Source organism: Homo sapiens, chromosome 20 (genome assembly GCF_000001405.40).
Source record: "Homo sapiens chromosome 20, GRCh38.p14 Primary Assembly".
Taxonomy (NCBI): Eukaryota; Metazoa; Chordata; class Mammalia; order Primates; family Hominidae; genus Homo; species Homo sapiens.
The window spans coordinates 11,803,355-11,947,533 of NC_000020.11; the positions used below are offsets into that span (position 1 = coordinate 11,803,355).

Sequence of the window (144,179 nt, forward strand, 5' to 3'; positions counted from 1 at the left end):
TGCCAGTTTAGTGACTTCAGGAAAACAAATATAGTACCTGAAGGCTCTGTAAGTCAGAGTCTGGTAGGATTCTCACTGGGCTAATATCAAGTTGAGGTCAGAGCTGTCTTCCTTTATGGAAGCTCAGGAGATAATTGTTTCCTTGACTTTTTCCATCTCCTAGAGGCTGACCACATTCCTTGGCTTGTGGTTGCCTTGCAAAGGCAAGCTAAGTCCTTTTCAAATTTCCTCTTTTTCCATCTCCCTTTTTCACCTTTAAAGATACTTGTGATGATACAGGGCCTACCTGGATAATCCAGGATAATCTCTCTATTTGAAGGTACACTGATTAGAAACCTTAATCCATAACCTTAATTTCCCTTTGTCATGTGACCTAACATATTTACTGGTTCTGGGGATTCAAATATGAACATCATTGTCAAGGGCCATTATTCTGTGTATCACAAGGGCATGAAGTCATGTAAACTCCATCATGGTCAAGACAATAAACAGTTTCATCTTCCTCAAAAATTCTCTCTTCCTCCTACTTTGTGCTCAAATGCTCCCCCACCCTAACCTCTGCAAACACTGATGCATTATCGATTCCTTTTGTATGTCCCTTCGAGATGTCATATACATGGAATCATACAGTAGTGGTCTTTTGAGTCTGGCTTCCTTAAATTAGCATAATAAAATAATTATCCATCTCACTGAAAGTTTTCAATTGTTCCTTTTTATTTCTCAGTAGTCTTTCTTTAATCCCTTCACCAGTTAAAGGACATTAGGTTGTTTTGGAAATTATGAATGAAGCTGCTTATAACTATTAGTGTACAGGTTTATGCACCAACATATTTTCATTTCTCTTGAGAAAATACCTAGGAGTGGAATAGATGGGTCATATAGTAAGCATATAGTTAACTTTGTAAGAAACTGCCAAGCTGCTTTCCAAAGTGGCTGTACCATCTTACATTCTCGCAGGTGATCTATCTATGCCAGTTGCTCAAAATCCTCATCAGCATTTAGTATTGCTGTTTTTATTTATTATAGCCATTCTAATAGGTATGGAGTGGTATCCAACTGTGGTTTTAATTGGTATATCTTCAATGGCTAATGATGTTGCACTTCTTTTTACGGGCTTATTTACCATCAATATATCTTCTTTAGTGAATTGTTTAAATATTTTGCACATTTTACTTTTGGCTTGTTTTCTTATTAATGAATTTTTGAGTGTTTTTCATATGTTATGAATAAATCTTTTTTTCCACTCCTTTTCCTGAGCTGTAATAAATGTTCTTTATGAGATATTCTATTTGCTATTATTTTCTTCTAGTCTGTGGCTTTTCTTTTCATTCTCTAATAGGTTCTTTCAGGGAGCTAATGTTTTAATTTTGATGAGGTTGTATTTATCTTTTTTAAAACAGATTGTGCTTCTGATGGTGTATTGGAGAACTCTTTACTTAGTCAAAGATCACAAAGATTTTGTTTGCTTGCTTTTTTTATAGTGAATTAAATTGACTTACTTTTGAGTGTTGTATTCCTGGAATGTGCTCTACATAGTTATGAAGTATTATCTTTATCAAAATTGTTGAATTTTATTTAGAATTTTTACATGTATATTCTTGAGGAATATATGTCTATAGTTTTATTTTCTTGTGATGGCTTTGATTTTGATATCAAGGTTGTAGTGGTCTCAGAGAATGGATTGGGATGTATTGCCTCTTCTTCAATTTTTAGAAGAGTTTACCTGAATTGTTTTGATTTCTTACTTAAATGCTTGACTGGATTTACCAGTAAGGACATCTGGCCCTGGATTTATCATTGTAGGGAGGCTTTTAACTACAAATTTAATTTCTTAAGTAGATAAAAGGCTGTTTGCGCTATCTTTTTTTTTTTTTTTTTGAGTTAGCTTTTGTAGTTTAGGTCTTTCAAGAAATTTGTCCATTTCATATATATTTGTCCATTTCATATACGTTGGCTATCATTTTTTTGAGTTAACTTTTGTGGTTTAGGTCTTTCAAGAAATCTGTCCATTTCATATATTTGTCCATTTCACATACATTGTCAAATTTACTGGCATAAAGTCACTCATCGTATTCCCTTATTATCTTTTAAATATATACAGAACGTGTAATGGTCTCATTTCTATCATTCCTGACATTGATAGATTGTGCCTTCTCTTTTTTTTCACAATCATGCTTGCTAGAGTTTTATTATTTTTATTGATCATCACAGAAGTCCAGCTTTTTGCTTCAATATTTGTCTCTACTGTGTTCCTGTTTTTTACTTCTTAGATTTCAGCATTGACTTTATTATTTCCTGTCTTCTGCTTACTTTGTTTTTAATTTGCCTTTTTTCTAGTTCCTTGAGATGCAAACTGAAGACACTGATTTGAAACCTTTCTTCTCCTCTGTTATGGGTGGTTAGTGCTATAAATTTCTTCCTAAGTACTACATTAGCAAAGTCCTGCAAATTTTGATATGTTGTGTCATTCAGTCCAAAGTACTTTCTAATTTCTTTTTTGATTTCTGCTTTAGCTTCTGGGTTATTTTGATGTGTGGTATTTAATTTTTAGATACGTAGCAATTCTCTAGAGATATTTCTGTTATTGATTTCCAATCTATTCCATTGTGATGAATGAACATACTGAGTGTATTAGTCTGTTTTCATGCTGCTGATAAAGACATACCTGAGATGGGATAATTTACGAAGAAAAAGAGGTTTAATGGACCCACAGTGCCACGTGGCTGGGGAGGCCTCACAATCATGCCAGAAGGCGAAAGACACATCTTACGTGGCAGCAGGCAAAAGAGAACTTCTGCAGGGAAACACCCCCTTACAAAAGCGTTGGATCTTGTGGGATTTATTACTATCACAACAGCACAGGAAAGACCCATCCCCATGATGCAATTATCTCCCACAGGGTCCCTCCCACAACACCTGGGAATCGTGGGAGCTACAATTCAAGATGAGATTTCAGTGGGGACACGGCCAAACCATATCACTGAGTAGGACTTTAATTCTTTTAAATTTATAAGGATTTGTAATATAATGCAGAATATCTCCTATCTTGGTAAATATTCCATTCTTTGCACCTGCAAAGAGTGTTTTGTTGAAGTCTTCAACATACTTATTGATTTTCTGACTACCTACTTGATGTGGTTTGAATCTGTGTTCCCATCAAATCTTACGTGGAATTGTAATCCCCAGTGTTAGAGATGGGACCTGGTGGAAGGTGATTGGCTCATATGGGTGGAATTCTCATGAATAGTTTAGCACCATGCTCTTGGTGCTGTTCTCATGAGAGCGAGTGAGTGAGTTACTGTGAGATCCGGTTGTTTAAAAGTCTGTGTGTACTTGTACCCTACAACTTCAAGTATAATAATAACAGAAAAAAAAAAGTCTGTAGCACCTCCCTTCTCACTCTTTTCCTCCTGCTCCAGCCATATGAAGATACCTGCTTTCGCTTTGCCTTCCACCTGAGCAAAAGGTCCCCGAGGCCTCCCCAGAAGCAGAAGTCGCATGCTGCCTGTATAGCCTGCATAACAATGAGCCAATTAAACCTATTTTCTTTATAAATTACCCAATCTCAGGTATTTCTTTATAGCAATGTGAAAATAGGCGAATACACTAGTCTATCAGTTATTAAAGTGGAAATACTAAAATATAGGCTATAGTTGTGGATTTGCCAATTTTTTTCTTGCAGTTCTATCAGGTTTTTTTTAAATGCATGTTGAAGCTCTATCATTTTTTTTTTTTAGTTCTCGAATTTCCATTTGGTAGTTTTTTACTTATGTCTTTGCTGAGAGCTTCTATCTTTCAAGAGCATTAACTTTATCTCACAGAAGATGGTTATAATAGTTGCATTAAAGTCTTTGACAGACTATTCCAAGGCTTAGGTCATCTTATGTTTGGCATCTATTTACTGTCTTTTGCCTTGAAGACAGTAAATTTTTCAGATTTTTCTCATTCTTATTATGTCACATAATTTTGGATTGTATCCAGAACATTTTAGTTTCATCTTGCAAGTTTGTAGGTCCTGTTATAATCTAAAAAATGTTAATTTTTTTTAGTAACTGATAATTAACATGATTAGCTTCAGACTGTCAAGAAGTTTCACCTTCAATGATGGTGGTCCCAATGTCAATTCTGTTTTCAAAGTCTTTACTGTGCTCTTTGGGCCAGGCTGATGCACGCTGCACTTGGAGAAGAGCCTGAAATTTGAGTCATAGTTTATATTGTAGTTCAGCCCTCACAATCTTTGCTATGCCTTGGTGTTGTTCCACACATACTTAGCTCAGGGTGAGTCCAAGAGTTATGTCATTACATACCCGAAATTTGGAATTCTATTTCTTCAGCTCTTTCATCTCTGAATTTTCTCCCACATGTTCCCATAATCAATGACCTTTTTCCCCTGGTATCTCTAGCCAGAAAGATTGAATCTTCTTAGATGTTTAGCCTCTCACAACGTCATGTACTTTTGAGTAAATAGGGTTACTTTAAGGTTAAGTGGAAAAAGAAAAGAGAATGAGAAAAATGGCATGGATTGTACACACTCTGGACAATAGGAGCTTCTTTTTAGCTCCTCTGGCTAGAAAGACAAGCCTTCTGCCATGGTTTTAGGTTTTTCTTCACTGCCAGACATCTATGCAGCTCAGTTACTGAGCTGCTCTGGGCAGGGTCTGGAGGTAAATGATTTAAAAAAGGAGATGGGGGATTCTCCCCACATTCTCCAGCATACAGAGGTCCTTTTTACTTGTCTTTAGTCAAAAAGAAGGGATTCTTCCCTAAAGCATTTGCTTTCAGCACCTGCTGTGCAGTTCTAGGACTTAAACCCCCTCTTGAGACAATGCTGACAGACAAAGAAAACAACAACACGAAACTCACCTGCCATATCCCACCCCTCTGCTCTACCCCTTTTGGGTCATTACTCATGTTTTGACATCAATCTTCAACCCACTTGCTGTGGTTACTTTGCAGAGATCTTGGGCAGTTCTATTCACATTCTGCCCAGATTTTTTAGTTGTAATCAGTAGGAGAGACAGACTACACTAGACTTGTTCCTTAGCCAGCCAACATATATAATTTCAACGAGTTGGCTTCTCTCTTACTGGCTATCTCACCATGTGACAGGTCTGCTCCCCATCACCTTTTGCCATGATTGGAAGTTTCCTGAGGCCCCACAAGAAGCAGATGCCAGCACTATGCTTCATGTACAGTCTACAGAACTGTGAGCCAAAATAAATCTTTTTTCTTTATAAATTACCTAACCTTAGGTATTCCTTTATAGCAATGCAAAATGAACTAACACAAGTACACAGTATATATCCTATATGAAAGTTTTGTTTCTACATTTCTGTCCCTGTAACATCATACTTATACTTATTTCAAGGTCTTCCTCATCAAAGGGGATATGCTATTATGGTACTAGCCACAAATATTTATTTATTTTTGCAGTGCCTTATACCATGTAAGCCACTTCTGAAGGGATAAACTAGAGAAATGACTTCTGTGGTGCCAGTCTCGACCTCCTGACCTCATGATCCTCCCACCTCAGCCTCCCAAAGTGTTGGGATTACAGGCATGAACCACCGCGCCCGGCCAAGTATCTTATTTCTTTTTCTATTTGATAGCTAATCGTCAAGAATCATTTTGGAATGCTTCTTGGCAAATCTGTATGGGATGATGGCCATAAAATGAGATCTAAAACTGAGCTGCATTTGAATAAGAACTTAGCCTCTGTATTAATCCTCTCCTCACCCCCTAAGCATCTCTTACTTGGGTATGACAATCACTTTAAATTCCACAAAGCAAGGAAACTTAGAAGCAAACAGGCCCTTCTCCAGGATTTGGTAAGTATCTAGTCCTGAGCTTAAGTGGGGCCCCACCATGAATAGGGGACCAGTTTACAAAACATATACATAATAGGATCTCAATAATTATTTCTTTGAATAAGAAAAATATGCTATGTTTGCTATCACTATTCACAGACCAATTCTTTTTTTTTTTTTTTTTTTTTTTGAGACAGGGTCTCACTCTGTCAGCCAGGCTGGAGTACAGTGGTGCAATCTTGGCTCACTGCAACCTCCGCATACCAGGTTTGAGCAATTCTTGTGCCTCAGCCTCCCAAGTAGCTGGGATTACAGGGACACACCCTCACACCCAGCTAATTTGTGTATTTTTAGTAGAGACGGCATTTCACCATGTTTCCCAGGCTGGTCTCGAACTCCTGGCCTCAAGTGATCCACCCGCCTTGGCCTCCCAAAGTGCTGGGATTACAGATGTGAGCCACCATGGGCAGCCCATAGACCAATTATTTAAAAATCATGTAGGCATTCTCTTAACCAGAGAATGTAGGTTTCAATATCCTGCTATTCTATAACACAGAAAGTTTCCTGAATTTCTGGAATATGTAATACCTTCACCTCCGAGGTTTAAGAAACTACATGAAGATTCCATCCTTAAATTATAAATGTACAGTTTTCATGGTAATCTTCCTGGTATTTTTAAGCAATAATAAAATACTTCCAGAAAAAAATAATACGGTCCAGGTATGAATACTGCTCTGAAGAAAGAAGAAATTGGCAATCTTAAAAGCGGAAGAGCTCCTATATATCTAAAACACTAAAATCTTCCAACTGACAATAACACTAATATGTGAGTTCAAGTGGTTTATTTGGAGGCAATCCCAGGAAACATTAGTAGGAGAGCAGCAGGAAGACAGAGCAAGGAGGAAAGGCAATCTTTTGTGTATTAATAGGCAGCTTATCACATGAGCAGCTAGAGCTCCATCCAACTGGGGACCTTTGGAAGAGAGTGTAGAACACATCTTATTCAGAGTTGTCTCACTTGCGGGGTGAAGGTTGAAGACTGCTCCTTGGACAATGCCTTCTCCATTTCCTCATACTTCACCTGCCTGTGATTGGGCCAAGCCTGGTTCCCATTGCCCAAGAAAGCTCTCAGGAAGATGCTCAAGTGCTTGCAGTAAGAAGCAATCAGCTTGCAGGGGATGGTGAGGGCCACTAGCTTCGCCTCTGTCCTCTTTGTTTTTCAGTGTAGATGATAATTGCAGGAGACTGATGTAGTCCTCAGCACAGGCCACGAAGAGACTGTTAGAAGGAAAGTGGAGGAAGATTGATTATTCTGATGACTCTTCACCATGTAATCTTGTATTCTGATGACTCTTCACCATGTAATCTTGTTGAGTATAAAGTCAACCCTGAAGAATGAAATCACATCTTTCCTGTTTTGATATATGCATTGCCAATAACTAACACAGCTAACTAAAAGTTATTTTCTCTCCTTTTTTCCTTTGTCACTGGATATTTTTACTGTGTTTTGGTCGCTTAAGAGTATCATTTACAACATGTCTATTCTAAGTCAAGCAAGAAAAAGAGCAGTTTGTTCAATCTTTTATCTCCACTATATTGGTTTAAAGGATCATCTCTCTCTACACCCTACAGTTGCCTTTAGTTCTACATTTATTGGAAGCAACCAACCCCAGTGGTGGCCTATTTAACACCAGCACAAAACCTAGAAGGTTTAATTGAAAGCACTGGCATTCAAGCTGTGCTTAGTAGCTTTCAGAAAAAAACTATGTATTTAAGACCGGTATTGAGTGGAACCCCATGGGTCTCAGGGCACAGAGCCCAGGGAGCAAGATCTGAAAGAGCTGAGAGAATGTCCAGTCATAAGTGATCACAATTGTGACTTAATCTAATAATACAGAATGAATAAATTGTTAATAGTTTAGATAAGGGACTGTCAAAATAAGATTAAAATAGTCTTTCTCCCAATAAAAACAAAAAGATTATAGCACCAACCTATTCCTTTTTTATAGCTGATAATTATTCAAAGATACAGAGGAGATCAGCAAGGTTATTTTTTGTCACTGCACTGCTTGACAACACGTCTCAATTATTACCCATTGTTCAGGATTAATGTCATTTTTCTCCCTATAATACATACAGTTAGAGGATTTTTATGGCTATAATTTCCACCACCATGAAACTAAAACAGAGCCAGAAATTTTTTTTTTTTTTTTTTTTTGAGACGGAGTCTTGCTCTGTCACCCAGGCTGGAGTGCAGTGGTGCGATCTCAGCTCACTGCAAGCTCCGCCTCCTGGGGTCACACCTTTCTCCTGCCTCAGTCTCCCGAGTAACTGGGACTACAGGCGCCCGCCATCATGCCTGGCTGATTTTTTGTATTTTTAGTAGAGATGGGGTTTCACCATGTTAGCCAGGATGGTCTCGATCTCCTGACCTCGTGATCCGCCTGCCTTGGCCTCCCAAAGTGCTGGGATTACAGGCGTGAGCCACCATGCCCGGCCCAGAAATGTTTATATAATTATAACTTCAGTGTTTAGAAAGCCCATGTCAGAATTGTTAACGAGATATTATGCATTAAAAAATTAAAGTAAATGTACCAAATAAAAGCTTCATGAAATAGGTAGAGAGGTATCACCATGTCCTCATTAAGTAAACTAGAAATTGTTCTGTATTGGTATTTTATTTTCAGGCTAATGTTTTACCAAATTGCTTTTTTTTTTTGAGGCACTTTATATTTAAATGTGTTTTTATATATGTGTTTATATAGGTTTTATATGTGTGTGTATGTGTATTAACCATTCTTCCTCAAAATAATTCTCCAGAGAGATTACAAATACAACTAATTGGTCACTACTTTTCTGAACTCCACAGTCCACATATAAATCTGCCAAAACTTCTTAGTGAGTAAATAAACCATTCAAATAAAAAAAGACTCAGATTCTCCACAGAGACCTAGTACACTACTAGGCAGACCACTGATAGATATTAAATATCAAATGAAAGATCATATGAATAGCACACTCTGTATATTCAGACACTTAGTCGTGACATTCATAAATATTTATTGAACCCCCAACTGTGTGTGCATAACTATTCGAACCCTTTTGGAGAATACCAAGAAGCATCCTACCTCCCGTCTTCATTTTTCTCCATAGCATTTATCATTTTCATGTATACTATACATTGTATTTATTTGTTTTCTTTATTGTTCTCCCCTACTAGAGCAGAGGTTCCCAAACTTTTTGGCACCAGGGACTGATTTCATGGTGTTACCAGTAGAGGGTCTTGACTGCAAGTTGTCCAGGTTCTTGGCGTTTTGAACAAAGAATTGGAAAAATGCGCAACAAAGCACAGAAAGAATGAAGCAACGAAAGAACGAAAGCAAGGATTTATTGAAAATGAAAGTACACTCCACAGTGTGGGAACGAGCCTGAGCAGCGGCTCAAAGGCCCGGATACAGAATCTTCTCGGGTCCAAATACCCACTGGCCACTTCATGCTCACCTCATGTAAATGAAGTGGTGGCCTGCAATCAGAGGAGTTGCGAAGAGTAGTTACAAAGTGGACTGAAGTGGAGTTAATGAAGTTCACACTCCTGTGCAAATATCTGATTGGTTGCTTTTTGTAATCAATCACAGGCTAAGGTGGAGTTACAAAGTTGCACTTCTAGGCAAAGGAAGACTGGACCGGCCATCAGTCTGATTGGTTGCGGACAGCCAATTTCCCATCTGCTTGGCAGAAAAGGTCGGGGGTTTGCAAAGGGAGTAGCCTCTGGTCCTTTTTTCCCTTAGGCGTGGAAAGTTAGGGTTTTCCTTTCAATTTAGTTCTAGGAAGTCAGCATGAAACGACCTTAGGTTCCCTCACTCCAGAACCTATACTCCTGCCTCAATGGAAGACACAAGTTTCCATGGATGGAGGGGGGATGGTTTCTGGATGAAACTGTTCCACCTCAGATCATCAGGCATTAGTTAGATTCTCATAAGGAGTGTGCATCCTAGATCACTCATACGCGCAGTTCACAACAGGGTTCGAGTTCCTAGAGAATCTAATGCCACCACTGATCTGACAGGAGGCGGAGCACAGGAGGTAATGCTGCTCACCTGCCACTCAGCTTCTGCTTTGCAGCCCTGTTCCTAACAGGCCTCAGACCGGTATCGTGGGGAGACCCCTGCTGGTATCAATTGGGGACCCCTGTACTAGAGTATAGATCCTTTGAAGTAGAGACTACATCAGATGCTGTCAGCATACTGACTTTTATCCCCTGATATGGGTTGAATTGTGTCTCATAAAAAATATATGTATTTGAAGTCCTAACCCCCAGAACTTCAGAATGTAACTTTATTGGAAAAAGTCTTTACAGAAGTCATCAATTCAAATGAGTTCATTGGGGTGGGGCTCTAATCCAATATGACTGGCGTCCTTATATAAAGGGGAATTTAGACACAGACAGAAGACAAAGTGAAGACAGAGGAAGAACACCATATGTAGAGGATTAGAACGATGCCTCTACAAGATAAGGGATGCCAAAGATTGCCGGCAAACCATCAGAAGCTAGGAAAGGACAAGGGAAGATTCCTCTGCAGTTCCAGAGCAAGCCTGGCCCTGCCGACACCTTGATTTCAGACTTCGCGCCTGCAGAGATGTGGGACCATCAGTCGCTGTTGTTCTAAGCCATCCAGTTTGTGGCGCTTTGTTACAGCAGCCCTAGGAAACTGACACACAGTCTCAGCAAGTTTTACTTCAATCCACACTGGCCCATCTTTTATTATGTACAATTATTCGCCTGCAAGCTTTTTCTAGTTGCTGGAGTTCAGATTTGCAGGAGGGTTCAGGAATTCATGCGGCCCCTCCCTGCAAGCAGCCCTGATGGGAGTTGGTGGGAATATAAACCTCCCAGCTCCCTCACTCATCAAGTGTGTAATACTAAGATAGGTGTTTCCTCGGGTTCCCTAATAGGTTGAAGCTCTGGTTGGCCCCAGTGTTTAACCTTCTGGAAAACATACCTCTTCCTTGCTTCCTCTTCTTGCCATCCCACTTCCCCCACACCTCTACTGGTGTTTTCTGACATCACTTCTCCAATAAACTGCCTGAAGATGAACCCATATCTCCAGGTCAGCTTCTAGAGGAGCGCAGTCTGAGACAGGGAGTTTCTGTAGCTCACTGTGAATTCTCTGGACTAAGAACAGTGTCTGGCAAGTAGTGGGTGTTGAATATATATATGCGGATGAAAGAATCCATGAAGCAGAATACTTATCACTTGCCCTCAAAGATTCTACAAGTTAGTCATCAAATGCAGAGTTAGTGAGTAAGAGCAGGTGACCTGTTGCAAAAGCAATGCAAGAGAGGCCACAGGAGAATTTGAGGTTACAAGCTACATGAAGAGTACAGACAACAAGCACCCTCAAGATATTAAGTGGAAGAAGAGAGCACAGAGGGCATTGGTAGGCTCACAAGGCTTCTTTGAAGGGCGACAGTCTTCTGCTGAAGGGCATATGCCACATACTTACTATTAATGAAAGAGACTTTTGCCGACCTTCCTAACCAACAGGTATTCTATAGTAGAACAGACCAACCCTAAGCAATGTTGTAGTTGTGCAAATGCACAAAGCTTGCCAGTCCCAAGTTCCACAGCAATTCACTGTGAATAGCTGAACCAAAACGAGAGCTGAGGTATTATTTTGAGAGAGAATTTGATTTGACTCTGGTTAATTCAGATCAAAGTGCATTAATCAGATTTACATAAATTTCTAAACACTAATGCATGTGAGGCTGGGGAGCCTACTTATTGTGAAATTTAGATGAGCAGCAGAAGAAAATCTATTGACATGACTTAAAATAGACACCTTTAAGTACATCACTGTAATTACTACTATTAATTTCTATCTCCATCACTACCACTCCCTACTAAAACCAGTAGCTATATGGTAGGTACTCTGCTCAGAGTTTATGTGAATTTTCTCATTTAATCACCATAACCACCCTGAGATAGGAATTCTTATTTGCAGATGAAGATACCTGCATAGAAAATAACAGAGCTGAGATTCCAATGCAGTTCTGTCTGATTCTAATGCAATTCCCATGTGCAAAAATGTTGAGTGTGATATGTAATATGAGTGTTTTCTTAATCTTTTTATCATTTCCAGTTGTTCTGTTCAAGGAATCGAGGTCAGGCCTTAAAAGCTGTGAGTTATTTTGTCTAGTAAATAATGAGAGAGAATTCATAGTTCTGCAGTTCAGCATATGTTATAAGAAGCAAAATATGGCAGACAGTATTTTCTAAAGATGACCACACCATTGTATATCATATCCCATGTGCTTATCCTACAAGATGATATCGACACTCTTCCATTGAGAGTTAGAGTCTATGTCTCATCCTCAGGCATTAGAAGGCAATATGGCTTTTCCTGACACTATCCTTTGGGGCATACACTTTGAGAACCCTGAGCCAACAGGTAAGAAGTTCATCTACTGAATGAAGCTGCAATGTGGGGCAACCACATGGAGATCTCCTATAGAAACAGAGAGCCATGCCTTAGGAGCCCCAGCCTCACCAGCACTATTGGAGTCTTTCCACCATCAACAGGCAGACATGCCAAGGAGTAGGGTTTTAGGTTTTTCATCTTGCAGCCTTCTTTCCAGTGGAAGACACGTAAGGAGAGAGGAGCTATTCCCCATCAAGCTCTGCTGCTAATTTGTAAGCAAAGTAATTCTATTGTTTTAAGCCACTACATTTTAGGGCAATTTATTATGAAGATGGAATAACAGGAACATAAAACAAAGGTATTTAACTAAGAGAAAGCCAGCCTAATGCAAATGAATCATCCCTCCTTAAATTTTTTCCTGAAAATGCATATGAGGAAAATGCCAAAATGGGCTTACTACATTTATCTTTTTCCCCTCTGTTCATGACATAACTTAAATCGTGGAAGTCTACCTTCAGTCGGAAGTGAAGTGGATTTGAAGACCTTTCAACTTGGCCTCCAGGGAATGTTCTCCTCCTCAAAGTTATTGAGTCTTAAGACTTTGATCAATTCTGAGATAGACAGCAATGTCTCAGGTCAAGAATGAAATCTATTTTTCAGCTCTGCCAAAAAGGTTCACGGCCTCTAGTCACAGATATAGCTGGTTGGGGTTAATGCTCTTATCCTTTGGTTTGGGGAGGATTTATGTCAAGATTTAGGCTGATTCATCTTTGAGATTAATAACATGAGGATGTACCCCAAAGAAGATCTAACCAAAATGCAATAATGGGAACATCCCAGTCTGAAACCTGGAAATACCTCTGCCCAATTCACAGACTGTCATTTCAACCCTTTCATACTATCTAATCCAACAATATGTGCTGTCTTTGCTCATATATCTAATTTTCTATTTAATAGGAAGATCCTAAGGTTTCTAATTAGTTTGACTATGTATATTAATAACATTTAAATACCAGGAAAAATGGCCTGTGTGCATTGATAGACTATTTAAGATCCATTTAGACACTGGTGACATTCATAAGAAATATTACATTTCCACAGCCCTTAGGCCAGAAAAATTTTTCCCAGCCCATTTGTTTTCATCTCTACCCTCACTCCCTATTTGAAGAAGGGGAAAGATGGAACTTTCCTATATGAGCTCATTTCCAGCTCTAGTCCTTCTGTTACTCACTTTTCTCTGGCCCTGTTAGTCTCTTGCGGTTCCTTAAATAGACCAAGAATATGTTGGTTTCATGACCTTTGCACTTGCTCTTCTTTCAGCTAGGATACTCTGTTGGTTTGCTTTCTCTCTCTCTCTCTCTCTCTCTCTCTCTCTCTCTCTCTCTCTCTGCAAAGAGCTTTCTGTTGTGTAGGAACGACCAGGGGTTTGTGGGTTACTATTCATCTTGGTAGAAGGGAATACTTGCTACCTAATTTTGGGTTCTCAAAAACCGAAACTTGAAACAATTATTTAAATTTATTCAGGAGGGGACCTCAGAAAATTTCAGTAGGACAATAGAAAAATGAAAAAGGGAAAGGAAATCAGCCAATGAAATGTGTGTTATCAAGCCAGTTCCCACCATGGGCAACCAGGACTTACTCCCACTTGGAAACTCTGAGCACAGTTATCCTACACAAGGAGTAAAGAAGCTGAAGTGTTTATTTACCATAGGTTGAGGGCTCCTCCCAGCATTTCTGCCCAGGCAGAGCAACCTCTGGAAGGCAGAGAAAGAAGGCAGAGAAAGAGACCAAGGGTCAGGGAGGAGTAGCTGCTAGCACAGAAATCAGGCCAGTGTGCAAAGAAATGCTGAGTGTCATATGGAGAGGACACAAACAGCATCTACCAGGGCACCGCTGGGAACTATTTGTAAAAGTACTATGCCAGTTTAAAAGACTAGTGATTATGTATATTTGGTGTAAAAAAGTCCAGGCTTCCTGGAAGAGCTGTCATTTGATGTGAATCTTAATAGATGCTTTCGCTTCCCATCAGAAACCATGAGGTTTCTCCCATAAGGGAGGCCAAGAGTCTAGAAAAGGTCTTTCCAGTCAGAACAAAGAGAAGGAAGAAAGCGGGGGCTCTCTGGGAAGCAGGGACTCTCTGGTTCTCCAGACACAAGTGGAAAGCGCTGCTCATCACTAGCAGAAACAGCAACCTGTAGATAGGTTAACAGGGAGAAATATTTTTATTTAAAAAGATGCTAAAAAATCTTAAAGGAATTAATTAGGCAATATAACAAAAATAAAAGAAACAAAATGAGGGCAAAGTATGAAGAGATATTTCACTGAAGAAAATATACGAATGGCAAATACGCATATAAAATGTTCAACATCATTAACCATTAGGAAAACTCAAATGAAGACCATAATGAGGTATCACTACACACCTATTGGAACAACTGAAACTTTAAGGTAATGATAGTACAAAATGCTGGTGAGGATGTAGAAAAACTGGGCCTCTCATACATCGCTGGTGGGAATGTAAGATGGTACAGCAACTCAGAAAAATTGCTTGGCAATTTCTTTACCAAAAAAAGGCAACTAAGTATATACTCACTATACAACCCAGCAATTGCATTCCTGGGCATTTATCACATAAAAATGAAAACTTATGTCTGTACAAAAACCTAGATGTGATTGTTCATATCAGTTTTATTTGTAATATCCAAAAATCAGAAGCAATCAAAATGTCCCTCGAGAAGTAAATGGTTAAACAAGCTGTGGAATATCATACTGTGAAATATTCCTTAGTAACAAAAAAAAGTCAACTATTGATCCAAGCAACAACCTGGCTGGTTCTCAAGGGCATTATGCTAAGTTTTTAAAAAGCCAATCTGAAAAGGCTACATATTATATTATTCCATTCGTATAATATTATCAGAAAGGCAAGACTGTAGAGATAGAAAACAGATTAGTGGTTACCAGGCATTAGAAATGGTGTAGAGGAGGGAGTTGAGTATGACTACAAACACACAGCATAAGAGAGTTCTTTTTGGTAGTGGAATAGTTCTGTATCTACATCATGTGGTTGTTATGAAAATCTACCCATGTGATTAAAATGATATAGAACTATACGTGCACATTGTAGCAGTGTCCATATCTTGGTTTTGCTATTCATACATATTTTTGATATCTATATATTTTTTGAGATAGATAGATGGATACGTAGATAGACAGATAGATAGATAGATGATAGATAGATAGATAGATAGATAGATAGATAGATAGATAGATGATAGATAGCTTGTTTGGAGGTTCTAGCATGGGAGCGGAGGTACTCGTATGCCCTTGACTGAAGACTGGTCCTCCTCTGTCGGGGATGGTCATCCTCTTTGACAGAGCATGCAGCTTTGGGAGGGATGCATATGGAGCAGTGAGGGAGGAAGGGGACACCCGTCTAACCAGTCAGATCAGCCGAATCAACCCTGGTGATCAATGGGGTGACAGATGCCGCAGCCAGATTGCCCTCACATCAGATAGATGATAGATAGATAGATGGATAGATAGATAGATAGATGATAGATAGATAGATAGATAGATAGATAGATGTAATGATGTAAAATGTAACCACTCAGAAAAACTGAGTGAAGCCTACATGCATGCAACCTCTCTGTGCCATCTTTGTAACCTCTTGTGAGGCTATAATTATTTCAAAATAAAAGGGTTGAAAAAATACTAAGGATCTTCAGCCAGTTCACACAGTCAAATCTGAAAGTGAACAGCATTGCTTGGACATGATTGTAAATTTTCTACTCTTGTTATTGAATAGAAAGGAAGTTTCCCAGAGGGCACATTAGGAAGGTAGAGCCTGCTGGATCTTCAGAAATTGTCCCCTCGTAAGCAGCACCTGGATCAGGAAACAGACACTTATCCTTTTCTGCCATTGTCCCCCATCCCTATAAGGGTCACCACTGTCCTTACTTCAAACCACATAGGTACATTTTGAGTATTAGTGTGTTTTATATAGATGAACCAATATAGTTTTTAATGAGAATTCTAGTTCTTTTCAATGTAACTATTACATTTTTGCATAAAACAGTGAATCTTCCTCCTCAGCTTAAACCCATAACTTAAAAAAAGGAACCAAGTCACCTACTCCAGGATTAGGTATTGATTCATTTACACTCAATGATGTAAAAGTAATTTGCATCGTCAACTTCTACCTAAGTATACCTCCCTAGGGCTGAGAAAAGGAGGAAGAGGATCAGGCCAATGTGGGATGGAGGAGGGGGATATTCTGTAAAGCTAAATTCCAGAAATAACTCTCAAATCAGTGAAACTCTACTTTTTGACATAATTATGTGTGAAGTATGGTTACTTGTACCTTCACTTTTTCAGTTCAGCGATGGGAAGTGAATCGCTGAAGATGTTTTGATTGTCTAAACAAGATCCAATTTCAAGCTAATCTGGGTAATGTGTGTATTCTACATGCAGACATAATTTCTTTTTGAGAAATGACTACTAAAGGAAGTTCCTTAAATTGACAGGAAAAAAAATGTTCAGTGTATCTCTCAAAGGGAAATGGGGGCTAATGGTGGGGTCCCTTGTCTGACTCAGTGACCTGGGGTTGTAAATGCCCTTCATTAGGCCTCCTTAGCTTTCACTGGGTCTAAACATAATTCATTGAGATGAAAGATCTCAAAAGATCTTTATTTTTCTGAAGGTTGTTGCCTTCTGGCAGAAAAGATTCCTTCCTTTGGAGCAAGTTTGTTTTACAGGAATAAAGAATAACAGGAAGTTGTACTCAAGGTATACACCTATATGCGATAGCCTGTACATCAGGCAGATAAGCTTCTAGTTGAATGTTAACCATGAAATCAAAACATCTTTGGTAAGTCACTTCCTCTCCCTATCCCCACAGCACTCATGTTATAAATAAACACATTTGTATATAACTGTTGAAAAAAAGTACCCCAATGCCAACTCTACATTTTGATTTTAATTTTTAGATTATCCATTTGGTGTGATATATAAAATAATTAGTACTTTCCTTTTGTTACTTTCAGCTTCTTTAAAAACCTGTAGTGCCTTAATATATTGCATCTATTGCCCAGAATATAATTTTGAATACTCCCTTCCCCACCATGTTGGAAAATCAATGTTTTAAATCTACCTTTGAGTGACATATTCTATGCAGTTGACAAATCTAGCTTCCTGTCTTTGCATTTTCCTTTTCTTTTTCCCTTTGGTATTTTAGGGTAAGTTGAATGCCAGCAAGCAAAATAAAATACCATAGTAATGGATTAATTAATACTAAACTTGCTTCATTATCAAGTAGATGGCCAGGAGTACATCTTGTGCAACACAAAGAATAATCTTGTATAACACAAAGAAAAACAGTCATGTAGAATACATTTTTTTTCTCATTGCTTATCAAGGGAAAGAATCTACTTCCAAAAAAGAAAAGGAAAATCAATGTCAGTTCTGCTTTTTACTGCTGTATTTTAATTGCACCAGTGGTAAAAATGAGTTGGCCTTTTAGGACCATTGATTTCATTTGGATGCATTTATTGTACATAATATTAGCTGCCTCCTAAATTTCAATAAAAGCGATAGTCAATGAGATGGATCTGTGTGATTCAAAATGTTTTCCAATTAAGAAAACATGGCAGTAGTTGTTACTATTGTTACTATTATGACTATTATATATTTATTACTTTGTGAGAAAAAAATAAATAAATCCAACGCCTTCTCCAAGTTCAACACCTGCTTCTCTCTAATGGAGCTCTAAGAAAAATTGAGACTCCCTATAAGAATGAAGGAACCTGGGAAAATAGTCACATAAAACCCAAGATGCTTTCAGGACACATGTTTGATTAAATGCAGAAATAAACATTCCGAGTGAATTATTGGTTTGGATTGAAAAAGATGTCAATGATTCAATTTTGTTTCTGTCCAGTAGATTTGGAGAATATATACTTTGTTCCTCTGTTTTCAGTCGAGTTAAAAATATTTGAGACCAGGCATTGTGTCTCAGGCCTGTAATCCCAGCACTTTGGGAGGCCAAGGTGGGAGAATCACTTGAGCCCAGGAGTTTGAAGGCTGCCTGGGCAACTTAGCAAGACCCTGACTCTACAAAAAAAAAAATGTGAAAAATTTAGCTGGGTGTTGGTGCTGCCTGCCAGTAGTCTCAGCTATTTGGGAGGCTGAGCTGGGAGGATAGCCTGAGCTTAGAATTTTGAGGCTGCATTGAGCAATGATTGTGTCACTGCACTCCAGCCTGGGCAACAAGAGAAACCTTGTCTCTTAAAAAAAAACAACTGTATGTATCTACACACACACACACACACACACACACACACACACACACACATATATAAGTTTCATCATGCACTTTGTGATTCGTTTGACTGATATTCTGGTTTTTATTAAGTTCAAACAACATTTCCAAAGGGGTTTGCATTTTTATAAGCAACTAAAGACTGAAGAAAAGTTTTATGTTAATGTGGCTACCACTGAAAAGTGTGTGTGTGTGTGTGTGTGTGTGTGTGTGTGTGTGTGTAAAATAGGGTGATTTATGTGTAGGAAATTTTTAATAAGGGAAAACTAGTGTATTTTTAGAGAACTTCAGAGTTAGGCCTCAGGGCTCTGTCTCAAAGTACAGTTTCAAAAACTTTATCTTAATCCTTTAGATCTTATAGCTTATTTACACTACTTAAGAACATTTTTCTTTCCTTATGCAGAGCTGTGGGAACAAAAGAACCACCACCACAATAAAAATAGTTGAATTCAGAGATGCCTTTTCTGGTGTTCAAAGAAGAAAACTGTAACCTGTCCACATGGCCTGAAAGCCTATGAGCTTTACACAAAACTGCTGCATTTTGAGGTTTCTTGAAAGAGTTATTAATGTTTTGATAACTTTTTAACTTCCCCGTTTTCCTGCACTACACCCTTTATTATTGGACTATGCTATTTAGTGACATGAAAGGAAATCGAAGTCTTGAGCTTCGTGACACAGAGCTTGGTTTAAAATAGCTCTTCTACTTTTAAACTGTATGTACAGGTTTATCTTATTTTTGACAAGGTTTTGCAAACATTCTTGATACTATTTGACTTTGTGACATTGGATTTGAAGTCTTTCTTCTGGAGGTTATGTTAGGACAGTACACAATATGTGAAACTGAGCTTAAGATTTTATTCCCCAGCCTTTTATTATACTGTAAGTGTTCTTAACATTTAAACACATTTCATAATCTAAATCTAAGCTTTTTTTGAGTTAGCATGATATTTCTTTACTAAGTTTATCACCAAACCATATGTCAAAAAAATTCTTTTAATTTTTTCCTCTAGAATTACAATGTTCCAACTCAAGGAGAATGCTGCTTTTTGATGAAGGAATTTGGAAATAGAATATTGACCATTACTCATTTTATGGGGATAGTTCATTAACTGCTTAATAGTGCCAATAATTCTTTGTGCATAAGGACCTCTTTTTAAAGAGAAATCAATTGAGTGTCTTGTACATGATAATGTTATACCTTAATATTCATTGATTAATAAACTGAAAGATGACAAAAAGATATTATTCAATGTATTCAACAAAACAATTTGTGTCTTATTGATCACAAAAGTATATTTTGGAAACCTAACATACAAGCATTATTATTTATTCATTTCACAAATAATGTGGTATTCAAGTACTTGCAATTCTTAGTAATGATTTTTTAGTCCCCTGGAGACCCACGGCTTCATCTCCACAATTTTACAAAGTCTGATTTATTTAACTAATATATGTATATATGCTCATACATATTTAAAGGATATACTCACAAATGTAGAGAGATAGATGAAGGCAGACTTAATGTTCCCCTCAGCTTGACTAAACTTTAGACATGTTTCTTTCTGACCATAGATCCCTGACTTCCCTTTTCTTAGAGCACTCACTTTAGAAAACTTGTAATTGCAAATTGTTTCTTTACCCCTTTGAAATGTATATAAATCTTTTTTAAAGCCTCTTTGCAGTATAAAGACCCAGGGAATGTCTTCCTCAAGGACCTGGGAGCTATTCTTCAGAAATAGAAGCATCAAGGAAGATCATGCCCTTATCTCCCAGTCTCTGTGGGAGGATAGGAGCCTAAATTCAGCCTTGTTCCAACCCTGTAAAATTATCTCCTGTCATGAAGATACAAGAAAATTTACTTTTCATTTGGAAAACACTTAGCAAACACAGGTGGCCTACAATCCCTTATCCCAACTCTTAAAAACTCTCAACCCTTTTCTCAGCTGAGTTGGGTGCTGGCCTCTCTCCCCTATTGCAATAGGCTTAAATAAAATCTTTCGTTCTTGTTTAACTTATTCTGGTGTAAATTTTTTGACAAAATATACCACAAGAGAAACAGCCGAATCAGTGACAGTTTCTTCTTGTCAGTAAGTAAGAAAGCTGTAACTCTCTCACACAGACCTCAAAGACTACTGGGCTTTATTTGCGGTTTCTTGAAAGAGTTATTAATGTTTCAGTTACTTCAACTTTTCTTTTCCCTTTCCCTCTTTATTATATAAACATATACAGTGTGTTATATATAATCATTATATAATATATAATAATGTTTATATAATAATATACATTATTAAATTATATAACATAATGTTATGCTATAATATAATATGTAATATATTATTATAATATATTATAAATAACATAATTTATAATTTGTTATTTAGCCTATTATATAATATAATGTATATGCTATATTATAAAGGGTGAAAGGGGAAAGAAAAGTTGAAATTTCACCCTTTATTATATAACATATGCATACAACTGATTCTCATTATTCACAGTAGTTTTGTTCTATAAAGTCACTGCAAAGACCGAATCAACAAATAGTGAACCATTGCTCCTAGGGAAAATACACGATTAGGTTTCTGAGAGTCTCTGGTCACAACATTTTCACCAACCTACCAATACATAACTTTGCTTTGTGTGTTTTTCTGTTGAAAGACACCTTATTTAACATACATTGTTGCTTCATTAACATTGAACTCACAGTCTACAGCGCTATAACTCAGGCCTAAGCGAAGCTTATCTAACACACATATGTTCTCCATAAGGCACGTCACAGTTTTCTTGCACTTAGAAACACTTCAGCAGTATGCCTGGGATCCATTTTAAACAGCAAAAGTACCAACAAAAAAGCACAAAAATGTGAAAAAGATAGTAATAAATACACCACAAAAAAGGTCCTTGTTTACAGTATGAAAGCTGAAAGAAGAAGGCAGAGCAGCGCTTTGTTCATCCTCCACTGGAAATGTGTGCATTGAGCTATGCTAATTTTTTTTAGATGGAGTCTGGCTCTGTCGCCCAGGCTGGAGTGAAGTGGCGCGATCTCGGCTCACTGCAAGCTCCACCTGCCGGGTTCACGCCATTCTCTCGACTCAGCCTCCAGAGTAGCTGGGACTACAGGCGCCCGCCACCACACCCGGCTATTTTTTTTGTATTTTTAGTAGAGACGAGGTTTCACCGTGTTAGCCAGGATGGTCTCGATCTCCTGACCTCGTGATCCGCCCCCTCGGCCTCCCAAAGTGCTGGGATTACAGGCATGAACCACCGCGCCCGGCCGAGCTACGCTAATTTTTTGCCTTTCTGTGCATGTTCACAAAAGACTAAAAAAATTCTATAAGTACTGATTTGGGATTACAAATAAATATTACCAGTCAAATTAAAAAATGTGGGCTCTGTAAGTAATGATGATCAACTGTGTATATGCACATGAAGCATATATATGTGTACGTATATACATTTGTTATATATTATTTTATGTTAAAAGATGTGTATCCACACATATATTTGTTATAAATTTATATATGTTATATATCGTTAGTTTTTCGTGTGTGTGTATATATATACGGAGAGAGAGAGAGAGAAAGGAGAGAGAGAGAGAGCCAGATTGCCTCATGATTCTGCTCTTCTGACTAATCTAAACCCTAACTGAACCAGGGTGCAGGTGTGTATTTAAAAACATCATTTTGAGAAGGGCTTCTAGGCTTCACCAGTCCACCAGTGGGGACCATGTCTCCAACAATCCCCTGCTCTAGGGCATATGGTCAACTTCTCCAAATATGCCCAAACTTTTCTTATCTTATTTGTCTAGAATCCATCCCAGTATACAACATGTTATGTCTGCTATGTTATTATAGACATAGACATATCCAAAATGGGGTGAGCCACTTAGTTAAGAAGAAATAAATGGCTTACTACCACTCTCAGTCAGAAGGAAAACAGCTAGGGGCCTTGAAGAGTCAGCTGGTTGGTGAAAGAATGAGGATCTACTACGTATTCCCTTCAAACCAGTCAGAACCCCAAGCCAATTACACTACCCTCTTCAAAGCCCTATAACACAAATGTTTTCGATTTCCAGGCGCAGTAATAATAATTAATTACTTATTCATAAGAAATGCAAATCTTCTGATTCCTTCTTTAAATATCTTAAATGTCAAGTAGCAGGTGGTTTTCAATTCAGTAAACAAACTGCATTTGCTTGGATAGATGCGAACAGTGCCACAGCTACATTTACATCTCTCCTGGCTGAGTGAATGCTTCTATATCTTCTAACTTTGTTAAGCCAGATATAGACAATATTGAAAAGCAGGTTCCAAAGTTATCTTGCAAAGGCACCAGAAGGCCATATCAGCTTCTATATATCTTTGATAGTAATGACAAACACAGTGATGGACTTTTCTAGAAAGCTAAACAAAAGAGTAACTTTTTTAGAGAAATGGGACATGAAAACAAGGCAATGTGTGATCCAGAATTGGATCCTGGACAGGAAAAAAAAAGTTAGTGTAAAGGGCATTTTTATAAAAATGAACAAAATCACGTCCTTTGCAGCAACTTGGATGCAGCTGGAGGCCATTATCCTAAGCGAATTAACACAGAAACGGAAAAACCCAACACCACATGTTCTCACTTACAATGGGAGCTAAACATTGGGTACACAGGGACACAAGATGGGAACAATAAACACTGGGGATTCCAAAAGCGGGGAGGGAGGGAGAGAGGGAGGAAAGGGCTGAAAAACTATGCAAACAGTATTATGCTCACTCCTTGGGTGATGGGATCAATTCTACCCCAAACCTCAGTGTCACACAATATACCTATGTAACAAACTTGCACTCCTGAATCTAAACTAAAAGTTGAAATGTTTAAAAAGAGTGTGATTGATTGGAGTAATTTAAATAATATCTGTTGATAGAATATTAGTATTATATCAATATTAAACCCCTTGAATTTGATAATGTACTGTGGTTATGGAAATGAATAGCCTTGATCCTGGGAAACACACACTGAAGAATTACAGGTAAATGGGCATAATTTCTGCAACGTGTTCGCAGTGGTTCGGAAAAAACGTGTGTGTGTGTGTGTGTGTGTGTGTGTGTGTGTGTAAAGGGAGAGACAGTAATACAACAAATGTGGCAAAGTTTTAACAATTGGTGAATCTGGATGAATGGTATGTGAAATGCCTTTGTATTAGTCTTGCAAGTTTCCTGTAAGTTTGTAATTACATAAAAATTGCAAAGTAAAAAACCAGTACCTCTACTTTATAAAAATACAGGCATAACTGAAAATGCCTTCAGTATTACATGCTAATTTACTACTTAGTAGTTCCAATCATCAAGAGCAGCCATTATTATCTCCAAGCTCTAAAAAAAAAAATAAAAAGATACAGTAATTACCTGCCTCCCAGCTGAACTTCAAGCCTGCCCTTTATTCTCACAATAACAGATAAGTCTTATCTCGCTTTCTCTGTCTCTGTCTCTGTCTCTCTCTCTCTCTCCCCCTCTCTAAGTAGTGTCAGGACCTTTCCATGTTCTCTTTCCACATGGACTAAACTGGGCTTCCTCACAACATGGTGGCCTCAAGGCAGCTGAATTGTTCAAATGGTGGCTTAGGAATCTCAGAAGCTGTCCTGAGAATCACGTCTACATGGCCTTTTATAAAACAGCTTCAGAAATCCACAGAGTTTCTTCTAACACAGTCAGAAGCCTGCCCAGTTTAAGGGGACAAAATATAGACACCACTTGCCATGGGCGATGGTCAGAATGTTTGTGTCCCCTCCAAATTCATAGGTTGAAACCTAACTACCAATGTGATGGTGTTAGGAACTGGGGCTTTGTGGGGGTGATTAGATCATAAGGGCTTGGGAACAATGCCCTTAAAAAAGAGGCCCCAGAGAGCTGCCTTGCCCCTTCTACCATGTGAAAAGACAGAGAGAAGCCACTGTCTAGGTATCAGGAAATAGACTCTCCCCAGACATTGAATTTGTTGATGCCTTGATCTTGGACTTCTCAGACTTCAGAACTGTGAAAAGTAAATTTCTGTTGTTTATAAGCTACCCAGTTTATGACATTTTGTTGTAGAAGTCCAAACGAGCTAGGACCACCACATTTTGATGGCAGGATAGTCAAACTTACATTTTAAGAAGAACATGTGAGATGAGAGATCTTGTTATAGTCAATTTGAAACTACAATCTGTCACATCTTTCTAATATACATTTGTAAAATCAGATCATCATGAATGACCTCATATGAACATCTATTCCTAGATTATTTGTAGTCTCAAGGCCTGTGGAGAGACAGACTTATCCAATAACAGAGAGCGCCCAAATCAATGCTTTTGGTCTGTTTCGTGTCTACAGTTTCTAAATGTCTTGTCTATATATCATACTCTTTCTGAGTAAAAAATTACACATGCATGCTCCAAATCACTGCAGGTATCCTTGGATAACACAAGCCTTCTAGGATAGTGGTGCGAGACCAGATGGAGTCAGTGTCTTAATTGGGAGTGCTCTTGAAAGCAGAGCCTGAGACAGGGCTTCGGTACAAGTAGTTTATCGGGAAGTTCTCTCAAAGATCAGGAGTGAGGGCAACACAGAATGTAACAGAGATGGGAGGAAATTCAATCCAACAATCCATTATGGAGTTGTAAATGAGCTTGTTGTAAATGAAGATCAGTGGAGAGAAATAATGATCCATCACCTTCTTTCCCAATTAGGTAAGGGTTGCCCCAGTGGGTGCAGACAGCCCCCATGCTTCCATGTTAGGCCCAAACAGTCCTGGGCATACATCAAAAGATGAAAACAAGTGGCATGAGGTTGATAAAAACAGCTGTATCATAGGTGAGTCTGAAAGAGTGGGAAGTAGGGCTCAGAGACATCCAGAGCACTCATAATTGCTAAATAATCCATTTCACATCCTCAGCAAGAAAAGCCTATTTTCCTTTGTGTCAAAAAATCGTCACAAAATATTAACAATTGTATTTAATACATTAACAATTTTGAGGTGCTGAGAGCCTGTTATGAAATTTTCAGATGTTTTGTGAGCCAGTTAAACAAAACCATTATTAAAATTAAATTACCTAAACTTGCCATTAAATAGATTATATTAAAACAAAGTTAAACATAATTTATCCTTTGTAATTATTTCACTACATTAATTATTCTGTATGGTCTTGGTATTAGTTATGTCTTTTGCATCTGTATGGTGAAAATACTACATAACGTGCCCTCCCACCTATCTTTTCTCAACTCTGTGTTGCACATCGGTGATGTCGCATAGGTAATGTGAAACCAGCCATGGTGGGAGTGTTTACATGACAGAAATCAGTAAACACTACAAATCAAGGCTTTTATCTTTTTTGTTTGTTTGTTTGTTTGAGAGCAGGTCTTTAAACATTTCCCAATACAGCAACAATCATTTTCACTTTTGTCCTTTTCATTCCTTCTACTTCCTGTTGAATCCTGTCTTCTCCTCTCACCCCCATTCTGGTAATGTCATGTTTATGTTCATTGCCTCAAAAAAATGGAAGATACACTAAAAGGAGAGGAATAACAACTGTTTTCCAGGCTTTTGAGTTGTGAAAGGTTAGGCCCTCTGGGAAGAAAGCAAGCTCATATACACAGATAATAAAATAGATTTTTGAGAAGGTAAGATTTAGATAAGTAAAGTTTGCTGGCTTACCCTCCCCTCAAACAAAATAAAGGACTTGGGGAGAAGAACGGGCATGGGGGTGGCTCCCTAAGAAAGGAAAACAATAAGACCTTAGGCACACCTCCTTGGGACAAGACTGATTGAAAACCAGGATAGGTTTGGAAGAATGAAGTAAGGGTTAAGCCTCCTTTGGTGAAATTCCAAGCAGTCAGGAAGACTGTGGGTTAGAAATAGAAGCAGATTATGTCTAGCCAGTTGGCCTTCATCAACTTGACCAAGTCCCTGCCTTCAACCCCATGTGGCATAGGGATGTTGAATATCTCCTGCAGACCAGGATGACATGACAATGCGAGAAAGACCCTCATCTGGGATCTTGCAACAGAACTTTAGGATTATGCACCAGTAATCTGTAGGACCAAGGACAGAGAGCCATGTGAAGGATGGCTCACAAAGATCAATGTGACAGAGGAATGCATACCCCGGATCCAATGCCATGCAAACCATGACACAGTGAATACCTCAGAGCTAAACATCCAGCCCTGGGCAAACATGTGGAGACCCTGAATTAACTGAAATTAAATTATACTTTATTGTGGCATAGGGTCTTATAATAGAAATTAACTAGAGTTGCAGAAAATAAAGACAGCTGAATTCTTATGCACTCGAGTTTGTGAGCTTGGATTGGTACCGGCTGACCTTGACTGGATGGGAAACCGAGTTTGGAAAAAGTACCTATTTTAAGTGTTCTTTTTGAGTTCATTTTACCATTTGCCATATGAGGAACAGGTATATGCCTGTTGCTTCCAAGGGCCAGGTTGATAATAGGTTGTATTAATTGACCTAGAGGTTATGCCAGTGAGGGGTGCCTATATGCTAAAGGGACTTTCAAGGGACAGAATTTTGGAAAAATGAAAGTGCATTACAACTTTCTCATGTCTTGTCTAACATCCAGGAATCATTCTCATGCCAGGATAATGTCTATCCCAGACACCAACATACTGAAAGAAACCTACATTTTTTCCCTCTCTCTAACTTCTGTGAAATATTGTATTATTTTACAGATATTCATTGCCAATCTGTGAGAGAGGATTCTGTTTGCCTACTGGGTTGACACCTGACTTGGCCACATGACTTGCTCTACCAAAGAAATGTGAGAGAAGTGATGTGCTTATGTTTCCTTTGCCATCATGACCAGCAATGCTCCAGGTTTTAGAACACTGATGCAAAAATGACTGTCACTTCTCACTTCTCCCTTTGTAATATGATTCTATAGCAACTTCCACCAAATTTGGAGATATGGAGATCGCTGTCCCTAGAAGCTGGGCTAGCCTGAGACATGATTTGGTCAATAGAATGTGGTAGAAGCAGTAATGTGCCTTTTTGTTAACTAATTTGCAGGAGGGTTTACACTCTTCCATTCACTGTTTTGGAATTCTGATACCATCGTGTAATTCAGCACGGGTTAGCTGAAAGAGGAGAGACCAGTGGACCAGGGATGCATTGTCTTAGCTGAGGTCATCCTAGACCAGCCTATGCCAGTCCATCCCCAAATAGGTGAGTGAGCCAAGCTGAGCTCAGCCAAGCCAGGCCCAGATCAGCAGAACTTTCCAGCTGCCATGTAGACTCACGAGAAAAAAATAAATGTTTATTCCTGAGTGCTGCTGAAGTTTCATGGTGGTTTGGAATTACAGGATTAATGTGGCAAGAAATAACTAATACACAGATTGAAGCTGCTCTGTTGGCCTGCACCTGGAGTACAGAAGATGTAGGACAGAGCTACAGCAAGCAGGCACAAGGCACAAAGCATTAACAAGAAAGAAACATTCATGTAAGCCACTGAGATATGGAGTCTATTTGTTACCCAGAGTAACCTAGCCCATAGTGACTGATATACCAACTGACATGCCTAACTGTGCTTGATTCCTCAATTTCTCATTTCTTTTTTTCTCGCTGGTTGATTTCTTTTCTATGCTTTCTATTTCATAGAAACTGCGGTTGCACAGATCTCCTGTGACATGGACATGCAACCTCTTCTTTCTTGGTTATTCATCCTGAATTTTCCCTGACTTTGGTCCTATTTCTTTAATTTTTTTAAATTTTAATTTTTTTAAGCGATGAGGTCTCACTATGTTGCCCAGACTGGAGTGCAGTGGTGCAATGGTGAAATCACAGCTCACTGCAGACTCGAACTCCTGGGTTCAAGTGATCCTCCCACCTCAGCCTCCCAAAGTGCTGGGATTACAGGAATGAGCCACCACATCTGGCCCCTGACCTTAGTGTTAAGATTCATTTCTTTCCCTTATATTCGAGGATCCTGGGACCAAAAGACTGGGTTTTGTTGAATTAGAAATTTTTTCGCTTTGCTTGATGACGAGAGTCTGCAAGACAAAGGCTAAGGTTATATTTTTGCGGGTCATTTGCAGATTACTTTTAGAATTTACTTACTTTTATGTTTATTCACAAGATCATTTAAGGTATAGTGTGCCAAGCAGCCAACAAAGCATGACTTTTATTTTTCAGGTTGCTGGAAAATTGCTGAACTCTCCTGCAGTATTTTAAATAACAACTGAACAACATTCAAAACAGCCCATCCATCTTCTCTATAGAAATACAGGTGCTACCAGAGAGCACTGTAGAAGAAGCTTTATTTCTGTCATTCAAGACATGGTTAGACATTCCAACAGAAATTTTTAAAAGAGATTGTCACCCCACTATATTTGTTAATGTGAAATGTTATTATTGCTTTGGAAAGTCTGCTTTGACCATAACACTTTTCTCACTCTGCCTTTAAATTCCAAGTAATTCTAGTTGGAGAAAGACTGTCGTCTTCTGAGTTCTCCTACCAAAACTCTTCATGCCCAGGAAGATCAGATGCAAGGTTATCCGAGCTAACACTAGGAGGTTAGCTCCTAGTGCTGAGAAGGCCATGGATGAACACAGAAATGCCTCTGCTTAGGAACCATTGCTGAAGGAAACTTCCACACACTAATGGTGGGTGTGGACATGGGTACAACCACTTTGGAAAGCTAGCACTAACCATGACAGTTCAACATTTGTAACCCACCATGACTCAGCACTCTTATTCCTAGGTATATATTTAATAGAAATGTATATATTTCTTTACCAAAAGGTGTATAATATAATTTTTTTTAGAGTCTTACTGTGCCACACAGGCTGGAATGCAGTGGCACAATCATGGCTCACTGCAGCCTAGAATTCCTGGGCTCAAGAGATCTTCTCTCCTCTGCTTTTCAAGTAGCTAGAACTACAGGCATCCTCCATCATGCCTGGCTAATTTTTAATTTTTCTTTTGTAAAGATGAGGTCTCACTTTATTGGACAGGCTTCTTTTGAACTCCTGGCCTCGAGCAGTCCTTTCATCTCAGCCTCCAAAAGCACTGGGATTATAGGCATGAGCCACCACATCCCATCCTATAATAGAGTATTTATAGCAGCATTATTCATAATAGCCCCAAATTGGAAACTACTCAAATTCCCAACAGAAGTAGAATGGAAAAAATAAATTGTGGTATATTCATACAACAGAATGCTACCCAGCAATGAGTATGAATAACCTACAGCTATAGCAAACCATCATGAATCAATCTCACAAATATAACATTGAGGTGGAAAAACAGATGCAAGAGTTTAGACTGCATGAGTTCATTTTTATGAGGTTTGAAAATAAGCAAAACTAGTCTATGGTATTAGAAATCAGGGTGTTTGCTACTTTTAGAGGGTGGTGACTTGGAGGGGGCTATGAGGAGGGCCTCTGTGAGGATGGTAATGTTCTGTTGGCTGATCTGAGTGTTGGTAACATGGGTATGTTTCCTTGTGAAAATTCTTTGAATTCCAGTTTTTTTTTTTTATATATTCCTCTGTATGTGTGTTATCCTTTACTAGAGAGTTAAGGGGAAAACAAGACAAGAAAGAAAACAAACAATTATTCCAAAGTGTTCTTTTGATTATAACCCTATTATGAAGTCTCCTAATATCACTGATCTCTTTGATCTCTTTTTATTGTACATGTTCCATCCAAAATTTTATACTCATTTGTGTGTCAGCCTTATATATTCCAAAAACAGTACCTAGAATATATAGACATTCAATAAATACTTTTCAAGGAAATGAAAGGATGGATGGATGGATGGATGGATGGATGGATGGATGGATGGATGGATAAACGAATGTCTATGTTCCCAAATATTCAGTGAGCAACATAAGGTGAGAAACTCTTTCTGGTCTTGCTCGCCAATGACCCACATGTTTGGCACAATGCCTGATACGTCGTGGGCCCTTAATATATATTCTTATTTTAAAAGACAAGAAGAAAAGAAAGGAGGAAGGGAGGGAGGGGAGGGAGGAAAGTAGGGAAGAAGGAAGGGTAGGGAAGGGAAGGGAAGGGAAGGGAAGGGAAGGGAAGGGAAGGGAAGGAAGGGAAGGGAAGGGAAGGCAAGGCAAGACAAGGCTAGGCAAGGCAAGGCAAGGCAAGGGAAGGAAGGCAAGGGAAGGGAAGGGAAGGAAGGCAAGGGAAGGGAAGCGAAAAGGGAGGAAGGAGACAGAAAGGAGGTGGTGAGAGGGGGTGTTGCAGGGCCATGGTATGTCATTTCTACCATCCTGCCTGTAGATATTTAATGGAGAATTGTGCTTTTCTCAAAGTAACTTTTTTGCTGTTGTAGTCATTGAGCAAAAGCTCAAGTGGGGAACCACAGACAGACCAGGTGATTCTCAGGTTTCTGAGTGAGGGGGCTCAAACCAAATGACTTGGATACTCCCCTAGTGCCCTGTTGCCTCTCCCCCTAAGAGATACACCAGGCCTTTGGGCCTGCCTAAAGCACCATTACACAGGCTGTATTTAGCAATCATAACTTTATATCATTACTGTGTAGCCCAGAATATGCCACTTTGGCATGAGGATTATTTTGAGCCAAAGGCAATTAAGAAAAAGAAGATACAAGGAAAGCTCTCTTGACTCCCCTTATTTGCTTAAAAGCAGGGCATAAATTTACAAAAGTGTCCTTCCTCCCCTTTCTACCAGGAAAGACAAAGCATCTGTAGATGCTTATCAACCTAGAGGTGGCACCAGAGGAGTCTACAGAACAAACTTTACTAGTTGGTCTTTACCTACCAGTCATTTCCCATATACTTGCCTTCTCACAATCTGCCACTGTTAGAGACTCAAGGTCCCTTTCTTTTGTCTTGTCACTTCTTTAAAAATGTATTATTCTTCTTCGAAGATGTCATATAGGTTGGAGTTCTAAGCCATCTCATGAGAGTTACTCAATCCCTGGGTATGTTCCATGTATATATGAAATGAACATTCAAAAACTGTTTTGTTGTTCTTGTTGTTGTTAATGTGTCTTTTGTTTTAGGGGTCCACAGCTAAGAACTCATAAGGGTAGAGGGAAAATTATTTTTCCTCCACTATAAATGTAATGGCTAATAGTACCGGTGATTACATTTTTTCTTGTGTCCCAGGCACCTTGACATTCTTACAAGAGTTCCAGAAGATAGTTGCTAGTATCAGTCCATTTTAGAGATGCAGAGGCTGAGCACTTAGGTATTTTGCCTCAGGCCTTACAGCCAACATTGACTAGAGTCTGCGTTTGAACCTAAGCTCTTAACATCCTGTATTAATCAACCCCATCCACCAGAAAATTGCCAATTTTTACCAAGGTAAGCACTTTAACCATGATGACAGGTAAAGTTTCTTGAGCATGGCACCAAAGGTACAAGGCACCAAACCCTGTTCTTAATGCTCACATACCTCCTGTATTACTACTATCTGCCATACTACAGATAAGGAAACAGAGACTTTGAGGTTCAGGGAAGGTCCCAAGGTTATAGAACTTGCCCATGAGGGACGTAGCCTGGCTCCAGTGCCTATGTTCCCCATCATTACACTATGCTTCATCTTAAATGCTATTTCATTTAATTTGCTGCTTCTCAGAACTGAACCAGCATCAGAATCACCAGGAAGGCTTATTAAACATATTCCAAGACTCCATCCTTATGGGTGTTAATTCAGCAGGTCTGGGATGATGCTAGGGATCTGCATTTCTAGCAAGTGCCTAGATTTTGTGGAAGCTGCTGGTCCAAGGACCACACTTGGAGGAGCAGTCATTTCATCTTCACAGCACCCCTGCACGGAAGATGCTATTACTTCCTCATTTTAAAGAGGGGCTTAAACATCACATTATCTGCACAGTGCTTTGCACATGGTAGGTGGAAATCAGTGCATTTTGAATAAAGCAATGACATGATTTGCCCAAGATCTCATAGCTTAATGACACTGTGAATATTTAAATGTCTACTTTTATTTCAGGAAAAAAAAACTTTTAAGAACAGTCCATGGAGTCAAGGCTTTCAAATTCTCCATCTCCCACAAGATCTCGAATAGCTTCCTGACTATAATGAGCAAACAGGAATTGTGCTAAGTTAAACTGAAATTAGAACATCGCCCAAGAGTTAAGATTCAAGTAGTTAGATTAGATTAGAAAATATTTGTTGTTTTCCTCAAGTGCCTGTTTTTCCCTCATCTATCACAATTTAGTTTGTCACTACAGGTTGCTCTTGCATATATTTTAACAGACAGAAGTAATATTTTTCATTTAATCTAACCCTGGAGGCCAGATAAAATGCATAACAGTTTCTAGTTCATTCTTGTTTAACTTGAACAATATACTAATGTGATCAATATCTAGTTCCACTTTCCTCATTAGTAACAATAAAACATTGCCATCCAATTATGGTTCCTCAGAGTAACTGAAAGCATTTAAAAATGTTTCACTGTGATCACCCTCATGTGTAAAAATTAGGTAGACATTTCTGGAAAATGAAAAGAAATTAATGCACTGAGGTGGGAAGTGGAGACCCACCATTACAGGGGCTCTGAGTTCATACAACTTACAAAGTTTTAGGGCCTTCGCATCACTTGAAAGTTGAGCTGAGCTCTGATGTTCTCAATAATGGATTCATGGAAAATACAGTTTTGTGCATTGTCTATCCAAAACTGACCCCAACACCTTCCTTATCTTTCTTTGCTTGACCATTCTCCCAAGACCAAGGGCACGGAGATTGGTGCTGCCCTCACTTCCTTTCCATCACCCTCATCTTCATACCCCACCAGCTGCCATGCACTCAAGCTGCACCACCTCTGAAGCGGATGCTGTTGGTGAGCTCCCAGGTCCTAAGGACCTTTACTGGTTCTCTGTGCCTATCTCTTTGATTCTGCCTGCTGTGCTTCCATAGTTTCAACCTGAGAGCTGCCTCTGAGACTCAGCATTCTTTCCTCCCAATGCTTGAAAATACGTATCACCCTGGGTGGTCTATAGTCAATGACTGACTGGTACCGAAGGATAAAACCCCAGTTGTCTCGACTTCAAACAAAACCAAAGAAAGCTTATGTTCAGCCTCTGTCATCATCACATTCATTCCACCCACTGCCCCCTCACTCTTAGTAGAAACAAAGTCTTTGGGCCGGGCACGGTGGCTCATGCCTGTAATCCCAACACTATGGGAGAGATCCCCACCCGAGGTGGATGGATCATTTGAGGTCAGGAGTTGGAGACCAGCCTAGCCAACGTGGTGGAAACCCCATCTCTACTAAAAAATCCAATAATTAGCCGGGTATGGTGGTGCGTGCCTTTAGTCCCAACTACTTGGGAGGCTGAGGCAGGAGAATCACTTGCACCCGGAAGGCAGAGGTTGCAGTGAGCCGAGGTCGTGCCACTGCACTCCAGTTTATCTCCTCCCAAGTACTTACATGTGTCCTGTGACACAAATGATTGAAGATATGAGATGGAAAGGCCAAAAAAAAAAAAAAAAGAGGAAGCCAGGGCTGGGCATGGTGGCTTATACCTCCCAAGTAGCTGGGACTATAGGCGCCCGCCACCATGCCTGGATAATTCTTTGCATTTTTAGTAGAGATGGGGTTTCACCGTGTTAGCCAGGATGGTCTCGATCTCCTGACCTCATGATCCGCCCGCCTTGGCCTCCCAAAGTGCTGGGATTACAGTCGTGAGCCACCACACCCAGCCGGCACAGTGCTTTTAAGCATATGGTTGATCCATATGGTGGCAGTGTCATTACTTAATTTTTTTAACAGTTGAATAATATTCCATTGTGTGGATATATAACATTTAAAAAATCAGTTTATAAATTGATGGACATTTGGGTTGTTTCCACTTTTTGGCTATTGTAAATAATGGTGCAATAAACATTTATGTACAAATTTTCCTGTAGATGTATGTTTTCAATTCACTTGGGTTTATACCTAGGAGTGAAATTGTTATGTCGTATAATAACTCTATGTTTGAGTTTTGAGGAGCTGCCAAACTGTTTTTCTCAACCTGGATAATCTCGACTGGCCAATTTTCATGTTCACTGATTCTTCTGCCAGGTCAAATTTGCTGTTGAGCCTCTCCAGTCAATATTTCATTTCAATTATTGAACTTCCTCACTCATGAATTTTTTGAATTATTTCTATAATCCTGTCTCTATTTAATGAAACATGGCGTGAACCCGGAAGGTGGAGGTTGCAGTGAGCTGAGATCGTACCACTGCACACCAGCCTGGGTGACAGAGCAAGACTCTGTCTCAAAATAAATAAATAAATAAATAAAAGAAAAAAGAAAAGAAGAAAAGAAACGAGGTATTCTCCAGACTTTCCCTCCATGTGAGCAAGTGAGTTCATCTACATGCAGGGATCTGGGAGAAGAGTGTGTGAGTCACGTGATGCTGAGGGTATGGTCCAGAGGAAGCTGGTGCAGTGGTGCAGCAGGTGCAGATCTGACAAGGTTAAAGCTCCAGGAAAATGAACAGTGAGGTACAAAGAGATGGAAGAATCTTGGATTTGATTGACAATGCTTGGTGAGAAGACAGGCTACCATAGGAGGACGCTGCAGTTCCACTGAATGAGCTTCCTAAACCAGAACAAGACAATGTTGGCTCCCAGAATCTGCCAAAGAACAAGAAATGAAGTGTACAGACTTAACCTTACAGCACCTCCATGAGAACATTCCCCTCACTGGAAACTGACACTTGGCTCCTTTCTCATGCATGGATTTTTTAAAAAATATATAGATACAAAATGTTCTATTTCCATCTGCTAATTCAAATCTTTGAGTAATAAATCAACACTAAAAAATGTACACTTATTTAATTTGTGGCCGCTACAGGCAACATGAAAATATTTACAGAATGAAAAGCTGAGATTTCTCAGGAGTGCAGAATATTTGGCTCTATAAATCTAAAACTCTTCATTGAGTAGCTTGTAATTGGATATGATTGGTTAAACATTTGCCTTTAACTCTGATTTTGCTTTACTGTCAAAATTTATCTCCTCCCAAGTACTTATATGTGTCCTGTGACACAAATGATTGAAGGTATGAGATGGAAAGGCAAAAAAAAGAGGAAGCCAGAGCTGGTCATGGTGGCTTACACCTGTAATCCCAGCACTTTGGGAGGCCAAGGAGGGTGGATCACCTGAGGTCAGGAGTTCGAGACCAGCCTGGCCAATATGACAAAACCCTGTCTCTAATAAAAATATAAAAAATTAGCCAGGCATGATCGGGTGGGGGAGGTGCCTGTAATCCCAGCTACTTGGGAGGCTAAGGCATGAGAATTGCTTGAACCTGGGAGGCGGAAATTGCAGTGAACAGAGATCATGCCACTGCACTCCAGGCTGGGTGACAGAGCAAGACTCTGTCAAAAAAAAAAAAAAAAAAAAAAAAAAAAAGGAAGCCAGAAGCCAGACATAGGAGTGTTAGAGTGTTATTAACATTCCGTAGTATAGAACTTGCCCATGCGCCAAGTAGTCCGGCTCCAAAGCCTGTGTCCCTAATCATTACACTATGCAGCATCTTAAATGCCATCTCATTTAATGTGGTGCTTCTCAGACTTGAACCTGCAGCAGAACCACCAGGAGGGCTTATTAAAAAACATAAGCCCTCAGCAAAAAGCATTCTGAGTGGGTTTAGCCTATAGATGTTATGGATATGTAGATATCCCATTCACTGATTACTGGCATTCCTAGGATTCTTCATGGTATTTTCAAACTTGGGATAAATCTGTGAATTAAAAAATTATCTGACAGTTACCCCTGTTCTCCCTACAATGTCCATTGGTGCTGCTGGAAAGCACGTCTGGCTAGATAGACTGCTAGTTTTATCCATTAATGGCATTTCTTATTTTCTCAAAGCCCTTTCAGATAAAAACAAACCACCATGCAATCAGTATTTACTTATATATTTGTATAAGAACCTGTATTTTGCAAAACACATCTGTGTATATTTATTTCCTGAAATTACTTGCCTCTGTTAATCAGTGTCTTTCATGTTCTCTATCCAAATTGTAAACTCTGGGAAGAAGCCATGGCTTATATTTCTGTATCCTTTATTTAAAAACTAAAAACACTGAATAATTGAAATCTCTTCTCAAAACAAACAAACTCTGAACTGTAATTTGTGCTCCAGAGCTCCTTGTGTGACCAAGCTAAGGCTGGCACTTGCCCTGAAAGCACAGTCTTGCTTGGCCTCTCCTCCTTCCATGTCCTGCTTGCTCCACAACCTTACTGACTTCTGGGAGCAATGCTCTGATAATTAGTTGCCCGTGTAGCCTCACCTTAGGGCCCGCTTCTAGAGAACTAAACCTCAGACAGTCTCTCTTGAGTGACAGTCTCTCTTAAGTGCCCACCTTTCCATTCCCAAAGCTACTATCTTGGTTCACTCCTTATGGTATAAGCAATTCTCCTAGTCATTGTGCCCCTTCCATCTAGTGCACTGTCAGACAACCTCCTAATGCATGTCTCTGATCACACCACATCTCCAATCAAAATCCAGCAATGGTTCCTCATTTGCTGTGGAATTTAGGAAAGACTCCTTGGCCTGGAATTTAAAGCCTTCCGTACCATAACTCCAAGCTACCAATTTGTTGGTTTTTTTTTTTTTGAGACAGTCTTGCTCTGTCACCAGGCTGGAGTGCAGTGGATCTCGGCTCACTGCAACCTCCGCCTCCTGTGTTCAAGCAATTCTCCTGACTCAGCTTCCTGAGTAGCTGGGACTACAGGTGTACGCCACCACGCCCAGCTAGCTTTTGTATTTTTGGTAGAGACAGGGTTTCACCATGTTGGCCAGGATGGTCTTGATCTCTTGACTTCATCATCCACAAGCCTCAGCCTCCCAAAGTGCTGGAATTACAGACGTGAGCCACCGCTCCTGGCCCAAGCTACCAATTTTTAATCATTGCTCATAAGTTCCTAATATCACATGGAACTCAACTCTAACAAACTCCCACCCTACCTTCCCTGTTCCTCTGCTCAACACTGTTTCTTTTATCTGGAATGTCCTCCCACTTTATTTAAGCAGGAAAACCCTGCCTGTCAATCAAGTCTCTGTTCAAGTGTCTTTTCTATCATGACTACTTTATTGATTCTCCCTTTTATTAGTGTCTTATTGCTGCCATAACAAATTACTAGAAACGTAGTGACTTAAAACAACACACAATTATCTCACAATTTTGTAGTTAGAAATTCAGGCAGGCTTGGCTTGATACTCTGCTTGGGATCTCACAGAAGACAAATGGAAAAGTTGTTGCCCAGACTAGCTCTTGTCTCTTGGGGATAAATCGACTTTAAAGCCCTTTTGATTAGTTGGTAGAATTTATTTCCTTCCAGTTGTAGTACTGAGGTCCCTGAACCCTCTATCATCAAATCCAGTTGTTCTGAAGCCTCAATTCTCTTTGACTTCCTCTCTGTTTCATCTTATCTGCCTCCAGCTGAGAATGTTCTCTGTTAGATTAAGCCCACCCAGATAATTCAGCATAAGCTCCCCATCTCAAGGCCTATAGCCTTAATCACGTCTGCAAAATCTCTTTTGCCATGTCACATAACATATTCATGGGCTACATGATTTAGGATGTGGACATCTTTGAGGGGCCATTATGCCTACCATGTATCCCCCGCCATAAAGATGATCTTATTCTACTCTGAAATCCTATGGACCATCATATCTCCTTTCTAGTAATTTTATTTACATATAAAGTAGGAATAGCTCACTTGAATAGTGCTATGTGCCAGGCACTCTTTTTATATATATATATATATATATACTTTAAGTTCTAGGGTACATGTGCTCAACTTGCAAGTTTGTTACATATGTATACATGTGCCATGTTGGTTTGCTGCACCCATTAATTAGTCATTTACATTAGGTATTTCTCCTAATGCTATCCCTCCCCCAGCCCCCCACGCCTGACATGCCCTGGTGTGTGATGTTCCCTGCCCTGTGTCCAAGTGTTCTCATTGTTCAATTCCCACCTATGAGTGAGAACATGCAGTGTCTGGTTTTTTGTCCTTGCGATAGTTTGCTCAGAATGATGGTTTCCAGCTTCATCCATGTCCCTTCAAAGGACATGAATGCATCTTTTTTATGGCTGCATAGTATTCCATGGTATATATGGTGCCAGGCACTCTTTTAAGCATTTTACATATACTGCCTCACTTAATCTTCATAACAATCCTATGTGGTCAGAGTTAGTACTGTTACTATCTCCATTTTATGGATGAGAAAACTGCAACAGAAAGTTTTGTGTCTTATATGTTAATAAATGGTAGAGCCAGGTATGGTAAAGATGATGTCATGTTTAACTAAATTGTTTAATTTTCCTTCCAGTTGCCACAGGAAGATTTTATTTCCAGCTGCCCTTCATCAGTCACGTGACTGATTCTGGCCAATGGAATGTGGCCAGAAGTGATGAAGGTCACTTATCTGGCCTAATCACTGCTTTCTGAAGCATGGTTTTTTATTCACTCTCTCTCTTTCTCCCTCTTTCTCTCTCTCTCTCTAGAAGCAAATGGCCCCGAGATGGCAAAGCCATACCATGAAAAGCGACTGGACCTCTGAGTCACCTCTTTGAGCAGAGAGAGCCAGAAGATCCTCTTCACTCACACTGAACAGTGGCACGTGGGTGAAATCACACTGTGCTGAGTTTCTGGAACCTCAGGAATCTTTGGTACAGCAAAGATGATACTTTGATTAATACGCCAAACTCCAAGCTTAGAAAATCTGGATGTACAGCCTGTGTTCTTAATTGCAATGTTATTTTTTCTCTTCCTTCTTCCTTTTCTGAATAATAATACTTCTAAGATTGCTGAATAAATCCGATATTGATTGAGATAATATAAGTGTGGTAACTATAATGCGTTTGTAGCATACCTGGTATTGTGGTGACTCAGACACTTGCATTCTTAGTCTAGGAGGCTGGGGTCTAGGTGTCATTTTCGTTTCCACCTTCTGCTATACTCAGTGCATTGTTTAACATACAGGAAGTAAACACTTGCTGAATTCAACGTAGAAAATTGGAATTTTCAAATAAATTAGTTATAAAAATCTATTTCAAGAAAAGTATTCAGTGTACTAAAAGAAAAAAGGTAACCTCTTTCAAACATTAAGAACGCAACCTATTGACACTGAACGTACACACGCTGAAGGGTTCTTACCTGACTGTTGACACATGTCAGGTGGTAACTCCTTGTAACAAGTTTATTAGGAAAAAACTATGTTACATTAGAAATATCAAAATGCATTAAAGACCTGTGATAAAGTGGCTCACTTAAGGGTAGCTGTGGTTATTTTACCCCAATGTCCTCTCCAAACAGTGAAATAATGTCTCTTTCTCTAACACTCAAGGTCAAAACAGAGGGAAGCCTCTTTTTCTCTACCACGAGAACATTCAAATATAACATGTATCACTTTGGATTTTAAATCAATTTGCATATGATCTGGTAAGATTTATTTGGCAGGAAAATCAGAGGAGACAAGTAGGATTGCTGAACTAATTCCACTCAAACGTCCCTGACTTAAAACTGCAGATTCTCAGAAGGACCAAGAAATGGACATAAAACCAAAGTAACAAAAATGCAAACTGTTTATTATAATACCAAATGTCAGAATGCTGACACAGGTATATCCTGGAACTAGCCTCAAAGTAATATGATTCTAAAAGGATTCTAAAATCTCTAAAATAAAAAGAAAAACCTTTTTTTTTTTTTTTTTTCTATTTGGCCTATGCTCTCTTTCTGTTGTCCTGGAATGTAAAACTCTTTTACAATTATATTTATAAAATATGTTCTCATACAAATATTTCTATATATCTATGAATATATTTATAATTGAATGTTTATATTTATAAATGTACATGCTATAACAGATTGCCAAGTTATAAAGATTTGCATAGATGTTTGTCTATCATGATGATGATGAATGCTTTTGTCTCCAGCCTTCCGCGCTTCCCTGAGGTCTAGACCCAAATTTTCACTCTGCAGCGGACCTCTCCCAGGTATCCTGGAAAGTATATTAGATTCTAATAGTCCTAAATCAATTTCATCTTTTTCTCCCCAAAATGTACTCTCCGAAGATAGTCCTGATCTGGTTGATAGCATTGTCATCTATCAACCACCATAAGCAGCCTGATCTTAACAAGATATCTAGAAGTTGTCCTCTGTTTCTCCTTTATCCTACACTCAAATAGTTGCCAGAGCCTGTGGAATCCACCTCAAAAATATCTCTTCAAACTGTTCACTCATCCCTTCAGAAACTGCTTGTTGAGTTTTACTAGGTTGCTGTCTTGGGGTGTTTATGTGCAGATTACATGATAGTGAGAAAAGCCAGGAAAAAAAAAAACAACAACAAAAAACAAGAACAGGGAAGAAACAAAGGAAAAAAGAAAGAAGGAAGGAAAGAGGAAGAAAGGAAGAAGGAAAGAAAAGGGAGGAGAGAGGGAGGAAGAAAGGAAATTGGGAAAGGAGATGGGATTATTCAGACATATGCTATGAAGGAAATTAAACAGTGATATAATGGAATCTGAAAAGGTAAGTGGAATCTACATCAGAAAGGAAAGAGAAGACAGGCCACTCTGAACAAATGATGTCTGAACTGAGACCAGAATGATGAAAACAAACAGAAGTTAACTTCTTTAAAACATTAAGAAAGCATCCTATTGACACCAAATATACACATGCTGAAGGGATGTGTCAATAAAATAGCCATAGGATACAGAGCAGAAGAGAGTTCTAGGCAGGGGGAGAAAAGCTCAGAGGAGGACGTGGCTCAGTGAGTTCAGGGAACAGGAAAATCAGTGGGGATGGAGGACAATGGCAAAGAAAGAGAGAGGTATAGGATAACTCCAAAGAGGCAGGCAAAGCCAGTGCATGGGCAGCCTTCCATTTTATCTCTATTACCAGGGGAATCACTCAGAGAGTTTTAAGCAGGAAGCAATATGGTCTGAATTATCTTTTTTTCCAAGAATGACTCTGGCTGCTATCTGGATAATGGATGTATATGGGAAACAAGAGTGATTACAGGAGAAAGTGGGAAGCTTTTGTGGCCAACAAGCCTAGGAATGGTATTGGCTTAGACTAGAATTGCTGCAGCAGATGTCATGAACCATTGTCAGATTTGGCACATTCTTGTACAGAAAGCTGACAGTACCTGCTAATGCAATCATGTGTGGGGAGGAGGGAGAGCACATGGAGGGTGTTGAAAGAGAAAAAGAAGGATCAAAGATGGCTTCTTCGTTTGGGGCTGGAGTGAATGTTCTCTCCCATCACCTGCTTTGGTTAAGGTTCTTTATGACTCTATCCTGGACAAAATCCCATTAGTGTCCTGGTTTCCACTTCTTTCAGTCTCCTATTCTCCCTACCTACTCCTTGTTCAAAACTGTCCTCCTGATTTTCCTGTAAGTCTCAGAATCATCTCCCTGGAAAACTAGATCTGTCAAGCTCTAGTTAGGAAAAAAGAATCTACACTAAGTATTGTCAGAGAGGATTTAATAAAGGAAACTTTTGTAACCAGATTAGAAAGCAGAAAGAGCACAACGGGGGCACTGAGCTAAAACCAGATATTAGCAGTTTCAAGGTTATTGCCAATTCTAAGGTTGAGGTAATTCAGAGAATATCTGAAGAATGCAGTTACTACTCTGAAGGCTGAGATAAACACAGGGAAAAGTGAGGAGCTCATTACCCTGGAACTTGAAGAGGCTCCTAAATTTCATTGATTCCGGCCTTGTTGTTTCTTAACCCATCAGTTTTTTTAGAACCGAGTCACCTTTGCACATGTCATTTACTCTATTTGCAATTTCACTTCCCTTGCCCAGGAAACAGCTCTGAAAAGCCACCCTCAATTTCTCAAAGCAAAGTAAATCACACCCTCTTCTCTGACAGCTTTGTACTTCCATAGCTGTATGTCAACATGCATCATATTGGATTGTCATGTATCTATTTATGGAGCTTTCTTACCCAGAGGTCCATGATTTCTTGCAGATAAGAATTATGTCTTGACAACTTCTCAGTGCTCTTCTGGAGATGTTTGTTGAATCAATAAACATCAATCATCTCTGCTGCATATGGCACCTCACCTTCAACAGGCTACCCTGGGCATAGTGACTGAGCAGGTCCCAAGACCACCTGAAGGCTATGCTTAGACTCATTCACCATCATTTCTGTTGCAATCAGTTGGCCAACACAAATCACAAGGCCAGACAAAACTCAGTAATATCCACCAGCAAACTACAGGATTTGTGTTGATATTTATACAACTTTTTGAGGTTCAAATTGAAGTACAAGATTAAATACTACTCACCTCAAAATTTATACAAAACAGATGCACAGTAAATGGTGGCCATTTTACATGTAAGACACTTTTATTAGTCAGTTTTTGTGCCATTAAAGAAAAACACTCCTAAACTTAGTGATTAGCCCAGCATTCTATGGATTGACAATTTTGGCTGGGCTCAGCAGGGTGGTGTTTCTTCTGGTCTCACCCTCCTCACTCATGCATCTCTAATCAGCTGTGGGTGGGTCGGGGCTGGCTAGTCTGGGGTAGCCCATCTCTGCTCCATGTGGCACCTCACCTTCAACAGGCTAGCCTGGGCATAGTGACTGGACAGGTGTCAAGACCACTTGAAGGTTATGCTTAGACTATTTCACCATCATTTCTGTTGCAATCTTTTGGAGAACACAAATCACAAGGCCAGACAAAACTCAAAAGGTGGGGAAATAGATTATATCTTTTGATTGGAGGAGATTCAGTCCTGATGATGGTGTGCCAGTTTCAAGCCTTAGCTTCAAGAAGATGTACACATATCTGCTTTCTCACCCTTGAAACTTTGCTGCCACCATAACTGAAAGTCTGCGCTAACCTGTGAGGAGATGAGTGACCACATGGAAGAGAGTCCAGTTATCACAGCTGAGATCATCCCAGACTAGTCTACAGCCTGCCAACCCTTAAACATGAAGGAGAATTCAGCAAAGACCAGCAGAGCTGCTGCGTCACCCATGGCTAACCCCAGACACGTCAGTGAGCTGAGCCAAGAACAGAAGAGTAATAATAAATTCACTGAGTCTGGGGGTGGTTTGTTATGTGTCAATAACTAACTGATAGAATGAGTTTATTATCATCCTGCTGTAATACTAATCTCTATCTTGACCCAAAGCAATTTTTGAGGGTTTTTTTTTTCATTTATTGTTGAAGATGTTTCCTTGAGTGACTTCTCATTTGTACATGTTTTCTTTCTTCTTCTTCTTCTTTTTTTTCTTTTTTTTTGAGACAGGGTCTCACTCTGTTGCCCAGGCTGGAGTGCAGTGGTGTAATCTTGGCTCACTGCAACTTCCATCTCCCAGGTTCAAGAGATTCTCCTGCCTCAGCCTCCCAAGTAGCTGGGATTATAGGCACCCACCACCATGCCTGGCCAGTTTTTGTGTTTTAGTAGAGGTGGGGTTTTGCCATGCTGGCCAGGCTGGTCTTGAACTCCTGACTTCAAGTGATCTGCCTTCCTCGGCCTCTCAAAGTGCTGGGATTACAGGCGTGAGCCATGGTGTCCAGCCAGTTTCTTTCTTTCTTTCTCAGTCTTCCAATATCCAGTGGTAAATTTTTGCATTCATGACCGGGACCATAAATACATACGGCCAATGGCCAGGGTCAGTTATGTTACCTGTCTTCAACAGAGTGAGTGGATAGAGCACAGCCTCCACAATCAGACAAATCCAGGTTTAATCCTGGTTCTGACACTGACAGCCAATGTATCTTTGGGCAAATTTTTAAATCCTTCTGATTTTTGGTTTCCTTATCTGTAAGATGAAGATAATGATGCAAACCTATGAACCCCACATAATGCTGTCCTGGTTGTGTACTGTATAATTCCAAATTCCACCAACGGTTGTTCTTCAGTATATAACCTGCATGGCTGGTCATGGTAGTTTGGGGTTGTGGTAATGGTAGTTAGGTTGTTTGGGTAAATATGAGATGGCGTGTACACAATAGGTACTTAATAATAGTAGTTCTTCTTACCTCCATCTACAAACTTCCAAACAGAATGTTAAAACCTGCAACAACTGACACTCCAGGCTCTAACCCAGGGGTTGGCAAATTATGGCTTATGCATCAAATCTGGCCCAGAGTCTGTTCTTGTAAATATAGTTTTGTTGGAACACAGCCATACCCATTGTCGCTGGCTGCCACTCCTCCAGTGGCAGGGCTGAGTCATATAGAGCCCATTTAGGTCCACAAAGTCCAAAATATTTATGAATATTTACAGAAAATGTTTGCAGACTCAGTTCTAATGTCCTGTGCCTTAAACTTTTACTGTATGTAAGAATCACCTGGAGAGCTTGTTTAAAATGCAGATTCTAGGGCCTTGCCTAGCAGAGATTCTGAATCAGTACATCTGGGTGAGGCCTGAGATTCTGATTTACAACAAGCACCCAAGTAAAGCTGACATTGTGGGTTTAGGGACCACACTTTAACTAGCACTGTTTTTAACCATCTGAAGTAACTTAATTACATTAAATCCTTATTTTTTAAATGGTAAGGTATTAATCAATTAAAAACCCATACAAACACACTGCACTCACTTTGTGAAAAAGCTTAAAGTTGTGCTACAGGAATTGACTAAATAATGACTGCAGGTCATTTTAAGTACTATGTGCCTCATAGATAATTCATGTTTATTCATAGGAGGAAAAAGTTAATCTAGGCCAAGTACAGTAACCACCAGCCAACATGAGAAATCAAAACACAAAAACAAAATAAAGACTGTATATTAGACTTTAATTATTAGCCTGTGTACGAAATGAAAAATCCATCTCAAGGTTTTCTTAAATTACAAGGTTTTGCTTCTCCTAATTGTGCCATTTGTCTTATTCCCTCTAAAATATCTAATAGTGGTATACTCAGTGGCAACCACATACTCCACGGCTCAGAATAATTTATATTTTCCCCACTAATAACAGATTGCAGATGCTCTCTTGACAGTCTTTAAGATTTCAGACCGATTGCTAACCAGCTGCTTATGTAAGACATACTAGGTCAGATTGGTTGCGATCCAATTAATATTTTAAAATCATCCTACAATGAGCTTCTAGAAATTATTATAATTAAGCTGGTTGTTATGCGCTTGCCCTTCCTTGGTCCCTAATTTAATTTCCTTCGGTGATTTCTTTCTTCTACCTATCTTTCTACTTCCATGCTTAAAATAAAAAGAGCAAATCACTTCCTTCTAAAATCGTATTCATATACCCTCATTTTATCTTGATTATTTAGATCATCTTCCTTTTATTAGTAGAAAAATTACATGAATACTATTTTAGGTCTATTTTAAATATGGAATAAGCCTCCGAGAGCAAGAAACTCTTAAAAGACTATGGGAGAGTTAACAGTTACATCTATGTCTGGTCCAAAGATATAAAGTTAAAAGAAAATGCTAGCTTCTGTAATATGGGACCTGAGAGGGGAGGTGTGGAACAAAAACCTCACACACTCCATGTGTAGATTCAAAGATTTATGAGCTGTTACAAGTAAACACACACCCATACACTCTAATGGAATTGTCTTTAGATCTCATAATGTGCTCCCGAAATAAATCCCTTATGTCAACTGGGGTGTTAGAATGAAGAAAAGAGAAATCTGGCTTACATCCAGGTTCTACCTTTCTCTCTCTCTTTTTTTTTTCTTATTTTCTCCCTCCTTTCTCTAGGCTCCCTGTTTTCCTTTCTTCCTCCCTTTCTTCTTTCCTTCCTTCTATGAAAGTTGATCAGATGAAATCGGGTCATTCTTGTCACGGTCATCTAAAGCAGAGTCAAGAGGCCAGTGAGGAAAAGCACTCCGGGAACATAACATTGCTCTAAGACTGTAATTCTGTGCAATCTTGGCTGCTAAAACTGCCTACTGTAACCTGAAACCAGTTTTATCTAATGGCTTCTGAAACAAGGGGGTGCAACACAAAGTCTAGTTTTACCCACCAGAGTCACTCACCAGTCAGAGCTTCCCAGCTCCCCACAAATTTTACCAGTGCTAATGAACTTTCTGAAAGAGGCGTATGTAGTGATTCTCCTTTTTATAATATAACATTTCCAACCTCCTCTTTGTTCTGCAGACACACCAAAGACCACCAACCAGGTCTGTGTATATGACCTGAATTTCAATTCTTTCTTTCCAAATAAAACATTAAATCTAGAAATTCACTTGTATTAAATACATATTTTATTTTGCCTTTGATCCTCTCTTCCTTCCTTCCTTTCTCCCTCTTTTTTCCTTCCTTCCTCCCTCCTTCCCTCTCTCCCTCCCTCCCTTTCTCCTTCCTTCTTTCCTTCCTTCCTTCCTTCTTTCCTTCCTTACTTTCTTTCTTTTGCTACAGCTAACTCGTTGGATTTTTGAGGATTAAATCAATTAAATTTAATAAAATGTCACGGTAAATGCTTGATAAGTATTATTATTATTATTACCTTGGTGACTATAAAACAGAATGCTGTTCATTAATCCTTTTGTCCTTGGCATCTGCTATGGTCTGAATGTTTCTGCCCCCGCCAAATTCATATGTTGAAATCCTAATCCCCAAGGTGACTAAATGAGGGGGTGGGGCCTTTGGGGAAGTGATTAGACCACAGGGAAGAGTCCTCATGATATGATTCATGCCCTTATAAAAGAGGCCCAAGAGAGCTCGTTCGCCCCTCCTGCCAAGTGAGGACACAACAAGAAGTTGGAACCTGACCATGCTGACACCTTGATCTTGGACTTCCCAGCTTCCAGGACTGTGAGAAATACATTTCCACTATTTATAAGCCACTCCTCCATTTATGGTATTTTGCTACAGCAGCCTAAGGGACTAAGCATTTATCTGACCATTATGTAGAACCCAATTCTTATTGACTATAATCTCTCTGTCCTGGACATCTACATTTATATTCTTTTCATAATGCAAATAGAGTTTGGTTTGATGTATGATCCAGCTTTTTGGAATCATCTCCCAAATAAATATTTGCCTTTGAATCCTTGTCTCAAGGTCTACTTTTGGGAGCTCTCAGACTAAGATATATATTTAATGTTGAGAATGTTAAATTGAAGGAAACATGGATAAACCTAAAATTCATAGCAGACCAGACTGCCTAGGAAATAGAAGAGAATCTAGTGGAATGAAACAAACGTTAATTAACTCTGAGAAGCAGGGCTTGAAGGCAAGAATGGGCTTGTTCAATAGGTCTCCTTGGGCAGGGAAAAGTGGGGGTGGTGTCCATCTTGATCTTACTCATGGTTCTGAAATGTAAATTAGCCACCAGAGGTCACAGTGAGTGAAAATGTCATCAGGACGTTTCTTAGAGTACTCGTGGTACTATTTTCCAGTTTAAAAGAACAAAATAACAACAGCAAAAAAAGCAGAGGATGTGAATAGGAAACTCACAAAAGCAAAATGAGACGAATTAATTTATAGAAGTTACGAAAAATACATAAACTTATTATAAATTTAAATGCCTTTAAAAACAAATGCCCAGTTCTCTTACTGGGACTATTGAAAATTACAAAATCAGACTGACCCTCATACTGAAAACAATGTAAAATGCTAGCTAAAATATGAATAACATATTTTTAGATGCATGCTGACTTAATAAGTAAGTGCGGACTTTTCAGGGGCCAAACACCAATTGAAAATAGTACATCGGACAGGCCAGCAGACAGTCAAGGCCAACTTCAGGCTAAGGACATTTGACAAGTCCAAGGAAATTTGAGATTTGGTGGTTCTCAAAATCTAGTTGGGGGATGGAGCTGACTGGGATCAGGAGACAAAGCCAGAGCTTACACACATACAATGCGATCCACACAGGGCTATGCCCAGAGCAAAGATAAATGGTGGGGAGGTGGGAAGCTGCCTTTACTGCCTATCCTCCACAAATTCCCCAATGCTTCACACCACATGGATCAGTAAGAAAAGTGGATAATCTGAGACCTTAGCATTGGGTGAGTCACAGCTTGTTCCTTTCATAAGTCTGCAACCTAATTACTATTACCTGTATGGTCTGAAAAGCCTCAAGCTAAGAACTTGGCTTAAGGCTGCATTTTTGGGGTTAGATTAGCTTTACTAAATAAACCCTGGAGGCCAGGAGTTTGAGACCAGACTGAGCAACATAGTGAGAACCTATCTCTAAAAACAAACAAACAAACAGCCAGATGCAGTGGTATACTCCTGTAGTCCCAGCTACTTGGGATGCTGAAGCAGGAATATTGCTTGAGCCCCAAAATTTGAGGTTGCAGCAATCTATGATTGGGCCACTGCACTCCAGCCTGGGTCACAGAGTGAGACCTTGTCTCTACAAAAAATATTAATTAAAAAAAGCCCTGAAATATCAGTGGCTTAACACAATGCACATTTATTTATCGCTTTCACCACATTCAACGCCACAGGTTGGAAACTGGAGGTGGGGAGTCCCCCCTATCTTCATTATATGGCTCATAAGGCTTCCCTGAGCATCTACATCTACCTGTCAGTCAGGGGAAAAAGGAGTGTGTGGAGATGTCAGAGGTAATGTGGTAGAGTGTTAAAAATGGCCCCTGGTGAATCATGTCTCCCTGTCCCCATGACTCCTTGCAATATGACTTTGAAGAGGTGGAGTCTACTTTCCTATGCCTTGAATCTGGATTGAACTTATGACTATCATGGGCCAATAGAATGTGGTGGAAGCAACATTACAGAACTTCTCTCTCAAGCCTTAAGTGGACTGGCAGCATCTACATTTTCCCTGTTGGGCTCAACCACCATGTTGTAAGGATGTCCAGGCAAACCTGCTGGAGAAAGAGGCCAGGTAGAGGCCAGAGGTATGGGTCATCACATAGAGAGACAGGTCACAAAGAGGGGAATAATAGCATCCCAGCTCACAGTGAGCACCAAAGATCCCATATATGGTAGAGATTATCTTGGGCTTTCCAGCCCCTGCCAGCTTATACCATAATGCAGTCATGTGAGGAGCCCAGACAGGACCAGCAAAGTCTGGCTCAGTCAACTGACTGTTGAAATAAATAAACCTATTGTTATTTTAGGGCACCAGGTCTTGGGGATTGTTTGTGACACAGCAAAAGGGAACTGAAATGGGTGGTGTTCATTTGGTAGTATGGATTTTATATTCCATGTTTGGAAGTGGGTCATCACTCCATTCCACTCATATTTCATTGATGAGAACTCAGGCACAAGGCCACACCCAACCCCAAGAGAGGCTGGGAAATGTAGTCTAGCTATGCATCCAGGATGAAGAAGGAAATGTTTTGGTGGACACCTATTTCTACTAAAGAAGTGTTCCTCGTTTGTTAGTTCCTACACTCTAAGAATAGGCAGAAACAGATAGTGTCTGAGGGAATTTACCATACTCCAGACTTCAAAGAATTATCATAAAGCTCAAAATAAAGAAGAAGAGGGAGACATAACTCTAACTATTATAGCTATTTCAAAAGAACATAGGAGGATGTTATCCCCCTAAAATTCAAAATAAGCCTATTCCCATGAAGATGATGTATCAACACTGACTCAACAGTAATAGGAAATCTGAGTGGCCTTATAGCCATCAAAGATAAGGAATCAGCACTTTAAAGCTTCTCTGCAACAAGAATATCAGATCCTAACAGATTTGTGGACAAGTTCTAACAAACATTAGGATAATTCAATATTATTCATACTGTTCTAGAGAATAGCAAAAGAAAGAATATTTCCCAACAGTTTATGAGGTTAGCATAGTCATGACACAAGAACCAAACAAGATTTAGGGAATGGAAATTTACAGAAAATTCTTACCCATGAACATAAGTATACAATCCTGAAAGAAAAATTCCAAAAATTGAATTGAGCAATATACAAAAAGGGTGTATCACAACCAATTTATATTTGTCCCAAGAATGTGATGCTGGTTTAAAAAGTTATATATATACACATAATATATATGTAACTTTTAATATATTAAATATATAAATTTATTACATATAAATAATAAAATTTACTGTATTCTGTATTAACAAGTTAAGAGTCTGGTTTCCAGTCTAACATGTAAGGAACTTGGAAGTCATCACTCTGTCCTAACAATACATAACAAGTTAAACTAAAATCAATTAGTTCTATCAGAGAATTTAGGTCACAGGGTAAACTGCTGCCCTAAAAATTGGACAGACAGACAGTTGGATACAGAGAATCAAAATTTAATAAAGCAGAGATTCACAGGTTAAAAACTCTCTGTGAGGACCAGTATTGGAGCAAGAAAATCTGAACTGTAAGTGATGAATTTTTGGAGGCTCATTGTGGACAAGCTGAGAGTTTAAAACTCTGAGGGGGCCTAATTTTGGGGGACATCCATACTTTTGTGAGTTTTACCTCAAGTAACTCTACTAGGTTCTCATAGTAATGCTTAAAGTTCCCTCTGCTTGGGCCAGGCGTGGTGGCTCACGCCTGTAATCCTAGCACTTTGGGAGGCTGAGGCGGGCGGATCAGGAGGTCAGGAGATCAAGACTATCCTGGCCAACAGGGTGAAACCCCGTCTCTACTAAAAATACAAAAATTAGCTGGGTGTGGGCCGGGCGCGGTGGCGCGGTGGCTCATGCCTGTAATCCCAGCACTTTGGAAGGCGGAGGCGGGTGGATCACGAGGTCAGGAGATCGAGACCATCCTGGCTAACATGGTGAAACCCCGTCTCTACTAAAAATACAAAAAATTAGCCAGGCGTGGTGGCGGGCGCCTGCAGCCCCAGCTACTCGGGAGGCTGAGGCAGGAGAATGGCGTGAATCCGGGAGGTGGAGCTTGCAGTGAGCCGAGATCGCGCCACTGCGCTCCAGCCTGGGCGACAGAGTGAGACTCTGTCTCAAAAGTAAATAAATAAATAAATAAATACATTTTAGTTGGGTGTGGTGGCACGTGCCTGTAATCACAGTTACTAGGGAGGCTGAGGCAGAAGAATTGCTTGAACCTGGGAGGCGGAGGTTGCGGTGAGCCTAGATCATGCCACCACACTCCAGCCTGGCAACAGAGTGAGACTCCGTATCAAAAAAAAAAAAAAGGTTTCCTCTGCTTTTAACATGGGGATGGGAAAAATAGCCATTTTGAAATAGATCGCTCTATTCTTAACAAGGTCTGCCCTCAAGATAAACTATTTTACCAAAGCCAAACCTATGGTGGTTTTACCAAAACCAAACTTATCTGAGAGAAGGAAAAAATCTAACTCCAGTCCCCTCTAGCCATCCTGTCCCAGCTAACTAGGGGAAAAAGTGAGAAGCACTTTTGGGTTCACACTCCAGGGCACAGGCTTAAAGCAGGCTGAGACCTAATCATGGGACTATAGAACCTTCTACCCTTCTCCTCTCCCCAAACTTTACCACACATCACCAAACACCTATTTACGGTGGTTCCTTTTACCAAAAACATCATGTCTGGCTATCAAGAAAAAATTACAAGGCACACTAAAAGGTAAAAACCATAGTTTGAAGAGCCAGAACAAGCACTGAAACGAGAGTCAGCTATGGCAGGGATGTTGGAATTATTAGATCAGCAATTTTAAACAACTGTGATGAGTATGCTGAGAGCTCTAATGGAAGTAGACAGCATGCAAAAACAGAGGAGTAATGTAAGCAGAGAGTTGGAAATTCTAAGAAAGAGTAAAATGGGAATGGGGAAGATCAAAAATACTATAACAGGAATGAAGAATGACTTAATAGGCTCATTGGTAGACTGGATATGACTGAGGAAAGAATTTCCAAGCTTGATGATATGTCAATATAAACATCCAAAACTGAAAAGCAAAGAAAAAAATACCAAAAAAAGAGGACTAGAATATCCAAGAACCCTGAAGCAACTACAAAAATTATAACAAATGTGTAATGGGAATAGCAGAAGGAGAATAAAGAGAGAAAGAAATAAAAGAAATATTTAAAGCAATAATGCCTAAGAATTTTCTTCAAATTAAAGTCAGACATGAAACCACAGATTCAGGATGCTCAGAGAACACCAAGAAGGAAAAATGCCCAAAACCACAGTTAGGCATATCATATTTAACCTGCAGAAAATCAAAGATAAAGAAGAAAACCTTTAAAGAAGCCAGAGGGGAAAAAAACTTATCTATAGAGGAGCAAAGAGAAAAATAACATCTGATTTATCAGAAACCATGCAAATAAGGAGAAATAAATGGACAAAACATTTAAGTACTGAGATAAAAAAAAAAAGCCCACCAACCTAGAATTCTGTATCCTGCGAAATTGATCATCAAAATTTAAGGAGAAACAGAGACACTCTCAAACAAGTAAAATGAGAGAATCTGTGGCCAGTAGGCCTCCCTTGCAAGAAATGTTAAAAAAAAAAAAAAAAAAAAAAGGTGGCCAGGTGTGGTGGCTCATGTCTGTAATCCCAGCACTTTGAGAGGCTGAGGCGGATGGATCACCCGAGGTCAGGAGTTCAAGACCGTCCTGGCCAACATGGTGAAACCCCGTCTCAACTAAAAATACAAAAATCAGCTGGGCATGGTAGCGTGTGCCTGTAATCCCAGCTACTCGGGAGGCTAGGGCAGGAGAATCGCTTGAACCCTGGAGGCAGAGGTTGCAGTGAGCCAGGATTGCACCACTGCACTCCAGCCTGGGCGACAGAGCGAGACTCCGTCTCAAAACAAAACAAAACAAAACAAAACAAACAAACAAAGTTTCCTCAGAGACCGGGAAAATGATATGGGTCAGAAAGAAAGAGCATTAGAGAAGGTATAAGTAAGGGTAGAAAGAAAGATTATAACAAAAAAAAATTAAATCACCTCAATACATATACGTATAGAAAGGATGATACATGAAATTAAGCTTACATTCACTACCTTTATTTGAAAAAACTCTTGAGCAAATTAGGAATAGAAAGAAATTATGCTAATTTGATAACAAAAAGAAAGAAAGAAAGAAAAAGAAAGAAAGAACTACAACAGCATCTAATTTTATGTGCAGATTTTAAAGAGTTTCAGAACAGGAAAAAAAAAATAAGCCTGCTATTCCACCTCTATTCAATATTACCTAGTGAAGTAAAGTAAGAAAGAGCGCTATAAAGCATAAAAATTGGAAGGAAAGAAATAGAGCTGTCATAATTCAGAGCTAATATGATTGCCTGCAGAAATTTCCCCAAAATCTATAGGCATATTATTAGAATGAATAACAGAGTTTAGCCAATTTGCTGGAACAAAATCAATATGGAAAATTTAATTGTATTTCTATAATCCCTAAATATTGTAGTATATAGAAAACATTATGTCAAAAATATTTAAAGTAAAAGGCAGTACTAGCTTGTGACTTTCTGTGAAAACAGCTAGATAGATTATGGAGTCAATTTGAATCTATAGATCTATTTAGGCAGAATTGACATCTTAACAGTATTGAGTCCTCTGATCCTTAAAAATGGTATATCTATTTTCTTATTTAAGTCTCCTATAATTTTCCTCAGCAGTGTTTTGGAGGTTTCATTATACAAGTTTTAAGTATTTCATATTGTTATATATTATACATGGTAGATTTTTCCATTATATTTTCCAGTTATTTCTAGTAGTTTTAATCCTACTATGTTATTGCAGAAGTGATATTATACATCAGTAGAGATAGATCAGCACTTAACAGTTATCCTTATTAAAAAAAAAAGAAATTGAATCCTTTACTACACACACACACACACACATACACACAACACACAAAAACACACACAAAATCCTCAATGGACTAAAAATTTGAGTGAAAGGCAAAACAGTTCTCAGAGACAGCCCAGAAACCTTTACTTACTACATTGGGATAAGGGAGGGTTTCTTAATTAAGACATGGAAAGTGCAATCATTGAAGAAAATGATTTTTTTGTTTTGTTTTGAAACGGAGTCTCACTCTGTTGCCCAGGCTGGAGTGCAGTAGAACGATCTCGGCTCACTGCAAGCTCCGCCTCCCAGGTTCACGCCATTCTCCTGCCTCAGCCTCCCGAAGAAAGTGATTTTTATGTCCATCATAGAGAAGTGTACAGAATAGGGGTTAGTATATCATACTCTAGAGAGTAATGGCTCATCTTTGAATCCTGGTTCTGTCACTTACCACCAAAAACTTGGGCTATTTTTATGCTCTCTGCCTCTGTTCCCTCAAAAGTAAAGTGGGGTTGATAATAGTATCCATAACATCAAGTTGAGATGAGAATTAATGAGTTACTATAGGATAGTAAGTGTTATATATAATAATGTAAATGTGTATACAATAAACATTTTTTAAGACAGAAACGAGAGTGAAAAGTCAAGCTAAAAACTGTAAGGTATTTGCAACACATAAAACTGACCCAAAATATTAGAATATCTGTCTATCTATATTCATTCATCTATCCATTCATTTATTCATCCACTCATCCAACTATTCATCCATCTATTCTCTTCCTGCAACTCAAAATGAAAAGGCAGTGAGCAAGAGACATAACAGGCATTTCCCACAGAAGGAAACAAGACTTTTCGAGAAAAATTTGTCATTGTTTAAGGAAGTTAAAGGTGACCCAACAATGTCACTCTTAGGAATATACCCTGGGAGAAACCATTACAGCTTTGCCTCAAGAGATTTATGCAAGAATGTTTATAACATTGCAAACACACACACACACACACACACACACACACACACACAGACACACACACACACAAAACAGACAAAAATTTCTGGTAAAAGTAGATTGGATAAATAAGTTGCATAATTCGGCTTTTAGTAAAAATGAGCAATTGAATATATCAACCTGGATGACCCTCAAAAACATGATATTAAGCCAAAAAAAGTAAGTCACAGAAAAATACAGGTAGTTTTATTCCGTTGATATAAAGTTTAAAACATTCAATATGAAGCAACAGGCTGTTTAGGCATAAAAATATATGTGATAAATGAAAAACAAAGGAGAATGATAAAACAGGGCATTTAAGCTGATTACCTCTGAGGGGACTGGTAGGGATGGGATTAGAACAAGACATGAGGCATGGGGCACTACATTTCCAATAGAAATGTTCTGCCTATCAAATCTGGCAGTCCAAAAGTCAGACTATAAAGTGCCACAGAAGTATCAGCCATAACAATTATAAAAATTTTAGTTATAGCTATTTGTTATAAGACAGTGATTTTCAGATTGTTCAAGAATAAAATTTAGGAGAGAACTTTATGACAACAAATAAAAAAAGAAGTTATAGAGTTAAATTTAAAATTTTAATTAAAAAATAAGAAAACAACAAAACAAAATTCAGCTATATGGAGAAGTGTATTTCATGAAAATACAAACAACACATAAACAACAAGCAAATAAAGAATAGCAGTATAAGCACTAGCCAAAATAAAATTTGAGACAGAAAGGTTTAATTTGAGCCAAAGGGTTCATTTTATTTTCCAAATTATTTTTAAAAACACATTGAAAATAGTATAGTCCTGACTCTAACAATTAACAATCTAAAAATGCATAGTTGTTTTTTATTATTCACGAAGTCAATAATTGTGTTTGTCTACTTGCTAAAATGTATTTGCAACCCCTAAAATCAATACTTGTACATTTTCAGTCATTCACTGACAAGTACAGAGCAGCAAAAAATGTGCAAGTTTTTGCTGTGGTCAAACTAAGCAATGCTCTACCTTCTTATTTCAGTTCTCATACTCTAAACAAGTGTCTTTTTTGTGGTCTATTTAGCACCTTTTTTTACATTTCTGTGCTTTTTTCTTATTGATTAACTGTTTAAAGTGGCCCCCAAGATTAGTGTCTCATGCTTCTAAGCTCAAGAAAGCTTGAATGTGCCCTACGGAGAAACTATGTGTGTAAGATAAGCTTTGTTAAGGCATGAGTTATAGTGCCATTGGCCATTCAATATTAATGAATCAAAATACATATATATATATATATAAGATAAGATGTCTTTAAGCAGAAGCATATGTAAAACACAATTGCATATTGGTTAGTTGATGAAAATATGACCAGTAGCTTGCAGGAACTTAATACAACATTTCCCCTAGGAGCAATGTTTCAGTGTTTGCTAATTGTGTTTGCACCATATTAATGGTGCATAACTACCTTAAATAGGGAGAATCAACTGTGTAAAGCACAAATCACAATCATAGTAGGAAAATTTAACATGTCTCTGAGAATCAAAAAATCAGTTAAATAAAATTTAATTGAAATACAGAGGGTCTGAATAATATAGACAATAAACTTGTTTTGGCTTTTGGTGTTCCTCTCCGCCCGAAGGAAGTTCTGCAGTTATCTCACATAGGTGAACTCTCCAACACCGCAGACAGCTGGATCCTTACCTCTTTACCATCAATGTCTTTTCTCTAGTCCAACTTAGTCACCCACTCCACTGGTCACATCTTAAATATTGTCATCATCAGAAACTGCACTATTTCTGAAATCGTAATTTTAAACATCTTAATCTCTGTGTACCATCTTTGCTCTACCTCACTCACAAACTCATAAACCCCCACTGCTACAATTCCTTAACTCTTCAGAGACTGCCAAAATATGGACCCCATAACTTTTTTATTCTCTCCTGTCCAACTCTATGTCCACGACTTCTCAATGTAATCACTCCCTTGCCAGTATCCCCAGATCTCTTTTCCTCTCCTGGTTTCCCTCTAACAAATGATCTCTCTTCAAAGCTCTAATTGGCCAGCAGCCTGTAGTTTTTTAGGACTCCACCAGAGTGTCAGTTCTTCTAGACAGCCTTTCCAGATAACCCTATACAAATTGAGTGCAGCTTGGTCTCTGCGTTTATTCCTTTCTTCTTTCAAAACACTTATAGAGGCTTGTAAATATTTTAGTAGACATTTGCTTTTTCCTCCTGTCTTTTAGACTACAACATAAGTTCCATGAGTACAGAAATCCTGTCTTGTTCTCCCTTCATTCCCAGTACCTAATATAAAACCTTGCATATATTAGAAGCTCAAAGGAATGGTTATCTAAATTTTTACCCTATAAAGAAAATACATTATTTTTAAATGTCTATCAGTGTAATGGCTACAAAGTTTAATTGCATATATAGATATCAATATAACCTTAATTAATTCTATCATGTGGGAATTGTGCGACCTACATGCTTTCACCATACCATAATAAAACTAAAAATACAATAAGGATAAAATAACCATAGCTAAATCTAACTAACTGGAAATCCAAAAACCTTGTTTTTAATAATTCTTGGAGAGGAGACAAAAGAAAAGATTAAAGAGTACAATTAAAAACATTTTATAAATTAAAGAACATTATGTATCAAAATCAACTGCATAAGTCTAAAATTGTCCTCAGAAAAAAGTATAGTCTAAAATGCTTTCTATTATTAAGCAAGAAAAATTAAAATAAATTAATTAGGTATTCAAGAAAAGAAGCTGAGGGTAAAAAGCACTAAAATGAACACAAAGTTAATTAGAGTTGAACTAATCAAGATAAAAACAATATTGGAGATAAAAAGGAAAAAGAGAAAATTATTCAAACACACTAATTCAGCCGATAATCTGTTGTCAACTGCACAAAAGGAAATAAAACATAAACAGGTATTAGAAATAAAATCTGGCATCTAAACAAAGGGAGGAAAATAAATTTAATTGCAGGAGAGTCTTTTTTAGCTAACATTTCCTCTTTGCTTTTTCTAGACATGTCTAAGAGCCAAGCTAAGCAGGAAAGTTTCATGACAGTTCACACAATGGTTTTCCTATATAGGCAAAGATGTCAACTTTAAAACGGCCTCAACAATGCCTGAAAAATCCTGCCAAGTTTCTCTGTCTGGTCCTCAATGACAAGGCTTCTACATTTTCCCACTGGGCCTTCCCAACTCCCTGCCAACTTCCTCCTATCAATAGCCTGACCTTCAACTTCTCAGAGAAAAGTGCAGCGACATTACCTTTTAATGTGTAAGCCCTTTAAGATCTTATACTCTGTTATTCACAGAGGCATCTCAAGTACCTCAGACAGTGCCTGGCTCAAAGTTACTACTGAAAATACATTCGAGGAGTGAAGGGATATCAGATCTGCACCCATCTGCATTCATTCCCTCTCCACCCTCTTCCATTTCAAGGGGAGCAGTGCCTCTCTTCCCAACCATGGCCAAGACTTCAACCCCTGCCTGAACTCCTATCCTTTCCCAGCTTCTCAGGAGTATTATATTGACAGTTAAACTTTTTTGCTTTATTATTTACACTCTAAATCTAATTCTTCCCAATAGTTTCTCATTTAAAACATAACTTAAGTCTTCTCATTTAAAACATAACTCCCCTCAGACCAACATCTTCTCTCCACCTTTTATCGCTCTCCTTCTTGTCAACTTCACGGATTTCCTGAAGAATTGTTTACATTGGCCTCCATATACCTTGGATCTCTGTGTATCCAAGTGGTAGCGGCATTTCATTTTGAAGAATAAAAGCAAAATGTGTTTCAATTTTTCTTTCTTCCCTGTGACTTCATTGAAATTGTTCTTGTCATGAATGGTCTATCTGAGCACATATCCAAAGATTATTTTTTCACAAGTCATCAAATATAAGCCTTAGTCCCCATTTGGAGTTGTTAACAGTCCCCTCCTTCTTAAAGTACTATCTTCCCCTTGCTTTAGGAAACCATACTTTTCTGGTTTTCCACCTACCTCTTCAGAATCTTTTTCTGAGTTCATTGCAGATTCATTCTCTTTTCCCCAGCCAGTAAATATAAATGGTCAGCAAGGCATTTACTCTCCCAGTTTAGTCTTGCTCAAGTATTACAACTCAGAGTTTTAAGGACTACCTACAAGCAAATGACTTAGAGTTTTAGCAACAGTTCACGTCATCTCTCTGACCTCCACACCTGGATATACAAGTGCCTTCCTCCATCCTTGCATATTCACTACAAATCCCCTCAAATTCAAAATCTTTGAGAATGTTGTCCTAGCCAGGTGAATAACAAAAACAAACAGCAACAGCAAAAACAGTTTATCTACTATTTACAACATATCTGACACCAAATTTGTAAGGTTTCTTTTTCATACCAACCACTTGTTTGAATGATGGTATTCCCTCTCAAATTTATTTTGAAACATAATTGTCAATGCAACACTATTGAGAGGTGGTGTGGCCTTTAGGAGGTGATTAAGTCATGAGGGGTCTGCCCTGATGAATGGAATGAGCATCCTTATAAAAGGATGCTGGGTTGAAGGGAGGGCTCTCTTACTCTTCTGCTTTTCACCACATGTGGGCACAGCAGATACAGCAACAAGGCACCATCTTGGAAGAAGAGATTGGGCCCTTAGACACCAAAACAGCTGACACCTTGATCTTTAACTTCCCAGCCTCTAGAATTGTGAGCAATACATTTCTATTGTTTATAAATTACCCAGTTTGAGGTATTTTGCTATGGCAGCCAAAACAGACTAAGACATCAACCAATTCTCCAACTCTGGGGACACCAACTGAGTTTGAATTTTGACATTAACTACCCATATTTACTGTAGACCCCCCAGGTTAAGGACTCAGTCCCTCAGGTCTTCTGTCAATTTTATACACCAACTGCAAGTCCCAGGTTGTTGTCCTGTACTTCTAATCAACTGGCTATAAATTAAGGGTTCCCAGACTTCCCACATCAGGTTAGATAACTTGTTGAATGTCTCACAAAACTCAGGGAAATATTTACTTATGTTTGCCAGTTTGTTATGAAAGATATTCTCAAGGATCCAGAAAAACAGCCAGAAGAAGTCCATAGAGCAAGATCTGAAAAGGTCTTGAAAGCAGGAGCTTCTGTCCCTATGGAATTGGAGTATGCCACCCTCCTGGCATATGGTCTCTTGTACCAACTTGATAGCTCTCCAAAATCCATCCTTCAGGGTTACAGAGGCTTAATTAGGTATGATGGATTAAGCCGTTGGCTATTGGTGATTAAGACAGTCTCCAACCCTTGTCCCCTCCCCAGAGGTCAGAAAGTAAGGTTAAAAGTTCTAACTCTCTAATCATGTCTTGGTCTTTCTGGTGACCAGCCCCGTTCCTAAAGCTATCTAGGAACCTCTGCCATCAGTCATCTCATTAGCATAAAAAAAGACACTTTTATTTCTCTCTGGAGATTCCAAGAGTCTTAGAAACTATTCTATAAGAAGCCAGGGACTAAGATAGAATATTATAACAACAGATGTTCCTCACTCCCTACCATCTTCTAAAGGATTTTAGAAGCTCTGTGCCAGGAACCTGGAAGAGATTAAATATATATTTCTTCTTGCATCATACCAAGTCAGTTCTAAATCAAATGATATAGAATGAAAGTAGAAGAGCTTAATCCTTCTGACTGCATTTAAATTGGCCTACAAAATATTGCATATGCCTTCAGGTAAGTTGCACACTAGCAGTATTAAGAACAAATAAACTGATATTAGTGATATTGATAAATTAATATTAACAAATTTTTTAGTCACAAAGCAGATCTCACTGACATCAATTTTGGGAAAGATTTCCATCAGGAGCACGAGAGAAGGTTAGTGGAAATCTATACAACCCTCACTCCCCATGTTTTATCCTTCACTAAGTTCTGTAGCTTGTTTTACTTCCATAGGCTTCTTGCTCCTTAAAGTTCCAGCGTGCCTTTTATTCCACTCTCAGCTCATAACTCATTTATTTTAATGCCAAAATTGAAGCACCCTAAAACACTCTTTAAGTTCCCACCACTTTAACAAATTTAGAAGCAAAAGGGCCCATGCATCCTGGTTTCTTTTCTGCTAATTAAAGATAAAGTTTCTCCTCCTCTCATCTAAGATAAACCCTCTGCTTGTGCCTTGGATATTCGCAATTTCTCTCTCTCCTGCATCCTGTCTTTACCCTCCTCACAATTGAATCATTCCCTTCAACATTCAAACATATCGTAATTTCTCACAACTTAAAAATGTTTTCTGGGTTCCAATTTCCATTTCTGGTAGTATGTCAGTTTTGTTCCCCTTTGTACTAAAGCTTTGCGAAAAAAAAAGTCTCCTCTTTCTCTATACTGCCTTTAATTTCTCTTCTTCTTCTCTTGAGCCATCAGAATTAGACTTTCAGGCCAAGTGTGATGGCTCATACCTATAATCTAAGCACTTTGGGAGGCCAAGGTGGGCAGATTACTTGAGGTTAGGAGTTTGAGGCCAGCCTGGCTAACACAGTGAAAGCCCATCTCTACAAAAAAACACAAAAATTAGCTAGGCATGGTGGCGTATGCCTATTCCTAGCTACTTGGGAGGCTGAGGCAGGAGAATCTCTTGAACCCAGGAGGCGAAGGTTGCAGTGAGCCAAGATCGCACCATTGCACTTCAGCCTGGGTGACAGAGCAAGACTCTGTCTCAAAAAAAAAAAAAAAAAAATTAGTCATTCAGCCCCATCATGCCAACCAAACTGCCATCTCTAATGTAGAGTTCAGGAAGCAGAGCAACATCCAGAAAAAGAAGCTGAAAAGGGCATGCCAATGTGATAGGAGGAAAACCAGAATAATGTGCTGCCCTAGAAATCAATGAACAAAAGTAATTCAAAAGGAAGAAAATGATGGCCTGATTCAAATGCTGCTGAAGATAGAATAAGATGAGGACTGGAAAATGGCCATTGGACTGGACAATCTGGAGGTCACTACGACCTTGATAAAAGTGAATTCCACAGAGACACTGAAATGAAAAGCTTAATAAATGGGCTCAAAAGAGAATGGGAAGTGAGGACTGTAAGAGTCCCCAAGATCACAATACTCAGGGAGAACGCACAATGCTCAGCATATAGTTGTATTTACAGTTATGATTTATTGCAGGAAAAGGACACAAAACAAACACAATTGGCAAAAGGAAGACGTGTAAGGAGTGAAGTCTAGGGGGAAATCAGGCATGGGCTTCCAAGTGTTCTCTCTCAGTAGAATCACATATTTAATTCCCCCAGCAATGAGTTGTGAGAAGTTTTACCAACTAGAGAATCTCATTAGAGTCTCACAACCCAAAGGTTTTATCGGACACTGGTTATGTGGACAGTCTTTGACTGATGCATACCAAAATTCCAAACTCCCAGAGTGACAGTAGGTGTCTGACATGAACCATATTGTTTATGTAAGCAGTTTGTATACAATGAACCACTCTTATGGTTAATGGTGGTGGAGACTCTCCTGAAATCCAAATTCCATTATAAGCAGGCCATTTAAAGTCAGGCTTCTCATATAAACTCTTTTCTGCACAAGGAGAGAGAGTAAGCAGGCAGAAACTACTCTTCTGATGAATTTTGATACAAAAGAGATAAATCAGACGGAAGTTGGAAAGAATATAGAATGTTAAAAGGATTTTATTTTTTATTTCATCTTATTTTTAATATGAGTGAGTTTACCGGATGTTTGCATGATGACAGGAATGATACAGTAGAAGAGGAAATTTGGTGAGGCAGGACAGAGTGGGATATTTGAGTGGAAAAGGAGAATGGGATTCAGCTCAGAATTAAAACATAAGCCTGGCTGGGTGGGGTGGTTCACGTCTGTAATCCCAGCACTTTGGGAGGCCGAGGGAGGCGGATCACGAGGTCAGGAGATCGAGACCATCCTGGCTAACACGGTGAATCCCCGTCTCTACTAAAAATACAAAAAATTAGCCAGGCGTGGTGGTGGGAGCCTGTAGTCCCAGCTACTCTGGAGGCTGAGGCAGGAGAATGCCATGAACCCGGGAGGGGGCGCTTGCAGTGAGCCGAGATCAAGCCATTGCACTCCAGCCTGGGCGTCAGAGTGAGACTCCATCTCAAAAAAAAAAAAAAAGAAAAAGAAAAAAAGAAACATAAGCCTTACGAGGGAACAGGGTAAGTTCACCCATCATGTAAGTAATTATGATTGTCAATAGACATAATAAATATGTGTCTACTTTAGTTATAAATTGTATTAACAAGAGAGTTTTGTATGGTCACAACTAATATGATTAAGTAGACAAAATCAATAGCTATCCTATTTCAAAAATCTAATGGGAAAGAAAAGATCATCATTCACGGTATCAGTAGGAAAAATACACTTATTTGGTATATGGAGAACTTATATGAAAAATGCTGTAAAATATCACTAATGGCATAAAATAGAGAAGAATAAGTGGAGAAACATATCAATCAATGTTCTTGAAAAGAAAGACTAAATATTGTAATAGAGTATTTTCTCCTCAAATTAATTTAATCAAATGTACTCATTCAAATCAAAACTAATTTCACAGTGAGGAAGGTTAAAATAATGATTTAAAACTTTTTATTAACTAAATTATCCTCAAGTTATCTGAATCAAATTAAGTTTACTGATTCACATCAAAATTAACTGGATTTTATAGAAGTAAAGTAAGTACTAAAATTTTTCCTCAATGTTATTTATTTTGTATTATACAAATAATATATATTAATTGTAGGAAATTTTAAAATACAAATAAGAATGTTTTAAAAAACGCAAAATACAACTATCTGGAAATGTAAGACCCAGGAACAGCCACTTCCTCTTTATATTTTATTGCATGTTTTTCCAGGCTTTTCTTAGGCTTGCAGTCCTTGACATGCCTGGTTCCAATATGCAAAACTTTCTGTTGCCATAGTTCAGTTATAAGTCAGTCCCCCATTAAGAAGTTTGAAATTTCAGTTACTGCATTATGTTAACTGTGAGTAATTGCATAAACTACAAACTTTACTTCTTGCTCTTCTGTCCACCAATCCCTTTGCACATAACATATGCACCTCAAAAATCAGTGACCAAAGACAACACCTCTTTCAAAGTCTGTCGGTAATTAGTCACTGCACATTTGTTATTCAGCTCAGACACAGACAGCAAAGCTTATAGCTGTGTTGCCTCTGTGTCTCCCAGTGATAAACCCATGTAACATTTTATAAAAATGAATAATTGAAAGAGAGAATTGACCAATAAAGTGAAAGATCAGCAAAAAAACAAAAAGTCGTCATGTCGGAAGTGCAATTCAAATAGAATGTAAATGGAATTATAGAAGAAATAGCTAACTCTGGGAACACTGGTACTGTTGCCACTGGATAGGAGCTTAGTGGAGGCAAGCGTATAGACATGAATGAGGAGTGTAGTTGTGACAGGAAGGACGAAGATGTCCCAGAGACGGTGATGCCAGTAAAAATACTTGAATTAAAGAAACTCACAGAGATATTTCATGACATTGAAAGGGCAAAGGATTTCATGTTGGAAGCCCATCCAAACTTAAAGGGAATATGACCATTGGCCAAGGCATAGAAAAGATGCTTGCTCCATATCATAAGTTATATGACCTGAAGGCAGGCACTATTTAAACTACCCTTCATAATTTTTTTTTTTTTTTTTTTTGAGACTGTGTCTTGCTCTGTCACCCAGGCTGGAGTGCAATGGTGCAATCTCGGCTCACTGCAACCTTCACCTCCTGGGTTCAAGAGATTCTTGTGCCTCAGCCTCCGAGTAGCTGGGATTACAGGCATGCACCAACATGCCTGGCTAATTTTTGTATTTTTAGTAGAGACAGGGTTTTGCCATGTTAACCAGGCTGGTCTCGAACTCCTGCCCTCAAGTGACCTTCCCTTCTCTGCCTCCCAAAGTGCTGGGATTATGGGCATGAGCCACCACACCTGGTCTATGATTTTTATTAATAAATAAAACACTTTAATTCCTAATGCTTCTAATGTGTTATATTAGAGGATATTAAACAGACACGGTCATGCCCTGTGTAATGACATTTTGGTCAACAATGTACCGCAATGATGGTGGTGCCACAAGATTATAGTGGAACTGAAAAATTCTTGTCACCCAGTGACATCATAGCCATTGTACCATTACCATGTACTGCAGCACACTACATTTTCTATGTTTAGATACACAGATATGTGCCATTGGGTTACAACTGCTTACAGTACTCAGTACAGTAGCATGCTGTACAGGCTTGTAGCACAGGAGCAATAGTCTATATCATACAGCTTAGGTGTATAGCAGGCTATACCATCTAGGTTTGTGTAAGTACACACCATTATTTTCAAACAATGATGAAATTGCCTAAGGAGGCATTTCTCAGAATGTATTCTCATTGTTAAGCCGCACATGACTGTATTAGGTTTACTAGTATTTCATTTCTGTTTATAACTTAGATAGTAAGAAACAATTTGTGTAGTCATTTTTACAGTGTTACACTACCATACCAAACAAGGGCTGCCAGTATATAGGATATTCTTTCCTTCTTTCTCTTTCCCGCTCTCTTTCTCTCTTTCTTTCTTTCTCTCTTTCTCCTTCTCTCTGCTTCATCTCTTGACCATTTCATAATAGTATAAGTACTTTAACAAAAATGGGGCCATAAGAAAACCATTGTTTTAAATTCTACTTTATTTGTTTCACATATAATACATTACTTTCACATTAACAAATATAAATAAACATCATTTTACATTCAGTAAATGCAGACTATTCCACTGATTGGACTGTGCCAAAACCCATTCAACTATTCTCCCATTAATAAACATTTAAATTATTCCTTTTGTTTACTAGCATGGGCAGAACAGCAAAGAGCTTTCTAGAAGCTTAATTGCTGAATCAAACAGTATATGTATGTATTTTTAAATTTGATACATACTGTTGAACATATTACTAAACTGAATTTCCAAAAGTTACCCCAATTTACACTTCCAGGAGTGAAGAAGAACCCAACACTCAGAATCCATATCAACAGTAGTTATTTTTAGTCTTTTTAATCATTGATAATCTGATAAGTAATTTTTTGCATTTTTTAATTGAATTGTTTAACTGAATTAAATTTGTGTGGTGTCATGATATATATGTTGGTTTTTATCCACAGTTCCTGGCTCCTAACTTCTACAGTACTTTCTATACTCTTGAGGCACTTTAGGCCTCAGGAAACAGAATCTCTCATTCTGGCCTTCTCCTGACTTTCTTTCACCTGCCCAAGGCAGGACTCTAATCTGATTGTGAGTCAAAAGACCCTCATTTCAGAGAGTCCTGCCCATAGTCTAGAGAAGGGAATGCTGCATGGAGAGACCTAGAGGAATCTGAACAGACAGGTCTTTCTGGGTTTAGATCATACTGTTTTTGTCCAATCACATTTTGACACAGTTGCTCATGCTTCCATCATGGACAACTGATGAAGCCTCCATAAAAGGCCCAAAGGACAGGATTTGAGGAGCTTCTGGATAGCTGAAGATGTGGAGCTTCCTGGAGGGTGTGTACCAATGCATCTCTTTATCTGTATCCTTTGCAGTATCCTTAATAATAAACTGGTAAATGTAAGTTCTGTGGGCCATTCCAGCAAATTAATTGAATCCAAAGAAGGGATAGTGGGAAATCCAACTTGAAGCTGGTCGGTCAGAAGTTTTGGAGGCCCAGACTTGAGACTGGGGGGAAAGAGGGGATGGTCTTGTGGGACTGAACCCTTAACCTGTAGGATCTGATGCTATCTCTGGGTAGATAGTGTCAGAACTGAATTGAAGGACATTCATGTGGTATCCACTGCTTGGTGTGTGGGAAAAAAAAAAACCCCATACCTTTGGTCACAGAGGTCTTCTGTGTTGATGATTATTGTGATGTGAAAGCAGAGGACAAATTTAGTTTAGGAGAGTTTTTCCACAACACAATGTGTATTGGAGCAAAATTAAGAGACCGTAGCAAATTTCTGTTTTCCATTGAGAAGCATAAAATTTTAGGTCATATGGTTTAAAGTTATTCATATTCAAATAGACTGTTCTGCAGTTCTTCAAAGACAGCTTTTATAGAATCTGATGTTATCTCAGCCTTTACAGACTAGAAAATAGGGGCTACCAGAAACAGAATACAAGTTTTAGATTCCATGAATTGTTCTTTTTACTGACCTGTTTGCCATAGAGGTCTAGGCATTCATAGTAATCCACTTGGATGTTGTTGTACGCTAAAAATGCTTCCAACATTGGAATCCCTAGAAAACAAAGCAGGGATTGACACATACTGATTTTGACATTGACTTTCTATCAAGAGTAAAAACGTAACACTAAAAGTGGGCAGAGGTAAGGAAAAAACCCAAGCTAAACTAAAAGTGAGCAATAAATCAAATTTACTTAAATATCAGAGTTAATTATCAACTTTATTACAACAAAAACTTCAAAGTTTAGCAATAATTTTATATTTATTCTGTGATAAAATGATGCCCTTGCTATTTATGAGGCTTGGGTAGCATAGCAGATTTTTAGTAGTTGAGAAAATTTTAACACTGGGAGTGTTCAAATTTCCAAGTTTTCTTGAATCATCAAAAGTTCTGATAAGATGAGACCTCTCATTCCTACATGACAAATATAGGCAGGAGCTGAAAAGTAACTGCTTCCTTTACTAAAGGGCAAATTTAATAATGTCTAACTTACCTTCTTTATTCAATTATATTGCCTGCCTACCCTTTGCTTAAGAAAATAAATCAATCTCGAGCTTCCTTACAAATTTATATTACTAGGAGAAGGAAAAGAAAACTCATTATGGAGCCTGATTAGCATATCAATTATACTTCAAAGGGACAGCAAATAAGCTTTATCATTCTCTGTAGACATTTTATTTCAGGAAATTATTTTTTTTCTTCAACATTGTTCTGCTAAGTTCTTTCCAACTACCTGACCAAAGAGATGACCTAATGCTGACATACCCTGAGTTAATGTGCTGTTTAGGGGTTACACAGGTTTCCACAGACGTTTCCATAGTCCTAATGAAAGCATTTATCCAACTTGATGTCACTGGACTCTGCTTTGCAGCTGAGAAACTTAGTCCTTTTATGTATCAGCCCCACAAATACCAGCTCCCTTTTCCCTAAGAAGAGGGTATATGTAATCTGCCTAAAGGCGCTCTCAATATTTTGTAGGTAAATGTCAATGTCCTCTGAGAAGGTTATGCTCTTCTACTCCAGTTGTAAATTATTTGCTTCAGAATTGACTTGGCTCTGAGAAAATTCTTAAAATGTATGTTTTAGATAAGTAAGTAAACTTATAGCCCTTATTCCTTTCTACCCCCAAGTAACCTTCAAATTCTCAAAAGAAGGAAATAAAGAAAGACAGGGTACAAAAACATTTAACCAGCCAGCAGGAGGATGGTCCTCCTCTAACCTTTACCCTTGATCTTGCTGAGGTAGGACCCTTCGTGCCCAGGCATAACACACACTGTTGGAACTGTGCTGAATTTCTCAAGATTGCATTTACCCCCCAGCTTCTGCACACTCCCTCCTCCTCCTCCTCCTCTTTCTCCTCCTCCTGCAACTGCTGCTGTTCCTTCTCTTCTTCTCCTTCTCATTTTCCTCCTCCTTCTCCTTCCTCTTCTTGTTTTTCTTCTCATCCTTCTCCTTCTCCTCCTTCTTCAACTTCTCCTTCTTCTCCTTGAAATGAGGATCACGTAAGTTTATTCCTGTACCTACTCACAAAAAAATCACCATGAATTCCAAAAAAATACAAAATTGGTGTGTTGTTTTGGTCACTTAGTTATCACAAGTTACAGTTACTATCAGTGTTGTGATTTGCCAAAAGGATGAACATTTCTTGTTAAAGCTCTGCAAATAACAAAGTACAATCTTCTTACACTACCATTCCATTTCTAGAAAAATCAGTCTATGCTAAAACCATGCAAAATGTGTAATTTGTGTGGATATGTAAAATGGGGTTAGGTTCTAGGTTAACGTAAGTGGTTTTTTTGCCTCAATGAATGTCTGGTGGAATATTTGATTGCCATGCTACTGGGGACTTTTTCACTGTGTGAGGATGAAAACATCTACATATTTGTCTCTAGCCTATTAAATGACACTGTTACCTCCCATTCTTTTGACAACCACTAAAGCCTCTGAAATTTTTTGAGACATGCCCTAGGACTGAGCAGTATTTCTCTGTTGAGAATGATTGCCCCAGACTTTCTCATTAACAATAGCTGGAAAACCCCCTTCATCCCAATTTCAAGGGTTCTACTCTCTCAGTGGATATTACCTCTCTCTAGGCCATTTCCTACTACCTTGGTACTGGCAATTCTTTAATTCCAATAGGACCTACAATTCAGTAAACACACTGCCTCTTCACTGTCCCTCAAACTCCTCATGTCCCTCCTCACCCAATTTAAAATCCATTTGTTTCTTACACTTTGCACCTGGGAACTCCTTCCAAAGGCTGCCCCTGAGCTCTGCAACCACTTTCCCCATTGATAGCAAGCTAGAAGTGCCTGGGAGTATGGCGTGTTCGCCATAGGCAGCCCATAGCCAAAGACTGATTGGTCCCAGAGTGTAAAAGCCTCGTTCCTTTGCTCCAAGGCTTGACAAGGCCTAAGGTGTAATTTATTCTCCAGAACTCCCCCACTGAATCAAGGCAAAGCAGGGAGTTCACCTGTAATCACAGCATTGTGTAGCTTATTCTCCTTCCTTGCTCTGCTTCCTTCACTCCTTTGCTGGTCTCTCCTGGGGAACATCTCTTTGTTAATAATTTGAACATGACTATTCATCCCAAAGCCTGCTTCTGGAGAATCCAACCAAAGATACTGAACAGAATAACACAAAAGCTCACTTCTGAAGGTAGTTGGCAGGACTTCAAGGAATGGTCTTGCACTGCTTTGCAAAGCTGAGACAATGAGCACCTGGAATCTTAACTCATCTCTCCCTGAGTCTATCTGCCCGGAGTTAGTTATGTTACCCTAATCTTTCTTAGGTAAGGAACCCTTGGAAGATAAGCACATCCCTCAAAGCAACCATCACTGAGCAAAGACACTGTGCTGGCCCAGCCGTTTCTGTAAGAAGATTCTAGAACTCTAATTTTGAGTCTTATTTATTTTACAAATATTAGAGAGAATAAAAGATAGTTAGCTGGTTTCTCATTAAGGAAATAGAATTCATTATGGCAATGAACAGAGGCAAGAACAATCTAGGGTTAGAATGTTGTTTCTCAGCTCCCCAAAATGAATGCTTGTTAATTAAGTCCAATCACTCTTTTCTCAATGATATCGTAGCACATTGTGTGTTCCTTAATAAAGTCTCTTGTTTTGATTCTGTGACATACAGCTAATTTTTACTAATTGTCAGAGGTCTTTATCTTCATCATCTTTATAGATGCTCCACAACGACTAACTTCTTGGTTTGCCCAAAGTAAGCTCTCAGTAAATGTCAGTCTGTTGACTGACTCACATAGTGATTGGCTGAATATCCTTTTCATGCTCCTGTTGTGGGAGGGTATAACTCTCTTATTCATCAAGTCAATCACATTCTCCCATTAGCACTAGTAAGTGTATGTCATATCCACCCTTATCTCTCACTTCATCCCTCCTGTCATAGCCCAGGATCAGGGATAGGGTATATCTCACCCAAACTCTTGAAATTCCAGCCCTGTTGTCCTCCCTGTCACTGATCATTTTCAGCTCCAGTCCAACTTCCTTATTGTGGTCTGATTCTAAAATCAGAGCATGCCATTCATGTAAACCCTTTAGTGCTCCCTACGCACCTCTCTAACTTCATTTCCCATCACACCTATGATCCTCATAAATTCCACCTTTACTGAACAACGTCCAAACATGCCACCTCTCCCAGAGGCATTTCCACAGGCCATTGCCTCGAATTGGAATGTGCACCCCCTTCCTGTGAGCCTGGGAACACCCCCTCCCCCCAGTTCCTTTCAGCTCCAAAGTGCCTTCTTTGAAATCTTCTTACTTCTCTAGGAAGGCCCATAAAAACTCACTTTCATTGGCACATATCTCCAATGTAGTTCTCCAGATATTGTAAGGAAATTTCTGTTTGGAAGTGTTTTTCACCCATAGACTGTGAATTCCTCCATGGAGGAGGTTGTCCCCATTCTAATTTGCATTCCTGGAACTTAGTAATGACAGGTTAAGGGAGTTTTGTACAGAGAAGGTACTCAATTCATTCTGGTGGAAGGCAGGGAAGAATAAGGGTTGACTAGCCATTTCTTGAGAACTTCATTTATTCATTCATTCATTCAATCTTCATTCATTCATTTGTTCATTTTGATTATTCTTTTATTGGGTGATTCCTAAAAATGGGTAGAGTATTATAATGGAAGCTCCTGAGAGGCCTAATATCATAAAGCATGAGGCCACTTGTCAGAGCCAGAAACGCTGAAAGCCAAGATCACTCATCTCAGGATTTTGCTTAGAGCCAACCATGTGAATATAATAAAAAGAATAATATAAATAATAATAATAATAATAGCAAGATCTCACATGTATATATCACTTAACAGTTTTGAAGCACTTAAGTGTTTTCAATCTATTTATTACATTTTAAACCATTAGGAAAATTTGGGAGAGGCTTCTGGGTTATAATCACCCCCGTTGTATTGACAGCAGAACTGATTACATGACTTGTCTCAGTTTACTTGTGTGATGGAGTGTGAAAATAGTCCAGTTTTTCACCCATTTTTTGTGCCTATGGTTCTGGCTAGATAACTTTGCAATACTCCTACTCGGACTCTGGCTCCAGCCACATGACTTTCTTCGGTCCATGGAATGTCAGTGAGTCTTGAAGAGACCCTGTACAACTAGGCTTGCTCACTTTTGCCCTCACCGTAACCATGGAAAGGACCTGACCAGGCTATCCTGCTGTTAACAGGGAAGAAAGAAAACTACCTACAGCAGAGACCAGCCACATCAGTCATCCCAATCAAGGCTAAGAGTCCAGATATATGAGTGAACCAGCCAAGACTAGAAGAGCTGCCCAGATGACGCTGGACTAAATCACCAGCCCTCAGAGTCATTAGTTAACTGTATCTTATTGTTTTAAGTCACTTAATTTTGAGGTGGTTCTTTATAAAATATTATTGTGACAATCCATCCATTTAATAAAAGCAAAGGTAGGACTAGAGAAGATAATGACTAAAATCTTATTTTTATAGTAGTATCTCTTTATAGATACTGGCTGCCCTGTTGACCATTAGTGGCCTAGGCATTGAAGATGCAACATATCCAATTTAAAGAGTTTCTATTTCCCTCCATTCCCTGGAGCATTATCCATCTTGAGTAGCTCTGTGACTTATCAGTGGGAAAGTACAGAGATACTTATTTACATCATGGACTCCTCATGATTTTCTAACTTCCAAATTATCTTTCTTATTGGAAATATAATTTTTTAATGGCAATTATCCCTAGCTATCCTACATTGAGAAATATGTACCTAGTCCAGTTGTGAATGGTGAACTATGGAGACGATGGCATTCACTCCTGAGAGGTAAGACTTAAGTTTTATATGTAAGTCTCAGGGGCAGAAATGTGAGATATGAAGAGATGGATAAAGAGTCTGTAGAGGAGGTTTATTCCAAGTTCCCCCTTACAATCAGATATGAAGAGCCCAGAGAGAGAGAAGAAGATCGCAAGGCATGAGCTGAAATGAGGGATTTGGATGGGGTTTGGCCAGCTGGATCATGGCAGAGTTTGGGAAGGAGGCAGAGGTAATGCTTTGGAGCCCAAGTAACAACGTTTTTCATGGAACATAGAATGTGGCTTTCATGAAATAAGAACAGAATGGAACACGGCATATGCCCGTCAGTAGCCTTGGACTTCAACAGCAGTTGAATGACTAGGCAAAATGCCTCTTGGGGGCACAATACTCACTTATAGGGCTAGGCATCCATGATTCTGATGCAAGCACTTGTCACATGCCTTATGGGTACCAAACACTGATGAAATGACCGGAAGAAGATTTCTACAGATTCAATGGATAACCCAGAATAATTGCATGACCTTTAGCGCCCTGCATTTATGTAGGTGGGGGCAAGGGGCAGCAAGTTTTGGTGTTAAAATAAAGGTTTAACCTACAGGCTGGTGATGTCAAAATATTTGGGTTTCAATTATTAAAATTAAATTGAAACAAAATATCACCATGATGTGCTACTGTATCTAAGAGAATGGCTGTGATGAAAAAGGACAGATAATACCAAGTGTTGACAAGGATAAAATGCAACAGAAACTCTCACAGAATGTTGATAGGAATGTAAATTTGTACAACCACTGTTGGCCAGTGCCCACTAATGCAGAATCTATGCATATTCTTTGACCCAGCACTTCTGCTCCTAGATATAAACTCAATAGAAATATGTACCTATGTTCACCAAAAGATGTAGAGAAAAAAAGTTCATGGCACTGCTACTTGCAATAGGCAAAAACTGAAGACAACACAAATGGCCATCAAATGATCAAATGGATAAATAAATTCTGAAATGGTCACACATGAAATAGTATAGAACAATGAGAATCAACAACTTGCAGCCACATTCAATAATCTGAATGAAGCCCACAAACTTCATATTGACCAAGAAGAGAACATAAGAGGACACGTGATATAATTCCATTTACATAAAATTCAAAAACAGGCAAAAGGAAACAGTGCTGTCAGAAGTGAAGATAATTGGTTATCTTGAGAGAAATAGGCAATGGTATCTAAAAGCGGAATGAGGGGTTTTGGAGAGGATGGCTATGCTCTGGTTCTTGATCTGGATGCTGGTTACGTGGCTGTTTTTAGGTTATGAAAATTCATAGAGTTGCACACTTTTGTACACTATCTGCAGGTACATTATATTGGAATTAAACATTAAGTGAAAGTAATATGATGTGATAAAAATGTGGTTGTTTTATGAAGAGTTGACACTCTGTGTCTTCATTGCTGAACTAGTAAATTATGATCTCTGAGTTTTAGCTTTCTCGTTTTAAAAATGGGGATAATGCTATCTGTTCTGTCTATTTATATGGTTAATTTAAAAATCAAGTGAGTTAATGGGCATTATAAAAAAAGAAGCTCTGTAAACGGTGTAAATGTATACACATGGAAGTTATCCTTATTGGAACAAAAGCAAAAGAGGATTTTCATTTTAATTTTTAAGTGATTTTGCACTGTTAAGGAATACCTCCCTTTGGCAAATGATAGTAATTGTAAGTGTTTTGGATCAAGTTTTAAGAAGCAGGTTTGTCAATTATATAATAGTCTTTAATGTACCCAAATTGTTGCTTTTGTTTCAGAAAACAGAAAATTACATGATAGCTTGTAAACGGCACATTCAATTTCACACGCTGAGAATGCTTGAAAAGTGAAAGGTCCACATATAATGCAGGAACTCAAATTTAATGGCATCAAATGATACATAATTTGATTCGTTCGACCACATTTCCAGAAATTAATCACTGAGTGTCAGCGTCTTTATGTCCTTCATGACTCGGTACATCAAAAGAAATCTGCCCTTTTCTGCCATTGCACTACTAATCAGTAATAGTTAGTTCTTTCCATTTAGCATTTCAATCCTATGTTCAGCATCTGGAAACATTTTTAAAGGTTAGACTGCTACTCCCCTATTCAATTTAGTAAAGTTTCAAAAACCATAATGAGCTTTCTTTTTGTACCTCCCAACATGCTTAGAATCACCTTTAGAAATCAATGGAAACTTTGCATGTTAGAGTAAAAATTGAAAGTAAAGATTAGGAGAGAAAACTGGAATGCATGACCTGCAGTTTCTTCCTCTTCCACTGATGTTTCTTTTTTTTTTTTTTTTTAAGATGGAGTCTCGCTCTGTTGCCCAAGCTGGAGTGCCGTGGAGCGATCTCGGCTCACTGCAAGCTCTGCCTCCCGGGTTCACGCCATTCTCCTGGCTCAGCCTCCCGAGTAGCTGGGGCTACAGGCGCCCGCCACCGCGCCCGGCTAATTTTTTTTGTATTTTTAGTAGAGACGGGGTTTCACCGTGGTCTCGATCTCCTGACCTCGTGATCCACCCGCCTCGGCCTCCCATACAGGCGTGAGCCACCGCGCCCGGCCTGATGTTTCTTTAGATCAGGGTTTCCCAACAGCATCACAATGGAACTTTGAGGATGACTATGATTATGTGCATTGTCTTGTGCCTTGTAGAATGTTTAGCAGCATTCCTGGCCTCCAAGTACCTGATGCCAGTAGCACTTCTCCCACAGCTGTGACAAGCAAAACCAAATATTTCCAGCTATTGCCAAATATCCTCGGTGGCGGAGGGTGGGGCAAGTGTTGGATAGTCTGTAAAATCTCCTCCAATTGAGAATCACTGTTGTCGATGAGTATCTGCTAGCACCTTTGTCTTCAGATCTGCTTCCGCACATCTACACCTTCATGCAATTTCTTCCAGACTTTCTGGAAATCATCTGCATCTAAGGTGCCTTGATCAGAGAGCACACACGTAGCCTGATGGTTTGGCAAACCCGTATTTTTGCCTTGTTCACTGGGTGCAGTGGGTCACTGTCTACTATGTCCACCTTCAGAGCATACCTCTGTTGAAGGTATTAAAATGTGAGAGGGTCAGAGAGGGCAGTAAAGACAATATAGGAAAGAAGGCAATCCTTGAGGAGAATAAGGTAATATTCAGGTGTGCCTGAGAAAGACCTTCATGATGCTATGCTGTGTGTCTCTGCGTATCTGGTGCATACTGGTGTAAGAGTCCCTTACACATTCAGGTGCAAGAGGGATGACTTCCAATTACCAGCAAATAAGATTCTTTGCCTTTTCTTTTTCTTTTCTTTTTTTCCGGCCACAGAACCATGTGCAGCTCATGAGCAGGGACTGAATGTAGGTGCTAGGAAACTAGTTTTCTGAGAACAACCCACAGTCTTTGATGGATGGAAACTGGCAGATAATGCTTTCAGCTCTCTTGTCCCTTGATGAATGGGAGTTAGTAAATAATGATTCCAGCTCCCTCCACCTTTCATCAGGATCATCAGGATATCCCTGCCAGTTCCCCCAAGCAGGATTGAGCTCCAGCTGGCCACAGTGGTAACATGGTGGCCTCCTCTTGTTTGTTTCACTTCCCTACTTCGCTACAGAGTTTCCTCTGATCATTGCAGAATAAATTGCTTTCCCTTGAATCCTGTTTAGGCGGTTGGTTCTGAGGAAAACTAATGCAAGAGGATGTGGTGGGATATGGATTTGTGCTGTTACATTGGGCTCCTGTATGCCCCAAGACCGTGAAGATCATCTTGAGAGAATCCAAATCCATTGGGCTTCTCCTGGTCCAAGTATTATGTGCTCAGAAAGAATACTTTCTCCAGTTACACACAAGAGAATTTAGTCTTTTCTTCCTTGCTAGGATTTGCAAAACAATACATATTTTCAAAGAGTAAACAACATAACATAACTAGATGATGTTTTCTTAGTCTATTTTGTCATTTACTCAGATAGGCACAAAATGTTGCATGGTAATTCAAAGCTCTTTTAATCTTATAAGGTTATATTCTAGGAACAAATAATTTACAATGGCTGTATAATGGGGAAAAGATAATTCTATAGGATTCTGAAACACCAAAGACACAAAATAAGTCATCCTAGAGGAGGAAATGCACTTGTTTTACTTTTTAAACATAGTTTACTCATATTTCCAGTTGATAAAATATAATGCCTTTTACTCTAATGTCCAAGTTTGAGAATCTCTCCACATACAACTCTTTAGGATGTTCACATCAAAATTCAACCAGAAATGATTTTACAGGATGAATTGAGCTGATTGTGAAAAAGTGCAGTGAAAAATGTATATGCGAACTACAAATATTGAATGGACAATGAGTGGTAGGAAGGGAACATGTATCAATATTGTATGCCTATGAGGACTTACTTATTTAATCTTTTTGAAATTAGGTTGTCTTAAAACATTTTTGGAACTCAAGACAAAGCATAAAGCCTTTTAAACATATTGCATCTGTTTACTGACTGCTTACTTGAGCAAAGATTACATTCATTTTTATTATTTATTCATATAACCAAGTTTAAACAGGGGTTTTAAAAGTATAAAAAAGACTGAACCATAAAATATAGTTCCAAACAATAGGATACTAATAAAACTTAAAGGCAAGACATTTAGTTTGGGAAAAAAAAAGATATTCAACACTGCAATAACTAAGAATGTTTTGGAATGAGAGCAACTGTAATGGACAGAATAAAACATGGTGGGGCTAATTGCATAAAGCACTATGCGTAGTAGATTGAATATGCTAATACCGGTATCCATTCCCTTCAGTAGTGTCCTCCCACCTTGACTCTGGGCTTGTCCTTGGGAATTGCTTTGGCCAATGAGACAGTGGAAACTTGATGCAATCAGACTTGAACGTGTACTTCCTGCTCCACATGGTCTCTCATGCTCCAGCAGGCTAGCCTGGCTTTGTTCTCAGAGCAGTGGCAGCCTTCCAAGAGAGACCACATGGAGCAGAATGAGTTGTTTCACCTGAGGCTGTCCTAGACCAACTAGCCTCCAGGTACCCACCCACTAAATGTCAAAGTTTGAGAGAACCTAGGAGAGATTAATGGAGACTGGCCGAGAAACAAAACTTTCCAGCAGATCCACAGGCATAATGGAAGTAATAAAGATGATTTCAAAGCCACTAAGTCTTGAAGTACTCAGCAATATTAAGTATACCTACTAGGTACAGATAATGAATAATCCCTGGAGTAGAAAATAAGATGGGAAATATTTGTTAAGCATGTGGGTTAGCCTTCATACTTGTCATTCAGGGTACTGGACACGAGAGTTAACACATCAAATAAATATAAGCATGATGAAAAGGTTTCCTGACCCACTGTCAGAGGCACTTTCTCTGTTAGGAGATTTGCTAAACAATTATAAAGTTAAAAAATCTTTGGGACCAACTTGGGCCTTCAGAATTGATACAAAAATTATTTTAAAATAAAGATATTTGAGATTCAACAGATACAGAAAGGCAGCTTCCCAGGGCTTCCCTTATCTCAGTAAAAACAAAAATTCTGGGAATGAGGCTGCTATAAATCCCCTCTCTGAGGGAGTTTTATGGCTATGAAGAAAAAAATGGAGAAGGCCATTTGGACTTGCATAAACAAACAGTATCACGAACTTTTATCTCCCATTGGTTTTCCTAGAAACCCATTGGTTTTTCCCACAGAAGCCTTTTCTCCACACACCATAAAATTATGTATATAAACCCTCATCTTTAACTATTTATAGAGCCACAACTTTCGTGCATTCCCACATGCATATGGATAAACTTTGTTTATTTTCCTGCGAATATGTCAGTTTCAGTTTAGTTCACATGTCCGCAAACACTGAACTTAAGAGGGTAGAGACAAAGTTTTTCTTCCTCAGTAGAACACATACAGAAGTGCCAGTACTTAACAGTTCAAGTGCTGAGACTAAATTCTCACCTGGAGGCTGGGCATGATGTGGCTCAGACCTCTAATCCTAGCACTTTGGGAGGCTAGTGCTGATCCCTTGAGCTCAGGAGTTTGAGATAAGCTTGGGCAACCCCGGCGAGAGCCATGATGAAACCCTGTCTCTACAAAAAAATTAAAAAATTAGCTGGGAGTGGTGGTCTGCACCTGTGGTCCCAGTTACCTGGGAGGCTGCGGGCCAGGTGGAGGTCTCAGTAAGCTGAGATCGCGCCACTGCACTCCAGCCTGGGTGACAGTGAGACCCTGTCTCAAAAAATAAAAAAAAAAAAAAAAAGAGGAAAAAATCCTTACTTGGAATCATTCATGTTACATTTGAACCCATGGCCATATTAATCAAAGCACTGACATTTTATCAGCGATTATTACTTTTATTAAAATATACCAGTGATGTACATATACCATGTATGCTTTTTATGCTACAGCACCAGTATGCCTCAGCATGATTTTTAGATGATGTTGGTTTTAAATAAGGAAAATGTAGAATAATTGCCACAGATTTCATACTTGCCACAGATTTCATAATATCAAAGTTCTGATCATGCTTTTCTAAATATGTAAATAAGTGAGACTAGCAATTCTTAAACTTTGCTACATATTAGAATCACCTAAAGACCTTTAAAAAGACTCTCAATGCCCTGGCAGCACCCCAGAACAAATATGCTGGAATTATGGGACTGTGATACAGATATCAAAAATGTTTTGTTTGAACCTGGGAGGCGGAGGTTGCAGTAAGCCAAGGTCGCGCCATTGCACCCCAGCCTGGGGCATAAGAGCGAAACTCCGTCTCAAAAAAAATATTCAAGTTTCTCAGGTAATTCCAATGTGCAGCCAAGTTTGAGAATCAACAACTTAGTCCTAGATCTGTGCTTTCCAATACAATAGCCATGAGTCACACGTGGCTAGTAAGTATTTGATATATGGCTGGTCTGAATCAAGATGAGCTGTAAGTAGAAAATACACACCAGATTTTGAAGACGTAGTGTAAAAAAATGTAAAATATCTTGTTAATAATTTTTTACACTTGCTACATGTTGAAATAATAATATGTTGATATTTGGGTTAAATACATTATTAATTTCTTCTGTTTTGTTTTACTTTTTTGTTTCATTTTTGTTTTCTTTTATTGTATGCAAATATTGTGTATAGTTCTATGATCATATATAGATAATTTTGTATCTTATTATTATTTTTTATTATTTTGCTCTAAGTTCTGGGATATATGTGCAGAACGTGCAGGTTTGTAACATAGGTATACATGTGCCATGGTGGTTTGATGCACCCATCAACCCGTTATCTATCTACATTAGGTATTTCTCCTAATGCTATCCCTCCCCTAGCCCCCCGCCCCGACAGGCTCCAGTGTGTGGTGTTCCCCTCCCTGTGTCCACGTGTTCTTATTGTTCAACTCCCACTTATGAGTGAGAACATGCAGTGTTTGGTTTTCTGTTCCTGTGTTAGTTTGCTGAGAATGATGGTTTCCAGCTTCATCTATGTCCCTCAAAGGACATGAACCCATCTTTTTTTATGGCAGCATAGTATTCCACATGGTGTATATGTGCCACATTTTCTTTATCCAGTCTATCATTGATGGGCATTTGGGTTGATTTCAAGTCTTTGCCATTGTGAATAGTGCTGCAATAAACATACGTGTGCATGTGTCTTTATAGTAGAATGATTTATAATCCTTTGGGTATATACCCAGTAATGGGATTGTGGGGGCAAATGGTATTTCTGGTTCTAGATCCTTGAGGAATTTCCACACTGTCTTCCATAATGGTTGAGCTAATTTATACTTCCACCAACAGTGTAAAAGCATTTCTATTTCTTCACATCCTCTCCAGCATCTGTTGTTTCCTGACTCTTTAATGATCGCCATTCTAACTGGTGTGAGATGGTATCTCAGTGTGGTTTTGATTTCCATTTCTTTAATGACCAGTGATGATGAGCTTTTTTTCATATGTTTGTTGGCTGCATAAATGTCTCCTTTGGAGAAGTGTCTGTTCATATCCTTTGCCCACTTTTTGATGGGGTTATTTGTTTTTTTCTTGTAAATTTGTTTATGTTCTTTGTAGATTCTGGATATTAGCCCTTTGTCAGATGGATAGATTGCAAAAATTTTCTCCCATTCTGTAGGTTGCCTATTCACTCTGATGATAGTTTCTTTTGCTGTGCAGAAGTTCTTTAGTTTAATTAGATCCCATTTGTCAATTTTGGCTTTCGTTGTCATCGCTTTTGGTGTTTTTAGTCATGAAGTCCTTGCCCATGCCTATGTCCTGAATGGTATTGCCTTGGTTTTTTTCTAGGGTTTTTATGAGTTTAGGTCTTATGTTTAGGTCTTTAATCCATCTTGAAATAATTTTTGTAAAAGGTGTAAGGAAGGGGTCCAGTTTCAGTTTTCTGCATATGGTTAGCCAATTTTCCCAACAACATTTATTAAATAGGGAATCCTTTCCCCATTGCTTGTTTTTGTCAGGTTTGTCAAAGATCAGGTAGTTGTAGATGTGTGGCATTATTTCTGAGGCCTCTGTTCTGTTCCAGTGGCCTATATATCTGTTTGGGTACCAGTACCAGGCTGTTTTGGTTGCTGTAGCCTTGTAGTATAGTTTGAAGTCAGGTAGCGTGATGCCTCCAGCTTTGTTCTTTTTGCTTAAGATTGTCTTGGCTATGCGGGCTCTTTTTTGGTTCCATATAAAATTTAAAGTAGTTTTTTTCTAATTCTGTGAAGAAGATTAGTGGTAACTTGATGGGGATAGTATTGAATCTATAAATTACTTTGGGCAGTATGGCCATTTTCACGATCTTGATTCTTCATCCATGAGCATGGAATGTTTTTCCATTTGTTTGTGTCCTCTCTTACTCCCTTGAGCAATGGCCTGTAGTTCTCCTTGAAGAGTTCCTTCACATCCCTTGTGAGTTGTGTTCCTAGGTATTTTATTCCTTTGTAGCAATTGTAAATGGGAGTGCACTCATGATTTGGCTCTCTATTATTGGTGTATAGGAATGCTTATGATTTTTGCACATTGATTTTGTATCCTGAGACTTTGCTTTTTAAAATGCTACTAGTGGAAAATGTAAAATTACTTATGTAACTCACATTTGCGGCTCACATTTTTTTTTCCCATTAAACAGCAGTAATCCAGACTGCCCCACTAAACTAGAATATGATGTATGGAAATACTTATTCTAATATTCATGTGATTTTACAAAAACTGATTTAATGAAGTATGTGTTTACATTCTAGAAAACTGGATTTAATGTTTTATAGGAGGTTCATTTTCAAAGAAAAACTGTACAGCCAGGCTGGGTGGCTTATGCCTATAATCCCAGCGCTTTGGGAGGGCAAGGCAGGTGGATCACGAGGTCAGGGGTTTGAGACCAGCCTGCCCAACATGGTGAAACCCTGTCTCTACTAAAAATACAAAAATTTCGCTGGGTGTGGTGGCAGGCCCCTGTAATCCCAGCTACTTGGGAGGCAGAGGCAGGAGAATTGCTTGAGCCCAGGAGGTGGGAGACAGAGGTTGCAGTGAGCGGAGACCACACCACTGCACTCCAGCATGGGCAACAGAGTGAGACTGTCTCAAAAAAAAAAAAAAAAAAAAGGAAAAGAAAAGAAAAGAAAAACTGTAAGCCAATAGTGGGTTTCTTGTCCTGCTTTTGTTGTTGCTTATGCAAAATAATTTATATGCATTTAATTGTTATGATTACACTCAATTTAGTATTTTAAATGTTGCACTTACGTAAAGTTAACATACAATTCAAGTTACAGATGTCATTAAAATTTGCAAAAGTCATCTTATTGAAAAGTTGTGTGCCAACCAATCATATTTTGTTGAATAAAATCTTAAAGGAGAAAGGGAGATAGAACCTGTAAAAAAATAATCAATATTGTTCCTGCTAGCCATTTTATTAAATTTGGATTTTTTCATGATCAAATATTCTTCCACAGATGCTCCTCAACTTACAATGGAGTAACAGCCCAATAAACCCATCGTAAGTTGAAAACATAATAAGTGGAAAATGCATTTAATATACCTAATCTATCAAACATAGTAGCTTAGCTTAGCCTATCTTAAACGTGTTCGTAACACTTCCATTAGCTTCGGGTTGGGCAAAGTCATCTAACACAAATACTATTTTATAATAAAGTGTTTAATATATCACATAATTTGTCAAATGTAGCACACTGTAGAGTATCAGTTGTTACCCTTGTGATCAAGTAGCTCACTGGGAGCTGTGGCTGACTTCTCAGCATAGTGAGAGAATATCGAACCAAATATTGCTAGCCTGGGAACAGATCAAAATAAAAAATTCAAATTACAGTTTCTACTGAACTCACACCATCATAAAGTCAAAAAATTGTAAATCTAATCATTAAAAGTTGGGGACCATTTGCAGTAAGAAACCCCTACATTACCTGTGATACTGATGTTGTTGAATTTTTTTGAATAGCATAAGTAAAAAGAAAGACCATGAAAGGGAGAATGCTGCATATGAATAATGTATAGCTAATTCTGTTTTTAGTCTAATTTTAAACCATTTAGAGCTAGCACATTGATTATATTTGCAAGGCACCATGCCAGGTTTATATATATATTTTTAAAACTCTGGCCCAGGATACATTTTAACTTATTTCCCATCTCCTAGTATCATCCTATTATTCATCAGATATGGAGACAAAAGTGGCTCCATCTTGGATGCTAATCTGCAGTGTTAATTTCTGATCAGCCCTAGTCCCATGAATACCACCTGATTGCTACTTTATTTACTGTCCCTAGTGTAAGAAACTGTGCTCCTGCTTTTAGAGCAAAGCAACCTTGATGTTATCATAAAAATTATAGGTTGTGACACACATAGCATTCTTTCTTGTTTTGGAGAGTTGCCTTTCATTGTCTTGCTGGAATACGTATACATTTTCCCTATAGTAGATAAGCCTTGGGTATGGGGAGTAACAGGTGCAGAGATCTACTTGTCTTGTGGCTATCCAAGGACATTCTTCTGTCTCTAAGTCCCAGAATAAATCCACCAACACCGACAAACTAAATTTGTCTGCCTCCTCTTTGGCTTCTTGGCTCCTTTAGAATTTGGGGGTCACTTTGCTTATATGACTCTTTCATGGAACATCAGATGATAATTATCATCCACGGCTTGAGGCCATTTCTTTCAATTTCTAAAACATTGTATTTGTAGTACATACAAATACTTTAATTCCAGTTCCTTTAATTCCTAGCTTCCTTTAATTCCAGATACATTTATTTCCCAGTCATTGTGGCAAAACTTTAATATATTCACAAATCTCATAATAAAATACCATCCTCATTATTTAAAATATACTAAAATGTGTATTTTCCCCAAATCATTTGTTTTTGCCACTCCTGGAGTTTGTTTGTACTTATGCATGGTGGAATATTTCGTTCTTAGCCAAAAGGAAAAAGGAGTCACCTTGTGACAACGCTGGTCATGGGACAAACATGATCGTCATCTTTGTCCACCTAGTTAATGGTTTCCAACTCAATCATTCATCACCCTTTCATAAATCTAAACCCCACCTTTTGTTATTTTCATGTTAGTTTTTATGTATTTGGTCATAAATCTTAAGTCAGAAAAATTACCTGTTATTTTTTGTTTTTCACTCTAAAGTCAAATCTGCCTTAAATGAAACAGCCGAGACAAATAATGAGGAAGAAAAGGAGAAACTGTTACATTTGAATGGATTGTGCTTCTCCTGCTTCACCCTCTCTTACTGTATTCCATGAAAGTGAACTCAGAAGCAAAAGAGGGGAATGAGAATGTTGACTTGATATTTACCAACTTTGCTCAAAACATATTTATAAGATGCTCATGTATTTCATTGGCTTTCACCGTAAGAAAATATGAAAAGCTGGGAACCACTATGGAGACATGATTAGGAAAGTGAGCCCTCAGCATTAACTACCTGAGCAAGGTACAATTGGCCCAACCATTTATGTTCCCCTTAAGGCACTTGTCACAGTCTGCCTTAAATTACAGTTATAGTTATGCATTTTTCTGTTCTATTTGATAAATTCTCTGAGGGCAGGATGCTGCCTAGTACATAACAAATAGTAATATTTGTAGAATAAATGGAATATTTTAACCACTTTTGCATACTCCCCAAAACAATAAGCTCACCCAGAAGCCTATTCAACAAACACATTGATTGAGTGCTCTAGCATGCACCTACTCTGTGCTATTGGGAATTATTTCAAAAATAAGCTCTTTCCAGGTTTCTCCTTCCTAGTAGCAAGCAGAGTGAATTCGACTGGAACTTAAATTGGAGTAAACTGTTCAGATATGAATTCATATCTCTGCTTTGCATGTTTAGTGTTTGAGAGTACAGCTAGAGTCTATCTTTAGTTAATGGCTCTTAAGGAATTTATTTGCAAGTAATTGCAATATTTATCACATTTTTAGTGTGTCAGAGCTAGGGACACCAAAATTTTCTTTTACCTCTTAAATCTGTTTTTTACATATTTATTACCCAGTGAACTGAGAAAAGGCTTTCAAAGTGCTAATATCTATCCTATCTCTTTGTCTGGTTTTTCCCTTCTGTGTTCATTCACAAGTAATAGTAGTTATCATTTACTCAGACTCTGCTATAAACTGGGTGCTTTATGCACTTGTGTTTAATTTTTTACAGCCTCACAAATTAAAGATTATAATGCTTGTTTTTCAGATGAGAATTAATTTACATAATCTTCATAACCTTTCAAGGTGTATTAGTCAGAGTTCTCCAGAGAAACAGAGCCAACAGGATGGATATATATCTATATATCTATTTTAAATATATGTCAATTAAAAAAATTTCACCAAATTGAGTTTCAAATATCTGATTGGCTTTTATTAGCGATTCATGAACTGGGCAGCATCCAGTCTACAAAGTAGAAAGAAACTCTGATGAGCTAAACAGAGTGGGTGAGTTTTATGGGCAGAAAAAAGAAGAGAAAAGCAGAAATAAAGAACAAATAGAGGGTTGGTCATTTCAAGGTTACTTTTCTTCTACAGATGTAAGCAAAATCTTGTTGGCCTAGTTGGATTCCACTGTTATCTCTCTTCTGATTTCTCACAAGGTCAAATCTTGCAAGTAAATAACGCAAGTTTTGGTTTGGTTATGTGACACTAGTATGAGTGACTCCATTTTGAACCTGCTGTCTGTTTGTTTGTTTGTTTGTTTGCTTTTTGCAGTTTAAGAGAGAGAAAAGAGAGAAAGAGAGAGAAAGGTATTGGCTTATATGGTTGTGGAGGCTTGGCAACTCCAAAATCTTCAGAGTAGGTAGGCGGGCTGCAGGTCTAGGGAAAAGGCTGCAAGTCAATGGCTGTTTGCTGCCAGAATTCCTTCTTGCTTAGGGGAAGTCAGCATTTTTCTACTAAGGTCTTCAGCTGATTGGATGAAAATCATACACATTATTAAGAGTAATCAGCTTTCCTCAAAGTCTACTGATTTCATTGTTAATCTCATCTAAAAAATACCTTCACTGAAACATCTAATGTTTGTCCAAATATCTGGATACCATGACCTAGCCAAGTTGACACATAAAACTTACCATTATACAAGGTAAATATTATGATCCCATGTTACAGATGAACACAGTAAGGCTCACAGATAGTAAGTAATTTAGACAATATAGTGTATTATGAGGTATTTGGACTTTATCAAAGGGACTTTTGTTGTCCAAAGCCCAGGTGTCTTTCACTATGTATGCTGTCTCTCAAATTAATGGTTTTTCATCTGAGCAGAAATACGTTCTCCCAGGGCCAAACTCTTGCTAAAAGAAGCATCCACTTGTCCTAACAGTATTGTATAGGTCTAATTTATCCACCGATATACATTTTGCCAAGGATGATGATCTGATCTAATGAAGTAGGCGCCTGTCATGATAAACATCTCTCTACCCAAGAGGCAGTGACATAAGTAAGGGAGTCATTCTGTCCTTCACAGTCTCTGGAAACTTTTTGATCCTTTCCATTCCTGATACCAACCCTTGAACTTAGGACCCTACTACTTCTTACCTAGAACATATATTACAGCATTTCATGTCTCTAGTTTTCACTTTATATTCCTAAATTCTGCATTTTATCAAGCCACCACCGGGCTCCCCTTCTCCCCTTCTTCCGTGCCTCTCAATTATCCACGGAATAAAGCTGAAGTCGTGCTAAGCATTAAAGATTATTTCCAGATGAGCTTCAACTACCTTTCCGGCCGCCGTTTTCATCTTTCACTAAGAACAATACACTCAGATTAAACTTGTCCCCGACAGGATGCATGGATTCATATGCTGTTTGATTTTTTTTTTTTTTTTTGCCACTTATGCCTTCGTGTTCACCTTTCCTCTTTTTCGCTTCTCAACGAAGTTTCCATGATCAACCCAACCAGCAGCTACTCTCCTTCCCCAGATCACTGAAGAGTGTAGTCGTTAGGTATTACGAGACCTCTATTTATGCACCCTCCTTATCTGTTAGAGAGAGGGCTGGCATCAGTGCCTAAAAAGGAGCCCCAAAGCCAAATGCAATCGGCCCTCTATTACCGGAGGATGCCCTGTATCCCGCACATCCACTCTGCCAGTGCAAGTGTTCAATAAATGCTTAATACATTCATTGATGAATGACCCAGAGAGAAAAACTGCAGTTCGTGGGACAAGGACGAAGTGGCCTCTCAGAGATGCGGGAGTGCTGGCTCTCCTCCACCCTCCCCGCCTTCTCCAAGCCCGGGTTCCCGCCCACCCCTCACTCCTGCTTGAGGACAGGGCAGACATTGCGCATGCCCCGTATCCAAGGCCGCCTCCGGGAGCACCTCCCATGCCGCTCCGCTCCCTCCCGGTGACCGGGCACGCGCGCTCGCTCCCGCAGAGCGTGCCCTGCGTGCGGGTGCCCGCCGAGCCCGCCGGGCGCTGGATCTCCGAGTGCCCCGGCCGGGGCCTGAGGAGCGGGCACAGGGCAAGGCGGCGGACGGCTGCGTCGCCCGAGGCGAGGAGGAGCGCTGGCGGTGAGTGAGGGCGCCGCGGGCGAGCGGGTCGGCGCCTCCGCGCGTGCGCAGCGCGGGACCGCCCGGGCAGGGGCGCGCGCCCTGCGGCCGGCCGGAGGGGCCGAGCGAAGCGAGGAGAGGCCGGGCTGGTGGCCGCAGGTCGGCCTCGGACCCACGGGACCAGAGGATCCCATATCCGTCCCCCGGGCTCGAGAGGCGCTGGCCGCGCGGGCTGGCTTTCCGAGGGGGGGGGGGTCCCAGTGGGGCGCGTCGGGCCCGCGCGGAGGTCCTGGTGCCGGGGGCGGAGGGGCAGGGCCGCCTCAGCCGAAAGACCGCGGGGAGGGGCGCACGAGCCCGCCTGGCCGTGCGGACGCCCGCGGGGTGCGCGACCCCGGAGGTGGCGGAGGTCCAGGCAGGGGGCGCGGTCGGGAAGCCTCGGCGCCTAGCAGGTGGCGGGGGCCGCGCCCCTCTCCCGGGGAGGCGCGCGGTGGGAAGCGGAGCAAACTTCCCCTAAGTAACTTTCCTGAGGCGCTGCCGGCGGGGACTCCGGGGACCGACGCTCCGGGTTTGCGCGGCCTCAGGCGCCGCGGGAACCCAGCGAGTGGCGGCGGGCGATGGCGGGGGCGGCTTCCTCCTGAGGCTGGACTAGTCCTCCGAGTTCTGAGTGGCATTTGTGGCCCGTTTGCTCTAAAAATAGACGTACAAGTTTGGTGTTCGGGAAGAAGGATGTTTGCTCTCTTGGGAAGAAAAGGCTTTTACCTCCTGGCCTTTTCAAAGAAAGTATTGTTCGGGCCTGCTGGGGATCCCTATTTATCAAGCAACCCATTGTCCTGTGTGTGCCTGGTGAAAGCGAGCTAATTCTATTATTAGTCCTCAAAAGACCAAGGGAGATCACGGTGCTTTTTCTTTTTTAAATATTCCCCGCCACCTCGCCAAATCCTGTAATACAGTTTCCCCAAACTTGGCTGCACAGAGGAGTCGCTGGGGAGTTTTAAAACTCTTAAAGCCCAATCGCACACCAGACCAATTAACACAGTGTATTTTTTAAAGATCCCCAGGTGATCGCGCAGCCGAGTTTGGAAACACTGGTTTAATATAAGAAAGTCAAGGCTTTAGTTTCACATAGTAGTAGCATTCAGTTTGTAATTGGTGAGATGAAACTCAAATTCATTTTCCTAGACAGGAACTCACAAAGAGCGGTTTGTTTCCCACCAGGGAGGGAGGGAAGCGTCTCTAACGGTTCAAACTTTGTGAACTATAATGTGACTCTAGCACTCAAAACAATTGTTCTAAGTGTTGTTTTGAATTTCTGTTGAGGTTACTAAGCCCGCTTTCACTGACTCCCTGCCCAGCCAAGGGCTTTCCCCTTCTTTTAACCCTACCTCAGTCCCCTACTCAACCCTCTGCCAGATCCCCTGTTTTAACTTTAACCTGAGGGAGGATCTTCCTCCCCCACAGGTTACTGGCTTTAAAGGGTTACTGCGGGTTCCCATAGCAACGAGTCCTCCAGGGGAAGTGGGCGGGTCCTCTTACCCTTGGGTTTCTGAACAGGACTCTTCCTTTTCGGAAGAATTTTTGAATCACCCTTTTTCATTTCTTGGCCTCAGCAGGTAAGGGTGAGCTTATGCAGTTCCAAGATGTTCTTTCTGAGATACTTACAGATTATTAACGCCGTTGTATGGGATGATAATTACTAGCAGCCATGTTCTTTCTTGATTTCTCATTCTTTCCCAATCCTTGCACTGATAACTTGTTTAACAAACTTCCAAAATGAAGTGGAAACAATGTTTTCTTTTCCTTTTTTAGCATGTTTTCTTGGAGGTGCACATGCCTAAGAATTGTATGCACTATTTCTCTAAAGCCCTAAGTTATATCTTATATTTAAAAATTTAAAAAAAATATAACTCCACATCTGTGCGGAAAAACTTTTGATAATTTGTGGCAAAAATGCCATGCTTAGCTTTTAAGTTGTTTTGTTCCTAGAAAGTACTCTGCCAACATTCTTTACAAAATGTTAAACTGCTTGTAATGTTATACTTTAACAAAGGAAAGGCACAATTAGTCTACACATTCTCCTACTTCCCTGCCCAAACACATGCATCCAAAGATCAATTTGAAAAAATGTTCATTTTTTTTTTTAATGCTCAAAACAGGTATGCTATAGACATCTAATTCCATTTTGCCTTGCAAGGAACTGTTAAAACTCTTCTGAACAAAATAGTACAGAAATAGGTCATTTAACATACTTGTTTTTAATTGTGTTTTTTAAAAAATATTTTAAACTTTGTAAGTTATCAGACTTTAGTCAATTCCAAAATACCTTTAGGATTCCAGTGATTTTTGAGTTTGTGTTGGGAGTTGAAATGGTTTTCTCTTACTAAAATCTATTTTATGTGCTGTTTAAATTTCTGTTAACTGAGCTATCAAGCAAATCCTGTAAGGTGAATTTTTCCCATTTACTGTGAGAAAGGAATACTGGTGGAAACCCCTATCATGTGATGGACCTTGTAGTTCCAGCAGTGATGCTGGGCTGCTAAAATAATAATCTTTCACTTAATCTTCCCTTCTTTCATCACACATTTAAAAATTACCTTTAAGCCTTTTCAATTTAGTATCTCTTTCAGCATAGTTGTCCAGTCTCAAATTCCTTGAAGGTGTGCATTAATGTACATTTATCGACATGTCCTTTGTTTATTCAAATTAAGCAAATACAGTTGAGAATTTGTTGTTGCTTTGTTTCTTTTAAAAAATTAAATAAAAAAATATTTCCTGTTGGGAGACATTTTGGGAATCACTGAAAAAAATTAAGAAAGTAAAAATCACCGTCATATCATCTAAAAAGAAACAACTGGTAATTAGATGATGTGCTTCCATTTTACTCTGTTTGTCTGCATAGACATACTTTTGAACAAAATTGGCCTTTAATTTTATCTGTAGTTTTAAATATTGCACTTTTATTTAATATGAAGTAAATATTAGAGACGTTTCCTTTTTCTGTAAACCCTTTGAAAATAAGATTTTTAATGATGAATACACCCAAGTTTATTGAACTAGTTTTCTGTTGTTTTACGTATTATTTTTAGTTTTAGTGGCTTGAGAATACAGTATTAAACCCTTTGGTTGCCAATCCTAGCACGGCCACTTCCTAAGTGACCTTAATTACCTCTTTAATCGCATTTCCTTGGAATAAGGGTCATGGTGCCTGCACCATAGAGTTTTGGTGAGATGGAATGAACTAAGTAGAGGAAGGCCAGCAGGGTCGACCAAATGACGTAGGCTCAGTACGTAAGAGTGGACACACAGGTGGAGCTGAGAAAAATGCCCTTGTCTGAAAGTTTAAATATTTCGGATTTACTCAGGTTAGATTTATAGCAGTGGAAATCCTGGGGCAGAGGTGAACTCTTTTATGACTCTTGTGGCTTGTTGCCAAATTGCTTATGCCATAACATTCCCTTACAGAGTGTATGGTCTACCTGTAGTGTGTCAGCACTCCAGTGTTCATCATCTTTCCTGATTTTTCTATAAAAATATGATCTTTTAATTTATTTTTTGGTAGCTATTGAAATTGATCATCTGTTTTTTTTCTTTTGTTTTCCTTTTTGGGAGCTCTCTCTTCTGGTACTTTGCCTACTTTAAAGTGGTGATTTAAAAAAATTAAATACCCGTTTTATCTAAAGAAGATTGAGTGTTTATCATGTTTTTAGTTTTCTTTTTTTTCTTCTCCACAGGCCATTATTTCTTTCACTTTTTGGCGTTTTTCAACCAATAAAATATTTTTATTTCTATATAAACAAGTCTCTACCTTGTCCTTTATGATTTTTTCCTTGTATTTGTTCATGCTTGGAAAGCCCAGAAAGACCCTGCAAATGGCCCCAGTGAAAAACTCAGGAGAAGCAGTAAGCAGTCAAAAGTGGATGGGGAGGAAGACTAAGGCGTTGAGGAAGACCACTTATTTTACAATAAGGCTTTTAGACTTTAAAGCTGTATGCATATATTAAATTTAATAATCTTTATCTGAAAGGTGAGATAAACAACATTTTGGAAATATGTTAGATCTTTTTACATTTAATTCTATAATTGTACATGGATATGAAGCGCTCCTATACCGCCGCTGCCTCCTCTTCCTTTTCCCTAGTTAGCGAGTTCTACCACCATTTGTTAAATAGTTCCTCCTTTCTTCTTTGCTTTGTGGTCTTTATTGTTTTTTAAGATCTTGACTAACTTTGAGGTCTGCTTCAGTTTTAGGTCTTGCTTCTCTGTGTGTTGATCCTCTAGTCTTAATCAATGCCACATCTTTTTAATCATAGATTTAGAATATTTAGAAATACCTGGCAGAGCAAGTCACACTATCCTTTTAACATTACAATTCTATGCCCTTGTCCTTTCAGATAAAGATTATTGTATTTAATACATGCACAGTTTTAAAAGTCTAGGAGGCTTATTGTAAAATAGATGGTCTTTCATCTGCCTCTTCTTCCCCCCATCCCTTACTCTCCCTCCCCAGTGGCAGCTACTTTGGATTGTTTACTGTTTCTCCTGCGTTTTTCACTGGGGCCATTTGTAGGGTCTTCTTGGGCTGGTCAGAGAGTGGTCTTCCAGTAAAGTTTTGCACTGAGGAAAGAGTGTAGGTTCCAGTGTTCATGGAGGAATCTGGCTGGGGTTTCAGCATTCTCTGTGTAGAGTCATGTTGGAGAAGGTTCACCATACAGACTTACCTGTTTACCTACTCTTCCAAGAACAAATCTCTAGTCTTGCTAGGTTCTAGGATTGTCTGCCAATGGTCTACAGTGAGGAGGTGGGGAAGGCATCTTGGAATTTTAGAGCTTCTCATGCAGCTTTTACTGACCTTATTTTAACCTGTCACCCTTTTACCCTCAGTCTTTGAGCAGACTGGAGTGAGTACTTCTCGGCTTTTCTCACTGTTGGTATAGCATTCCCTCTCTCAAGTTGGCTGAGACAGTTGCCACTTGTCCATCTGTTTTCCACTTTCATGATTTGTAGTTTCCATTACAGTTCTTTAAGTCCTTGGGTCTCTATGTCTTCTAGAAAGATCTCTTACTGTCACTTAAGTGGGGTTTAGGGAAAGGGTGTAATTGGATATGTGTGTTAAATTTACCGTCTTAATCTGGAAGGCTCGGAAGATGAATCCTTAGAACTAAAAAAATACCGGATCATGTTACATTTTGTTTCGTTGGCAAGGACTGCCATCTGTAATCAGTGTTTCTTTTAAGGGTCATGAAAGATTATTCATGACCTTTTATCTCTCAGCAGAGTTGTTTTCTTCATCTGAATCCTAATGTTTCCTGTTAGAGTTCTTCTTAGGTATTTGTTTTTGTTACTTTGTGATGGGCTCTTCAAATTGGCTGTCGGTAGTCTAAGATGGTGGTTGATTTTGGTGTATTTATTTTATAGCTGGCACTTATGCGAAAAGCTTTGCAGTTTATTTTTGTATGTTCCCAAGTTATATGAGTGGCAGATAATGACACTTTTATCTACTTTTAAATAGTTATGACTTTTATTTTGGTTCTGTGGCGGTTTGCACTAGATTTAGCATTCTGTAACGTTATAACATCTTTCTGGAACATTATCGAATAGTAATGGTGATAATGTACACACTTTTATTGTTCTTTATTTTAGTAAGGAAAAGAATAGTAGAATATTGGCTTTTTGGTTTATCATAATTCTTCATCAGGACAAAGAAAATCTATCCTTTCATTTCCAAGTTGCCTAGAGGTAATTTTATGTTTTTAAGACATGGGAATTGAATATTAGCAAGTGATCATTAGCATCTGCAGTTTATCTGCTGGTATTTCTGAAGAGTCTACTGATTTGAGTCCCAAATATTAAATTGGATCAAAATTTTCCTTATGGATGGTTCTTCAGAAAAAGAAATTGAATGCATGGGAAGAATGTAGTATAACATATTCAATGCATGAGCATATTGTCTTGGTTGGGGTGGTATAGGAGATGTCACTAGGGATTTTTCACAAGCAAATATTCCAAGTTATAGCTGACACTCAAGTCACATCTTTACCTGTTGGCAGTATTTGATGTAATTTGTTATTCCTCCTTTTTTAATATTCTTCCTTCATTTGATTCTTGAGGACACCACACACTGTTGCCTTCCCTTCTATACCGCTGGCCTTCTGGTTTCTTTTCAGTTGTTTTTAAATTTGTGTTGGTTTTCTCTTCTCACCAGCCTATGAATTTAGAATGTGCCAAGGCTCAGTTCTCACCCGCCTGTTGTCACAAATAGTCACAGGGCTTTAATAAAATACTGTGTAGCTACTTAAGACTCCTAAATGTATATTTCCACCTCAGACATCTCCAACTACTTTTTTGACTTCTTAACGTGAATATGTGAAAGACGCTTCAGCCTAAATATGGCCAGAACAAAATTTCTGATCTTTCTCTGCAAACCTGCTCCATCTGCAGCCTGCCCCATTTTATTAGGTTGGTGCAAAAGTAATTGTGGTTTTTTGCATTAATGGCAAATTACTTTTGCACCAACCTAGTGGGTGTTAGCTCCATTTTTTTCATGTTATTTAAGCAAAAAAAAAAAAAAAAAAAAAAAAAGAACATGGAATCCTCCTGACTCTTCTCTTTCTCTCCAACTCTGTTTCCAGGTTGTCAGCAAATCCTGCTGTTCTGTCTTCAAAATGTATCCAGAATCAGTTTAACTACTTTTCCCATCCGTACTACCAGCATCTTTGTCCAAGTCTCCTGCATTTCTTGCCTGGAGTATTGCCGTGGCCCATGGCCTCCTAACAGATCACTGGTCTCCTTTTCCTTCCCTGGCTTCTCTTTGATTTTCCATCTGCTTAACATCAGAGTGATCTTTTAAAAACATAAGTCAAATTGTGCTTAAAACCCTCCAGTGGCTTCCATGTCACTCAGAATAAAGGCCAGTGTTCTTATGATTCATAAAACCTTACATGATCTGGGCCGGGCATGGTGGTTCACGCCTGTAATCCAGCACTTTGGTAGGCTGGGGTGGGCAGATCACTTGAGGTCAGCAGTTGAAGACCAGCCCGGCCAACATGGTGAAACCTTATGTCTACTAAAAATACAAAAATTAGCCAGACGTGATGGCATGCACCTGTAATTCCAGGTACTTGGGAGGCTGAGGCAGGAGAATCTCTTGAACCTGGAAGGCGGAGGTTGCATGCAGTGAGCCGAGATCGTGCCATTGCATTCCAGCCTGGGGGACAGAGTGAGATTCTGTCTACAAATAAATAAATAAATAAAAATTAAAAAGCCCTACATGATCTGATTCTCACTAACTGACCTCTTCTCCCGCTTGTCTCCCACTCGGCACTTTCCATTCCAGCCTTCCTTACCTCCTTGCTAATCCTTGAACGTGGCAGGCACATTTCCATTTTAGGTCTTTGCACTGGACTTTTTCCTCTGCCTATAATATTTATCCTACCCCCCCAGCCACCTCTTTCAGGTCTTCACTAAAATAGCATTTTGTCTGTGCGATTACTCTAGTTACAATTGCAATCTGCATCCTGTATGTCTCTTGCAGTGCTCTGCATTTTATTTTTCCGTTGCATCTGTTACCTTCTAAGTTACTATTTATTTGTCTATTTTGTGAATTGCCTCTCTTTCCTACCTCTGCTAGACTATAAATTCCTTGAGGTCGAGTATGTTTATTAATGTGTCCTGAGTGCCTAGCACATAGAAGATGCTCAGTAAATATTTTTTGAATGAATGAATGTAGTCTGCCTTCTCCAATTTTTTTTTCAGTGAATTTCCCATAAAGCAACACATGCATAGTGTTTTAGCATTTGTGGATCTAACGTTGACTTATCCCACCAGCAAGGGAGAAGTTCAAGAACATTTATAGTTTATAATGGAGATAATAATACAGAGAGTGGTTATGAGAATTAAATAGGGTGCTCTCTGTAAAGTACTAATGGATAGGACCAGGTCACTTAACTGACAAAAAAGCCTGGCCAAGTGCCCTGATTCACATCTGAATGATGTGAATTGTATTCTAGAATCTTCTCTCTTTATATTTCAGTTTTTAATCAAGAGTAGGTGTGGCATCACCTGGGAGCTTTTCAAAACATACCTGGGTTCCCTGGTAAATATCAGTGATATACTGTTACTATATTTTGTTCTTTAACCAGTCTGCAAATATTTGTCCCTTAATGTGGGTGATAACTATTTGCTCTCCCCCTTTTAATGCCTTCTTGCTGTTTGGGACATCTTTCATGGCCCCTTCTAGTCTTTTTTCCTATGAGGTTCTTGCTGAAATAACTTCTAAGGTGATTTTGAAATCCTCAGAGCCACTTGGATGCACGTAATTGAACCTTTTACTAAATCCACAAAATCAAAGGATCTCAGTCCTTTACCTTCTGTTTTCCAGACAAGAGAATGTTGTAGTCATCCCTACAGCAATCCTTATAGCAGTCATTTTATTTTATTGTTTTTAAAATACCTGATTTTTATTTTTTCATATGAATTATATTAAATAATTATTATGCCCCCTCTAGTCGTCACACAAATCTGAGAAGTGGATGAGCACTGTATTTGATCTCTTGGACACTTCCCTTTATTTTCCATGGCTCCTCATGTCTCAGACCCTTAAAGTATTTGCATTCTTTTCTTTTCTTTTTTTTTCTAATTGTATTTTATTTTTACTTCCAGGATACATGTGCAGGACATGAAGATTTGTTACATAGGTAAATGTGTGCCATGGTGGTTTGCTGCACTTACCAAGCAGTCATTTTAAAGTTTTGCTTATTGTGTTTCTAGGCTCCTTTTGTGTCCTTCAAATCCAAGAATATCTCAAAAACATCAGACTCACTTTCCTCCTCTTTCTTAATAGAGCAAGAAACATTTGTAGATTTTTACTGTTGCAATTTACTGTGCAAGCAAGTGCTGTGATTTGCAAGAAAAAAAAGATGATTATTTTAGAGATGGTTTATGCAACTGAAGAATACACAATAAATAAAAACCATGATGTATGTGTGTTTAGAAATGGATAAGCCCAATAGCTGTTACCTATACACAAAAATGTGAAAATTTTCTTCAACTCTACTGTCAAAATAATTCAAAATATACCTAGCTCCTTGTGTATATTTGATCTCTCCTTAATTTTTCTATGATGCTATATAAGTAAGAGCATTCCCCATATTTAATTAGGTGTAAACATTTTAGCGGTGATTACCATGCACATTGGAAATAAAATGTCACAAGTTCCATTGCTTTGAATGCATCTGTTCTACCTGATAAATTTCCCTTGCCTTTGCAACTCTGATTAGATCTACTTTTTGTTGTCGTGAAGACTCATTCTTTTGAAAATAGTGCTGTTACAAATTCATTTTATATTGAACCCTAAATATTCAGTACTATTGGCCAAGGCTGAATGGAAAAAATTGACCTATGTATCTTTCTGATGATAAATCACATTGCCCTCAGTTTAGGCCATTAATGGACAGCCCAGTTGGAAAACACATCTCGTTTAAAGTTCTACACCTGCTTTGGAGACTCTTGTAAGTATTTGTTGCCTTTGTGAGAGTTTTTGTCTTTTAATGCCACCTAATTTCTTCTACTAATCTGTTTTTTTTGAAAGTGGCGGTCTTGCCTACCCATCACCAGCAAACATACTCTATAGTGAGGGACTAATTTTGGCCCTCTGCTATGATGTTGTACTTTAGGTCTCTGTGGATAGAGAAGGACTTCTAATGTAGACTGCCACCTATTTTCATACCTTTGTTCATGGAGAATGTAGCAAAAAGTCAAATATAATAAAGTCCACCTACTTTTTTTTTTTTTTTTTTTGAGACAGAGTGTGGCTCTGTCGCCCAGGCTGGAGTGCAGCGGCGACATCTCGACTCACTGCAAGCTCTGCCTTCTGGGTTCACGCCTTTCTCCCGCCTCAGCCTCCCGAGTAGCTGGGACTATAGGTGCCCGCCACCATGCCCAGCTAATTTTGTTTTTGTATTTTTAGTAGAGATGGGGTTTCACCATGTTAGCCAGGATGGTCTCGATATCCTGACCTCGTGATCTGCCTGCCTCAGCCTCCCAAAGTGCTGGGATTACAGGCTTGAGCCACCGCACCCGGCCAAAGTCCATCTACAAATTTAATGTGTTGTTGGAGAATGATCTATATTCCTAGAAAACCTGGAAATTGGTACAATTCTTAATTGAGGTTATATCAGGTGACTTTTCCCAAAATCTTATTTTCAATAGAAAAAAATGGTGAGAAGCTACAAAAGTCCCTCCTTCTGCTCAGGATGCAGGTTCAGGCTACAGGGAACTGTTGGTAGCATTCTCTTGCACAGCACCTCCCCGCTCTACCACTTAGACATCAGTGTTGGGTGGAGGTGCATTCCAGAGTGCTCTGTCTCTTCCTGTGGTTTTTTTGTTCACCATCTTTTGTGGCCTTGGGAGACAGGATGAATAAGTGCTTGAAGCTGAAGATCATCTGTTGGAGAGTGAGCTGTTACTGAAAGTGGTCAACAGTGGAGGGAGCGTGCACATGTGCAGTCACTTTTGATCCCTATGCAGTCGCAGTCAGTCTCTCATGGTGGACTTCCTTACCCTTCCCCAAGATGATTTCAGCACCTACTTAATAAATGCTGTGTAATTTATTTATTTAAATTAGTAGATTGTCTAGTTAATTTAATACCATTCAATAAGTATTTCTGTGGGATCAGCTCACGCGTACTTGAAATGTTTTATTACTTTATTAGCTACTTTCTCTTATAAGTGATCCCCCCAAAATGTCAGAATCAGTTCTGAACTCTTAGCTAGCAAATATCTCCTAGCATATACTCAAAATCATCACCAGGCAGTGATGGATTTGACTAGGTGGGTGTGGGTTAGGGATGTCAATATATAATGGTGTTCGGTTTGGCTTATAGGAAAATGAGATGCTCAAGATAAGGACAACCTATATTTTGATTTTACAGTGTTTCTATAGTATTATATAGTTACTGAGTGTGAAGTAGTTGTGAGGATCAGAATCCTACTAAAATGTACAACCTCTTAAAATTTTTTTAAGAGTGAAGATGGGAAGGTGTTTGGATGCTAGCTCTAGTAAAAGACTAGACCCTTGAACAACTTGAGCATAAAGAGGCACTGATGCCTGCCCCCACCCCACCAACCTCCCACCCCGCACAGTTGAAAATCCATGTGTAACTTTTGACTCACAAAAACTTAACTAATAGCTTACTGTTGACCAGAAGCTTTATTGAGAACATAAACAGTCAGTAAACGCATATTTTGTGTGTCGTATATATTATATACTACATTCTTACAATAAACTAGGGAAAATAATATATTATGAAAATCATAAGGAAGTGAAAATACATTTATAGAAATGTACTGTATTCATCAATATTGTAAGTTTACATCATCTGTTTACAAGATGAATCATCTGTCTGAAATGGTGGGTGACCACAGCTACAGACCTCAATCTACAGTACATATCAAGCAATTCAACTTTTTTCTTGTAGTGTCTTTTCTATGCTTCTCGGAAGCACTTCTAGCATCACTAATGGCACTTTGTATGGGTCTCATGATGTTATTCGTGGTTTACTGTATTGCACTAAACATGATGAGAAATGCACAAGAACCACCAGAGATCACATTTTACTGCCATAAGCAATATATTGGGGAGAGAAAGTGCTCATGCTGAGATGATTAGCATCATATGGCACTTTAGGCAGATACTGGCAACACTTGAGTTCACCACAGGAATAACAGGAGATGGCTATGAAATTATTACAGTAGAATAGTATGTACTACAGTTAATTTTATGCCTTTATGATTTAATACTGCATTTTTACATTTGTTTACATTTCTCTGGACTGGGAATGGCACTATATACAGTCAGTATGTGTTTGTGTGCATAAATTTTGGTAACTCTCATAGATGTGTGTATGTTTTATGGTAGTAAATGATAAAATAGACTCACAGCTACATGTTTTACCCATTAATGAAATACAAAACTTAAAAAAATTTCAATATATCTAGGCTGTGCAGTTCATCTGTTTTTTTTAATTGTTACACAAATCTCCAACTAATTTTCCAATATAGTTATTGAAAAAAATCTAGATATAAGTGGACCAGAGCAGTTCAAACCCATAGCGTTCAAGGGTTACCTGTATTTTTAAATAAAATGTTATTTAGATTAAGTATTTCTTTTGGACTTTTACAAAGTCCTAACCTAAACTTTATTTCCAACAAACTGTTTTCTTCTATTTAGTATATAGGAAGATTTCGATATTTTATGGTATCAAATGCCATACTCTGTAGATACAATATTAAAATGGCACTGTAGGAAGAGTCATATTCTGCCTGATATATCTCTCTTTAAATGAAAGAAAAAAGTTAACAAATTATCTTAAACATTGGCAGCCATGCTTGCTTTAGGAGAACACCAAAGATTGCTACCCCCAATTCTCCTAAGGAAATGTGATGTAGGAGAAAGCAGATTTTCAGAGAGAGATGTTTGTTTTCTTGCTGGTTTATGTGAAGTTTGTAGGGATACTTGTCTACCTCAAAGCTCATTTACAATTTTTTTCTTAATGTCTTCAAAGAGGATGTCAATTAATATGATTTTGCACCCTAAATTCTGTGAATTTTCTGAGGTTGGGGTATTGACGAGATGCCAAACAGTGCCATTGAACAGATGGAAGATTAGCTCTTTGACTGTTCTTAATTTTTTTTTTTTGAGGCGGAGTTTCGCTCTTGTTGCCCAGGCTGTATGCAGTGGCATGATCTCGGCTCACTGCAACCTCCACCTCCCTGGTTCAAGTGATTCTTCTGCTTCAGCGTCCGGAGTAGCTGGGATTACAGGTGCCCGCCACCATGCCCAGCTAATTTTTTGTATTTTTAGTAGAGACAGCGTTTCGTCATATTGGCCAGGCTGGTTTCAAACTCCTGACCTCAGGTGATCTGCCTGCCTTGGCCTCCCAAAATGCTGGGATTACAGGTGTGAGCCACCGCTCTTAATTTTTGTGGCAGAGATTGTCTCTTGTATCCTTCATTCTGTCTACAATGTGCAAAAATATATTTTGGAGTGAATGGTTGAGATTTGTGCTCTGAGAATTAGTTACTGTTTTCTAGGAGAATGAAAGGGAAAAAGTAGGTATGTGTAAAAAGTTGGCCCTGATCTTGTATATAGTTCATTAAGAATTTTTTTTGTTAATAGCTGTATGAGTCCGTTCTAACACTGCTGTAAAGCAGCTACCTGAGACTGTTTAATTTATAAAGAAAAGAGGTTTAATTGGCTCACAGTTCTGCAGGCTCTACAGGAAGCATGGCTGGGGGTGGTGCTCAGGAAACATAGAATCATGGCAGAAAGTAAAGGGGAAGCAAGTACATCTTCACGCGCTGGCAGGAGAGAGCAAGCAAAGGGGCAAGTGTTATGCACTTTCAAACAACCAGATCTCATGAGAACTTACTCACTATCAAGGTGGAAATCCACCCCTATGATCCAGTCACCTCCCACCAGGTCCCTCCCTCAACATTGGGGATTACAATTCATCATGAAATGTGGATGGGGACACAAATCCAAACCATATCAAAAGCCTCTAGAGGCTTACAATTACGCTTACGATAAAATCCAAACTTCTTATGAAGCTGGGCATCAGCTTTTCTCATACGTTTTGGTTTTGGGACCTTTTTATACTCTTAATTATTTTCAAAAGCCCAGAAAACTTGTTTATAGGGGTCATATCTATTAATATACTTTTGTCAAAATTTAAAAAATTAAGTATTTATTTAAAAATAATTGTTTTCATTGAAGCATATGAAGAAAATCTGGCCTCAAACAGATGTATAGCTGGAAAAGAATATTTTAATAGCATTTTCAGATGATTGTGGATATTTGATACCTCACCAAAGCTTCATAAGTAGTAGTTTCTTAAAGGTTAATTGCCATGTGGAATCTAAAACCATATCGATGAACGTTTTGTACTCTTGTTATACTTTAAATCCATTGGTCGACCATTGTACTTTGGATCTTTTACCAATGCATGATTTTGTATTGTAATTGCATTCTTATTAGAAAAGGTTGGTTCACTGAGTTATGCAAATCTTTCAAGTGTTGACACATTTCATTATACAGTATCAAAAATCATGTTCATTTAATATCACTGCTCTTATAAGAACAGTCTTTTGAGTATTGGGAAGCTGTCAGGCTCATGGTGGTGTAATCAAGGTTTCCAAATTCTAATTTTTGCTTGAAGCCTTGAATTTTATTATCAGCAATAAATACTGTCAGTTTTCCTTGCAGTGACAGGCTCACTTCATTCATTTTTGAGAAAATGTCTGCCAGATACCTTAGTCTGAATAAGCATACTTTGCTGCTTCTGTCAAGTAACAATGGCATTTCAAGAAAAAAGCTGCTGGTTTGACTTGTAACACAAATAGTTGTACACGTGTTTTTTCTCAAGGAAACCATTCTATTTCAATTTGACCAGAAATGCTTTGTGCATACTTCCCAATTTCATGACGTAGAATATTTTAAAAGTGTTTACTCAACAGCTGAAGTTTAATAAAATCAATAATTTTTACTATTGCATCTCCCAGAGATTCCCCATGAAACAATACATTGATTATAGCAAAGGGGAATGCACAATAGCTATTTTGCACTTAGCCAGGCCGTTTTACCGCTATGCGTAAATAAATCCCCCATCATTCAGGTGTGGGTGAGGAGGACTGCGGAAAAGTAAGGTGACTTTACTGCTCCTTTGGCACTGTTCACTTTTGCTTAGTCACTGGAGTGACCTTCAGATGGCTTAGAAACCAGCAGCATCAATAGTAATAAAAGTTACAGAGCCAGACTATGGAGCCATTTTTATCTTTTTTAGTTCCTGGTGAAACTCTTGCCTTTTCTGTTAGGAGCAAATGATCCCTTCCATTGTGGCCTTTGTTCTGCATCACCACTAGCAGATGTTGCTGGGAGGTTGCAGAGAGATTTGGTCACTTGTTCTACTTACTTTCTTAACCAGTGCAAGTCAGAACTGCTTAAAAGGCTTCATACTTTTAAGTCATATACACATTGAACAACAGGCACACATGGAATGAATTTACCTCACCCTGCCTTCTAAGAAATATACTTTTATGGCCAGTGAATTCGTTATTGAAAAATTTGAGCAGATTTATTTATTTATTTATTTTGGCCAACACAAATCTCAAAACTATGACTTTACATTTTCAACACTCTTAATGGTTTTTAAAATCATTGCTGGTGGTAAAGGTTCCATAAACACACCGGCCCAGCAAGATACTTTCCAGTTTTGGCCAAAAATAAGTTATTCCACTACTGATACCATAATTTCCATTTATTATTACTCCTTTTTTTTTTTTTTTTTTTTTTTTTTTTGAGACGGAGTCTCGTTCTGTAGCCCAGGGTGGAGTGCAATGGTGTTATCGGTGCTCACTGCAACCTCTGCCTCCCAGGCTCAAGTATTCTCCTGCCTCAGCCTCTCAAGTAGCTGGGATTACAGGCACATGCCACCACACCTGGCTAATTTTTGTATTTGTAGTAGAGATGGGGTTTCACCATGTTGGACAGTCTGTTCTTGAACTCCTGACCTCAGGTGATCCACCCAGCTAGGCCTCCCAAAGTGCTAGGATTACAGGCGTGAGCCACCATACCCGGCCTGTTACTTCAATGTTGTAAGGGAATATATAGATGGAAGTTGAGAATTCTTTATTTTTTGTAAAAAAGTCAAACACCTGATTACTTGCCTGATTCTTCTTAGTGAAGTGAGACAGAGACTCATGCATGTAAGCAGTATACTTTTCTACTTGTGCTTTTGCTCTGCAGTAATCTGAAATGAGACATCGCCCATCTTAGAATTGTGGTTTATTTGCAGGGGAGGCATGCATTTTCCTACTGCCCTATACACACAAGCCTATTTTATTACTTTGTTTGAAGACTGGGTGTGTCTAATGTAGTGGAAATTCATCGATTCAGTGTTAAGTACAGGTGAAACACATTTCAGGACCACATTAGACAGTCTTTTTAATTATCCTTTTTTTTGGATTATTCATGTGACTGCTTTCCTCTTTTCACGTGAATTGCTGAGAATTTATCATCCTTTCCAGTTCATTAAATCATTAAAATTCTTTACTAGCACTATAAATAAATATGCCAGGCCATGAGTTGAGGCCGGTTGATAAAGGCAGCTTTGTCCTGGTAATAGTTCTTGTTCCTGGTTAACCCACACTTCTCTGTGAATATGTGTATTACATTAAATTTTAGACTTTTAATGTAGTGAAGCCTTACTCTAAGCATGTAGGGACTTGCTTTAAGTTGAGCTTTGGTGTTTACAGTTGGATTAGCTGTGAGATTAATGTGGTATTATAATACTGCATTTGTGCTTAGACATGTTCAGGAGAGCCCCAGGACACATTTAATAGGTATTCAGGTTCTTTTCCACTCTACCTAGTCTAAGCTTGCATCTCAGTCAACTAGAAACACTGTAGATCTTAGTTTCAGACCATTTTGGTCTAGGACCAGTTGCACCCCACAAGTGTGATCTGGAGTTCTAATTGGACTTGGAAGTGTTGGGCTTTAACCTCCTCTTGTGTAACCATTGAAAGCCAGGTGCATGGGCATGGCACTGTTGCAGATATGGAGATGCAGTCCTCAGAGAAAGCACACTTTAATCAGGCAACATAAGGCAAGATAGAATGTGAGAAAGTACTGCATTTGGGCATGATGAGTCTGGAAGCACCAGGAAACCTTCCTTGCTTAGGTATCCTTTGGACTGCGTCTTGAAGGATGGGTGGGTAGGCTTTTTATACGTAGGGTTGTACAGAAGAAAGGGCAGTGAGGATGGCAGGAAGCAATGGACCCATTTGTAGTGTGGGAATAGTCTGGTTTGCAGGGTGGGTGAATGAAGAGGATGAGTCAAAAGATCTAATTGGGAATTGAGCCAGGTCATGGAGATCCAAAATGCATTGCAAGCCATGCTTCCTCTCACTGGGAAAGGTGAGACAGAATTTCTTCCCTTCTTCCGGGGCGGATGCTTGTTTGCACTTCTCTGGTATGTGAGAGAGACCTTCCTCAATTTAGATGATAGCCCCTTAGGGAAGAGCATTATAGAGTAAAGATTTGACCACATGCCTCTTTTTGTCTCATTTTTGATGCTATATTTTAAATTTTACAAGAGTGTTACTTCAGTCAAATACTGACATCACCCAGGTCTCCTATACGGAACTCTTAGTAGAAATTATGGCATCTCCGCAGATGACAAGTAAAATCCTTATGCAGAGAGACCTGACTCAGATGTAAATTGTGATCACCATTTTCAGAGATTGTCCTTCCTTGGTCTGGTTCCAGTCATCATCACCTTGGATCTTGTATGAGTTCATATCTCTGTTAACTATGGTGGAGTGGTTGCTTCTCTGTGGTTTTTTTTTTTTTTTTTTAAATAAGGTACTGACAGTTGAGTTGCCACTCTTTGAAGATGTATTTTGACTTTAATGTTTTTAATCTGTTTATTATGGTTAAAGTTCCTATGTATTATAAATGCTGTCCTCCCTATTGTTATGTGATGCAGAGACTGGAGAAACTCAAATTTAAGAACATGTTTTCATGAATAGTCCCCACTTTAAGTGAGACTTATTTTAGCATTATTTCATGAGCAATTAGATTATTTTACTCTAAATCTCTGGGCAGTTCAAGTACTGACCTACTTATATAGTAGCTCTTAATTAAAAAAATAATTATTTTTATTTTAGAGAATATTAGAGAATTGAATTTTTTTTGAAATACTCTATTTTCTTAGTTCTAATACATGTGATAAAGCTAGGTATGGAACCTCAATTTTTATTCTGATTATAATAGCATGAGAGGTTGAAGCAACAAAGAAGTGCTTTATCAGTGTCGAATTATTATTTCCTGCAGCAAATGGTGGTAGTTTGTGAATGTTACTTGGTGTTATTATATTTAAGGTTATACCAACATTTAAAGTATACTGTGCCTTTCTATTGTGTACTTCACAACAGTTGATGGGGATTGTATACTTTTAAGCTAATTAAAAGTAGCATAAAACGGCCAGGCGCGGTGGCTCATGCCTGTAATTCCAGTACTTTGGGAGGCCTAGGCGGGTGGATCACATGAGGTCAGGAGTTCGGGTGGATCACATGAGGTCGGGAGTTTGAGACCAGCCTGACCAACATGGTGAAACCCCGTCTCTACTAAAAATACAAACTTAGCCCGGTGTGGTGGCGCATTCCTGTAATCTCAGGTATTTGGGAAGTTGAGGCAGGAGAATTGCCTGAACCCTGGAGGCGGAGGTTGCAGTGAGCTGAGATTGTGCCATTGTGCTCCAGCCTGGGCAACAAGGGCGAAACCCCCTGTCAAAAAAAAAAAAAAAAGTAGCATAAAATGTATCTTTTAATTTGGTTCTAGAAGAGCTTTTACTGTGAGTTTTTGCCAGAAACTGGTTTCTGTAATAATGCTCTGTTACAGCCTTCTAATTCTACTTGAATTTTTTGTTAGGGAATATTATTGTTATTTATTTTAGAAATGTAGGTGCCTTTTTTCATTTTTATTTGGTGGTATCTACTCGAGAGAAGGTATGTTAGAAATTGAGTGTTAAGCTACTTTGTAACTTCATGTATGTTTAAGTTTTCCCACAGCAAGATTTCTCAGATTTCACTCAGCATAGCAGACCTCTTAATGTTAGATCTTGTATTGTTTGCCCAAAATAACTATATTTCATTCTGGTCGCATACATTGTAAAACAAAGGATAGCATTTCATTAAATAGTAATTAATTGAGACCTTCTGGATATGTGTATAGTGTTTGTCAAAATGTGAAATTGTAACTGGTCTTTTCTATGTGGTTTTGCAAAACAAAACAAAACAAAACAAAACAACAAAATAAAAAGCTTTTTCTGGCCTTGCCTTTCCCAACCTGTCCTGTTCATTTTACAGTGAGCACAATTTAAAATCTAAGATAATTGATATAATTCAGGTGTTTGGTGTTGATGGCGGGGAGGCAGTAAATTGAAGGACAGGAGAGCAGTGTTTATTTCTAAGCACTGAGTGACTAAAGGTATAGAACTTAGTTGTGGATGTTGGGGAAATTTGGCTGTGATACTTGGAACCTCACTAATAATCAGGACTGATGTAGAATATCTGGTGATTTGGGAGTTGTCTGGATTCTTTCTTCCCGTCCCATGTGTTCTTGGAAAAGGTGTTTTTCCCAAATAGAACAAGATACTCTTTGGTTAATATGTGAGAGAAGCTTTTGGACTTTGATGATCTGATGGAGGAGATGTTCTTGGTGACTATCTTTCGAATATCAGAAAAAAAAACAAAAAAAACTAATACTAGCCAAAGTAAAACATATCTTTGGAAACACTTTCCTTTTTCTTTGACCGAAACATATTATTTTCTTCTTCTGTTATTTAAAGCCAACAAATGACCTGGAGAAAGCCACAGCAATGGTTGGGTGAGGTTGTTCCATTCCAGCATTCCCAGTAGGATTGATTGAAGTCCTTTGTTGGAACAGCCCCATTCAGGCCTTTTTGAAAGGGACCTCCTGAGCCTTGATTTTACTTTTCTTTGGATAGACTATTTTCAAGTACCTAGTAGAAAGTCATATATATATATTGGGATCATTGTATTATGATAATGTTTCTCTCTCTTAAGCTAACATTTTAATATGGATTCTATTTGTTTGAAAGTAAGCAATATCTTCTAATGAGTCATTTAGCTCCATATTTAACCTATGTATAAAGTAGTTGTAAGTTAATAAATCTTGAATTGATTGATAAAATATCTTTAGCAAATATTACCCAGAGAGTTACAGGCTTATACTGATCAGTTTTATGTACATTTTATGTACAATTGTGTGGCATGAGAAAATACTAGAAATGCATTATATTAATGCTGGAACTCTTACCAGTCCTGGCAATGCAAATTCTCATTTTGAGATTTCCATCTAGATATTCTACCATATCAATGGTTGTCATAGTAGCAGTCTCAATTGAGAATTGTGATTATATACTTTATCAAATAACTACTTGATGAAAGCTCAATTATTCTAATGTAGTTCAGCCAGAATTCTGAGCCATCATCTTGCCTGGTTAAGGAAATAATTAAGCAACCTAAAAAAAAGATTTCTTTCTTTCTGTTGAATTGTACAAATTTTACCGTATTTCACTGACTGTAGGGTGCCATCAGGTGTAAGACATGCCATTACTTTATGTACTGCTAAGAAAGGAAAAAAAAAAGCCTAATAGTTACACTCATGAGATGGCATCAATTAAAAGACACAAACCAGTTTCAGAGATGTTAAAGTGGCGAGGGTGGGGGAGGCACAAGGAATCTACAGTCCATAAAATATGGCACTTACATATGTACACAGAGTTTTAGTTGGGTATTGGTCATAATCATATTAAAATGTAAAGAAAATTATATTAAGTAAATAACTATTTCTGGCAAATATTATACAGATTTTTTAAATCCTAGAAACCTATAATTGGAAAAGATAGGCGATCATGTAGTCAATACACCTGAGGAAATGTACCATGAGATCATCTAGAGCAGAGTTGTCTAACCTTTTGGCTTCCCTGGGCCATGTTGGAAGAATTGTCTTGAGCCACACATAAAGTATGCTAACACTAAGGATAGCCCATGAGCTAAAAAAATTGCAGAAAAAAAAAATCTCATAATGTTTTAAGAAAGGTGGCGAATTTGTTTGAGGCTGCATTCAAAGCCATCCTAGGCCTCTTGCAGGGCCGCAGGTTGGACAAACTTGATCTAGAGTATGTAAAACTTAGCAATTGGTTGCCTTTTTTTATTGAAGTATCTTCAACTTTACAAAAGAAATTATAATATTCCTTTAAATAGCCATCTTCAGAGTATCTCCTGGTAAACTTTATATACCCCTTTTCAAGATCACTTAATGTATGGAAGAGAATAATTTGGGATTTAGATGAGTAGTTTAGTATTCCAAACAAGGTGCACACTGAGACACAGTGTGTATGTAAGAGCTATAATCGTCAAATGTCATGGTAAGTGCCATATGGAATTTTAAAAAGAATCATCGTTCCCTGCCTTCTAAGAATTACCACATTCTACCTTTGGGCATTCCTCCCCACCCCCCGCTCACCCCAAATCTAAAGTACAATTCAAGGTTAACTGGAGCTCTGTGTGGTGAAAAGGTGGCTTAATGAAACTGACCATGAACCTTATACTGTGGACAGCACTGAGGTATGCCTTGGCCAAATACTTGGCCTTAGTTATCAACCTTGGTGCTGGAATTCAAACTGGGTCATTGTCGAGAGAGGCCAAATTGAGTTGCTAGTGAGATATGGCTGGGTGGCTAGATGGGCTCCTTGCAGGAGGCTGTCTCAGGAAGTGGGCACAGCAGTGAATCAGCCAACAGGTGGCCTCATGGAGGTTTGAAGTCCACAATGGGCACCCAGCCTGAAGTGTGGGTTCAAGTGCAGGTTTGGAAATAACACTGTGGGATTTGGACATTGGGTGTGGACCGGATCACAGTGCACAGCACAAATCTTGCTTATTATTGAACCTTCCCTGCAAAATCAGATTCACAGCAAAATGGGACCTGCTTGGCCCATAGGTGGGGCTAGAGGAAGCCTGCAGATAGGATGAAATGTCAGTAGCTGTGCAGTCTGAAAAGAGTACAAGGATGAGGAGCTAGATTAATCTTTGAGATTTTGTGTTTTAGATGATTGCATCACAAACGTTTCCTGCTTTGGGCACAATTGCTGCTAATGGTGAGAACTTACCTTTGTAGACTGTTTTTAACTAAAGTGCTTTCACAAAACATATAATCTTGCCTTCACAATAAACCTGAGGGAGAAGCTGGGTCTAATTACCCCATTTGGCAGATGTGGAAAATGAGGCTCACAAATACTGACCTTAAGGTCACTTGTTGTTAGCTCTTGCTTTTTTAGCTATGCTATGCTTCCAGCGCTTGACTCCATATTTATTTCCAAATTTAGAAAGCATATATAGTCTGTTTTCCAGCAGCTTCTGCTGACTTTGGGGACTGCCAACATTTTGTTGCTTATCTTTTTACCTCCCAAATCAAAAGCATAATTTTTGCTCAGTATTGAAGGGACAAATAAGCAAAAACAAAACACTATTCCCTCATAACTTACCAGATTAAACTACTCTCCTCTGTTAGGTTATGTTAATCATTTTTGGAAGTGATAGGTATTTCTTCAGTCTACCTTACCTTGTTTAAACCTCTGTTAACCTCACTGCTGTTGCTTTTTAGCGGCCTTGTAGTAAACCATGTACAAGTCCAGACAAGGAGTCCAGAGTTAGAGCAAGTTAAACAAGAGTTGCCAGCATTATTAGTTGTTGACATAGAAGTTGGTGTTAACCGTGAATAGCTGGTTTCTAACTTTATTTTACCTGGAGAGCCTCTTCTGTTTTTGAGCAGCGTCCTCACTGCAGTTCCTTCCTTCCATCTCATTCCACAAGTATCCTTTCAGCATTCTTGCCTGTAGTGTGCCCCTACAGGGGTGCAGACTACATATGTTCATGGTTTTCATCTTTGTAAACTTTAAAAGAAAGCTCTTCTTTTAAAGTAGATTAGAAATATGACAATTGAGCATTCTGTAAGTGTGTGAGGTAATTACTGTGAGTGAATATTAGAGTGAATGAAGCAAACAACATGACAAGCCAGGAGATCCGCCTCGTAGTCCAGGTGTTGCCCCACTTCTTTACTGTGGAATTTTCACAAACCCCTTATACTTCTGACACCAGTTGCCATACCTGTGAAAAAAGAGTTGCATTAAATGATTTCTGGAGTCCCGTTCAGTTTCAAACCTCATTCAGGTCTGCAAAGTGAATATGTCAGATTGTATTAAATAAAGGTAGGATTGCTGACAAACCTTCCAGTGGTGAAAAGGATGATCTAAGTGAGCTTAAATTCTGTGGATAATTTTGTTATTATTGGGAATTGAATGGAAATAGGTTAACAGTGATTCAGCTTTCTGGCAATTATAAAATCAACTGAAACACACTATTATTAGCTAACTTTTTAAGTTTGGTTTCTAGTCTTGCTCACCGCCGTATGCCCAACACCTAATACACTGCATAGTCAGTATGTTTTATTTTGGGAATACTTTCATACAAACTTGATGGACTTCTTGGCCTATTTACCTCATTAGGGCAGACAGCTCTAAAATTCAGGAAGTGTAGAAACAAGTGATAAAATGCCTATTGGAAAGAAATTTTAGGAGTAAAATGTAGCAGTAGACATCAGGCTGCTATCCTTTTTTACCCTTCAACCCAGTGGGTGATGTTTCTGGGTTACAGACTCAACAGATGGAGTTTTAACTATTTATGTTTAATCAAGGAGGAAAAGAAGCCATAATTTGTATTTAATGTAGTAGACTATAGAAATGAAAGAATAAAGTGATACCAAAATTTTGTATATTCAAATCAATCTTATAGTTTTATAACATTTTAACCCTAACATTTTATTGTATTTTGGGTTGCAATTACTCATGGCAGATGAAAGCCATGGCTTCTCTTTCTAGAAAAATAAATGCACACATACTGCCAATTTCACCGACAGCTTGAGGAGTTTCATGAACTTGCCATCATCTGGTGGTCCCTAGTCTGAATTCTTGATAGAAAATAACCTAGTATGTTCATGTATACATATGTAACTAACCTGCACATTGTGCACATGTACACTAAAACTTAAAGTATAATAATAATAAAATAAAAAAAAAAGAAAAGAACCTAGTGTGTTAAACCTTAAATGCCCTTAGAAATAACCTAGACCAGTGTTTCTTAAACTGTGGTCATGAGATCAGTTGAATGGATTATGACCAACATTGAAAAGAAAAGAAGAAAGAAGAAAATAGAAAATATCAGAGTGTATATCATAACATGCTAAGAGTAGGTTTTGTTTTTTGAGCCATGTCTTTCCATTTGTATGCCTGTATGTGTGTTTATGTTTAGTACTAAGTCAGAATATAAAATGCATTTCTTACTGTGGATTGAGTGTAAAGTTTGAAAAACATTCATTCTGGGTGAATCTCTTTCATCTTATAGCTGAGGAAAACTGAGGCCCTTAAAGGCTAAATGATTTGTTCAAATACTCGCCTTTCTCTATTTTAAGTGGCCCAGCCAGGACTGAACTAGATTGGTTGCTAATTTTACCATGCTACATTGCTAATTTGTTGAAATACAATTGTGAAGTAGACCATTTAAAAGTACTAAGTGATTATCTGCTTCATAGTTGACATTTTTTAATTCCTTATTTTTCCTGCCGAAATCATCACTGTCATTATCTTTTAAAATAATTGGGGCTGGCGCTTCCTTTCCAGAGAATATCTTGGTCCCTCTCAGTTGGCTGTCTGCACACCTCAATCCTAGAATTTGACATTTGGGGCCTAATCAGAAGAATTTCAGAACAAGATGTGAGGGGTTGTTAAGTTTTTAATGTCCAAACTAAATTAAATTATTTTGAGTTATTTTCAATTCACTTAATAGTTGAATGCAACATATGGCACCAGATGTTGGTACTGGATCATTGGGAAGACATCTAGTAGTCAGTAGTTATCTATGTGAAGTTTTTTTCAACCTTGAATACTGTATGAAATGCAGATTCTGATCCAGAGTCTGGCTGAGATTCTGGGTGACTAATAGGCTCCCTGTAGATGCTGCTGCTGATCCTTCAACTACATTTTCAGTAGCAAGAACCTGCATTACTTGCCTTATTACCGTGGTAAGAAAAAGTAGCCGTCAGATAATTTTTCTGTCTTGATTTTAAACAGCCATGCTCATCAGTCCTTACATACATTGGAGTAATAATGCCCTTCTTTGTAGCACTCTTGTAGATGATTCAGATTTAGCGCTACTTCATTTAACTAGTATTGTCAGAATTTTCTACAAAACTTATTTTTCTAAATAACTGATATCTGTAATTTTAGAAAACATGTTCTACAATATTGCATACTTCTCTTTCTCAAACTGTTACATCCACTTTACTTTTTTTCTTTAACTTAGTGGTGTAAGAGCCATGTGTTTTGGAGACTTCTTGGTGATGGGTATTGAGCCATATGCAAAATGAGTAAAGATCACAAACCCTTCTAAGTTCTTGTATCTGTGTTTTATGTTTTTTCTATTTTGTCTCCATCCAGCTACCAATTAATAGTATGTCTGCCTAAAAGCAGCTGGTTTCCCTTTCCATTCTAATTGATTACTTCTGACCTGAAAAGCCAGATACTAGATTTGTTAGAAATATTTATGAGATTAATCCCAGTCAGAAAGGCCTACCTGGCATGGGAGCTTTCCTGCAAGGAAGTGGTCAAGGAAGTTCAGTGGCACTTGAGCAAGAGAGAAATCCTTTAGTGTTAACCCTATTCTGAATAATTAGGTCAATAGGAGCTTACTTGTTTCTTCATGACTTTCTCTATGTGCTTTTTAAACTGGTTTCTAGATCCCTCTCTAACATTGTGTGTTAAAGTGTGTATGAAGATGATTTGGAGGTATCTGTATGTGTGTGTTCTGCTGTTGAGAACATGATAATCATAATAAATAAGCAGTGCTTCAGGATCCATCTAAAATGGAGACAGGTAACTGTGCTACAGGCCCTGGTTCTCTTACAGAGGCTTTGCAAATGGTTTTAAGAATAATAATAACAACAATAAAGAGGATATTTCTTGGTTCAATTTAGTGTTCTAGGGATTTAAAGACTGATTTCTGGTAACCGCCTTTAGCAGATTATTAATTATAACAATAACAATCGTAACTCTTATTTGCTGAGCCCTCACTGTGTCAGGTAGTCATTATTCAGACAAATGTTAAAACAAGGAGGGCTGTGGTCATGAAGGGTGCATTTGCCTGAGGGGTAGCAAATGGCTGCTGTGCTTTGAACAAATGAGCGTGATCCAAATAGATAGGGGTGAGATTAAATATTTTAATTAGTCCCTCTTTACAATAAATAAGCATATGCAGAACCTATTGCCGGTGTTTTTGTTTTTTTTACTCACCAACGCTAGAAATGGTTGGAGGATTCACACCTACAAAAATCAAATGGTAGCTTATATTCTTCTAATTCAAAGCAGAGAGAACCTGTTTGCATTTTAACTAGGTGGAATCCGAACATTTATCATTTTGAATAGCCTTGTTATTTGTTCTGTCTTAGAAGTTGTGGATTATATTCTTTAAAATTAAGACAAGACTAAATGTAGCCTTAACAGTTAAGTTGAATTTTGAGATCCTGAACATGGCCCCATCTGAAATATTTTTAGTGAATTACAGCCTTTGAACATTGATCATCAGATTTGTTTTTATTTGAATCTTATTTTTACTTCTAGAGTTTATCTTATGCTTTAGTGTACTTAGGTGTACGGGTATAATCTTAATCTAATTAACAGTATTTTGTGACCTGAGACACCTGTCAAAGACCATTATAGAAGCTAGAAAACATTGGGAGGTAAACTGAACACATGGCCTCAGTTCTCTTCTTTAGCACTAGACTATGACTTGCACTCAAAAGAGGCTAAGAAAAAGAAAAATAACGTCCTTTGCCTTTAAAGTGTAATAAATGTGTTTTGCTATTAATAGCCCTTTTCAGTTTATAGACTGGAGGATTTTGTTTTAAGTATTTGAAACTAAATGCTGCTGGGAAAAAGATTTTAGTAGAAATATAGATATCTGTCCCTACCCTTTGTTAATTGATCCTGCTTAACTGGGGACATAATGTATGTCTACTGAAGAGAAATCTGTGGGCATAAACTCCTCCCTTCCTGTTGTCAAATATATTTCATATGTTATTATCTTGTTTAAATATACAGTAGACAAGAAAATGCAACTGCTGTTCCTTTAATATCAGAACTATGCATGTTACAATAGGTGTCACTGTTTTGCTTGGTCCAATCATGATTGGTGACTTCAGCTATTGGCTCGGAGCACTGGCTGTCTGACTCCATCTGCAGGGCTGTAATACCTACTCTCCTCCGATCCATTCACCACACAACTTCAGCCGGCTGAACAGACTCACGCAGCTCCAGCCCATCTTGCTGACCTAATTCAGAAAAGAAGTGCTACAGCTCTGTGCCTGTCATCTTTGCAGTGTAGCATTTTCAGGTGATCTAGGAAACAGTTATTTTTATGAGCAAATAAGAGAAACAGGAATCATGATGGGGATATATTTAACAGACCCAGTACTGGATAAAACTTAAAGCCAGTTTCTATTCAACATAGTGAAAAGGTCACCTTGCCTGGCTGAGAAAAGCAGCAAAATATCAGCTTTGTTGGTTTCAGTTAACCTCTTAGCCCGGGCTAATCTCTTTTCCTTGATGTTCAAACCAATTTGGGATATCTAACTCTAAAGAGAGACACACTGTACTCATGGTAGATGACAAGGAAAAGAACATGAAATGTCTCACCTTCTTCTTGATGCTTCCAGAGACGGTAAAGAACAGGTCCAAGAAAAGCTCAAAGAAAGCAAATACCAGCAGCAGCAGTAGCAACAGCAGCAAGTTGCCACCAGTTTGTTATGAAATAATTACCTTGAAGACTAAAAAGAAGAAGATGGCTGCTGATATATTCCCCCGTAAAAAGCCAGCCAACTCCAGCAGCACCAGCGTCCAGCAGTACCACCAGCAGAATCTCAGTAACAACAACCTTATCCCGGCCCCAAACTGGCAGGGTCTTTATCCCACCATTAGAGAGAGGTAAGTGCCGCGCTAGTCTATTTACTTTAAAAGTTTTCCTGTGTTGAAGTTTCTGCTTTTGCAAAACCTGTAATGTATTTGAACACAAATCTGTTTCCTCTTTTCCCAGAAGCTTTTTATTGGTAATGGAAAATTGCCTTGTATCTTTTCCAAAACAGTACAGCTGTTTTCCTCTTAGATAAAAATGTTTTTGCAAGCTGTAACATTCAAGTGACAGGGTTGTCTATGGGCCATAGAAAATGGGAACCTTTTATTTGTCCTTAGCTTTATTAAAAGTTTGTATAACTTTTATTTTAAACTTTAGTTACTTCCCTTATGTTTGCAATGATTATGAACAGTTTAGTTAGAACCTTTATTTGTTGTTTTGCCTTGAAGTTACTGGACTGTTGCTTAGCTTGCAAGTCTTTTGTGGGTTTTGTATGTTGGGGAAGGGGATGTTAAAAATGCAGGCTGCTGTGAATTAATGAGTTGCCTCTGTTTATAGAAATGCGATGATGTTCAATAATGATTTGATGGCAGATGTACATTTTGTGGTTGGGCCACCAGGTGGGACTCAACGGTTGCCAGGACACAAAGTAAGCAACAGCTGCATGACCGGTTTAGTCCTGACGTTTACAAAGAGGGACCCTTTCCATAAGCCTGTAACTTGGTGTGGGCAGCTTGCCGATGTCAGGCAGTGCATGTTTCACTCGATTAGGGAGAGAGCGCACCCTCTCCAGAGGGCTTTGGCCACGCTTAATTTTTTCTTTGTTTCCTTCTATACTGCTTTATATCTCACACATCCCCTCTTAACTCTCCAGACATGGGAAGTTGTTGTGACAGGTCAGGAAAGTCGTATGTTTACCCTTCTCCTAGAAATTAGTTATGTAAGCTATTATTGTATGTATTTAGTAATGAGGGGACATGTGCATTAATCTCTTAAAGCTTTGAAATAATTAGCAGCATGGTCTTATGCTTCCATGGCAAGCTACCCTGTGTACCTTGGCTTTTTCAAAGCAGTAGATTTTAGGTACGCTATGTTTACTAAACCTGATTGCCTAGTGTTGTTTTTCTGCATTGATTTGCTGGAAATGCCTTCAATTTAGTGTATGAAATAAGATTTCCCTTTCTACACAGTATGTTTTAGCTGTTGGGAGCTCTGTGTTCCATGCGATGTTTTACGGAGAACTTGCAGAGGACAAAGATGAAATCCGTATACCAGATGTCGAACCTGCTGCTTTTCTCGCTATGCTGAAGTAAGCATCATTCGTGTGTTTGGAAAGAGTTTGTTTATGCTGTATTTGTACCCTGCTGGTTTCACAGTTAAATTTAAGTTCTGCATAACAGAAAAGAAGACTGATGAAGAAAGAGGGTGCTGCTTACCTTGTAAATGTTTTCGGAAAAGAACACTTTAGCTTTCCGTGGAAAGCATATGGAATTATGCAGCATTTATAATCGCACCTTGACGTAGAATTTGGGAGCAAGTGGCATGTATAGTGATGATTTTTAACAACTTAAAATTAAAGACAAATAACTTTCTGGTATTAGCATTATTTAATAGAAGATGTTCTCTCTGAAAGCATTGTGTGTGAAAAAGTCTTTAAACAAATGTTTTTGCTTCACAATTTCAGAAGTTAAGTACCTTATTTAAGTAACACCAGTTGGGAGATTTCTGAGTATTCTAAGAGTTATTGTCTCCTAAGAGCAAATGAAAAACTTACCATCTGTTGAAATAATCTGATCTTTGTGTACACATACATATACATACTCATATAAAATCAGACACTCTCAAGGGTAAAAAGTACTTGCATTTGACATTACAGGGGAAATCTTAGAAAGATATGGATAGTCTCGTACAGTTTCATGTGGATTTATACAGAAGAACTTTCATTGGTAATACAGAAGTATGAAACTTAAAGATACGTTATATATTTATAAAAAAGATAGTTTTCTGTCTGGTGGGTCTTCTGCAGGCACCAGTATGTGTTAAACAGGTTATAGAATCAGCTTCTTTATCATGTACGGTACTAGACAGTGTGGTAGTTCACCAAGTGATCATAATCTAATTATTATTCTAAGTAGTATTTATATGATTTTTCCTAATCTTTATTCTAGCACAGCAAAGTGTATTACTTTAAGGTTATCTGTTGCTCTAGGGATTTCAGTTCATTGGAATAAGTAAAATGTTTGTTGAAAAAAGTATTCAGTGGGTCAACAAGTTGGACAGTACTCCTACATATAGTTAAAATGTTGCCATACATTGTTTACTGTCTTCTGAAAAATAAGTACTGTAGTTAGTTCTAGAACTTAAAAGTATTTAATTCATTATTCATCTTACAGTTTTGAAATATAATTGTCACTGACAAGACCTTCACAGTAGGGGATAGGGAAATTAAAGGCAAGTGAGCATGTGAAGTACCAAAATGTAAACTAATCTGCTACTTTTAACCTTTGTAATCTTTTGGAGATATATGTACAGAAACCAGTTTTACCTGCAAGTATCCCCACTGCATGAAGTCAGCTTTGTATTTTTTATAGTGTTTTCTGTTGCTGAGGAGATTGCTAGCACTAGTTCAGCATTTTGTCTTCACTGCAGTCAAGTAGGATGTTGTATCATTCCTGATATATACATAATTAGGAAACATGAACAAGAATGGCAGAGAATTACATCTCACCTAAGTCATTTGATGAATCATTTGACAAGTATCTTTTCCCACAGATGCATTGCCTATAGCAGATATTGATAAAGCTTTATAAAATTATACATGCAGTCCACAAAATGTGGTAAGATCAGAAATGAGTCAGGTGCCATTTGCTCTAGTGCTGTAGTTGTGAAAGCGGTGGCCTGCTTCATCGAGTATGAGTAGCCAGTATTCCTGGGGTTGTCAGAAAAAGAGGACAGCTGCTCCCTTGACAGTTCCAGGGTAAGAGCTCGAAAGTGCTGACCATGCTCTAGGATCCTCCCCAGGGTCCTGGCTCACAGTCAGAGCATCACTGAGCCGCAGGTGTACTATCAAGTGGCCTTGCCATCAGTAGGTGACTTCGCCTATCAGAGAAGAGAAAGGTTCCTGTGAGCAAAAAGGCAGGTTTCATTTGTGCTCGTGGACATTTTTCTCATTGCCATTCTTGTGTTTTACTTTCTTATAGAAGCTGTTGCTAATTTCTTAAGTTTTATGTGTTTCACTAAGGTGAAATACAATAACTAAAGGAAAACTCAAGATAAAGTAGCTGTAGACCTTAGGTAGAAGAGAAGCAGATGATGACTACCTTTACGTGCCTCTTTGGGAGACTGCCACTGTCTCCCAAAAAGTGTATCCTGTGAAGTGTTTTATATCCTGAAATAAGGACAGTTCACAGAAGCACAGGAATAATACATATTTAAGCTTTCCTACTTTGTCTTTTAATTAAATATATCTGGAAATAATGTAATCTTGAATTCTGAAGGTAGAAGGAATGTGTGGAGAAGGAAGAGTTTTGAGTTTAAAAAACAAAAACAAATAAAAAGTCTGTTGGATTCTATGTAAAGTTAACTGGACGATAGCATTGCAGTCCATACTTTTGATAATCCATTGAACTTGGAACTATTTGGAAAATATTAATCTCAGGTTTTATTTTGTGCTTAGGAAAACTCCAAAAGCATGAAGATGCAATAATTGCTCTTAAAACATAACGAGACTATTCTTGGTTAAATATAATGTAGTATATATAATAGAATTTTGCTATTTTTTTGTAATGTTGACTATTCAATATGCAGTTGTTTTTCAGTTTCAATAGCTTCTGTTTTGTTGAGATGACACTGAATGCAGCTTATAAAATAGAGGCTAGAATGGTAGCACAAAGTTAATATCTTTAATTATACAAACTTTACTACTGGGTTAAAATATTAATAATTTATTAATATGTTTCGAATGTTCCTTTACTCTGCAAATATGTTTGTATTAACTGTCACATAAGATGATGTTCTCAGAACAAACTTGAAAGTGGTTGTATCTTTTCTTGCTGGATGTACTCATTTTGTGAAAATTCCACTTACATGTTATGTGCTTTTTACAGATATATCTATTGTGATGAAATTGACTTGGCTGCTGACACAGTGCTGGCCACACTTTATGCTGCCAAAAAGTACATTGTCCCTCACCTTGCCAGAGCCTGTGTTAATTTCCTGGAGACCAGCCTGAGTGCCAAGAATGCCTGTGTGCTCCTCTCCCAGAGCTGCCTGTTCGAGGAGCCAGACCTGACCCAGCGTTGCTGGGAGGTGATTGATGCCCAGGCTGAGTTAGCTCTCAAGTCTGAGGGATTCTGCGATATTGACTTCCAGACACTAGAAAGTATTCTCCGTAGGGAAACTCTGAATGCCAAAGAAATTGTGGTTTTTGAGGCAGCTCTCAACTGGGCTGAAGTAGAATGCCAACGACAAGATCTGGCGTTGAGCATTGAAAATAAACGCAAGGTTCTAGGAAAGGCACTTTACTTGATCCGCATACCCACAATGGCCCTCGATGATTTTGCAAATGGTGCTGCACAGTCCGGGGTATTAACTCTCAATGAGACCAACGACATCTTCCTCTGGTATACTGCAGCCAAAAAGCCTGAGCTTCAGTTTGTGAGTAAAGCCCGTAAGGGCCTTGTCCCCCAGCGCTGTCACCGTTTCCAGTCGTGTGCCTATCGAAGCAACCAATGGCGCTATCGTGGTCGCTGTGACAGCATCCAGTTTGCAGTTGATAAAAGAGTGTTCATTGCTGGCTTTGGGCTGTATGGCTCCAGCTGTGGTTCTGCAGAATACAGTGCCAAGATTGAACTTAAGCGGCAGGGCGTTGTCCTGGGGCAGAACTTGAGCAAGTACTTCTCAGATGGGTCCAGCAATACCTTTCCCGTATGGTTTGAATACCCAGTGCAGATCGAGCCAGACACCTTCTACACAGCCAGTGTGATACTGGATGGCAATGAACTCAGCTACTTTGGACAAGAAGGCATGACAGAAGTTCAGTGTGGCAAAGTGACTGTCCAGTTTCAGTGCTCCTCAGATAGCACCAATGGCACTGGGGTACAGGGAGGGCAGATCCCTGAACTTATATTCTATGCTTGAAAACTCACTTCCTGAAGCAGCTTGAGCTCCAAAGTGCACATCTGGTTCCAACTTGCCTGATGCTTAGCTCATCTGCAAATATGTGATCAGTGCCGGTAATTTGTAATGAATGAAGCGGTAGGCAGGTTCTAATTTCTTTTAACCTTTTAATTATGTACAGGCAAAAATGCAGCATTCCGCTTTTAACTATCTGCTTAAAAGAGCTAACGTTCTTATTAAGGCTTTGTGGTTTTTAGAGTTGCATCTATGAACCTGGGGAGATTATGTGCTTTCCCAAGCGTTCCACCACCCTCTCAGTTTTGTCCCTCTGAAGATAATTTTGGATCACCTTGAATTTCCTTTTGGACGTTATTTGATGAACAGAAATAAAGTGATAACAAGAGTTATTTTTAAACAGAACTCCTCTTACCCCCCAAAACAGATAAACCTCAGTGTACAATTTTGAAAGAAGTTTTGCCTTGTAATGAGTAATAATTTAGAAAGTAGACAGTGGTTGTGTTTGGCTCTCGTTTTATTCCTTTTACATTTGTTGCTTCTGGGATTTAAAAAATTACTAAATTCATAAGATAGTTAGGTATTAAACACTTCAGAATATCAATGTAAAATTGGAAAATAAGGAACTGGGGGCATTTGTTTAGGCCATGACTTCTACAAGCAGATTTCTTTTCTTTTAGTTTAGAAGACAAAAAATTTCAATACAGATACTTCTTTTAGAAGTAAATTTTTAGATTTTATTGTCAGTAGAAAAAAGTTAAACTCCTACTAATTTAAACTAAGACAGTTTAAAAAGGAAGCCTGAAAAAGACTCATACTACAAATAATTTAATTGATGGCATATAAGAATATGCAGTTTGAAAAAGCCAAACTCTTCTCTCCACTTAGCTTTTGATCCCCACTGTTTGCTTATTTGTATAAGTCATACTGTGTAGAATTTCTATTTTCTTTTTCCCCATTAAAAGAGGACCAAACAATTCTTTATACAAATGGAGTAGCAACTAGTTTTGTAGCACTACATTTAATGTAATGAGATACCTTTGTTCATTTTTTTAAATTTGAAATATACTTTACCTGATCCACTTTGATTGTATACTATATTCTTTGTTAATTTTAATTTTGTCCTGTTCCTAGACTGCTAGAATCTGGCCCCTGGCCATCTTAAAGTGCCAACATATGCCTGCAGGGTTTATAAAAAATGGCCTGGAGTGACACATTTTATTATACCTAATATTCACTGCATCAGTATCACATCTAGCTCCCTTACTTGTCCACAGATAATGTAAACAAAGGAGGGAAAAACTTATTAAATTCTCCTTCGCTGCTGGCTTGTGCTGGTTTAGTGCCTGTGTCCCTGGCAGTGTCCAGTGTGTTCACTTCCAGTTGAAGTATCCATGTGTTTCTGGGCAGCTTTTCTGCTCAGTGTGATCCTGAGATGGCTTCCCCGCCGCCACCCAGAGTGTGGTCCTTGGCCGCCTCCTGCTCCTGCTCTGCAAGCCTGAAACTGGCTTGTCTGGAGCCAGGAGTTAGTCCTGGGGTGTGTGTGTGCCTGCGCACCCATGCGCATGCAAGTGTGTTTGCCAGCTCAGGAGCTGTCTCCTCTCTACCTGGCTAGTAAGAGGTGGGACAGTAATGGTCCTCCTGCTGGCCCCAGCAAGGCCCATGAGTGACTGCCCTGACGTATTCACTGTGCCTCTGGGCCACTTCTTCCCCTGTAGATGTGGGCTTGTTGCCTTCAGCCGGCTTCCCTGAGGGAGGAGAACACTGGATTATTGGAAATGTTTTAATCACTCTTGCCATTACCTACATCTATTAGCATAGATGATGAAAAGCTGTTACTGGTGATTATAGATGAGTATTTCCAGGACAACGTTCTAAAAGTACAATTATTTCTTATTGGGGAGATTACAGGTAGTTTGGCAAAGCATTGAAGTACAAAGGTACATTTTCAATTAAAAAGCACACTTCTACAAAAGATTTGGTTTTTAAATTATGGTTACACATTTCAGTAACTCATAGCTGCTGTGCAAATTGGTAGACCTTATAAGAAGGCACTTGTTTGTAAGCCAGAGAAGAAACTTTAATTGCATCCTATCAGATTGTTGAGGTGGGTGTGATAGTCTTCAGGTGCAGTGCGTTCATTCACTAACGCTCACTGTCAGTGCCCATGTTTGCTAGCTGCCTCCATGTGACTAGTGAGCTGCTGGTGAAAGTCGTGTGAAATCCTGTACACTGTGTATAGAATAATGTAATTTTATGTTAATTGTTATTACTTTAAAACATATCTACCATCTGATTGGCTGGTACCGAGAGCTGTGGGTAAAATTTGAAAATTGTATTTAGAATAAGAAATTTTACATTTTAAACCCTATTGTCCTTTATGCATTTTCAATGAAATGGAATGAAGGCTAATATGCTTGCTTTATTTACTTTTGTAATCTTGGATTTTGTAGCTTTTAAAACTAGAAACCATTGTTCTAACAAAGCAGGCAACTTTATTCTATAAACACAACTTTATTAAGCAGAATACACTGTAGATGCTTTTCCCCAACGTATCTGGCTGGCAGTCTTTGTCGTTGTTCATTCTGGGGATAAAGGGGAACTAGGCTAGCAGTTCTAATGTGACATTCTTTAAGCATATCTTAAAATAGTATTTAAGTAAATGGTCTAATTTCTACATAATTATTGCACTGAACTTTTTTGTTTATTAAGGTGTTTAAATAAGCTCAGCTAATTCAAGACACTGTAGCCACTTGTGCATCAGTGTGCTTGAATTTAGTAGCTTACAGCATTATTTATGAAGGAAAAAATACATAAATATGAAGTACCTCATGTTGAATGTTATTGTACTGTATTTTTAATGTAACAGTGCAGATCTTGTTAGACACATGAATGTGTATAATCATGTTAAATGCAAATAAAACTAGTTCATAGATTTGTTTTCCTTTAGTGCTTTTGTCACACCCTTGAGATAGTAAAAAATTCATGCTGGCACTTTTGATGCCCACTACGTTTTGCAGAGATGGTTTCGCAGAGGCATTTGTTAGCTAAGTGTTCAGATATCTTTGATCCCTAAAGAAGTAAAAATTTGAGGCAAAAGGATAACAGAACAATGAATGTGTTAATCACTTGCATTGTTCAAAGCCTGACTGTTAATGAGAGGGAATGAATGGATGCATTTATATTTCTATTATGGAATTCGTGGTTGGCCGGTATTCTGAAGCTATAGTTGCTCAAATGTCTGGATCTTCCTGTGCTAAGGGGGGTGTTGATACTGAATGACATCTGGCTTCTGATATGACCAATGCTGCTTTTTCCTTTGTTACAGTAGCTTAAGTCTAGGAATTTAAAAAATGGCACGTAAGAATTTTGAATATAGTTTTTATGTGCTCAACTAGTTTTCCATTATATTTCTTTATATCAAGTATTTATATACACACATCCACATAATCATACATAATTATGAACATACACTTCTTTTTTCTGCAGTTTCTGATGCTTTTCTACTGCAGTTTAGTGTGAAACCCTGTATATTTGCTTAACCGCTTCATCTACTCGGGATTCAGTTTCCATAGCATACTTGCCCAGAGGAGTTTTGGAATTACTCCAAAGAACAAAGGCACTGGAACTCCCCACTCTCATCAGTTTAATCACAGTTACAACCTGAGTTGTAAGATCTTTAATCCCGGAATGCCTTAGCCATTATCTCATCTTTGTTGCCACTTAATCCATATATGTTTATTTTCATTATTCCAAGACAATTGGGAACGATCCTCCTTCATTGTTGGGACTTGGGATCTACGTGTCGAGGAAAGTACACTGTCTTCTCAGTCGACTCTATAACTTGCCTGTGAAAGCCATGGGCTTACACTTGGAAGAAAACAGGAAGGAGAAAAGCATTTCTGAGGACCTAAACGGTATAAAATGTGGAGGCCAAAACAAGCAAGTTGCCCTGAAAACCTGTGGTTAAGTGTTTATTAGAGCAGGGTTTTGAGTGCCTTTGAGGTGCTTCGGTGAAGATGAACACACTTTGTGGATTCCTCGTTAGTACATTTCAACATTTTTATGGAGCCATTTACATTTATTGACCAACTATTCCCTTTGCTCTACACTTCCCTTATCCTCTTCTTTTCAGAGTATGTGTTCTAAAAACTAATACCAGGGAAAATTTCCAAAAATAGTTTCTTCATTTATTTCCATAACCAACATAAACACTGGTGAAAAGTTTCTCAACTAAGAAATTGCCAGGTAGGTGAGATGGAAATACCTGTGAAGAAGAAGTGAAGACTGTGGCCGACCCTGCCGCACTTCAAGCAGTGTAAGGCACTAGCAGCTACAGATTGGTCTCCGGACAACGTTTGGGTATACTTTCCGAACTTGGGCATCTCCCCCTGTTGCCTCTTAAACTTTTTTGAGATGTGAAGGGCAGTAGGGAAAGTGTAATTCCTATTTTTGCCGACCCTAACTATCCTCCTGATCGTTGTTTACATGCCCATCTACTTCAGTGTCCAGTGGACAGCAGTTTTACTAGCAGATGCTGCTGTTTTATGCTCTGCCATCTAAAAAGTCCCTAACCTCAAGACAGGTAGTGAGACAAAACAACCCACTCTTGGTCAAACCTGTACTTTAAATACATCTGTATGTAGGACATAATAAAAGTTATCTATGAGACTACTAGCCCTTAAACAATACTCTTAAGATCTCTCTTTAAGCTGTTGGTAGTAATCAGAGTGGGCATGTGCTCAAAGTTACTATGAGGATGATGTCCTTTTTCACTTCATGTGACAACAGTACGGAAAGTTACTTCAAATTAAGACATTTTTGTTTTTATGACTGGTGGGCAGTTTTATATTTAATAAACTCTCTTTGATTTCAATGGTTTTAGAGTAAAATTACACCTGAAAGAAATTAAAGACAAGTCATACTAGTGGCCTCCATGTTAGCTTTGACATGGAGTGCTGCAGCAAATCAGTGAGCAGCCTGAACTATGAAGACTTTCGTGAGAAACAAGGAAAGTCTATAAAATATTTTGATATGTAGCAGCCTTTACTGTGGCTATACAATATGAAGTTTCTTCCCTAAACTATCTTCGAAAAGTCAAAAGAAAGATAGTGACTAGGGAAGCACAAATAATCTTTCAAAGCTTGAAGCAGAGGGTACATTCTGTTATACTGTAGAATATGTAAAAATGTGCTTTTGAGAGACATTCTAGCTGTCTTAGGGAATTTTCATTTTTGTGCTTGTCTTAAACAGTACTAAACTTTAAATTATTTCAGCACCCCTTATAATTGTGTTGATACAGTGCATTGAACGTTAATCAATTCAAAATTAAAGGCTGTCGTAGCTCTTCAGTCTTCAAGAAAAAGTCCAAGAACATTTGGAGGCATTAATGGACTGAAGAATATATTGGTTTTTTGCATAATTGAGTTCCCTAGAAGAGACAGAAGGTTTAATGAATCATTCAAGGGATCAACCCACCATTCATTCATTCACCAATCATTTATTGATCTTTTGCTTCATCCCCGGCAGTCACAGAGATGCCGGAGAGTCAGAGACCAGTAAGAGGTGATGTGGCTTGCCTTGGGGTAGAACAGTAAGTTTCCCAGAGGAAATGATGCTTAAGTTGGGTTGTAAAGGATGCACTAGAATGATCTTTGTGAAGACTGGTGATGCAAATTGTCATGAGGGGAAAGGGGGATGAAGGGAATTCTGGAAGAGGAAATATCAGTGGGGACAGAATGGCAGACAGCTTAATACAGTTCAGTAAAGGGAACCCGTGGAAGAATGAGGCCACCTACTGTGTGCCAGGTTTGGAGTAGGATGATCAGCTGGGCAGAGGCATGAAGTAAGCACTTCGTGTATTAGGCTAAATTATCTGGCTTTTATCCACAAAATAAATCAGTGACATAGAGATTTGAGTTACAGAAAACAACAGTTTTGTGTTTTAGAAACAGCCTTGGGAACAGTATGCTGGATCAGACTGGAGGAAAGAGGCGCAGTTTGGGCTGAGAGATCCATGCCAATGCCAGTGAAGGCCAGAGGGGCCAGGGATGGAAAGAAGGATGGAGGTCTTAGAAGTGTGGAGGGGAGATCCCCAGGGTGCCGTGTGCTTTTCAACATCCAGTCAGAAAGGGGCTTGCTGAAGTGGGATGCAACCTCTTGCCTTACATTTATCCTATGGAGAGGGAAGGCAAACAGTTTTTTCCTCTACCATCCTCTGTAGATAGTTGGTATATAGATATCCACCCTTGATTGTATCTTTACAATCTTTTAGGAAGAAGGTAAAACAAGAGTCGACAGGGTAGAGGTTAATAGCTCAAATCCTAGAGCCAGACCACGGCCTGGTTTTGACCATGGCTCTAACCGCAGGTGACATTGGAAAAGTTACTTCACCTCTCTGAGCCTCAGTTCCCTCAAGAATGATGGCAGTAACAATAGTGACTTCCTCAAAATGGTCATTATGACTATGAAATACATTATTTCTAAAGCACTGACAATAGTACCTGGCAAAGAGGAAGTGCCACATAAATGTTCATTAAGTGAAAAAATGTTAAAAGCCACAGATTAAACCCATGCATTTGCCTCATTTGCATTTATGAGAACCAGTTTACTTATAGTTTATACCTACTTTTAACAATTTGGATCAATGCAGACAATTAAAAAGTGATTTTGTTGCTTTTTTAAATTACTGTGGTCAATAGGGAGAATATAAAGCTACAGAGAGCTGGGTTATTGAGGAATTCTCATACTCTAACCAAACTTCTTATAAATATTTCAATTTTGTCATGTTAATGAGAGATAGAAATGATTTATTCTGATTAGATGGATTCTAGCACATCAGACAGCTTCTCTGCTAGAGAATTGTGTAGGATTTTTCAGAAAATTACTTTGTAAGAGCTGAACGTGTGTGTGCATAACAAGTTTTTGAGACATTTTCCAAGAGGAGTCTATTTTGCAGGGAAAAAATATTAATATCACCTTTACTAGTTATGCTAGAGTCAAAATAAGGTCTTTTTGTGGCCTACAGCCTTACGCAATTTTAGATATAGTGCCCTCTACAAATATTTTGAGATTGAAATCAGTTTTAGCATTGACTTTATTTGTTATGTGTTGAGGGCAGGTTTGACCTTTATTATAAGTAATGTGAATGTTACAGGGAATATTTGAATGGCTAATTGTTTTTATTCAAGTAAACACAGGTGTGCCCGAAGCACTCGCAACTTTATTTGGGTGTCCCCATGGTTGTTGGTACTTCATCTCTGTCTTCCCCACGAATGTCCCCATCTGCAGTCTCAGTTCATGAGCCAGCACTTGGACCTCATTTCCCTAGGGCTCTACCATCCCAGAAGCTAATTCTGTGTCCCCTTTTCAGGACCATATTCTCCTCTGTTTTGCAAAGTAAACCTGTAAGAGCATCCTCCAACCTGTCCCCAGAGATTCTCATTTAGGAGGTCTTGGGCACAGCCAGTCCCATTTGTTTACATGAAGCTGGAGAGGGGTAGTCAGGTTTCTGCTAATGCGCGTGAAAGGTTGAGAACCCTGATGTAGACAAATCCTGGAACCTTCCTTCGATGCCACATGGACTTCCAGCTTAGCACTGTGATTCTTGCTGGGGACCCTGGCACCACACACTCTGAGAAATCAGTCTGGTGCTTATACCCTGAACCCATGACCCTGGAGCCAACTCCAACAAAACCACCATCTGCATCTGGGAAGAACAGACTGGATCATGCTGGAGGCCAGAGGAGCAGTTAGGGCGGTGAGAGCCATGCCAATGAAGACCACAGGGGTCAGGAGATGGGGAGAAGGATGAAGATCCTAGAAAAGTGAAGATAAGCTACCCAGGGTGCAGTGGGGCTGATTATCAAAGGCCCAGTCTCTGACTCTTAACTTTTTGATCCTGATCTCTGCTAGTTGACCTGGCTCCTGCCTGTTCATCTCCCTATACCCTCATCCTTCCATCTGCTTCTCAGAGGGCCAGAGATCCAGTCTGATCAGCAGTGTGCTGATTCTAACTCATGCACTTGACATGCCACCTACTTAATGGTCTGATCACCATGAACTGGTCTTAGTGCCTGCCTATGCTTGGGACTGTCTCTGTAACCATTGCACTTCCTCCAGATAGGTGCTGGCCTGCAGTGCATCCTCTCCCAGCCTCCAAACCCAAGCTGACTTATCTGCCCACTAGGCTTCACGGGGCCCCTGTCCAGCCTGTTCTCTAGCCCCAGTCTCTTGTCTTTTTCCTTCTTGCCTCTGACCTACCACCCAGAATGTCAAAATTAAAATACATTTGTGTCAGCTTTCTGTTGCCCACGTAATACAAAACAAACACAACACCTCAGTCGCATATTGCAATGCAGTTGTGCTTCCACAGGTGGTCTAGGCAGCTTTGCAGGTCTTGACTGGGTTTACTCACATGTGTGAGGGTTGACTGCCTTCTGCTAGGGCAGGTTTACTCTGATTGTCTCATCCTCCAGCGAACTAGCCCAAGCACATCTTCATGGCTATGGTGGAGGCACAAAAATGTCACATGCAACAGGAAGAAACACATATGGCCTCTTGAGGCTTTGGCTCACAACTCGTAAACTGTCACTTCTGCTGCATTCTATTGGCCAAAGCAAGTCACAAGGCCTCCCAGGTGCATGGGGTAGAGAATTAGACTTCTTTACTGATAAGTGCTGCAAGTCACACAGACAGGGCTGTGGGTACAGAGAGGGATGGCATATTTGGCCATATATACAGTCAAGCAGCCACAACTTTAACCTAGGCTTGGAGAAGCCTACAGATAGACACTCTGCTCCTTTTCAACCTAGACCCTACATTTAATGCCACTTGAAGTTATCCACAGAAAATCTACTTGCACAAAAAGCGTTAGTGAACTGAAGATTTTACTGAAGGTTTTATAGAGGAGAGGAGGAGAACTCTCCCTCATACTCGGCATAAACTGTCCAAATATCCATGTGGCAGTTCTCCTCCCATGTAACTAGTTGATTCTGCTGATAAAAGAGTTGCTTCTCAGGCCCCAACCCTCCAGCCAGCATAGCTGTAGCTTTTCACTGGACTGTGTCTCACCCCCAAGCTCTGACTCCTCAAGCTGGAACTTGCATTTGGAGTTAGTAAACACCTCATTAGATATAATTTTTATCTTGTCACTTATGACCTTACTTCCATTCTCACATACTGCCCTGCTCGCATCACTGCACAATTTAACTCAGGAAACCTGGCCCTAGTAAAGCAAAAAAATGTTGTGGAGGTGAAGAGGAAGGATCTTTTCTCCTCTGTTTTATTACTGTTCACAGCAACACCCCAAAGGAAACCTTAGATGGTCCATGTGCTTCTTCCAGGAAGATGGGGCGAGACTGTGTGCTGAAAGAAAACAGCTCAGCCAATCCTTGGAGTCAGAGAGAACTGCAGAAGGAGGATTGGCTGGAAGAGGGAGGAAGGATGGGGCTCAGGTTAGCAAGAAGCCTCACACAGCTTTTTACTTAGAGCTTCTCTCCCATTTCTTCTCTTCAGGGTTCCTTGGCATGGGCCCAACTCACAGTGTTCAACCTGGGAAAGCTCAGCACATGGGGAAAGTCTAGATAGGGCTAGTTCACAAGTCGCTGGTCTGGGCACATCATCCTTACTCCTAAGCAGTGTTTGACAAGGTGTTCCTTAATCTTCTCTGCATTTTGTGACCATATCACCAAGGGCTTCTCAACAGAATAGGTTTCTTATGTGACTTTCCTACACTACACCGTGTGTCTTGGTTCCCTTTGACAATTTCCACATGCATTTGCATGTCAGCTCCTTGCTCTGTGGTCTTGGGGGAGGTACAACAATGCCGCTGATCTTGTTTGTGTTTCTTCCCTTTCTGAAGCACCCTTCTCTTGCCAATGGCCCTGGAAGGAAGCCCTGGCTGCTTTCTCACTGTCCTTCCACAGAACAGAAAGTTTTAACTTCTAGAGTATCTCAGATCCTGCATTCCTTACTGTCCTAGACAGTTCAGCCTATGATAACAAAATAACTAACTAGGTGGTTGATACACAACAGAAATTGATTTCTTACAGTTCTGGGGCTTGGAATTCCAAGATCAAAGTGCCAGCAGATTCAATGTCTGGTGAGAGTCCACTCTCTAGTTCGCAGGTGGCATCTTCCTGATGTATCCTCACAGGGTGAAAGGGGCAAAGAGTCTCGCAGACTTTTTTCTAAGGGCACTAATCCATTCATGAGGGCTTCACCCTCCTGACCTAACTACCTCCTGCTACCTGAAGACCCCACCTCATGATACCATCACATTGGAGGTTAGGATTTCAACATAGGAGTTTTGAAAGCACAGAGACATTCAGACTATAGCACTTATTGAGGAATCATATTTACTTATTAAACAGCCAAAAAGTCAACTACAGAGTTGCTAAATCACTCCATTCCTTCCCCAAATTTGAGATTTTATTTGCCACATAGATTTACCAGAAATCAAGAGAGGGCAGCCCAAGAAATTTAACTTGTTTGGGCTTTGAGCACTTATTTTATCTATCTTAAATGAAGATATATTTAACACTTATCTTAAATAAAGATATATTAAAATAGAGCAATTGTGATATAATTCAAATATTTTCAAGTGCACCAGTGAGTGGTTTTACCTCCTATAAAAATGCCATGACTGTAGGTACAGTTGTGTTGGTGGTAGCATTCAATGTGAATGGGAGTCACATGCCATGGTGGCTTCTCAGAGGTTGGCTCCATCACTCACCCTAATCAGAAAACTAGGGCTGCAGTTGAGGACAGATCTCTTCCCAGCTGCGGAATGTTAAAGCTTCTCGCCTCCTTTTTGTTACCCTCTCCTGCTACATTCAGGAGGAACCCATATTCCCATAAAGACAAACACCCCAAGAAAGCATAACCAAGCAGAGGTAGTTACATCTATTTCTGATATGGTCCAATGTATACACATAATATATGTGCAAGAAAGCTCTACTTGGTATTTTTTGGATGTTTGTGGTGGGTCTTCTTGTCATTCTTTAATGTCTCATTTACGGAGACAGAGTCCAGGTAGTAAGTGGACTGAACTCTTTCCTGTAGTTGCAAAGAAACACCCACTGTGTCAGTTGAACAGGTATTAGATCAGTAAAACCAAATCTTCCATATATGCAAGTCACATTGGCCTCTGACTCAAGAAAACTCCAGAAAGGAGCATGGATGTGGCCTAACTAGAAACAGGATAGTACAAGTGTCTTAGTTTATTTTGTGTTGCTGTAACAGAGTATGGTAGGCTGAGTGATTTATAAAGAAAATAGGTTTATTTAGCTCATGATTCTGGAAAGTCCAAGAGCATGGCACTGGCATCTGCTCAGTTTCTGAAGAGAACCATATGCTGCATCAAGACATGGCAGAGAAGCAGAAAGACTAGCAGGTGTGTGCAAAGAGGGACAACACATGAGGAAGAAACTTGCTTTACAACAACCTGCTCTTGCAGTAACTAATCCATTCCCAAGAGAGCAGGAACTCACGCATTCTCACAAGACAGCATTAATCTATTGGTGAAGGATCTGTCCCCGTGACCACAAAATTACCCATTATGCCTCACCTTCTAATGCTGCTGCACTGGCAACTAAACTTCAACATGAGTGTTGGTGGGAACAAACCATATCCAAGCAATAGCTGCAGGCAAAATAAATCATGAAAGGAATGGGGGTGGAAAAGGGAGTGAGCACAGAGAGAGTAGAGAGGAGAGAGAGAGAGAGAGAGAGAGAGAAAGAGAGAGAGAGAGAGAGAGAGAGAGCATGAGCCAGACCATTTCCTCTGAGATGCAAAGCTGTTGGAAGAGGGATGAAGGAAAGGAGTCAGCTTCTTTTGGGTGAAGTAGGGGGATGTCGCACAGTGACAAGCTGCCAGGGGTAGGGAGGTGTCTCTGTTAGACCTTGGTGGCCTACTGCCCAAACTCTGTAAGGAGCCTTTGTGGATTTGCCAAGCCTTGGCTGGAGTCCCATGAATGATCTTTGTAGATCTTTTCCTTGGGGGGTTTTCAGCTGCTGGGCCTCCAAGTAGGGCCTGGAGTGCAGGCCAGATCCACCAGCCATTCAGGATAAAGAGAAGAGGCGAGAAACCAGGCCCCTCCTGACTCCTCTCCACAGAGCACTGCCCTCAGGTCTTGCAGCAGCTGAAAGGATGTGCGGGGTTTGTTCCTCGCCACAAAGTGCCCGGTCTTGCTCACAGCAGCCTGAGAAATATCCGGAGTCCAGAAGACGGTGTCAAAGTTTCTTTCCTGTCCGCTTTGCTGTTCTCTCAGGCTGGGTAGAGCCAGCCTCACATGGGGAGCTAGAGGTCCTCTTGGATACACTCACCCCTCCTTTCTACCCTTCCTGCCTCAGGGGCCTCACCAGTGCTGCTCACTGACCTCCCTTTATGGCCTTTGGACTTGGGCAGCCTGTCCCACTTCCTGCATCTTCATCCCCACATTGATCAGCAAAGATTGAAGGTGAAAGAACATTATCTTGCAGAATGGCACTCACATCTCAAGCTAAAAGACTGCTTCACAACAGGTGGGAGAGTAAGGAGGGACCAGGCTGGTGGACGAGCCCGTGGGGGCCATGTTGTCACAATGATGGAGACGGGTGGGAAGAAACAGCTTAATGTCACCAGACACATGACAAGTGGCTTCTTACAGCCTAAATAAATAAAATGAGCCAGGTGTTGGGCTTTGCCATGTGACTGTCATTTGCACAGGAGCCATGCAGTTTACCCAAACCCCTGCTAAGTCACCCTGGTTAGAAAAACAAATTATCGTGTGTCGTCAGAATGCAGTCTTTCATAGGTCATTATCAGAACGGGTCTCTTGTCAATAGCATGTCTGATTGGGAGCAGCTCTCTGAGTCATTTAGCTTTTCTTGTCAGGGGAAGCTTTTTAACTGCTTCCTGCTGTCCTGTCATTTTGTGCTAACCCCAAATGGCTTTGTTAAATTGATGTCACCTTTCCAATTTCTTCCTAGAAGCATTTTCCTTTCTGGTTAACAATGGAAGCATTTATGCAATAATCAGGGGAGAAGAGTAGCCAAACATGAATGCTGTGAAAACCCATACGTGGAATGAATGCATTTATCTATCTGTAGATGTTCATTGGAGAGCAGGTCCCCATCATTCTGGTTGACACAAAGAGGAAATATGAAACTCATTCAGATAGCTAAAGAAAAAAAAAAAGAAATAAAAGTAACCCCTAACCAAGAAAAATCCCCATTGCCTTCAGTCAAAAAGAGGATATTCTACGTCAGACTATTGTGGAATTATCACCAAACAAAAAATTGAAGGAAATGTTGGTGATTGTTGAAATGGGTGAGGGGTACATTGTTTCATTTTACAATCTATGTTTCTTTATCTTTGAAAATTTTCATAAGAAAAAATATTTTAAATTGTGATAGGGATTGAATCAAAGAATTCACACATGGCCTGCAGTTCCTGGGCAGAGACAATGTTTCCCCTAAATTTAATTTGCAATGCTAACAGGACCCACTCCAATAATTTATAGCTGAAAATATGTTTGAAAGTAAACCTGGCTTGTTACAGATACTTCTGTGAACAAAGGGGTCTCTGATCAACCAAGCTCTAGCATCTTATAACATAGACTAATGTTTTTACAAACACTGGACTCCTGAATTTTAAAACTTAAATAATACATCCCATTAAATGCAGAGATTGAGATTTATGCATAGCTGCTTACTTGAGGACTCCTACTTCATAAAATCCCTAATTAAATAGAAAAGCATTCTCAATCTTTGTTAATCATATCTGGGAGAGGTCTGGAAGTTTAGAGCATGATTTTATTAGAGCATTCTCACAGTTCCCTTGGTGGCAACATAATCCAATTTTTGCAAATTTTAATGGCCAGTGCAGCATGGGTTTCCATGGATTGGAACTGAGGCTCAGATATCCTGGCTTCTGGAGGTAGCCACACTGTCCCACCTCAGACCCTTCACCTAACTATGCCCAACTCTAACAGTTAGAGAATCAAGAACAATTGAACAAATGTCTCCCTACATATGTCAAAATATTAAAAGTTATAAATTAAGCTAACAAACTGCTAAATAAAATATATTCTAGCATACTAATCAAGCTGAAAAACTGCTAAATAAAATATATTCTAGTATTCTACCTTGACAAATATGACTTTGTAGCAACCTGGAAGCCAGGTTCAAGTTTCGAATTCTCAGTCCCTCCAAGTTCTGCACCAAGGAATATGGTGATTGATGAGAGGTGGTTCCTGAGTCCTGGGCCCCTGCTCATAGCATACTCCCTTTCTCTTACCGCCTCTGACTTTATCTCATAGCACAGGGGGTCTCCCTACTTACATATGGTCTCCCCAGATCATACATTCAACTCACTCCCTCCCAATCCAACACCAAAAAACTGACCTTAGCAACTAGGGGTGCACACAATGGCTGCATGGCCTGTCTTTTTGAGGAAGGGAGCTCAAGACCACGAGGACAGAGAATGCCAGGTTCTGTTTAACTGCATAATGGAGAGGTTGAAGCATAAGTTCTAGGTAGGCATGTCCCCTTGACTAATTTTGCGAGGGGCTCAGGTGATCCATGGAAAATAACTTTGTTGCTTCCTCTTTTATCACACTCCCTAAATGTTGGAGTGTCCCTGAGGGCTTGGTATTGAGCCCTGTAATCTTTCCTCTAGTACTTTCTCTCTAAGTGATGTCATCTGGTTCCATGGTTTTATATCCCTCATTCATTCATTCATTCAACAAATATACATCTTTCTAGGTACTAGGGTGTGACAGTTAATCTTATGTGTCAACTTGACTGGGCTCAGGGATGTCCAGATAGCTGGTAAAGCATTGTCTCTGGGTGTGCCTGTGAGGGTGTTTCCAGAAGACATTAGCATTTGAATCAGTAGATTGAGTGAAGATCTGCTCTCACCAATATGGATAGGCATCATCCAATCTATTGAGGGCCTGAATAGAACACAAAGGCAGAGGAATGATGAATTCTCCTTCACTCTTCTCGATCTGGTACCTCTGACTTCTCTTGCCATCAGACATTGGAGTTCCTGGTTATCAGGCCTTTGGACTCTGGGCCTAAAACCAGTGGCTCTCCTGGTTCTCAGACATTCAGATTCAGACAGAATTATACCACCAGTGTTCTGGCTTTCCAGCTTGCAAACAGCTGGCATGGAACTTCTCACCTCCACAATCATGTGAGCCAATGCCCATAAGAAATCTCTTTTTAAATTATTTTTATTTTTTAAGAGATGAAGTCTCACTCTGTCTCCCAAGCTGGAGTGGAGTGGCACCGTCATAGCTCACTGTAGCCTCAAACTCCTGGACTCAAGTCTTTCTCCCCACTCAGTCTCCCAAGTAGCTGGCATGTACCATGACACCCAGCTATTTTTTAATTTTTTTTTTTTTCTAGAGGCACTGTCTTGCTATATTGCCCAAGCTGATCTTGAACTCCTGAACTCATGGGATCCTCCTGCCTCAGCTTCCCAAAGTGCTGAAATTACTAGCAGGTGTGAGCTACTCTACCGTACTATAAATCTCCATTTATATATTTCTCTATATATCCTCTTGGTTCTATTTCTCTAGAGATCTGTGACTAATACATGGGATACAGAAGTCCCTGTGTCACAGAGCTTAATTTCTAGTGAGGGAGATGATGAGTAAGATGCGGTAGCTTTAAGCATGATCCTAAATTCTTTGCTACTCCATCCTGTACAAGGTAGAGTCAATGTCTACTCCCTTGAACTTAGGTGGCTCACAGTTCCCAGTGGAAGTGACGCTGTGTGACTTTTAAGGCTAGGTCATCAAAGGCCATGACCTTGGTCACTGGGAACACTTGCTCTTGGAGGGCTACATAGTCCTATAAGAGATGGGCTACCCTAGTACTTCACATTGGCATCCTGGTCAACATTTCCAGCTGAGTCAGGCCTTCAGCCCAGGGAAGAGGCACGGGAGGGGGGAAGCCATCTTGGAAGTGGATCCTCCAGGTTCAGCTGTTCCAGCCTCAGCCATTCAAGTTATTCCCAGCTGAAGCCCTAGACATCAGGGAACATGGAGGGTCTGTACTCACCATACCCTGTCCAATATGAATCCCTCAAATCTGGGAGCAGAATAAAATGATTACTGTTCATGCCACTAAGTTTTGGGGCAGGATATATAATGACTTCTAAATGTATGTCTTCCACCAGTACCTGAGTTCCAGGCATGTATGTTTAGCTGCCTTCTCACAGCTCCGTTTGGATCTCTAAGTTGACAATTAAAAATATCCATTTCTAAAATGAAAGTCTTGATTAATACAACTCCTCCCAAACAAAAACCAAGCAAATAAAAACAACTTGTTCATCTTCCCAATCTTAGTAAAAAATACAACTCCCAGCCTAACTGCTTAAGATAGAATCATCCTGGATTCTTTTTCCATCACTTCCCATATCTTGTCCATTGGCAAATCCTGCTGTTTTGACATTGAAAACATATCTTTAATCTGTCCATTTCTCCATAGCTCCACTGCCCTCATGTGAGCCCTCACTGCAGTTGTCTCTTACCTGAAACAGCCTCCTAACACATTTCGTGGTACTCAAACCTAGCCCACTCTAGCAGCCAGGAAGATCTTTCAAAAGCAGGAATGAAGATTTCCAGGTCAGTGTGGTGTGGTGAGTGAAAGCTTCATCACTTTCCACTCCTCTTTAACAAATAGTAACAAAGGTTATATATTAAAAGTGACAAATTGAAAAGACAAAGTTGGGATTAAATATAGAATAAACATGTCCAGGAAAAAGGAACGGAATCACACACACGTGCGCGCACACACAGTGAGGAAGCTGGAAGCTCCAGCCTTGCTATCTTCAGGTCTCAATGCAAACAGCAGGTCCTGGAAAGGTCCATGCTCCATGAGATATTTCTTTGGAGGAGCCAACTGCTTGAAGCCATAGGCTGAGAGTGGGTTCTCAAACTCATAAAAGGAGAAAGGAAGAACCACCCATCCAACTACAGCTGCCTCTTACTATAGCTCCTGGCAATTGCAGATATGGGGAGTTGAATAGCACAGACATAGCCTTGAGACAAAGAGCTGAGCCAAGCCACCCCCAGCTCTGCACCACCATCTGAGATGTAGTTCTGGATTGTTCTGCAGAAACACAGGCAGCTGGAGGTATGCACAAAAGGAAGGAGGTGTGTGTTGGAGGAGACTCTCCCATTTAAAATAAGTCTTTAAACAAAACGTCCCATAAACATGAAATAATTGAACACTAAAAAGGACAATAAAATAAAAAATCAGCATGTAAATATGCTCTTAGAAGAGCTGTATATGAGTTAGTTATTGCTATGTAACAAATCACCCCCAAACTAAGTTGTCTTTAAATAGTTGCTTTTATGAAAGATTATAATGAAGATGTTCAGTATTATTAATATCTGTTTATCAAATAGGTAAATTTACTTGCACCAGAAAGAGAATAAGAATTTATGAACACAAAGTTCAGACATAGAAAGACACATCTGATAGACTTGAAAGATGGGGCAGTGGAAGGTAGATTGCAGAAAATGTCATGGGGTCAAGAGAGGGAAAATCATGATAAATAAGGAAGGTTATTGGTCATAATCAGTAGCTGGGCTGGAAGAGGACAGCAGAAGTCTTAGATTTAGTCTCAGAGCTCCAACTGGTGGAGTTCTCCTGTACCGTAGTAAAGAGAGAGAGGTAGACTAAAATAGGGAAATACGTTTCACTCAGGAACCAAGCAGCTTTCTCTACACACAAGAATGTATACAGGCACACAGGCATACATGCATGTGAAGAGAAAGAGAGCTCCTTTCAGCCTGAGAGGTGGGCACCAGAGCTCAAGGAGGGGCCTGTGGTTCTGAAAGCATGACCCAGTATAAGCCTCTTCAACACAAGGGTACCTAGGGCATCTGGGGATGGGAGTTCAGATGGCGGTGGCAGCAACATCAGTGACGTCAGAGAGAATAAGTGACCAGGATAGGTTTGTGTAGATATAGTTGTATGAACCAATGAGGGAAGAGAGGCAACTGTAATAAAGCAGAAGTTAGAAAGAACTGAGTGTGAGACAAGGTAAGACCAACCCCTGCCAACCCTGGTGCCTGCTAGAGAGATACAGGACAGGCGTGAGCTGAATCCTGCCATTTGGCTGTGGTAGCCAATGAGTCCGTGGACTTTAGAACAAACTGTTGAAGTAGCATCCTCTGGGAGCTGCATGCTGGTAAGGCCTAAGAGATATTCAGGTAATGCAAGAGTGTTATCAAGAAGGAAACATACAGCTCTTGGAGCACTATCCTTGAAAGTCTAAATTTACAAAATCATCAAGCAGCCCCTACGATGGCCTCCAGTAATTTTCATGTTCTGGTATTCAAACCAGTATGATTTCCTGCACACTGAATGGACTGACCTATGAAACCAATAAAATATTGCACAAATAGTGGTGTGTGACTTTAGTGACTAGGTCATAAAAGACATTATAGCTTCTGAGTTGCTTTGTTGGATAACTTGCTCTATGGGGAGCCAGTGGTCATGTTGTGAAGCCACTCGATGCACAAGCCATCCTATAGAGAGATCCAAGTGGTATGGAATGGAGGCCTCTGCTAACAGCCAGCAAGGACCTGAGGTCTCCTAATGTCAGTCCTGAAAGCAAGCTCTCCTGGAAGTAGATACTCAGCCCCAGGCAGCCTTCAGCTGACTGCAGCTTCAGCCAACATCTTGACTTCGACTTCCTGAGAGACCCCAAAGCAGAACCACCCTGCTAAGATCCACCCAGATTTCTGAATGTTTGTTATTTTCTAAGCCCTTACATTTTAGGGCAATTTATTATGCAGCAAGAAATAACTATTACAGATTTTGATACCAGAAATGAGGTCAGAAAAAAGGCCCTTTAAAGATTTTAAGGATTTGCCTTCTCACAGATTCTATGGATGCACCCATTCTAGGGCGGGATGATTTCATTCTGCTCCATGTGGCTACAACAAGCTAGCCTGAGCTTGCAAACATCATGGTGACAGGAACCCAGGAAAGAAGGAGAAAACAAACAAGCACTTTTCAAGCCTCTTCTTTTGTCAAATTTGCTTCTGCCTCATTGGCCAAAGGGAATCGCATGGTCAAGCAGAGTTGCCTGGTAGCGTGATACTTAAGTGCATGGATATAGGCAGATTTGGTCAACTGGGGCCATAAATACTATGAATGTACCAACAGCGTACTAAGATCTCCTTAAATAAATGTGAAATTATAGGAAAATGTTAAGATACCAAAACCTTTATTCACGTGTTCCTGTTTTTCACAGCTGTTTAATATAATCCAGTTTTCCTTAGTTTTTATGGATGAGTCCTTAAATTTATACATAGTATTTGATGTTAAATCTTGTCCAATCTGTCTGGTCAGTTTTGATGGGAAAATTCCTTGGAGTTGCCTTCTTTTATCAGTTACCAGAGGCTTCCCCTAAGCTTTGATATGCTGTCTAGTAATAAAACCTGACTACTTACAAATACTATTTTTAAAATGCTATTAAATTGTTTCAGGACTGCAGATCACTTCTCCCAGCACGCACATTCTGTAGTGCTTTTTCTTCCAAGATCAGAAGGGAGATTCAAAAAAGGAAATGCAATGCATGAGATGTTTGCTGCAAGAAGCATCTCTTCCCCATTGGAAGGTAATGCTGTTTCCTTTCTCTTAATGGTAGCTATTTGCCCTTTGAAGTCCAGCTTCTATTACTATTTTGTATTGGATGATTCTTCTTCTTCTTCTTTTTTTTTTTTTTTTTTTTTTGACGGAGTCTCACTGTATTGCCAGGCTGAAGTGCAGTGGCATGATCTCAGCTCACAGCAACCTCTGACTCCCTAGTTCAAGCAATTCTCCTGCCTCAGCCTCCTGAGTAACTGGGATTATAGGCACGTGCCATCACGCCCAGCTAATTTTTGTACTTTTAGTAGAGATGGGGTTTCACCATGTTGGCTAGGATGGTCTCGATCTCCTGACCTTGTGATCCTCCCGCCTCAGCCTCCCAAAGTGCTGGAATTACAGACGTGAGCCACCACACCCAGCCTGGATGATTCTTTTACACTATTTATACCTGTTAGGTTAGCACACTTCTAATGCACATACTTTCTTTTTCTGTTTCTTTTTCTTTTTTTTCTAGGATGTTTTCAATCCTGTCCCAGTTGCTTTAAAGAAAATTGGAACATAAATGTTAAAAAACATATTGAAACAACACTCGATGGTGTTTCCAAGCAGAGTTACCAAGTGGTTTCATTACATTGATATGTATTGCAAGAGGAATCCCTTGTTACAGAGAGCATCCAGAAAAAAAAAAATATGTGTGAGTTATGGGCCTTAAATGCCTACGCTGGATCCTCATGGGAAAACATGCCCTACTTAGTACAGGCGGCTCTCTTTTTTGAAGGCTTTCTGAGCTTAGAAAGCGTGGGATTTGGCCTCAATATTTTTTATATGGAATGTGAGAAACCGTTAGTACTTAAAACATTGATGTCGGTAGATTTGACCTTGTGGTTTCAAGAATTTTCAAGCAACCTGAAATTTCAGGGTAGTCGGTAGTTTGTACTTTTGTTGAGACAGGATATTTAATCTGAATGTGCTGTGAAGCTGGCTTTGGGTAGGAGTCACTTAATCCAGTGTGGCTACTCTGTCATTCTCATATTATTCCATCATCCTTCACCTAGGAACTCTTATGAAGTGATAGTAGTGGACAGGCCATTTGTCCACAGTGATTGCACCATCCCCAGTTTTCTCCCATCCTCTTAATAATTCTTGATATTCATTCAAGTTTCTCCTTCCACTTCCCCATTACAGCTCAAGTGGGCATTGATTGGACTAGGTCCAAGCATTTGGTTTAGAAGTGAGCCAGTGACTTAAAAATAATGCAATCAAAGCAGCCTTAAAGGACCTATGTATTGGTTAGATATTGCTGTGTAACAAACCACTCCAAAACTCAGTTGCTTTAAACAATAAACATTTGTTACAACTCATGACTCTGTAAGTCAGCTGTGTGGTTCTTCTGATCTCAGTTGGGCTTACCTAGATATCTGTGGTCAGCTGCGGATCAGAAAGTAGCTCTGTTCTCCCAGGCTGGGCCCTCGTGTGTTTTGAGGTTGGCTGTCTACAGGTTGGCCTGGGTTAGGCCCAGCTGAGGTGGCTTATCTCTGCTCCGTGTAGTCTCTCATTCCACATCAGGGTAGCTAAGGCTTGTGCTTATGGTGAAGGAAAAACTCTAAGACAGAGCGGAAATGTGCAATTCTCTTGAGGCCTAAGCTCCGAACTAGTATGTTGTCATTTCCAACATATTCTATTGGCCAAAGCAAGTCGTGAGGGCATCCCAGATTCAAGAGGTGGAAAAATAGACCCTGCTTCATGGTGAGAGGAACCACAAGTTCACATGGCAAAGGACATGGTTTCAGGGAGGGGTGGAATGTTGGAGCCATTTTTGCAATTAGTTTATCAGAGTCAGAGTGAAATGCATAGACCAGGACTAACTCTGTCTCACTTTTGGATATGAACAAGGAAGTGGATGGAATTCCTCAGAACTGCTGACTGCCTTCTTGATACCAAGAGGGAAGACAGCCTGAAAACAAGGCAAATGTACAGGGAAGGACAGAACAAAATAATCACAGAAGAAAAATGTCACAACCCTCATGACATCTGGATCAAGCCCTGGACTTTGCAGATGCTTAATCTAGTAAATTCTGGTATTACTTATGCCTGTGTGTTTGGAGTTTTCTCCTTGGAACATAGAGACATCTAAATAATATTGCAACTCAAAAGACTACAAATTGGATGTGGTGTATATTGCTCAGGTGATGGGTGCACAAAAATCTCAAGTTACCATTAAAGAACTTACTTATGTAACCAGACACCACCTGTTCCCAAAAAACCTATGGAAATAAAACAAAAAAAAAAAAAAAAAAAAAAAAAGAAGAAGAAAAACACATACCATAAAATTTTAAACAATAGAAAACAGAAATAAATAATACTGCAATTCAACAAAACAATAGCTTTGCTTCCCCCTTAAAATGGCTCCTCCCCCAAGAAATTTGGCTGCTGGAATGTCAATGAAAGTGAAGAGAATGAAAGATATGTAGGAGGCAGTTCTTTTTAAGAAAGTCAAAGTTTCACATAAATTACAGAGTGAAATACCTTATTCAACAGAAGTTCATATCTGTGACTTTAGTCCTATACTTATGGAATATTCAAGAGTCTGAAAGCGTCACTTACAATTTTCAGTTATAATTTACTGTCTGTTATGGGAAAAATTACATGTTTCAGTAGACAGTTCCTCAAACTTTTCTTTTTTTAACTTATATCTTCTAAACTGCTATCTCAGTTTGTTTTCTCCCTATTCCCACCAGTTAAGGTTTTTGCTGACCTCTGTGTTCTAAGACTTTTATTACAAGTACTACTGGTGTGTTGAATACACTTTCTTAAACTGTACAGTTCACAGTTCTTCAAGATTCCAAGAAAACTCTCTGGGGGGCATGGAGCTTACACCCTCCCCATCCAGTTTGGTAATTATAGCTTCAGTAGTATTTGAAAATGTGTAGGTTCACAAAGGACTTTGGGATACATGTTTTCTAAGCATTGAGGTTCAACACTGTTCATGATTCATTTATATATATATATGTATATATATATATACACACACACACACACACATATATTTTGTTTGTTTTGAGACAGAGTTTTGCTCTCGTTCCCCAGGCTGGAGTGCAGTGGCGTGATCTCGGCTCACTGCAACCTCCACCCCCTGGGTTCAAGCAATTCTGCTTCAGCCTCCCGAGCAGCTGGGATTACAGGCGCCTGCCACTACGCCCAGGTAATTTTTTGTATTTTTAGTAGAGATGGGGTTTCGCCATGTTGGGCAGGCTGCTCTCAAACTCCTGACCTCAGGTGATCACCCGCCTTGGCCTCCCAAAGTGCTGGGATTACAGGCGTGAGCCACTGCGCCCGGCCCATGATTCATTTATTTAAATAATAAATGGATTTCTAAAACTTTAGAGTACAATTGGAGCATCAACAGCAGCAATAAAACCAAATGGTACAACGCTGAAGGTAAAGGGTGACAATTTCTTTTTGCTGTGTTAGGAACCAAACCAGGATGGAAACACTGAAAGAGGATGAGAGATCATACACAATTTCAGGTCCATCCTAATTCTCAGGAAGGCAAGTTGACCGTCCCAAATTTTGCATCAGGTTTGCCATTAGGTCTAGTCTGGAGAAAGTTGTCAATGTTTCAAAGACAAAGGGCTGATACCAACAGGTGTCTGAGAATTTCCACACTAGCTCTATAACTTACATGTTTCTACCTAAGCAGGGCCACCATGTGTAGCTGTGTGGTTTGTGCACCACATGAAGCCTGGGAGCACTGTTCGTATAGACTATCATGTGAATGGCTCCTCCTGGCCTCACGCAGGTGCAATATACTTACTTATTTGTGGTAGCCATATAATCAAATCCCTATGTCATTTATTAATGGGATTGACATAAGTCCTATCCAATATCAGAAGCTGTGTATCTACTTTCTGTGGTTGCTCAGGTCTTTTGGCCTCAGCTTTTCACAATTAAGAAAAAAAGTGAACCTAGAGTATCATTACTCCTTAGATGCCCCAGACCTAAAGACCCAGTCCCTGTGGTCTTTTTCATCAAAGCTCTCCTGGAGGAGGATGACATTAGAGGGTTGGAAAGTGGGCGACGGGGCAGTACCCATCTCAAATCAACCAATCAGCTTTCTCTCATGAGCTATCATCAGCCAAAAACATGCCTTCTTCTCCCTCCTGAGAACAGTGTTTCTTCCTGCATCCCGGCAGAGGCTGTTTGCTTAAATATACATCAAGCCCTTTCTACTGTGGATGAATCTGCTCCATTAATATCTGTCACTGTTAATGG

At 39.2% G+C, this 144,179-nt stretch overlaps 1 protein-coding gene, 2 long non-coding RNA genes and 2 pseudogenes across 17 annotated transcripts, besides 4 other annotated features; 2 read left to right on the forward strand and 3 right to left on the reverse strand.

Moving 5' to 3' along the window:
* Window positions 1-6,632: 6,632 nt before the first annotated feature.
* Window positions 6,633-67,361, reverse strand: LINC00687 (long intergenic non-protein coding RNA 687). The gene is made up of 2 exons (NR_110635.1): window positions 67,291-67,361; window positions 6,633-7,085 (listed from the first exon to the last, which is right to left on the reverse strand). It is a non-coding gene; the product is annotated as a long intergenic non-protein coding RNA 687 (long non-coding RNA).
* RN7SKP111 (RN7SK pseudogene 111) lies at window positions 15,467-15,737 on the reverse strand (annotated as a pseudogene).
* Window positions 28,216-29,415: an enhancer, noted in NCBI's record as "CDK7 strongly-dependent group 2 enhancer chr20:11812218-11813417 (GRCh37/hg19 assembly coordinates)". NCBI's record gives its function as "activates an origin of replication core promoter dependent on BRD2, BRD4, P300/CBP, MED14 and CDK7 cofactors, with strong dependence on CDK7, by STARR-seq in HCT116 cells {active_cell/tissue: HCT116}" and the evidence as "EXISTENCE:reporter gene assay evidence [ECO:0000049][PMID:35650434]".
* On the forward strand, window positions 34,967-36,624 carry ANAPC13P1 (ANAPC13 pseudogene 1; annotated as a pseudogene).
* Window positions 87,389-87,588: a silencer, noted in NCBI's record as "silent region_12676". NCBI's record gives its function as "represses an Ori minimal core promoter by ATAC-STARR-seq in GM12878 lymphoblastoid cells {active_cell/tissue: GM12878}" and the evidence as "EXISTENCE:reporter gene assay evidence [ECO:0000049][PMID:35858748]".
* Window positions 87,463-123,241, forward strand: BTBD3 (BTB domain containing 3). 15 transcript variants are annotated; one of them, NM_001395003.1, is made up of 6 exons: window positions 87,463-87,600; window positions 114,424-114,657; window positions 114,980-115,247; window positions 115,732-115,822; window positions 116,364-116,482; window positions 119,280-123,241. In NM_001395003.1, exons 3-6 carry the CDS (start codon window positions 115,105-115,107, stop codon window positions 120,310-120,312), a joined length of 1,386 nt encoding a protein of 461 aa, NP_001381932.1. In that variant the 5' UTR covers window positions 87,463-87,600; window positions 114,424-114,657; window positions 114,980-115,104; the 3' UTR covers window positions 120,313-123,241. The 15 variants fall into 15 exon arrangements, with proteins under 15 accessions (NP_001381932.1, NP_001381938.1, NP_001381934.1 ...); NM_001395009.1 differs by having other exon boundaries at window positions 114,467-114,657; NM_001395007.1 differs by lacking the exon at window positions 87,463-87,600 and adding an exon at window positions 87,650-87,738.
* Window positions 106,050-115,247, reverse strand: BTBD3-AS1 (BTBD3 antisense RNA 1). Its single transcript, NR_186407.1, has 3 exons — window positions 114,960-115,247; window positions 109,960-110,322; window positions 106,050-107,153 (listed from the first exon to the last, which is right to left on the reverse strand). It is a non-coding gene; the product is annotated as a BTBD3 antisense RNA 1 (long non-coding RNA).
* Window positions 121,318-121,818: an enhancer, noted in NCBI's record as "H3K4me1 hESC enhancer chr20:11905320-11905820 (GRCh37/hg19 assembly coordinates)". NCBI's record gives its function as "activates a minimal SCP1, AML or CMV promoter by ChIP-STARR-seq in naive H9 embryonic stem cells {active_cell/tissue: H9 hESC(naive)}" and the evidence as "EXISTENCE:reporter gene assay evidence [ECO:0000049][PMID:30033119]".
* Window positions 121,819-122,319: an enhancer, noted in NCBI's record as "H3K4me1 hESC enhancer chr20:11905821-11906321 (GRCh37/hg19 assembly coordinates)". NCBI's record gives its function as "activates a minimal SCP1, AML or CMV promoter by ChIP-STARR-seq in naive H9 embryonic stem cells {active_cell/tissue: H9 hESC(naive)}" and the evidence as "EXISTENCE:reporter gene assay evidence [ECO:0000049][PMID:30033119]".
* Window positions 123,242-144,179: the final 20,938 nt, after the last annotated feature.

Bases quoted from the DNA above. Each gene is read 5' to 3' on its own strand.
- BTBD3 (NM_001395005.1), top strand. From the start codon at position 114,922: ATGGTAGATGACAAGGAAAAGAACATGAAATGTCTCACCTTCTTCTTG. The intron at 115,823-116,363 runs GTAAGCAACAGC...CTTTCTACACAG, and splicing joins AACGGTTGCCAGGACACAAA to TATGTTTTAGCTGTTGGGAG. The intron at 116,483-119,279 runs GTAAGCATCATT...TGCTTTTTACAG, and splicing joins GCTTTTCTCGCTATGCTGAA to ATATATCTATTGTGATGAAA.